Source organism: Leopardus geoffroyi, chromosome D3 (assembly GCF_018350155.1).
Source record: "Leopardus geoffroyi isolate Oge1 chromosome D3, O.geoffroyi_Oge1_pat1.0, whole genome shotgun sequence".
Classification (NCBI taxonomy): Eukaryota; Metazoa; Chordata; class Mammalia; order Carnivora; family Felidae; genus Leopardus; species Leopardus geoffroyi.
This window is the reverse complement of record NC_059339.1, coordinates 17,868,340-18,000,731: the sequence shown is the minus strand read 5'-3', so window position 1 is coordinate 18,000,731 and position 132,392 is coordinate 17,868,340. Positions and strand designations below refer to the sequence as shown.

General features: G+C 46.7%; 2 protein-coding genes and 1 long non-coding RNA gene across 8 annotated transcripts; all 3 read left to right on the top strand.

Moving 5' to 3' along the window:
* Positions 1 to 23,349: 23,349 nt before the first annotated feature.
* Positions 23,350 to 100,440, top strand: CORO1C (coronin 1C). 3 transcript variants are annotated; one of them, XM_045458252.1, is made up of 11 exons: positions 23,427 to 23,615; positions 51,756 to 51,955; positions 71,959 to 72,081; positions 86,313 to 86,442; positions 89,414 to 89,595; positions 90,763 to 90,882; positions 91,930 to 92,034; positions 93,988 to 94,133; positions 96,378 to 96,435; positions 96,538 to 96,783; positions 97,961 to 100,440. In XM_045458252.1, exons 2-11 carry the CDS (start codon positions 51,761 to 51,763, stop codon positions 98,078 to 98,080), a joined length of 1,425 nt encoding a protein of 474 aa, XP_045314208.1. In that variant the 5' UTR covers positions 23,427 to 23,615; positions 51,756 to 51,760; the 3' UTR covers positions 98,081 to 100,440. The 3 variants fall into 3 exon arrangements, with proteins under 3 accessions (XP_045314209.1, XP_045314208.1, XP_045314207.1); XM_045458251.1 differs by lacking the exon at positions 23,427 to 23,615 and adding an exon at positions 24,177 to 24,525; XM_045458253.1 differs by lacking the exon at positions 51,756 to 51,955 and having other exon boundaries at positions 23,350 to 23,615.
* A 9-nt stretch (positions 100,441 to 100,449) lies between these two features.
* Positions 100,450 to 112,051, top strand: LOC123588038. The gene is made up of 3 exons (XR_006707664.1): positions 100,450 to 101,699; positions 109,361 to 109,548; positions 110,301 to 112,051. It is a non-coding gene; the product is annotated as an uncharacterized LOC123588038 (long non-coding RNA).
* Positions 112,052 to 112,535: 484 nt separating this feature from the next.
* SELPLG (selectin P ligand) lies at positions 112,536 to 125,808 on the top strand. Of its 4 annotated transcripts, none has more exons than XM_045458250.1 (4): positions 112,536 to 112,783; positions 113,147 to 113,292; positions 119,503 to 119,700; positions 123,026 to 125,808. In XM_045458250.1, exons 3-4 carry the CDS (start codon positions 119,682 to 119,684, stop codon positions 124,519 to 124,521), a joined length of 1,515 nt encoding a protein of 504 aa, XP_045314206.1. In that variant the 5' UTR covers positions 112,536 to 112,783; positions 113,147 to 113,292; positions 119,503 to 119,681; the 3' UTR covers positions 124,522 to 125,808. The 4 variants fall into 4 exon arrangements, with proteins under 4 accessions (XP_045314206.1, XP_045314205.1, XP_045314204.1 ...); XM_045458249.1 differs by lacking the exon at positions 119,503 to 119,700 and having other exon boundaries at positions 112,537 to 112,783; positions 123,026 to 123,549; positions 123,610 to 125,808; XM_045458248.1 differs by lacking the exon at positions 119,503 to 119,700 and having other exon boundaries at positions 112,538 to 112,783; positions 123,026 to 123,519; positions 123,580 to 125,808.
* The last annotated feature ends 6,584 nt before the right edge of the window (positions 125,809 to 132,392 follow it).

Below are 132,392 nucleotides of genomic sequence, written 5' to 3'. Positions count from 1 at the left end.
CCGACTGCCCCGAATTCTCATCCTGGTCTAGCTGGCTCACAGCCGGGCTCCCAGATCTGCCCTAGGCCCCATCCCGCTCCTAAAATGGAATTTGCTTTCCTGGTTGTTATTGTTGTTTTTCCTGATTAGAAAGTAAAACACAGTCATTGTATCAAAATCACATGATGTCCACAGCGACAATAGCTGCGCTCCTGGTGCATGAGCCAGCGGCTGAGCCACATACCTCTCATTAAAAATACGCATGCATAAAAGGCCCGTGGTACTTGGTATACATGCATTTGTCAAAAAAAACAAAACAAACAAACAAAAAAAAAAACCTGTTAAAATCTGATCCCGTATGTCCAGCTGGGAATGCAGGTATTAACACATTTTCTACAGGAAGAAAACAGGCTCAGGTAGGTGACCTGCCCGAGGTCGCTAGTGAGTGTCTGATCTGGATTTGAATCCAGGTTATACCAACACTAGAGAGCTTTAAGCCCAGAATCTTCCACCACCCCCACCACCCCCGCCCTTTGCTGCTTCTCTTAGTTTCTTGAACACCTCGTCAGGTCCACTCCTTTTTTCAGGCCACACGCCCCCAGTGCTGACCTCATTCCTGCTGGAAGCCCCAGAGGTCCAGCTGAGGTCATGGTTCTGGCCCTAGACTTACGAAGGCCACACCCTGTCTGGGGCCTTTGGGCCCTCCCCTGTTTGCCTGTGTTCCTGCCCTCCAAGAGTTTTAGCACTCTCCCCGGGCCTGCCCAGGGCCCAGACTTCAGCGGTACCACACCTCTTCCCTCTGCCCACTTTCTCCGCCCTGCAGCGGCAGCTAGGTTGAGATCATAATGTTAGTTATAACAGGTGACAAGTCTTGAGCCATACCAGATAAGGTGGCTTTGTCATCACCATTGTTCAGGTGAAGAGACTCAGAAGTTGAATGATTTACCCGGGTAGCCCAGCCAGCAGGGAGACAGACTTCCAGAACCACCTCTTCCAGGAAGCCATCCCTAGCAGCAGCCGGCCCTCCACTCCCCACCCCCCACTCCCTACCCCCACCCACATCTGGAAGAGAGAAGTATTTAGTCGGAGTACCCCACTGGCCTGTGCAAGACTGTGAGCCCCTTAGGTTGGGTGCTGAGTCAGGTTTATTGTGGCTCACCCTGGGCCTGACATAATAGGCACTCAATAACTATTTGTTCGATGAACGGATAAATAAATAAATGACGAATGATGGGGCTGACCTCTTCCCCTCTGGGGCCATTAGAGGTTTGGGGGAGGCAGGTAGATCTCGTTGAATCTTTCCTCTGCTGCTTCCTGGCCGTGTGACGTTGGCCCAATTACCTAACCTCTCTGAGCCTCCATTTTCCTCTCTGTAAAATAGGGGTACAGTCTGTGGGGAGGGGTGGAGATGACCTACACTGACTGCACAGGGTAGGTGTTCAGTAAACAACACTGCAGAGAGATAATTCAGGTTCAAAGTCAGGCGGTGAGGGTTCCAGATCTGAGCTCCAATACCAATTGGCCGTGTGGCCTCGGACAACTCACTTTCCTTCTCAGGCCTCGTTTTCCAGATCTGTCACTTGGGGATAATAACAGCACCAATCGGTTGGTGTGGATGGGATTAAATGAGCGTCCACATAGTAAGTCCCTCATAAACATGGGCTTCCGTGATTTGGGGTGAGTTCTCCCACTTTTTCTACTCTACCCCAGGGCCTTGCTCCATACCAGGCACATGGTGGGCGCTGAGATTGCTGAAGGAACTGAATCTCATTTCTGTGGCAGTTTGGCTATGGGCCCAGAGAGCCGAAGCAGTTCCCAGAACACCCTCCCCACCCGGAACCGGCTCTCGGGTGTTTTTCCACTTCACTTCCCGACTAAATGGGGACGGAGCCAAAGCCCTGTCTCAGCCTTTGTGCTGAGCCCAGTGGAGGTGGGATGGCAGCTCCTCCCGGCTAGCCTCTCCCTGCAGAGGCTGGGAAGGAGGTAGGGAAGGTTGGAGTGGCAGTGGAAGCCCCTCCAGAGTTAGGCCTGCACCCCAAGAGATCGAAGCTAGTCAAACAGGAGAGCAGGGTTCAAGCCGAGCACCATTACTCCTAGCTGTGTGCCTGTGGACATGTCACCCCACCTCTCTGAGCCTCACTTCCTGGACATTGGACTGTCAGTAACACTAGTGCCCTCAAAGGATTGTTGGGAAGCAGGTGAAGGGTGAAGCATACAGTAAGTGCTCTATAAATGTACCTGTGGAGCATACAGTAAGTGCTCTATAAAGGCACTTACAGATGGGGCCACAGTTTTTACAGGATAGCTCCTGTCTCCAAAGACGGGGAAACTGAGGCCCAGAGAGGGCCAGTGACTTGTCCAAGGTCACAGAGCATGTATCTTGCTGGGTCCAGCTGTAGCCTTAGCCATTCTCCCTGCTCAGCCCCAAAACAATCAGCAGGGCCTGGCTTCTGGGTAGACAAGGCAGGGGTCTCCCTAAGGCTGAGAGAGTGGTTGGGAGGGGTTGGAAGAGAGCAGGAGAAACAGCCCCTTTGCTGAGGTCCTTGTTTTCTCATAGGGAGGTGAAGGGGAAACACGAGGTCAGCAGCCTCTGGGCTTGGGGTGTTATTAGAAGCTCCCAAAGTGCAAGAAGGAAGGGCCCCTGTCACTCATGTCCCCACCCCTGTGGGTCCAGAAGCCTCCCAGGGGTGGCAACAGGGTGTCTGGATGGTTTCTGCAGCCCCAGGAGGCAGGGAGGGGGTCTCTCTGGGCCAGGTTGGGGACTATGGGCAGCGCTGCCTTCTACAGCCCCGCCCACAGGATGCTCCCCTGCCCGCCTGCCCGGTCCCCTCCCAGGGACCCCAGGGACCACTCTCTTCCTCCTTCTACCTGGCCCACGATACGCAGTCTGGAGGAGACCACGCGTGGCCCGGCGCCTCCTGAGTCCTCCGGCCTCCAGTGCAAGCATCCCAGCTGCGGGCCCTGCGTGCCTGCGGGCCTCGGGGTGCACCGTGTCTAGTGGGGTGAGGGGCGTGGCTGAAGGCCAAGGCAAAGAGCAGGTGCACTGAATACAGTCAGATCCCACAGGCAGGGTTTGAGACAGGGCTTGGCGGTCTACACCAGATCACCCAGCTCACCTCAGCATCCCTGTGGGCCTGGCTGCGTCTTGTTTATCCCCGCTGGAGAGACAAGGAATTGAAATGGTAGTGATTCAGCCTCTCCTAATTTCACGAAGGCTCCATCCGGGCCAGCAGGACCTGGTCTGGCCTGCAGGCATCCAATTCCTCTCGGCTCTGACTCCAAGGCTCCATTCTTCACACTTCTCCTCCTTTGGGGATTAAAAAAAAAAAAAAAAAAAAAAAAGACAAAACAAACAAACGAACAAAAACCAACCATGAAGTGATTTAAAAAAAAAAGAAAACAAAACCCCCACAGTTCTCAAGTGCAAGTAATTTAGGCAGAGAAAAGGAGCACGGGGCGCTGGTCTTTCCAAATTTACAGCCCAAGTATCTTGCCGTCATCCCATTCCCAAATGCGGTACCTTGTGAATCTGCGGTAGTGTGATCCTGACAGCCATTTACTATGCTTTTCTCGTGTGCCGTATACCTTGCTAAGCGTTTAAATGGGATCTCGTGGGGCACCTGGGTGGCTCAGTCGGTTGAGCGTCCGACTTCAGCTCAGGTCACGATCTCACGGTCCGTGAGTTCGAGCCCCGCGTCGGGCTCAGGGCTGATGGCTCAGAGCCTGGAGCCGGCTTCCCATTCTGTGTCTCCCTCTCTCTCTGCCCCTCCCCCGTTCATGCTCTGTCTCTCTCTGTCTCAAAAATAAATAAACGTTAAAAAAATAAAAAATTTAAAGAAATTAAAAAATAAATACATGGGATCTCGTTCGACCTCATGGCAACCATGAGAGGTAGGCCCCACAATGCTCTCCTTTTTGCGGTGAGGAAATGGAGGCACAGAGAGGCAGGGGGACCTGCCCGAGGCCACACAGCATGTCCTCGGCAGAGATGGAAATCAAAAAGGGGTCTGCTCACTGCCAAAGCCTCATCTGCCAAACTGCTTCGATGGCGCTAACATGATAACAGGAAGTCTTGCTCGTTTTGTCCATCTCCTCTGGCTTGCCGACTGAGGCGGAGGAAGGGTTAGCATCCAATTCTCTCACCCCATCAGCGTCTTCTCCCTGAGGGATGTGACTGTCCCAGGCCCTGGGAAAGGACTTGGTTTCAGCTGCAGGGGGCCGCCGCAATCTGGCGACAAGAAAAAACTGTATTTGCATCTTTTAAAAGCTTGAGTCCTGGGAGCCTCAGGGAAAGAGGGACAGATGGGGCCATAGATATCTTCCAGAAATGGTCTCATTTTCTTTGCAATCCCTGGACGGCTAATGCATTGAGGGTCAAGAAGAATGACTGGTCATTTCTCACTGAGCTGGTGGAGGGCAAGGGGGCAGGGGACAAACGTCTGTTTCTAATTAGCAGGAAATGGTAATATCTCTGCGGCCCTTCCTTATCCGGGGTGCTCCAGAAGATTCTCAGTGTCCCAATCAGTGTAGGTGGATGAGCACCAGTCCCTGACGCCTAGCTGGACCATTTACTACCCAGAATCAAACCCTGTAGGCGGCCGCTAAACCTCCGGTTTGAAACTAGCCTGGTGAAAGGCGTATCTCAGCCATGCAGGCACTCAGGCACCAAAATGCTCAGCGTCAATTTTCTGGGAGTGTCGTGGAGAGAGCAGCCCAGCAGGAAGGATTTATACGTGAAGAGCCAGCTCCCTTCCCTCGTCGGTTCCACATTTGGGCGCCCTGAGCCACAAGCTGCTACCTATCCCACGCAATCCGACGCCCACCCACAGAAATCACCAGGGCTCAGAGTCTGATGATGTCTTGATGATGTCTTCCCAGTTCTTTCTCTCGGCACATGCACACAGATCATCGTGGCTCCGTTGTGTGGCCTCTCAAAAGAAGGACGCATAGGTTGTTTCCAATTTCTTACCGTTGAACAACGTTGCGGTGAACACCTTTATGCCCTAATGCATTTGTAGCACCTGCCATCCTTCCTTAGACCCGATTCTCAGAAACGGTAGCCTATCTCCAACGGGGGCCCCAGCAATCCATGCTTGCTCATAGTCACGTCTTTAGGAAGCTGACTTCCGTATCGAATCAGGGCTGGCCTGCATAGGCATAAATGACAGTGTGTGACTTTCAAAGCTCAGTCATAAACGGCATTGTGGCCTCTGCCGTGGGCTCTTGAATCTCTCAGTCTGGGGAAGCCGGCTGCCACGTCATGGGGACCCTCAAACAGCCAGGGAAGATGCCCACCTGACGAGAAACTGAGGCCTCCCGCCAACGGCCGCACCAGCTTGTTAGCCATGTGGGCGAACCAACTTGGAAGCAGGGGTGGGGTCTCAGTGAAGACTTCCACGGACCGCAGTCCCGACTTTCATCTGCCTGCAGCCTTCGAAGGAGCCCTCTCCCCGAGCCACACAGTGAGGCGGCTCCCAAATTGTCAACCCGCAAGAGATGATAAATGATTTTGTTGTGTTGAGCTAATACATTTCGGGTGATTTGTGTTACAGCCGCAGATAATTCATAGACTGGGCTGAAGACCAGACCATTTTCAAGACTCCTCATGGAGTCAGGAGTCATTCTTTCTTTCCTTTTCATTCTGCCAGATTGTCAGCTCTTACACTGACTTGCAACTAGCTGGTCTGATGATCTCAAGTGGCTTCCTGGTAGGAGTTCCTATCAGTTCTGGGGATGCAGAGCTTTGGAAAGCCCCATATGTGAGCAACAGCCCTCCGCACGCTGTTCCCACATGAAGATTGATTTTTGATTTGTGGCCGTGTGCACTTCAGGGAGAGATGTTCCCGGCTTGTGTCTGTGCCCAGTTAAGCCATCTAATAGCCCAAGCCAGGCAGCAGAGAAAGCCAATCCTGTTATAAGTTAACTGCCCCCTTTCTTTCTCTGGATTCTCCAAAACTTTTTAAGGAGTGTAAGCAAAAACATCTGGCTCACGGAAGAATATGTCATCAGAGGCCATGCAACCAGCATGAGGGTTATGGTGAGGAAGCCAAGCTTCCACTTGCTTGGCTCACGTCCTCCAAAGATCTCCCACTCGCTGCACAGACCCAGGGAAGCTGCATGGGTGCTTGGAGAGACCCTGAGCGTTCCATTCATTTAATCATTAATATGTTCAGTGAATATTTATTTAGCACCCCAGACACTGTTGAGAACATTCTAAGGAGTGGAAATAATGGTCTTTGTGCTTGAGGTCATTCAGAGAGACCGAAAATGGAGTAGAAAGTCCATAGATGTTGTTGTTGATACTCGGTTCAAGTCCCAACTATTCCGTCTACCTGTGTGACCCTGGACGGGTTTCTATACCCCTCTGGGCCTCAGTTTCCTCTTCTAAAAGGAAAAGATAACAACAGAATCTATTTGCAATGTTTTGAGGATGAAAGGAGATACACATGTGACACGATTAGTCCTGGACCTAGAACAATGGCATGTGTTTACTGTAGAGTGTATTATTCTCAGTAGTGAAACATCCCACCATGCTTCAGATAAGCCCGCATCACAAATAAGACAGACCTATATTTGAATCCCAAGTGTGTGCATCACATGTCTTCTCCACTGTGAGTCTTTCTTTCTTTCTTTCTTTCTTTCTTTCTTTCTTTCTTTCTTTCTTTCTTTCTTTCTTTTTCTTTCTTTCTTTCTTTCTTTCTTTCTTTCTTTCTTTCTCTCTCTTTCTTTCTTTTCTTCTTTCTTTCTTTTAACATTTATTCATTTTTGAGAGACACAGAGAGACAGAGGGAGAGCAGGGAAGGGGCAGAGAGAGAGAGGGAGACACAGAATCCGAAGCAGGCTCCAGGCTCTGAGCTGTCAGAGCCCGATGCCGGGCTCAAACTCACAAACCACGAGATCATGACCTGAGCTGAAGTCGGATGTCCAGCTGACTGAGCCAACGCTCACGGTGCCCCGTGAGCTTTTTTTTTTCCTACCCGTGATCTGTAGAAATGGTCCAATCAATGTACCTTGCTGGGTTGTCATGCAGATTAAAAGGCAACGTGTACATTTTGATGCTCAACACACAGGAGACTCACAATATGTGGTAGATGTTTCTTTTTTTTTATTTTTTTTTAATGTTTATCTATTTTTGAGACAGAGAGAGACAGAGCATGAATGGGGGAGGGGCAGAGAGAGAGGGAGACACAGAATGGGAAGCAGGCTCCAGGCTCTGAGCCATCAGCCCAGAGTCGGACTCGGGGCTCGAACTCACGGACCGTGAGATCGATCGTGACCTGAGCCGAAGTCGGATGCTCAACCAACTGAGCCACCCAGGCGCCCCTATGTGGTAGATATTTCTATTAGCAAAGAAGATGGTTAGAAAAACAAACCATTGTGGGGCTCCTGGGTGGGTCAGTCGGTTAAGCGTCCGACTCTTAGTTTCGGCTCAGGCCATGATCTCACGGTTTGAGTTTGAGCCCCGAATCGAGCTCTGTGCTAATGGCGTCAAGGCTGCTTGAGATTCTCTCTTCTCTCTCTGCCCCTCCCCCAGTCCCCTGCTTGTGCTCACGTTCTCTCAAAATAAATAAATAAACGTAAAAAAAAAAAAAAGTAAAGAAAGAAAAACAAACCATTGCAATGCAGTGTGATCAATGCAAGGGTCTCTACAGGGGTGTGGATTTCTGAGGAACCGGCCTGCGATCCATTTGTGTAATAGAACCTTAAAGAGAACCCTGAGAGAGCAAGTTCTCCTTTGACTTCGGGGCAGGAACTCTGGCTGCAGAGGCGGGACTCTGTGTGATGGGCAGGTGATCCTGGAAGTTCCAGGAGCAGTGGAGCTGTGATTAAGGGTCTGGTCTGTCGGACCAGAGTCCAAACTTCGGCTCCACCATTGACATAGCCAAGTGAAATTAATCAGTGCAGTCCCCTCTTGGAGCCTCAGTGTCCTCATCTGTAAAATACCGTCAATGATGACAGCTGGACTGCACTGACTGCCAGCGATGTTGCGGACCTTGTTTTAAGTACTTTACCTTCATTTTAACTCTCTGAGTCTTTACATCAGCCCCGCGAAGTAGGTGCTGTTATCATATCCCCATCTTACAGATGGGCAAGGTGTGGCACAGGGAAGTTAGGTCACTCTAGTCAGGTTTTAATTTTTTTTTTTTAATGTTTATTTGAGAGAGAGACAGACAGACAGAGCGCAAGCTGGGGAGGGACAGAGAAAGAGGGAGACACAGAATCCGAAGCAGGCTCCGGGCTCTGAGCTGTCAGCACAGAGCCCGATGTGGGGCTTGAACTCAAAAACTGCTAGATCATGACCTGAGCCGAAGTCGGACACTTAACCGACTGAGCCACCCAGGTGCCCCAGGAGACAGGGTTTTTTTTTGTTTTCTGTTTTATTTGTTTGATGTTTGTTTATTTTTGAGGGGGGTGGGGCAGGAGGGGCAGAAAAGCAGGCTCCAGGCTCTGAGCTGTCAGCACAGAGCCCAACATGGGGCTGGAACCCACGAACCACAAGATCATGACCTGAGCCGAAGTTGGATGCTTAACAGACTGAGAGCCACCAGGCTCCCTGAGACGGGTTTTAAACCCAGGCAGTCAGGGTCCTTGGCCAGTGCTCTGAACTTTTTAACTCTGCAGCTTTATATCCCCATGACATGGTCTGGGGGAAGATAAAATTAGATGTAGACCCAAGGTCTACAATATATATGTGATGTGCTCGGTAAAGGAGGCTGCTGGTATTTTTTTGCTATTTTTTGCAAGTCGGTCTTCTCCAAGGAAGGTGTTTTCTCATTCATGCGTGTTTCAGAAGGGTCATACATACCCCCTTCCCTCGCTGGCTGTCAGATATACAGGGTAGGACACGGGGGAGACTGGTGAACACGTGAGGGCCCCCCCCAGTGAATGTTGAGTTCTCCAAGAACCTGTATCCTCAAATTCCTTGTGTGGGTCTCCCTGCCGTGCTCCGAGCTGGACATATCTCCACAGAGCTCCTCAGAAGCCAATTCCAGGTCTCCCAGCAGGCCACTGAGCAGAGGCAGTGAATACAGCCCTCACCTCGTCAGCCGTCTGATTAATCAGTGGCCCTGCTTTAGGGACTTGGAGATGGCAGAAGGGGCCTCACTGCATGGTGTAGGAGAAGGAGAGTGAGCCTTGGCTCCATGGCCTTGGGCAAGCTTCTGTGAGCTTCCATTTCCTTGTCTAGAAAATGGGAGGATAAGGGCTTTGTATCAGTTACCTACTGCTGTGTAACAAACCACTCCAAAGTGTTAGCGGCTTGAAGCAACATGCATTATTTCGCTCATGACTGGGGGGCTAACTTGGCTGTGGGTTTGCTCTTACAGCTGTGGCCGGATGGAAGGTTGATCATGGCTGGATGGTCTAGGATGTCCTCACTCGTATGTCTGGAGGTTGGTGGCTGCTGGCTGGGATGATGGGATGTGTCTAGGTCATGCGACTGTCATCATCCAGCAGGCGAACTTCGTCTTCCTGGGCTTTTCACATGGTGGCTGGGATCCAAGTAGAGCAAGAGAGGGTAAGCTCCACACACAAACAGTTCAGAGGTCTTTGCATGTGTCATGTTTGTTCATGTCCCATTGGCCAAAGCCAGTCCCAAGGTCAAGGCCTGAGTCAGCGTGGAGAGCAACTCCACAGGGCATGGCTAGGGGAAGGAGGAGAGGTTATAATCATTTTTACAATCTCACCTCAGCATCCCTGGCGGGGATATTGGGAAGAACAAATGAGAAATGATACGGTTCTCAGTAGTAATGAACTTAACAGAAATCACTTATTGGCATCCAGTAGGGGCTCAAAACAAACCGAGTGAATAATCCTCACTTTCCAGGTGAGGGAACTGTTGTTCAAAGACACGGATAACTTGCCTAGCATCACACAGCTAATTCTTGAAACAGCTGGACTCTGAACCCAGGGCTGTCTGATTCCAAAGCTCACGTTCATAGCCATCCCTCCTGCTGTTTTCCCAGCACACGTATTTCAGTTCGAATATGAATAGGGACTAATAGAAGCCCCTCTCTGGGTTACAAACCCGGTTTCTCCTGCCCTGCCTTGAAGGTCTGGCCTCATCTGAAAGAAGCCAGCCGACGACTGCTTGTTGTCTGTAGTAGTCGGGGACCGGGGTGCAGTTGAGTCTGGTGCAAAGCAGAAACTGGAGAGCGTTTGCTGGAATAAAAGATATTGCCACGTCTTCCCATCCTAAGAACTTGTGAATGCATGCAGACCCAGAGACAGAGAGAAAGAGAGAGAGAGAGCCACTTTGGTCCCCACATTGCAAACAATACCTTCCTGCCACCAACAGTTTTGGTGTACAAAGCATCTGTGTCTTAGAGGGGTGTTCTCCCGTTGGAACTCTCCTCTGGGAAAAGCCATTTTCTCACCTCTCCAGAAAAGGAGGTGGCACTTCCTTGGGGAGAGAACAGATGATCTTATTATACCCAGCTTTTCTGCTGGGAAAGGCAACGGCTGGTGGGGGCTATGGTCAAAACCTGTAAAGGAAAAAGGGAACATATTCCAAACCACCGGAGAGGAGCTCATGTGCCCCCCCACCCCACCCCCACCCCCCCGCAAGGGTCCAAGCCTGGTGTGATTTATCCTGGTGTGTTCAGGCATTTCTGACTCTCCAGGAGAGCATCATGTCTCTGAGGTCCCAAGTGTAGCCCCGAAGCTGGAGAGTAGGAACACGTGGGCCCGTTCAACTGGTTTCTTTGCTTTTGCTTTATCTCTGAAAGTTTCCTTCATAAACAAACAAGGGTAACTCAGCAATTTGGAAAGACAGGCTGGGGAGGGGAGAATGCAGACTCTGAAGTCAGAGACATGCAAGATGGAGCCATATCATTTCAAGTTGCTTCCCCTCCTGAAGCCTCAGTTTCCTCTTCTGTAAAATGGGCATGGCGATAGGCCCTTTCTCCTAGGATTGCTGTGATGATTGAATGAGATCTTTCCTGTGAAACCCCTGGCCCAGTGAGACTTAGCAAAGCTCCGTATGTCTGAGCCCCGGTTTCTCAGCCTTGCTACCGATGACATCTGAGACCTAATACTTCTTTTGTCGTCGGTGAGATGGAGGCCGCCTTGTACATTGCTTTTAGCAGCATCCCTGGCCTCTACTCCCTAGATGCCCATTGCACTGTCCTAGTTGTGACAGCCAAAAATGCCTCCAGACATTGTCCAATGTCCCCTTGGCGGCAGAGATGGGAAGTATGATTGCCCTCAGTTGAGAAAACATCGGTCTAAGCCTTTATCGTTGTTATTAATTAACAAATTAACAATAATCTCCTTTTCACGTGAGGCTGAGGCATCTGATTTGTGAGGGGAGCAAAAGCCAAGTTAGACTTTGGAAGCTGTTGCTCACACTGCTGTAGATGGTACAGGCAATTGGAAAGCTTATGGTCTCAACGAGATTTACTTACCTGGGTGAGCGAGTAGTCTTTGTACCGAGGTTCGTATTTGAACTTTGAAAAATCTTCACAGGTGCCTGGGGGTCTTGACAGGACACCTTGAATTTATAGAATTCCTTCACCCTCTTCAAAGAGGGGACATTTCAAAATTTCCAACCGTTGAATGCCCCTTGCAGAAAAGTGAGAAAACACAGAACAGGAAATAGGAAAAGGAAACTGACTCGTAACTCGAATCCTGTCACTCAGAGATAATTTGTATTATTGTGTGCGTGTGTGTTTATAGAAATGGGACATAGAATTGGGCAACCAATCTTCTTCCACTAAATTCTATTTCCTGCTTAAAAACCTGTGGCTCCCAGTGGACTGAGAAGAGTCAGGCTTCACAAGGGGGAAGGCTGAAGCCATAGTCCGTAGTTTGTGGCAAACCAGTCCTTTGCAGGTGTTACTTGGGCATGTGGGGGCTGGAGACCACAGACCTCATGCAGGAGGAGAGCAGAGGTTGGATTCTGGGAAGTCACATTTGCCTCTAGGATGAGGCACAGACACTTTTGGCCGCTGTTCATTCTTTCCAGTGCCTGACCTCAGTCTGTCTTTCTGGCCACATCCCTCACCTATAGTGTTCGGTCCAATTACTACACTGGAATGCGTTTGCCCATCCACTCTTCTGGTTTTCATCAAGGGTTGTTTCCATACCAAACAGCAACAAATGTCCTTACGCACTGCAACTGATCCTCGTTATTGTGGACTCTGTACTTGCAAACTCAACTACTTGTTACGATTTATTTGCAGCCCCTGCTTTTGTAGTCATTCGGGGGCATGTGCACACAGCAGAGAAAATGTTACTCATCCCAGCTGAGATGGAAGGAGGCAATGCTCTGCCTTATTTTAGCTCTCCTAATGTAAAAAAAAAAAAAAGTGTTCTTTCACCGTATATTTAGCATTTGTGTGCATTTGGGCCATGATTGGCTATTTAAAATGGTCCCCAACTGTAGTGCTAATGTGTGGTCTGAGATTGGGAAGTGCAAGGAGGCTGCGATGTGCCTTAGGGAGAAAATGCATGCGTTAGATAGGCTTTGTTCAGGCCTGAGTTATAGTGCTATTGGCTGTAAGTTCAATGTTAATGAATCAACTATATAAATATACATTAATTAACAATGTATATATTAAACAAGGTGTCTTATTATCTTTTTAAATTATATATATATATATTTGTAATGTTTATTTATTATTTTTGAGACAGAGAGAGAGAGAGAGAGAGACAGAGCACAAGTGGGGGAGGGTCAGAGAGAGGGAGAAGCAGGCTCCAGGCTCTGAGCTGTCAGCATAGAGCCCGCCGAGGGGCTCAAACTCACGGACCACGAGATTGTGACCTGAGCTGAAGTCAGACGCTTAACTGACTGAGCCGCGGAATAAGCCCCATTTTGTTATTATTATTTTTTAAAGTCATCTCTATGCCCAGTGTGGAGCTTGAATTTACAACTCTGAGATCAGGAGTCACATGCTCTACCAACTGAGTCAGCCAGGTGTCCCTAAAAAAAAGTGTCTTTAAACAGAAACACACATAAAACAAGGTTATATAGTCACTGGTTGATGAAATTGTGACCGGAAGCCTGTTGGAACCGAATCCTATATTTCCCCTAGGTGCAAGGATTTGGTATTCGATGTTTGTGGTGACTTCATTATAGAGTAGAACAACAGTGAAAAATGAGAATTAACTGTGTCTTTGCATGTAACCATGATTACTGCCTCAGGATAAATTTCTGAGAATGGAATTATGAGCTAACATAGAATAGCCCTTCTGAGTTCTTTTGAGGTTGTATCAGTCACCTCCTATTACGTAACAAACCTCAGTTTCCTCTGTAAAATGGAGATTTACAAAAAAACACATTATTTTTCATCAGCTTAGACTGAAGATTCCTTGAGTTAGAATCTGGCAAATTGGTAACACTGGGCCTGGTGAGCAGTGAGTGCCAGTTCTGTTATAATATTTATTTGTAGTAAGCATCTGTGGCAGGTTCTCTTACAAACAGAATCTCAGGTCAGCATCATTTTTCCCCATTGAAGAGATAAAGGACCCGAGACGTCGAGAAGGTGGCATGGTTCACCCAAAATCACAGAACCAGGACCGGTGGCAGGGCCAATCATGACACCAGGGTTTCTACCATCAGCACAGTCCATCATGGCCATTAGGCATGGACTCAGCCCCCAGCCTGTGCTGGGCCCTGAGCCAAGTGCGCGAAATGCGTTTTCTCATGGATGTTCCCACGTCGCGAGGTGGTGTCAGAGGAGGCTGAGTAGGGGGTGGAGTAGGGACTTTCATCCCCACTGGGTAGTCATGAAGACTTCGCCCATTGGTGTCAGTGGAGACCACAGGAGAAGTCTGGATTTCCACCCCCACTGAGGAAATGATGTGTTCATCTCTCTCCTCTAGGGTGGCATCAGGGGAAGCATAATAGAGAGTCAGGACTTTACCACTGTCTGATACAGTCCTAAATGTATGTAGAGGGAATCTTTAAGACAGTTATATGATAAACAAAGGAGACATAAAGGGAAATGAGTTTGCTAGACTTTACTTGAACTGGTGAAATGACACCAGTAGACTGTGAACATGATATAGGCTTAGCCTATCTATAATGTAATACTTCGAGCCACCACTCAAAAAGCTGTACAAAGAGATACACTCAAAACCACTAGAGATAAATCAAAGTGGAGTTCTAAAAAATGTTCAAGGAACCCACGAGAAAGCAGGAAACAGAGAACAAGACAAATGAAAAGTAGAACAAGCATAAATCACAAAACAATACTTTAGATCAAGTTTTAACAAATCAACAATTACTTTAAATGTAAAGGGTCTAAATACACTAATTAAAAAAGATAGAGATTGGGAGAGTGGATCAAAACTCACTTCAAATATGTCAATATAAGCAGGTTGAAAGTACAACGATGGAAAAAAAAGATATATTATGGAAGCATTAATCAAAAGAATTCAAGAGTGGCCATGTTAATATTAGATAAAGTATATTTCGGAGCCAAGAAAACTACCAGGCAGAGAGGAACATTTATAATGATAAAAAGGCAATCCACCAAGAAGACCTAATAATCCTACATGTGTATATAGCAAACATCAGAGCTGCAGAATATATGAAGCAAAAAACAAAACTGAAAGGAGAGATGGACAAATCCATTCTTGTAGTTTAATATTTCAACACTCCTTTTTCAACAACCGAAAGAACAACTTGACAAAAAAAATTGGTATTTTTTGGTCAATAGCAAGGACGCTATTAACCAACAGGATCTGACTGACATTTGTAGAACACTCTGTTGAACAACAGCATACACATGCTTTTCAAGTACCCGCTGAACATATACCAACATAGGCTATATCCTGGGCCATTAAAAAGGAACTTCAACAAATTTACAACAATTAAAGAAATCGTACAATGTGTTCTCTGACCATGAGGAAATCAAATTAGAAAAGAATAGCAGAGACATAACAGGATAATCTCCAAACACTTTGAAACTAAACAACACACTTATAAATAATTCATGAGTCAAAGAGGCAGTCTCCAGGGACATTTAAACATACATTGAACTGAATGAAAACAACAATGCAAATATCAAAATGTGTGTCACACAAGCTAAAGCAGTACTGAGAAAGAATTATATAATATTATATATTATATAGGATTAGCTAAAGTCTCACAGCAATAATCTAAGCTCCCACATCAAGCACCTAGAACAGGAAGTGCAAAATAAATCCAAAGCAAGAAGAAGGAAGGAAATAATAAAGGGCACAAATCAACTAAACTGAAAATAGAAAGACAATAGCGAAAATCAACGAAACAAAGAGCAGTTCTTTGGAAGTAAAAGTGACAAATCTCTAAGAATGATTGAGAAAACAAGACAAAAAGAAGACACAACTAACCAGTATCAGGATGAAACAGGAACTATTGCTACAAACCCTGCGGACATCAAAAGATAAGAACATTCTACAAACAACTCTATACACATACATCTGACCACTTAAAGGAAATGGGCCAATACCTTAAAAAGCACAAACTATCTTAAGTCACTCAATAGGGAACAATTTGAAGAACAATATAACTATTAAGGAAGGTGAATTTGTAATTTAACAGCTCCCCCTCAGAAAAAGTCTCTAGATCCATCTGGTTTCACTAGAAAAGCCTGGCAAACATTTAAAGAATTAATAGCAATCTACACAATCTCTTTCAGAAAATAGAAGAGAAGGAAACACATCCCACCTCATTTAATTAAGGCAGTGTTATTCTGATATCGAAATCAGGCAGAGTACCAAAAAAAAACTATAGACCCATATCCCTCATTAGTTTAGAAACAAACATACTTAAAAATGCATTAGCAAAGAGAATTCAGCAACATATAAAAAGAATTATGCACCATGACCGAGTGGAATTTATTCCAGGCTTATAAGGCTGGCTCAATATTCAAAAATCAACCAGTCTAACTTCCCTTATTAATAGGCTAAACCAAAAAAATCATATGGTCATATCATTTGATGTAGAAAAATATTTGACAATATTCAACAGCTATTCATGATTAAAACTCTTTTAAAAAATAAGAATAAAGGGGAAACTTTCACAACTTGATAAAGAGTATAGCTAACCTCATAGTTAATGATGAAAGACTGAATGCTTCCCCCCTAAAGTCAGGAAAAAGGCATGGATGTTTGCTCTCACTATTTACTCAACATAGTACTGGAGGTTCTAGCCAGTGCAATAAGGCAAGAAAAGGGAACAAAAGGCATACAGATCAGAAAGGAAGAAATAAAACTATCCCTATTTATGCATAACATGATTGTCTACATAGAAAATCCCAAGAAATCTAAAAAATACCTCCTGGAACTAATCAGTGAGTTCAAGAAGTTTGCAAGAGGCGTGCCTGGGTGGCTCGAGTGAGCATCTGACTCTTGATCTCAGGCCAGGTCATGATCCCAGGGTCGTGGGATTGAGCCCTGCATTGGGCTGTGCATGGAACCTACTTAAGATGCTCTCTCTCTTTCCCTCTGCCCCTCCCTCCACTCACAGCCCCCCCCCCCCAAAACATAAGAAAAATAAATTTTTTTTTTTCAACGTTTATTTATTTTTGGGACAGAGAGAGACACAGCATGAATGGGGGAGGGGCAGAGAGAGAGGGAGACACAGAATCGGAAACAGGCTCCAGGCTCTGAGCCATCAGCCCAGAGCCCGACGCGGGGCTCGAACTCACGGACTGCGAGATCGTGACCTGGCTGAAGTCGGACGCTTAACCGACTGCGCCACCCAGGCGCCCCAAGAAAAATAAATTTTTAAAAATTAAAGAGAAGGTTGCAGGATGCAAGTTAAACATACAAACAAATTAATTATATTTCAATATACTTCCGAGGAACTCACAGACACTGAAATTTAAAAATACAATGCTATTTACAATTAAAAAAAATTACTTAGGTGTGAATCTCAAAAAACATGTATAGGGGGGCGCCTGGGTGGCTCAGTCGGTTAAGCGTCCGACTTCAGCTCAGGTCACGATGTCGCGGTCCGTGAGTTTGAGCCCCGCGTCGGGCTCTGGGATGATGGCTCAGAGCCTGGAGCCTGCTTCCGATTCTGTGTCTCCCTCTCTCTCTGCCCCTTCCCCGTCCATGCTCTGTCTCTCTCTGTCTCAAAAATAAATAAACGTTAAAAAAATTAAAAAAAAAAAAACGTATAGGGCTTATATACTGAAGCAGACAACACAATGAAAGAAATCAAATAAGCAGACATATGATGTTATGGATTAGAAAACGGCACAATAAAGCTACTGTCACTTCTCCCCAAACTGATACACAGGTTTAACACAATTCCTATAAAACCTCAGGAAGATGTTTTTGCAGATATAAACAAGATTATTCTAAAATTTATGTGGAAAGGCAATGAAGTTAGAATAACTAAAACATTTCTTAAAAAGGGAATAAAGTGGGCAGAAACAGTATACCCAATTTCATGATTTATTATATAACTTTGGTAATCATGACAGTGTGTTAATGGCAGAAGATAGATAAATAGATCAATGCAAGAAATAGAGAACCCATAAATAGACCCACATAAATCTGCCCAATGGATATCTGACAAAGGTGCAAAATTAAAAGTCAATGGAAGAAAGATAGCAATTCCAAAAAATGATACTAGAGCAATTGTACAATTGTTGGCAAAAAAAAAAAAAAAAAAAAAAAAAAAAATTAACCTCAGGGCCCTGGGTGGTTCAGTTGGTTAAGCAGGTTAAGCATCAGACTCTTGATTTCAGCTCAGGTCATGATCTTGCAGTCTCGAGATCAAGACCCACATTGGGCTCTGCACTGACAGTGCAGAGGCTGCTTGGGATTCTTTCTCTCTCTGTCTCTTTGCCCCTCCCCTGTGTGCTTTCTCTCTCTCTCTCCCTCTCTCTCTCGCTCAATAAATAAACATTAACACACACACCCCCAAATTAACCTCAACATAAGTCTCAAACTTTATACAAAAATTAATTCAACAAAGGGACTCCTGGTTGACTCAGTTGAAAGAGCATGTGATTCTTGATCTTGGGGCTGTGAGTTCCAACCCCACGCTGGGTATAGAGATTACTAAAAAAAAAAAAAAAAAAAAAAAAGATAAACTTAAACAATAGTGCAATATGGATCACAGACTTCTTAGATTTAATACCAAAAGCATAATCTAAAAAAGAAAAATTGATGCGCCTGGTGGCTCAGTCGGTTAAGCATCTGAGTCTTGATTTCAACTCAGGTCATGATCTCATGGTTGTTAGATCGAGCCCCACCTTGGGCTCCAAGCTGAGCAGGGAGCTTGCTTAAGATTCTCTCTCTCCCTCTTCCTCTGCCTCTCCCCTGCTCACATTCTCTCTGTCTCTCTCAAAATAAATAAATAAATAACTATTTTTTTTAAAGGAAAACCGACAAATTGAATAAAATTAAAAACATTCTCTTTGTGAGAGACTACATTAAGAGGAAGAAAAACCACTACATAATGGGAGATACTTTTGGAAACCACATAGCCGACAGAGGACTAGTACGTAGAATATATAAAGAACTCTCAAACTCAAAAATCAAAACGACAAATGGTTCAATAAAAAAAATGGGCAGAAGACATGAAGAGATGGCAAATAACCATAGGAAAAGATTTCAACATGTTTAGCCATCAGAGGAATGCAAATTAAAACCACAATAAGATATCACTATTTACCTATCAGAATGGCTAAAAAATAATAATGACAACACCAAATACTGGTGAAGATGCAGAGAAACTGGATCACTTATGACTTACTGGTTGATAGGGATGTAAATGGTACAGTTACACCGGCGAATAGTTTGGCAGTTTCTTAAAATACTAAACATACAATTACCATATGACCTAACCATTGTACTATGGGGAAATTATTTGTTAACAGAAAAATAAAAATGTATGTTCACACATAAATCTGTACGTGAATGTTTATAATGTTTATAGCAGCTTTTAAAATATATATATAATAAACCACTCCAGACTGGGAACAACTCTTCAAGGGCTGAATAGTTAAACTGTAGTACATCCATGCATGGAATACCATTCAGCAATAATAAAGAACAAACTATTCACACATACAACAACCTGGGTACATCTCCAGAAATTTAAACTGAGTGAAAAAAAGCCAATCCCATGGGGCGCCTGGGTGGCTCAGTCGACTGAGTGTCCGACTTTGGCTCAGGTCACGATCTCACAGTTCATGAGTTTGAGTCCCACTCATGCTCTCTCTCTAAAAAATAAAAAAGCAAACATTAAAAAAAAAAAAGCCAATCCCAAAAAGTTGCATTCTGTATCATTTTGTTTGTTATTCTTGAAATGGCAGAATTCGAGAAATTGAGAACAGACGAGTGGTTGCCAGGAGTTCAGGGGGGCTGGGTAGGAGGGAAGTGGGTGTGGCTCTGAACAGGCAACTGAGATTTTGTGGTTTTGGAAGTGTTCTGTATCTTGACTGTATCAATGTCAACATCTGGGTTGTTATATTGTACTATCATTTTGCAAAATGTTACCATTGGGGGAACCAAGATAAAGGGTTCATATGATCTCTTTGTATTGTTTCTTATACCTGCATGTGAATCTACAATGATCTCAAAATGAAAAATTTAATTAAAATTTTTTTTTTCAACGTTTATTTATTTTTGGGACAGAGAGAGACAGAGCATGAATGGGGGAGGGTCAGAGAGAGAGGGAGACACAGAATCTGAAACAGGCTCCAGGCTCTGAGCCATCAGCCCAGAGCCCGACGCGGGGCTCGAACTCACGGACTGCGAGACCGTGACCTGAGCTGAAGTCGGACGCTTAACCGACTGCGCCACCCAGGCACCCCTGAAAAATTTAATTAAAGGGCACCTGGGTGGTTCAGCATCTGATTCTTAGTTTTGGCTCAGGTCATGATCTCACGGTTCCTAGGACAGAGCCCTGCCTTGGGCTGACAGTTCCGAGCCTGCTTGGGATTCTCTCTCTCCCTCTCTCTCTCGCCCTCCCCCACTCACGCTCTTTCTCTCTCAAAATAAATAAATAAACATTTAAAAATTTTTTAATTAAAAAAAAAAAAAGGCAATCCTTCTGTGGCTGCTCAATCATTTCCAGCTCCTCATTTGCAGAAAGAAGCACTCAGAGCGGTGAGGATCAAGATTTATCAATGTGGTGTGAATTTTAATATTCTCTGAGCTTTGTCCTCTTCTGTCACTCAATTAGGGGTTTTGCCTGCTGAGATTACTCCAGGGGTTTTCAGTCTCATTTATTTAATATTATTATTATTTGTTAATGCTTCCACAGGGCTAATTCACTCAGCTTCCAGGTTGCCCTGGCAACCCAAGACGAATGTCCCCATTGGGTACAAAGAGAAACCAGAAAAACCATGTGCTGAGGAGCCTCCAAATGTAGGTTTTACAATCCTTTCTTCTTCATACATGAGCTGGCCCCTGTGTCATGTAGGATTTGGAATCACTCTTATTTTTCCTGATCATTAAGTTCCCTTTCATCTAGCATGTGTCTCGGGTCACTTTAGAGATCACTGGCTTCGAGAACTGGAGAAGACTAAAATCCAGCATCTCGGGCACCTGGGTGGCTCAGTCGGTTAAGCAACTGACTCTTGATTCCGGCTCAGGTCACGATCTCACAGTTGGTGGGATTGAGGCCGGTGTTGGGCGCAGTGCTTCCTTGAGATTCTCTCTCTGCTTTTCTCTCTCTCTCTCTCTGCCCCTCCCCCACTCTCAAAGTACATAAATAAACATTAAAAAATAAAATAAAATCCAGCATCTCACCTGGATCCGGGTCCCTTCATGTAAGGGCCGTCTTGGGCAGAGCCAAGATTTCCTTCAGGCTCCCAAAGGGACTGCTATGGTTTGTAGAACAGGGATGGGGCAGTTTTCTCCCAGGAAAGGGTTATGCAATTTTCCTGCTGTTTCTGGGAGTAGGAACTCTCACCTGACCACATTCAGGGCAGGTGCGGGGTGGGGTGGTAAAGTGACCTTGCTTCTGGCCTTGTTTCTTGTGCAAGAATCACCTCTTCCAACCCAGCGATAAAACCAGGAACTGAAACAGTCACCTGGAAGGGGAAGGTCTGGAGATCTTTCTTTCTCATTGTATTCCATCGTTGTTCTATGGTGTTATCATCTGGGGGGAATTGGTGTCGTGGGAGATTTTACTTCTAATTTAATCATTTAAAGACCCGGGATAAGTGAATCAACAAGTTTTAAACAACTGCTGTATGACAGGCAACTGTACTGGATGCTTTGCCATACCTTAATGCATTGAATCTGAACTCCTGAAATCTTCAAATCCCCTCCCTGAAGTAAGCATTTGGATGCGCCCCACTGAATAAAGAGAGTAAGACTCCGAGAAGGAAAATGACTTGCCCAAGGTCACACAACTGGTGAGTAGAGGAGTTTGAACGTAAGGCCAAGTCTGCCAGGATCTAAAGTCCCTGTTTTCTCTGTTCCTTCATGCAGCCATAGAGGCAGTTGAGTGTAAGGGCTAACTGGCAAAGGGTGCAAATTCTGCCTATAGGGGGACGTGCGTTCTATCATTAACTCTGCCTGGCTCAAGCTGTGTGATCTGGGGCAATTCATTTAACTTTTTTTAAAGTTTATTAGTTTATTTTAGGGGGGGGGCAAGGAAGGGGCAGAGAGAGAGAATTCCCAGCAGGCTCTGCACTGTCAGCACAGAGCCCGATGTGGGGTTGGAACTCAGGAACCGTGACATCGTGACCTGAGCTGAAATCAAGAGTCGGTTGCTCAAATGACTGACCCATCCAGGCGCCCCACTTCTTATTTTCTTCACCTCTATTGATGAGGATTAAGAATTGTTTTTTTGTAGCCATAGGATTGTTGGGGGGGATTTCAGGGGATTTTGTGTTCAAAGCACCCAGTCCCTGGCACATAGAAGCGATGGAAAATGTTGGCGATAATCTGTTCCCAAAGAGTAAGCCAGCTTGTTTCCTGGTTCCTTCTCAGAGCACTGCATCAACCTTCATTTTCCCCAAGCCACTCAGAGCTCTGCTGCTATCAATGCCCTTGCTTCATTAAAAATAGGAATCCTAATAATAGCCAAGCGTTTTTGTGCATCACCAAATGCCTGGCATTGCACTAGGTGCTCTGCTATCATCATCTCTCATTTAGACGAAGTAAGTGGCCAAGCCTTGCTGTGGAAGGGATGCTCAGTCCCTCCTGTTAGTGGCTGCTTGAAGGCAAAATGAAACTCACCGCTCCACTTTGTTGAGGCACAGCAGTAGCAGCAACAGGTACCATTTGTGGAGGGCTCATCACAAATTAGGCGCCCTACCTAATATATTACTAAGCTCAAGGAATCCTTCCAGGGAGTGACTTCTACAGTCCCTGCTTTACTGCTAAAGAAACTGAGGTCTAGAGAGGGTAAGTAAGTTGCTGTTCTAGCTCTTTTGGTTCAAGGTGGACCATGATTTACATAACACACATTTCTGAGGCCAATGCCTAAAATGAAAAATCCCTCCCTGCGAATTGCAAAGATGCCTTGCTTTGTTGATTCAGTTCCTCGGGTCCAGTTTCCCCAAATCTTGGTATTTCAGAGCTTGGTATTTCAGAATGGGACTCTATTAACAGGACAGCTTCACGCGAAAGATCAGGAAATTTTGGCCTGAAGAGGCGAAGGGAACTGACCTAGGACACATCGTCTGAACAGCAGCCAAGATGAGACTCGAATCCACTGCCCTTTGGCCTGGCTGGCCCAGTTATTAAGCAAACGGGTGAGGGGCTTTGGCCAGGAAAGAGAAGGGAAGGACCTTGTATCTTTTACTTCCTCATCTGCAAAATGGGGTCAAGATGGGACCTCCTTGAGTAGTGGTGTGGCCCAGTCCAGGGACAGCCACCCTGTGCTAGGAATGCAACAATGGAAAGTGCAGGGCGGGCCTGAGCGCTGGCAGTCCCCCGAGAGTGGAAGTGGGAGGGGGCGATGGCAGCAAGGACAGAACTTCGGAAGCCAGAGGCGCGAGTTCGAGAATTCGGGGCGGGGCTTAGAGGTTTACGGGTTTAGCTAGCAGTGGGCGGGGCCCGTGGGATGCTGAGACTAGGGTGGCTGGCCCGTGGGTGGGGCTTTCTAGAAGCGGGGCGCGGTTTCGTGGGGCCGCTGGGCCAGTTCGGCGGCTACGAGAGGGTAGGCGGGCTTAGGGAGCCCGGAGGCCGGCTAAGGGTGTGGTTAGGGCAGTGGGTGGGGCTCAGAGGAGCTGATGTTCCGGTTTGGAGAGGCTCTGGGAACCTTTGAGGAGCTGGAAGATGTGGCCCCGCAGAGCCAAGCGGGTCAGTGGGCGGAGCTCTAAGAATGCGGCTCCCCGTTTTGAGGAGCAGCGGGCGTGGCCCTCCGGCTAGTTGACTAGTGGGCGGTGCGTGTGCTTCGGCACCACCTTCCCCCGCAGCCCACCCGCATCCCTCGGCGCGACCAGAGGGGGCGCTAAGGAGAGTGGGGCGTGGAACGAGGGGTGGGAAGTGGGCTTCCCCTCCCGGAAGTGGGCGTGGCGCTCGACAGCCTGAGGACCCTCTGGTTGGGCGCGGCGCGGCGCGGGGGCGGGGCCTGCGTGCGGCGGCGGTGGCGGCGGTGGCTGCCCGCGCCCCTCCCCCGCGAGGCGCTCAGTGCCAGGCGGGAGGCGGCAGCGGTTGGAGGCTACGCCGGGCTTTGCAGCGGGGACTTCGGCGGCGGCGGCGGCGCCTCAGGCACTTCGGCCCTGGTGAGCAGCGCGCGCCGGGCGGGGCCGCTCGGGAGCGAGCCGGCGGGCCGACCGGCCCTCTCCGCATGTGCCGGCGCCGGCTGACAGGAGCCGGCGGGGCGTGGAGCAGGGCCCGGTGGAGGGGAGTGGGCTGTGGTGGGCGCGCGGGGCGCGGATTCTTGGGTCGGGGCTCCCCCGGCCGGTGTGCCTCGGGTTGCAGCCGGGGCTGCTGGCCGAGGTTCGGGACCGAACCCCTTGGCCTGGGGAGAGAGAACTGGGATCCCTTTGGGAGGCGGCTGCCCAAGGGAGGCTTTCAGGGCTCCAGACCCTTCCCGGCCGGGTGAGGAGCCGCGGGCTGAGAGGGGACGGGGCTGCCCGAGGAAGGATTTGAGGGGCTGGGGACTCGCCTGGCTGGGTGGGGCCTGGGGTGGGGAGGGGCTGCTCGGGGCCAGGGCGCCCAGCCGGGGGGCCCCCCGGGCCTGGGGGCGGGGTTTGAGCCGCCCTGGGGAGCCAGTGGGTGGGGGGTTGGCCGGGGCCGGGCTCACGTGGGGCCGGGGCAAGCTGGGGCCCTGCGTGGGAGGGGTAGAGGGCGGCGGTCTGGCCCGAGGACTGCTGGCTGTGGGTGCGAGGCCAGCGCCGGGCCCTGAAGCTCTAGCTCGGGGGTCGGGAAGGGCGGGGCACGGCTGGAGCTGGAGTAACGTGGGTGGGGGGCGGCTTGGGAAGCGGACGAGCCGGGCGGTGGGAGCGGCGGGCTGGAAGGGCTGGGACTGGTGGGGGGTGGGGGGTGTTGGTCTCGAGGAAGAACTGAGCTGGCACGCTGCTTGCAGGGTCGGGGGCCAGGAGCGTCTGAGTGAACTGGGTGATTCCGAGATGTGCTCCCCCAATAGCGGAGCAGCTGGCGAGGGACGCAGTCAAAAGGAGCGAGGTGCAGGTGGGGCTCCGCTGCGCCTAAATGACTGGGGATGAGGTCAGATGTTGAGGGTGGAAATGCAGGAACCCAGCTCTCCCGCCTGTCCGCACGGGCGCGTACACACCAGCTCTCCGTCTCCCAAATGATTTGAATGTGTTGGGGGAAGTGGCAGGCTGCAAGGGAGCGCCGAGAAGAAAGGGGCTTCCTCTTGGAGGGAGGCGCTGGCCCTGCGGTCCTTTTTTGGGAGCGTTCAAAGGGTTTTTTTTTTTTTTTTTTTTTTTTTTTTTTGATCGCTGGAAAAGGAAACGTAGGCTTTACGGCATCATGGTTTAGAATCACATCCTATATTTGGCCTTAATGTAGGCTGCCCTTGTTTTGTGGTGTCCAAAGTACTTCCTCTACATGTTGGAAACGTGGGATTCAGTGTGAGAAGCAAATTGCAAGTTGTTCGTCTCCCCCAGGATAGGAAGACACAAAGGCCTTTCTTTCCTGTAAGACGTTTAAACAATTGAATATAGTGCGAGGTTTTAAACTGGTAATGGGTGGTGAATGTCTTTAGTTTCGGTAATAGTTATCACAAAATATTAGGCCCTCTTACCGCAGCCTTCCTGCCTGGGATTACGTTCTAAAACAGTACTTGTAGGGCTCTTAGTCACTCCATATAATAATGCATTTCATTGTCCTTATCTGGCAGAACTCTCTCCTGACACCAGGGCCTGCTAGAATAGACAAAAACATGATTAAGTATAAGCAGTTGCTTTGTACCGTCTGTTCATTTGTGAAGGCAAATAGATATCTGTTTATATATCTTCACTTTCTGCATTCTCTGTAAAACTGAAGAAATGGGAAAAATCTGTTTTGGACTTGATTCTGTGTATTTCAGAAAACTAACTTTAGGAAACTAATTTTCTTTTCAGAGTGGAGGTACATTTCAGAGACACGGTGTTTGGGTGTGAAGTCTACTAGTAGTAACCCTGGGGTCTGAGAGGTTGCATAAATATGTGGAGGCTGGGAATGAAATAACACTGGGAATTGTGTTGTAAATTAGGCCTGATGTTCAGTGTTTTGTGATAGGTGATAGTCTTGTGTACTGAGGATTGAACAAAGATTGGTATAAAAGTCGGGTACACACCTTTTTGACAAATCCACAAGGTGCCTTTTCCGTATTTGTTTTTTATTATTTGTGGAAGGTACATTAAAACCTGATGAATTTCTTTTTAATTTTTTAAAAATTTTTAAACTTTTTTTTTTAACGTTTATTTATTTTTGAGACAGAGAGAGACAGAGCATGAATGGGGGAGGGTCAGAGAGAGAGGGAGACACAGAATCTGAAGCAGGCTCCAGGCTCTGAGCTGTCAGCATAGAGTCCAACGCGGGGCTAGAACTCACGGGCGGTGAGATCATGACCTGAGCTGAAGTCGGACACTTAACCGACGGAGCCACCCAGGCGCCCCAAGCCTGATGAATTTTAATAGACACGTACTGGTGAGCTATCACTGCACATAGTATTGAATGTGCATGGTCATCTGTTACTTTGCAGATTGTGCTAATCAGCATTTATGTCTATTAATTTATATATGGTTTAGAATTAGGTTCAGGGTGGCAAATAGTAGTTTTTAAACACTTTATTTTTTTTGATTTACATTTTACGCTTAATGCACCTGTCACTTTTGGGATCCACTTCAACCATGAGGAGGAGAGTCACTCCAGTGCCTGTGAAATGGAATGTTCAAAAGGATAAATGATAAGTTCTCAGTTATGTGACTGGGAATGTGGAGATTCAGTTCTTTATAATGGCAGATTGTTTCTTAATGCTTTGATTTGTCACAAACTGGTACTTTAGAAACAGATATTGTTACCTGGGCTGTTTTACCTTTGACTTTTTCAGAGGTGAAACAATAATAAATTGCGGTGCAATACATGTTCGTTTTTCATTTGGTGACTTGCCTATGTTATCCTGTTTCTGAGTTAAAAAAAAAAAAACTGTTTTCTGACACTTCTCTGTCTTTTTCAACTTAAGATGCCTTTTCTGTATTAAAACATGGAAATCGTCATGAATATTTCAGTATGACCTAGTACCTAGAATCTTAAGTAATAGAATCTCTCTGGGTTTTCTTTGCCCTAGTTTGGATCCTTTAAAATGAGTGAGCAAGATTCTATACTCCTTTTTGAGAGCTTGTTTGTATTTTAATAGTGCATCACAGGATCTTTTCTGCTTTATAACTGCTTTTTGAGGTAGAATTCACATACTGTACAATTCACCTGTCTAAAGTGTACAGTTCAGTGGTTTTTATTATTTTCACCCACAATTTTAGAACCTGTCCATCAGTCCAGAAAGAAACTCCAGACTTATTAGTGGTCTTCCAACCCCCCCATTCTCATCCCTCCCCTGCCCTACGCAACCGCTAATCTACTTTCTGTCACTATGAATTTGCCTGTTTTGGACATTTCATGTAAATTTCATATAAATCATTCCATACTGGTCTTTTTGTGTCTGTCTTTTTCAATCATAATGTTCTCAACATTTGTGTTGTAGCCTGTATCAGTACTTTATTCTTTTCTTAATGGTCGAATAATATTCTATTGTATGGATATACCGTGTTTTGTTGATCCATTCATCCGTTGATGGACATTTGGGTGTTTTCCCCTTTTTGGTCATTATGAATAATACTGCCGTATGAACATTCCTGTACAAGTTTCTGTGTGGACATGTTTTCATTTCTCTTGAGAATTGCTGGGTCATACTGGTTACTCTGTGTTGAACTATGAGAGGAACTGCCAGACGCTGTTTTCCAAAGCAGCTGCATCATTTTACAATTCCACCAGCAGTGTATAAAGGTTTCAGTTTCTCCACATCCTTGTCACATTAGCTGTTCTCTTAACTTTTTGACTCTAGCCATCCTAGTGGGTGTGAAACTTTTTGACTCTAGCCATCCTAGTGGGTGTGAAGCAGTATCTCATCGTAGTTTTGATTTGCATTTTCTGATGGCTAAGGATGTCCTGCATCTCCTGAAGTCATCAGCAGACAATTGTATATTTTCCTTGGAGAAATCTCTGTTCAGATGTTTTTCTTATTTTTAAATTGGGTTCTGTTTTTATTGTTATGAGTTATTTATACATTTTAGATTATATAGTGCCTTATCAGATGTATGATGAGCAAAATGTTTCTCCAATTCTGTGAGTTGCCTTTTCACTTTCCTTGATGGTGTCCTTTGAAGCACAAAATTTTGGTAACATTCAATTTGTGCATAATTGAGTCAGAATTGATAATGGAGTTAAAAATTGTTTAGACCCCAAATCACCTCATCATCAGTATCTTGGTTGTATAAATTAAAAGCCAAATGTGAAAGAGTCAGGGAAAGATTAAATTAGTTCTAGATCAGAAAGGGTTCATCAGGAACATGTCATTCCCCTGCGGAAATCCTCCGGTGGCTTCCTACCTCCTCGTCTGTGGTTAAAGTTCAGGCTTCTTCGTGGGGTTGTGGATCGAGGTGTCTCCGATTTCAGCCTGCCTCGTCTCTCATTACTCTCCTACCTATGTTTTCATCGTTGCTGCCACTTCCCCAAACATCCCAGCCTTCGGATCTTCTCGCGATGAGCTCATTACTGCGCACCCCCCATTCCTTCCATCTGCTGAGTGCCACTTGTCCTTTGGGAGCCTCCTTCCTCATCCCTGCAGGCAGACATTGTCCTTGTCTTCGTGCATCCTCCATCCATGACTACTGTCTGCTGCTACAAGGAGCTGGACCTGAACTCGAGCTTCCTGTCTGAGAGGCGCCTTCCATAGAAGGCAGGATGCGAGAGAGAAGTTCACTTGCAAGGCAGACCGGGTTCCCTTGCTCACCGCTTGGTCTCGAGCGCCTGTTGGGTTGTTTGCTGAATGAAGGGTGATTGAAGTTAACTGGAAAGATCTTGAGGTCAGCACACGTCTCGGATTGTTATACACGTCTTTGTGGCCTGGGCTGAAGTAACGCGAAGTGATTCCCCTCTGCCTTTCTGGCACCCAAGTCCTGCTGTTGCCAAAAACTTGCTCAGACGTAAAACCAAGCGTTTGAAGCATTTGTCCAAGGGCAGAACATCCTCGCAGGTTCTCTCCCCTTGGTGACCAGCGGTGACTGGTGCACAGCCTTCTCAGTAGGACAGATGGCCAGGGAACATTTTTAGTTTGGTAGGATTTACCACGCCAAATGGAGGCCAGCCCTGCTGGTGTGGAGTCGGTCAGTACTGGAACTACCTCTGTGTATACCTGATAACGGGTGTAAACTGGGTTTTCAGGGCACACGCTTTCTTGCTTTTCATTCTTTTTCCCCCTGCTCTCCTCTCTCAGAGCATCTGACTCAGGTAGTAGTCTTTAGTTATATTTTGTGTTCTTATGTTCATTTTTAATACTTTCATTGAAAATACTCCACTTAGCATCTTAAGAATTAGGAGAAACCAGGGGCGCCTGGGTGGCTCAGTCGGTTAAGCATCCGACTTTGGCTCAGGTCACGATCTCAGGGTTTGTGAGTTCAAGCCCCGTGTCGAGCTCTCTGCTGTCAGCACAGAGCCTGTTTTGCATCCTCTGTCTCCCTCTCTCTCTGTCTCTCTCTGCCCACCCCCCACTCAAAAATAAATAAACATTAAAAAAAAATTAGGAGAAACCAGTCGGCTTTTTGGGGAACGTTTCTTTTGTGTGCGTGTTCTATTGAAGTGGTTGGCTTATGGTAAGGGAGTAAAGAAAAGAAAAATTTCTTCGTCTCACTGGGTTCTCATCTCTCCCTTATATAGTTGAGCTGCCACAGAGTTTTGTATACAAAGAAACTGAGGAATTGAAAGGTGCAGGCCTTTAGAGCTGGACCGAGCTGGGTTTCACCCTTGGCTCCACTTTTGAATAGCTGTGACTGCCAATCACCTTACCTCCCTGGGCCTGTTTCCTCTTCTGTGGTGTGGAGATGCTAATGGTGCCTTGTTGTGTCATCAAGTAGACAGTGAATAAGTTTGTGTTCCCTCCGTCTTCACTCTTCATGTCTGTTAATGAATGGAACTGGGGAGAATCAAGTAGATTAAGTTTAATACATTTCATTTCTGATACTAAGCTATTAACGTATGAATTCCTACTCCCACCTCAGCATTTTAGACTTCAAATCAAAGTTGAATTACTGAAGAGGGGGAAAAAAGTCTAATTTTAGGGTAGGAAGGTAATATTAAAGATAAGGCAGGTTTGGTTTGGTTTTGTTTTTGCCTTCTGTCTGAATTGGAAATGTCTATTAGACAAGCTTCTCTTACTCAGGCCTCCCTTGTATTCACTCTCTGTCTATTTTGAGGAAGGTGGTTTAGTTCCTGGAAAAGACTGATCTTTTTAGGGTTTGGAAGGAGACCGTGCTGCGGTGCTTGAGATAGATGGTCCTCTGGTTATGATGTGAATGGCAGCATTGTGATAAACTGTAACATTCTGTGTGGGAAAAGAGCCTCAGTAGTTTCATGGGATGCTAAATGGGGCCTGTCATTTGAATCTCACATTAATAACGAAAAGAGTTCCTCCTGTTTGCCACAGTAAAGAGAAATTAAATCAGATCAATACAAAGGTCAGGGTGAGAGAAACTGAGATACAAAGGGAGGTAGGAAGGCTTATATTTTGTATGGCTAAAGATAATACTTTCACAATATATGTCCTCCCCCTTTAGGGTCATGAAATCGTCTTACATTTACTTTTTAAAAATGATAAAAACGGATCATACGTAGACCTGTATCTTACCACCTTTTTAAGAATATATCATTTTGGGGGCATTTGGGAGATTATTTCTCAAGTCCAGAAGCCCTTATTCTGGACTGCACACGAGGATCAGCTGTAGACCTTTATGAATACAGCTGCCTGGGCTTGTCCTCCCTGGTGACTCTGAATCACAGCCAGAGTGGAAAGTACCTTACTGGTCTATTCCACATCTTACAGATGAGGGGATTGTGGTCAGGAGCATGAGCGATATGCCCATGACAGGCACTTAACGGTCCCTTCCCACCTCCCCCAGCTGTCTTCCACCTCTTTCCATGTGTAGTGTGAATTCATTTTTAGAGTTGGTGGTGTTGATTTATAGTGTTGTGTGAAAAAAAAAAATTTTTTTTTTAGACGCTGTGAACCTGGTGTGCCTTCTCTTTTTAGTCCTTGACTGAATGCACCAGTTCCCTCTTGACTTTCCACCACGGTCTCTTGCCAGATCTACTCACAGAGGTTTTACTTCTCCAGTTTATCACCGCTGTCAGTGTTTGTACCAGTGTTTGTGTGTTTTCTCATGTCTTTAGATTGCACATGAAGCTTGGTCCAGATTTTTCGGTTTGTTTTTTTTTTTAATTTTTTTTTTCAACGTTTATTTATTTTTGGGACAGAGAGAGACAGAGCATGAACGGGGGAGGGGCAGAGAGAGAGGGAGACACAGAATCGGAAACAGGCTCCAGGCTCTGAGCCATCAGCCCAGAGCCCGACGCGGGGCTCGAACTCACGGACTGCGAGATCGTGACCTGGCTGAAGTCGGACGCTTTAACCGACTGCGCCACCCAGGCGCCCCTTTTCAGGTTTTTTAAGATGCGTTTTCGGGGAACTTAAAAATACACTGAATCTCTTGGATAAGCCTTTGTTAGATTTGATTTTCCTAGTTTTAGTGTAAAAAAATCCCTTTTTACTTCTTCAATCTTCTAATCTGACCGTTAGTAAGCAGTAGTTGTAAGTATCGCAAAAGTTTCAAAGGCCAATTAACATTGCAGAGATGCCTTTGCTTTGTGTCCTGCCAGAATAATCGGCACTACTAGGCCACGTGTAGATGAAGATGCTAATTTTGAGAGGGGCAACACGCACCCGGTACTGGAACTACACAGATTGTAACAGGCAGCGTGAAAACTCTTCGGGATTAGCGGTTGACCACAGCTTCACGGTGCGGTCATTCTGTCTCCACAGAACCGAGACATTCTGGGAATCTCGGCACCTGGCAGTTTGGTGCAAGAGCCTTTTTTGCCCCATTGTGGAATCAGATGTGTGTCCCCATATTCTGACAACTGCTGAGGTCTTTATCCTGAATGAACAAAGCTGTCATTTTTCAGTTTCATGAAAGGCCATAAACACACGTGGGAAAGTAGCGTAGGGGGAGTGAAGCCTTTGAGAGGGTATTTTCCACTCTGGATATTTTAGGGGTTCTTGAAAATAATTCACAAGCACCCCCTCCTTAGCACAAATGTTTAATCACTATTGTTTGCTTACTGCACATGAAAGATACTTAAATTCCTTTTCATTATGGTCAAGCATTCTTTTCTGGTTAAAGATTCTAATTCCTTCCATTCTTAGGAACTTAAAGAATTGAGGCTGACTTATTAATATAAAAACTCAAATGCTGCCTGAGTGGTGACTGAGACACACATGTAAACTTGAGTTGTCATCTCCCTTAAGCAGAAGGGTTTATTGGGAGACTCATCACTTTACAAGCTAGATGGCGAATTAATTTTGCGGTTAGTGGTGTCTTTAGCTTAACGTTGTCATCCTAGTTTTTCTTGGCAAGCCAGAGTGCAGCCTCAGCCAACAAGTGCTGGCCGTAGCTCTTTGGGGTGGTATTTAATAAGATGCTTGTTGTCTGTTTTAGAAATAGAGTAACCTTAGACTTCCTTATTTGAGCCACTGCTTACAGTGCTACTATAGGAAAAGGTAAGTTGGAAGGTTTTTTGTTTTTGTTTTTGTTTTTAATACCTTGAGACTTTCAGTTTGTTCTTAGGCAGTGCAGAGATATCTTGCATGCGCTGGGCTGAATTACATGTCAAGTGGAACAAATAATGCATATTACCTGCAAAGGATAGTTGTGAACCGTGCGGTTTTCTAAAACCGTGGAGAGCCCAGCTGCAGTTTCTGTTTTGTAGGCGCCGTATACATTCAGTCCTCAACCCAGAACTGGGTTGTGTTCCAAAGTTGAACTCAGTTATTTGGAACTCAGATGGCATGGCATTTTTGGTATGGAGTCAGTATTATAAGTGGTGGGTAAGTTTCCAGCCTAGACTGAAGAATTCTGTTTAATTCATAGCACAGTGTTTTCAACTTTTTTTTTTTTTTTTTTTTTTAAAGTTTAATTATTAGAGAGAGAGAGAAAGAGAGGGAGAGAGAGAGAATCCCAGGCAGGCTCCACACTGTCAACGCAGAGCCCGATGTGGGGCTCAGACTCACGAACCATGAGATCATGACCTGAGCCAAAATCAAGAGTCAGATGCTTTAACTGACTGAGCCACCCAGGCGCCCCAGGGTTTTAAACTCTTAATGGTGATAGTGGAATCCTAGATCGTGGGAGCTGGGAGTCATGTGAAAAAGAAGGAAGGAGCCATGTTCTTCCCCCACCAGCCTGTGTTGACATCTAGTGGCCTTTTGCCCCAGCAGTCCTCTGTGTGCTTCATCCATCTTTCTTAATTTGAAACTTCTCCCCTGTTTAAGCTGATCTCCTTTAAGCAGTAGTAAAGCAAATGATTCAAATGCATTTTCACTAATGTGTTCCTGGGTGGCCACAGTTATAACTGGACTACCACTGTTGATCAGTGCCAGGGTGACGAAGGGCTTTCATTATATTATTTTTCTCACATCCCTCAACCCTTTCCGGGGTACAGTATTAATATTTTTAAAAAGGAGATTCCTTGTGATAAATCGTCTCTCTGAAATTGTGGCATTCAGTCAGCGTAACAAGGTTTGGAGGGGAAAGTTGAACTGATGCATGTGGGATCAGGCATGGCCCATGTAGAGGCTGGCCCCGGTACCTGCAATCAGGAAGAAGCCCTGCCCGCTTTTGAAAGGTTCTTCCTGTTACCTCTAAAACAGTTAATCTGGTAAGTTTTGTGTTTTTTTGGCTTTTCGGCCCCCCCCCCCTTCCCGAAATACTCGTGATCCCTTTTTTTTTTTGTTTTTTTCCATTTGGAACCACTCTTGAAAGGGTCTTAGGTTTTAGCACTGACTTGGTTGCTTTGACCTTTGAAAAGGGGATCAGGGCAGGGTAATGGCTGTAAATTGGGTTGGCTTATACTGGCTAGAGCTAGGCATTGATCTCTCTATATTTCCATTTCCTTGTAAACTTTTTAAAAGTAGTCTCTATGCTTAATGTGCAGCTCAAACTCACAGGCCCGAGATCAGGAGTTGCATGCTTTACTGCCAGAGCCAGCCAAGCACCCCTTGAGTGTATAATTCTTAATACTGAATTCTGTGTGGGGACTGAGCTCCCCGGGAGTTGAGAGGGCAAGATATTGGAGGGTCAGTATCTATGGGACACAGGGTTGAGGTCCTGCCCGAGGGTGTGCAAAATAGCACTTGGCTGATTTGGAACAGGTGTAAGAGAGGAGGAATAGTGTAAGGTAGATAGAGAAGATGGCCTGGATTGTGGGAAGTCATAATAGAGTATACTTTTATACAGCACATTTAGGTAAAATGTAAATAGAGTTTAGATGGGGAGTTACAAAGGTAGATGAAAATATAATCTGTGGGTGTCACTAATGTTAATGATTTCTATACTACTGTGAATTATATTTTGGGTTAAATGTATATAAATTTAAAAATAAATATCTGGGGGCACCTGGATGGCTCAGTTGGTTAGGCGTCCGACTTCAGCTCAGGTCATGATCTCACAGTCTGTGAGTTCGAGCCCCATGTCAGGCTCTGTGCTGACAGCTCAGAGCCTGGAGCCTGCTTCGGATTCTGTGTCTCCCTCTCTCTCTGCCCCTCCCCTGCTTGTGCTCTGTCTCTGTGTCTCAAAAAATAAGTAAAAACATTAAAAAAATAAATAAGTAAAAATAAATATCCGTGTGGAATTATTAATTTTCAGTTTGTGAAAGTGAACACTAATACCACCATATTCCATGTTCCTTGAAGGCAGAGAACGTCTTACATTTTCTGTGCCTTCATTTCCCAGGATGTTGCCTGAGACACAGTAGGTGCTCAATAAATGTTAGTTGAATAATTGAGTTTCAGTTTTATGTGATACACTTGTGATAGAGATTTTCAGTCTTCCTTCCCATTTTACTAGAAGATGAAAGTAATGAAGGAGACGTTTTCTTTTGCTTTATTTAATGTTTATTTTTGAGAGAGAGAGTGAGCACAAGTGAGGAGGGACAAGGAGAGAGGGGGAAAGAGGATCTGAAGTGAGTTCTGCGCTGACAGCAGCATGCCTGACGTGGAGCCCCAACTCACGAACCCAAGATCATGACCTGAGCCAAAGTCAGACATTCAACCCATCAAGCCACCCGGGCATCCTGATGGGGATGTTTTCTATGGTGTAGAAGGATTGCTGATTGTAAACATTTGTTTATTAAATTATCTTATGATAATCTAACCCTATATTTTTTATTATAAATACTGTAAGCAGTACGTGGTGTATATGTACACATTTAATTATTGAAACGTGTTTTATTTGTTTTTTTATTTTTTTTATTTTTTAATGTTTTTTATTTATTTTTGAGACAGAGAGAGACAGAGCATGAACAGGGAAGGGTCAGAGAGAGAGGGAGACACAGAATCGGAAGCAGGCTCCAGGCTCTGAGCCATCAGCCCAGAGCCTGACACGGGGCTCGAACTCACGGACCGCGAGATCGTGACCTGGCTGAAGTCGGACGCTTAACCGACTGCGCCACCCAGGCGCCCCAAAACGTGTTTTATTTGTAAAGCACATTTTGGAGTTATTTATTTAAAGCATGAATTCTGATGAAAAAGAAGAGTTACATTACCTATGGGTACACCATTGCAAATTTACCCTAGTTCTTGAATAAGTTGAAAATATTGGTAGCATGGGGTTTTTAGGTCTTTGTTTTGTAGTTTGGTTAGCAACTTTGACTTTAGAAACAATTGAAGTAACATGAGAGTGGAAGTATGCTTTCATTTTGTGAGTTTTTGTCAAAATACATATGAGAAGAACCATTATTTGTATCAAGATGAAGATTTCAAGTTAAGGTAGCCATGGAAAAAACCGAGTTTGTCTTTCCTGTCGTTCTTTTCTTAAGTTTCTTAACCTTCAACACGTGGACTGACTGTCGAGTGCCCACGGTGGCCCCTGAGGGGCCTCCAGGCCAGCCCCAGAGAAATCACCTGATGCATCTGAGCTCATTTCAGTGGCTCCTGGAGCTCCAAGGTTTTAATACGTTTGGATTCATTTGACTTGAGAAATTGACAAGAAATGGCCAAATTAAAATCGGGCAAATTGTATACCATTCCAACTGTTGAATCATTTGGGGGTTCATTGGTGCAGTATTAAAATTTCAAAAACTATAGGTTTTGGTTTATATCATATTAGTGATGAGCGATCACAAAAAACATTGTAATTGTGATAAGAGATCATAAGAATTGTTTCGTAGGGACCCCTGGCTGGCTCAGTCAGTAGAGCATGGGACTCTTGTTCTCATGGTCATGAGTTCAAGCCCCACAGTGGTCATAGAACCTTAAAAGAAAAAAAAAAAAGAATTGTTTTGTAATTGTTTTTGTGTGTGGTATATGTGTGTATTTCTGGCAGTTTTTAGAGGTTACTAAATTATAAATGTAGTTTTTCTGCTTGTCTGTTTGCTATAAATGCAGTCTTTTAAGAGATTATTAGGGATGGGAAGCCCCTTGATCTTTCTGCTAGTTTCCTAATCACAGTGCTTTAAAGAGGATTCTTCATACTTTCTTTTAAGGCATATAAAATTTGTCTTTTAGTTATAGTCTAGTTTAACATAAAAAATGGACTGTGATTTTCTTTTCAAGTCTTCATACAGTTTGGAAGGAAGGTAGATTTTGGCGGGGAGGGGTTGTGTTAGTTTTGTTAACCAAGGCTACTAAAAGCTATGGAATATTCACTCCCAAAATACTTAGCTGAACTATTTCTTCCCCAAAGAGGGCCTTATTTGTTTTTCTCACTTCCCTGGAGGTTTTTTCATTTTGTTGGTGAAATGGGATGTATGATGTTTTTTCCTGAAGAATGGAGACCTTCGGAAGGTAGTGGGTGGTGGCAAAGTAGTTATTTGTAGTAACTATATTTTCCCCAGTGGATTTTCAGTCTTTAGTTTCTTGTATTGTGTTGTAGATACTGATATTCTGTGGGAGTCTTTGCCCCTGCTCCTTTTGAAGAGAGGTGTGCTGATAAGGAAGTAATTTGTAATTTTTTAAAGTTTATTTATTTTGACAGAGGGGGCAGGGGAAGGGCAGAGAGAGAAGGAGACAAGAGAATCCCAAGCAGGCTCCTCACTGTCAGCACCGAGACTGATGTGGGGCTCAAACCCACAAACCACAAGATCATGACTGGAGCCGAAATCAAAAGTCAGACGCTTAACCAACTGAGCCACCCAGGTACCACTGTAGTTTGTATTTTTTTTTACCAAAAAGGATCAGACAAAATGTTTTGCCCTGAGGTGTAGTAAGATTTTAAGAGGTATACTTTCCTATTTCTATAGGATGTCTGAACATTCTGGAGACAGGGAGATTTAGATTTAAGGAGTGTTAGTTGTTAGTTTAATTTTGAAATTGTGTGCTCAGTATGTTTACCTTCAAGCTCTGGGCATGTCTGTGGATGGAGTACCTTAATTTTAAACCCATGAATCCAGTTATCAGTCTGAAAAGGTACAATAAGTGATTGAAATTTTTTCTCTATTTTTTTTTTTTTTCTCTTTTCAAATACACTACTTGTAAAGAGAAGGCTCTTTGGAGTTACTAGTAAGAGGTGGTTCTTTGCCCTGGTTGTTGACTCCTTCTGTCCTTCTGTGTGCACTGCATCCCAGTATTTGCCATAGCAGCACATTAATGTCAGTGGGAATATTTGATTATGATGTGTCCTCCTCCAGCAGATTGTGAGCTGCGTGAGAGCTCGGGCCAGGCCTCCTTCCTTGCTCACCACCGCGTCTGCCATGTCTGTCATGATGCCAAGCACATGACCAAAGCTCAATAAATATTTGTGGAATAAATGAATGATGAATGAGTAGGACTAAAGACCTGCTCAGCATTCACAGTTGAGGGTACGCGTTGTACGTATACCCCTGTGAGTTGTAAAAACTAATTGAGTTCTCAGTGAATTGTGTGCCTTTTATTGGGGGCGTGTGGACTGGATCCCAGTGAAACAAGTGTTTCGTATTGACTTGTAGGCTTCAGGTTAAAATAGGACCATAGAATAATAACTTATTTTACTTGTCCATTTTATAGATGAAGAAACCAGCAACCGTAGGACCAGAAATGATTTAGTGGCTAAGTGACTGTGTCAGGATAAACTCGCATCTTGCATCTAAGCCACAGTTTTCCTACTTTACCTCACTGTTCCCTTGAAACATTCGTCAGGTGTGTATGTTTAGTCACAGCCCAGGGCGTAGGGCATTAAAAAGGGAAGACTGAAATTCTTCAGTGGGAGGTGATTACTTTGTTTTTGACATTGTTAGTTTCTCCTGTGAGTCTAGCCTTTTGAGGGTCTTCATAAAAATGCCTTTAAAAAACCCTCAAAAGATCTGGGAGTCCGGTAATTTCATTTCCTGGTACAAGTATATTGGCAAAGAATTATTAACATTTCATTCCAAGAGTAACACCATCTGACTAAGTGGTGGAAACAGACTTAGTTTGAACAGTCATACACAGTGTGCTTTTTAGCAGTTGTTAATAAGAGAAGTAGGTCATTGGTATAGAAAGAGTATTTGGAAACACATTCATCATTAATTTTTAAGTGGGATTGCTGGGTCAGTCACGTCTGTAAAAGTTCTGTAGTTGATACGAGGACTCTTGGGATTAATTTGGCTCTTTGATGAGAAGAGGCAGAGTTCAGCTTCTGAGACTAGTCTCTTGGGGTGCAGCCCCCGAGTCGGATCCACAGTGTTTTCTGGGCAGGTAGAGCCTCTGTGATGGAGATTTCTTACACAATTCTTTTTCAAAGCTCCGGGGATGGGTAGAGGTGGTTGTGTTTCTGAAGATTTGGCGATAAGCAGCAAATTGGAAGAATGTGAGGGATAGTAAACATGTCATGCTTGCATATTATTGTAGGAAAAATATGCTCTTATTCTGATAAGTCTGATAAGTGCAATAAAAAAATATATTTCTGTCATTGAAGAGTGAGAGATGACCTCTAAAACCTCACAATCTCATGTTTTAGTAACTGTAAAATTTCTGTCATGTATGTCATTATTGTTTTGTTTTTTTTTTAAGATTTTTTTTTTCTTAATGTTTTTATTTATTTTTGAGACAGAGAGAGACAGAGCATGAGCAGGGAAGGGGCAGAGAGAGAGGGAGACACAGAATCGGAAGCAGGCTCCAGGCTCCGAGCCATCAGCACAGAGCTCGATATGGGGCTCGAACTCACAGACTTGTGAGATCATGACCTGAGCCGAAGTCGGACGCTCAACCGACTGAGCCACCCAGGCGCCCCGATATTTTAAGCGAGTTATAGGCCCTGTTAGGGCATCTTTTAGTTGATAAAGGGTCTCTTTAATACAAATGTGAGAGAATTTGAAGATTTTCATATTTTTTGCATTTAGGATCTTTATATGTTGCTATTTTGCTGTTCATATGCTGATTTCTTTCTTTTTTTTATTTTTATTTTTTAATGTTTATTTACTTTTGAGAGAGACACAGAGTGTGAGTAGGGGAAGAGCAGAGAAAGAGGGAGACACAGAATCCGAAGCAGGCTCCAGGCTCCGAGCTGTCAGCACAGAGCCCCACGCGGGGCTTGAACTCATGAGCTGTGAGATCATGGCCTGAGCCGAAGTCAGATGCCCAACCAACTGAGCCACCCAGGAGCCCCCATATGCTGATTTCATTGCTTTTATTACATTTTGGCTTTAGGAGGTGTAGTTGACATAAAATCATAAGATATTTGAAATGTGTATTGTGGTGATTTGATTTATGTTCTGTAGCTCATTTCATATCTTGTCCGACTTCATTTTTAGCAGTCGTTTTCATAGTTTCCCGTTCTAGTCCAAATCATCAGTGAGCCTTTAAGTCACCATCCGTTGTCCTCAGCTTTTCTCTATAACAAGTTCTTAAATTGGTACAAAATTGCAAAATGTAAAAGTAAGAATTGTTTTCTTAGAAAGCTTTAAAAAATATAAACCGATTCATTATTCCTCACCTTTCAGAAATTGTCCTTGATATGTAGATTTCTGGCTTTTTATGCAAGTCCTTTCGTGCTGTTCTCTTGGACAATTGAGTACATGGTCCTCTGGCATTAAGCCTAAGGGTTTTCAGTCAGAAGTAAAGATTTGCCTCCTTTGGCATGCTTAATGTTCTCTTTGGTTTCTCTGTATTTGGATGTTTACAGCCAGTTTCTGTATTTTATAAAATGTGAGCAAAATGTAATTTCATATTTAAAAATTGCACAAACGGGCCTAGTGGAACCCTGAACTGCTGAGGCAACAGCCCAGTGAGAGCGCTGAGTGGCATTACAGGCTGACGTGGGAAAGCCAAATTGTATGTATGAGGGGGAGTTTATCATTGAAAAAGTATGAAAGTTCAGGGGACGGAAAGTTGAACTGCCCTGTACTTTGTGGTGCAAGGTCATTGTGTCTCTCCAGAAGTCTTTTATCTTTGGACAAGTCACATAATGTTTCCGCACTGAAAATGAAGGGCCTGGAATTGATGAGCTTTGGAACCTTTTCCACTCCGGGCTTCTGTGAGGACTGAGCCTGGATGCTTCTTGGTGGATCTTACTTGTGGGGTGTTTTTTGTTTGTTTGTTTTGGTTGTTGTTGTTGTTCCTGGAAACATTTAAAAACTAAAATGATAATGGGTTATTGAATCAAAACAAAGTGCCTTTATAATTGATGCCTGATTACTTGGCATTTTGCCTATGACCTGGATGGATAACGATGATGGGATAGAACTATTTGAGAGGCTGTAATGAGGATGAATTTTCCTGCTTTGCTCTTACTGTTCTCCATGTCATGACAGATTGAACCAACATCAAGGCTGTTCCATGCTTGCAGTCAGTTGTCATAAATGGTCAGCAGTTTTTCTAGAAAAAAACCATTCTTTTCCAGCACCTCATTGTCATTAGTGGAGCCCAGATCTCTTTTAGCCATAGCTGCTGTGTGTGAGGTCTGTTGTGCTTTGTAAGAAATGTTGCATGTGGTCTTAGAATTTCTTCCTTGTTAAAACAGCTTCTATTAAAGGAGGCAAATTACATATATTTTTTTCTTGGAGCGTGTCACATATGAATCTGTTAATTAAGGGACTGGATGCAATGAAAATTATTTGTTGGATGAATTCGAATGTCACTGGTAGATTTTGTTTAAGAAAATTCAAAAGAGCTGAGCCATCTCCTATCCAGAATTGATGAATGTTGAATTTTTGTATTTAATCAGAGCACCTCCCATATTTGCTTTGGGTGTCTGCTCTCTTTAAATGTGTATTTTACGTAGGCTTACATATTCCATTTCCAGCTTCTTAAAAGCAATTTTAACTGTTGGTGTTGCCATTTAAATAGCTGGTTTTCAGACATTTGTTTCCTCATCCGCTGTCTCACTTGGCATTTTCTATTAAATAATACATACTATTTCTCCCCACATTAAAAAGTGCCTGCCATAAAAGCAACAACTTAGAGGGAACATGTTCTTTCCCTGTTGGGACATTCTGGAGTCTTCTTGTGGTTGCTGCTGGCTAGGGAACATTTTGTGAGCCCTTGAGTAATTGATGCTCTGGAACAGTCTCAGCAAATGTGCTGGGCAGGATTTTGCTACTAGTAGGGGTTTTCCTGTATGTGTTCCTAGCAGGATGTGTTTCCTTTTATATGAACCGTAGAAATACATCTGCTGGAATCTTTAAACAGATAACTTCTCAATAAACAGGAAAATGTCAAAATTGTGGTCATTTTTTTATGAGATTGATGGAAGTAGACAGAATAGAGAAAATGTAGTAACATTTACTCAGGTGTTTTGAGTGTATTTTATTTGGTACCATTACAGTATAAACACCCTGTCTTGTCTACATTTTTTCCTCCTCACATCCAACACATTTCTTGTATGACCTATGAAATAAATTTTCTATGTATAACCTGGCAGCACCATAAGACTTCTTACACTCTCCTCGAGGTTGGGGATTACCAACTGACCGTAAGATGGAAGTTTTATTCTGAGAGTGATTTTTAGCAAACTTTCCTCTGACAACTTATCTGGGGTGCCTGGCTGGCTCATTTGGTAGAGCATGTGACTCTTGATCTTGGAATTGTGAGTTCACACCCCACATTGGGTATAGAGATTACGTAAAAATAAAATCTTTAAAAAATAAAAAAGTCCTTAACCCATAGAGATAGACCTTATTTTTAACAGCTTGTTCTTGGTTAAGATGATCACCCAACATGTGAAGAAAATTTTAATTGTTTTTTTGTTTCCGTAGATGAACTGTTAGGTATTGTGAATGTCAGTAGTCCGCTTTTAGATTTTTATTTGAAGCGAAAACAGAAGTATATTATCTACTGTTTAGAAATCTTTGTGGAAATATAAATTTGTGCAGCCATTATGGAAAGAAAATGGAATGTAAATCTGTGCATCCATTATGGAGGTTCCTCAAAAAATTAAAAGTAGAATTACCTTATGGCCTGGCAATTCCACTCCTGGGTATTTATCCAAAGGAAATGAAATCTTTATCTTGAAAAGGTATATATGCACTCCCATGTTCACTGTAGCATTATTTACAATAGCCAAGATTTGGAAACAATCTAAGTGTGCAATCAACAGATGAATCGATAAAGAAAATGTGGTACGTGTGTATGTATTGCATATGTATAGATATAAATGTATATGTATGTATATAGAATATATATGTTAGAATATTATTCAGCCATGAAAAAGGAAATTATACCATCTGTGGCAACATGGATGGATCTAGAGGGCATTATGCTAAGTGAAATAAGTCAGACAAAGACAAGTACTGCATGATATCACTTACATTTTTTAAAAAAGCCAAAGCAGAACTCATAGAAACAGAACAGTGATTGGCAGAAGTGGGGGGAGTGAAGTGGATGAAATGTGTGAAGGCGATCAAAAGGTACAGACTTTGAATGTTCAGATACATAAGCCTTGGGGCTGTAATTTACAGCATGGCGACCACAAAAAAGGTAAAGAACTTTAAAAAAATAAATTTATTATGATAGTCTCTGGACAGTCAAGACCTAACTCTTAATCCTTTTTTCTGGCGTTCAGTATTACCTGGGGATTTGGGCAGAGGAGCTGACTGCCCATGTTTCTAAAGTAGTTTCAGCTAAACCCCAGAGAGGACATTTCATAGTTGAGCCTATGCTCTCAACCTGTTCTCACATTGTCTTTCAAGGACCTCAGTTTTTTTTTATAATGAAAACCATCTTAGGATAGTCCCAGTCTTATTAGAAATATGGGTAGAATGATAAACTTTCATATTATAAAGCCTTAGATAAGGTTTGTAATTTTACACTTGGTGGAAATTAAAAACCACGTTGCTTTTTCTCACATCTAAAGTCAATTTATTTTGAAATTTGTGAACAATTCTTTGACTTGCTTAATGAATGACTTATTGCTACATCTTCTCCACTGCTGTGACAGTCCTAAAATTGCAAAGAAAGAGCCCTATGCATTTTTAAGAATTTGTACTCGAGAGACCTAATGAACAGGTGACTTCTCCAGGGGCCAACTCTGACAAGACATTTAAAATTATACCTAGTATTTCTTTAGACTTTGTGTCTGTTGTATTCAGGATTTTTCATTTACTCTTTTTACTATAATTGAGCATTAGATTTCTTTATAAAGTATCTTAGTATTGGGGGACACTTCAGTTCTATAATTTGGGACAAGATTATTTAATAAAAGAACTAAGATTGGATGATACATTTCAATTTGGAAATTTATGGCTGAGCACGTAAAAAAAAAACAAGAACAGTCAAACACTAATGCCATTTCATAATGCAAGCAGCTTCTCTTGAGAGGAGGGTTTTTCTGTTTGAGATAGATCATATTTTTTCCTTTAAGGGGAAAATTGAAGTGTAGTAAATACCATGCTGAGGTAGGAGAACATAAATTTTGTGAAGGGTCCTTGATAACTGATGCTAGTTCTCTTATGTGAAAATTATACTCTTGGCCCATAATCAGTAGGGAATTGATTTGGATCTTTTCTCTTCAGGTAGAGAAACCTATTAGGGAGCTCTTAAATAATAATTGCTGACATTCATTGGATAGTGCTTACTATGCTTCAGATTCTGTACTAGGTACTTTGCAGACATTTTAAAAAACCGGTTTGTTGAAATATACTGTTGACCCTTGAACAACATGGAGGTTAGGGAAAACTGACCCCCTGTGCAGTCAAAACTCACAGTAACTTTCGGGGCATCCAGGTGGCTCAGTCTGTTAAGCGTCCGACTCTTGATTTCAGCTCAGGTCATGATCTCACAGTTCGTGAGATCGAGCCCCGCATCGGGCTCTGTGAGCCTGCTTGGGATTCTCTCTTTCCCTTTCCCTCTACCCCTCCCCCACTCATATCTTCTCTCCCCCCCGCAAATAAATAAACTTAAAAATCTGTACATGACTTTTGACTCCCCCAAAACTTTACTACTAACAGCCTACTGTTGACTGAGAGCTGTACCGATAACATATACAGTGGATTAGCACATATTTTGTATTACATGTATTATATACTGTATTCTTATAATAGAGTAAGCTAGAGAAAAGAAAGTGTTAAGAAAAATTTAAGGAAGAGAAAATACATTTACGGTCCGGTACAGTGTTTATTGAAAAACATCTGCAAGTGGACCTGTGCAGTTTGAATCCATGTTGTTCAGGGGTCACCTGTAATTCACATACCATACAGTTCACCCATTTAGAGCATACAGCTCAATGGTTTTTAGTAAACATATTTACAAATATGTGCAACTATCACCACAGTCAATTTTAGAACATTTTCATCGCCTCAGAATGAAACCCTATACTTGTTAACTGTAACCTTTTATTCTCCTGTTGTCAGCCCCCCCCCCCCCATTCCCCAGCAACCACTGATTTACTTTCTATAGCTGTAAATTTGCCTATTCTGGACTTTCATGTGAATGGAATCATAATATGTAGACTTTTATGATTGGCCTTTTTTACTCAGCATAATATTTTCAAGGTTCATCCAAGTTGTAGCATGTATTACTACTTCATTCCTTTTTATTGCCAAATAATATTTCATTGTATGAGTATATCACATTTTGTTTTCCCATTCGTCTGATGGATATGCAACCAGTGGGTGGTTTCCACCCTTTGGCTGTTGTGAAATAAGCTGCTAAGAACATTCATGTACAAATATTTGTTTGAATACTTCTTTTTAATTCTTTGGGGTGTATTTCTAGGAGTGGATTTCTGGGTCATATGGTCACTGTTTAATCATTTCAAGAACTGCCAGACTGCTTTCCAGAACAACAGCACCATCTTATATTCCCGCTAGCAGTGTATGAGTGTTCTGACTTCTCTGCATACTTGTCAACATCAACACTTCATCCTTGTCAAGTTATTCTCTGACTTTTTGATTCTAGCCATCTTAGTGGGCACGAAGTGGTATTTCTTTGTGGTTTTGATATACGTTTCCCCAGTGACTAATGATGTCCAGCATCTTTTCATGTGCTTATTGGACATTTGTGTACCTTCTTTGGAAAAATATCTATTCAAGTTATTTGCCCCCTTTTAAATTGGATTATGTGTCTTCCTGAATTGTAGGAATTCTTTATATATTCTAGATACAGAGGCCTTATCAGATACATGATTTGCAAAAATCTCCCATTCTGATGGGTTGTCTCTTTCCTTTCTTGATGGTATCTTTTGAAGCCAAAGGTTTTTAATTTTGATAAGATCCAGTTTATCTACTTTTTTAATTTTTTTTTTTTTTGACGTTTATTTATCCTTGAGACAGAGAGAGACAGAGCATGAACGGGGGAGGGGCAGAGAGAGAGGGAGACACAGAATCGGAAACAGGCTCCAGGCTCTGAGCCATCAGTCCAGAGCCCGACGCGGGGCTCGAACTCACGGACTGTGAGACTGTGACCTGAGCCGAAGTCGGAGACTCAACCAACTGAGCCACCCAGGCGCCCCTATCTACTTTTTATTTTGTTGCTTGTACTTTTGGTGGTGTCATGTCTAAGAATCCCTTGTCAGATCCAAGGTCATGAAGATTTACTTCTTTGTTTCTTTCTAAGAGTTTCATAGTTTTAATTCTCTTATGGGTTATATCTTTACCCATTTTGAGTTAGTTATTTTATATAGTTGGGTTAGGGTCAGGCTTCTTTTGTATGTGGCTATCCAGTGGTCCCAGCACCTTTTGTTAAAAAGGCAATTTTTCCCCCATTGAATGGTTTTGGCACTCTCGTTGAAAATCATTTGACCTGGGGTGCCTGGGTGGCTCAGTCGGTTGAGCGTCCGACTTCGGCTCAGGTCACGATCTCACAGTCCGTGAGTTCGAGCCCCGCGTCGGGCTCTGGACTGATGGCTCAGAGCCTGGAGCCTACTTCCGATTCTGTGTCTCCCTCTCTCTCTGCCCCTCCCCCGTTCATGCTCTGTCTCTCTCTGTCTCAAAAATAAATAAATGTTAAAAAAAAAAAAAAAAAGAAAATCATTTGACCAAAGATGTATGAATTTATTTCTAGACTTTGAATTTTGTTCCATTGATCTGTATGGTCATCCTTGTCTTGATTTTCATTGCTTTGTAGTAAGTTTTGCAATAAAAAAATATCGATCTTCCTAATTTCGTTCTTCTTTTTCAAGGTGGTTTTGTTTTTGGGGGGTTTCCTTTGCAGTTCCATATGAATTTTGGAATCTGTTTATTAATTTCTATGAAGTCAGCTAAGATTCTGAAAGGGATTGCTGTAAACTTGTAGATCAGTTTGGGGAGTATTGCTGTCTTTTTTTTTTTTTTTTTTTTTTTTTAAAGGACGCTCCATATCCACTCTGGGGCTTGAAATAATGACCCTGAGATCCAGTGTCACATGCTCTACCAGTTGAGCCAGCCAGGTGCCCCGGAATATTGCTATCTTAATGTTAAGCCTTCTGATCCATCAACACTGGATATCTTTCCATTTAATTGTGGTCTTCTTTAATTTCTTTCAGCAGTGTCTTCTTGTAGTTTTCAGTGTACAAGTCTTTCTTTCACCTTCTTGGTTGGGTTTATTCCCAAGTTTTGTATTCTTTCTGATACTACTGTGAATGGAATTGTGTTCTTAATTTCATTTTCAGATGGTTTATCAAGAGTTATATAGGGGCGCCTGGGTGGCTCAGTCGGTTAAGCGGCCAACTTCGGCTCAAGTCATGATCTCGTGGTCCGTGAGTTCGAGCCCTGCGTCGGGCTCTGTGCTGACAGCTCAGAGCCTGGAGCCTGTTTCAGATTCTGTGTCTCCCTCTGACCCTCCCCTGTTCATGCTCTGTCTGTCTCTGTCTCAAAAATAAATAAACGTTAAAAAAAAATTAAAAAAAAAAAGAGTTATATAGAAATACAATTGATTTTTGTGTATTGATCTCTTATCCTGCAACCTTGCTGAACTTACTAATTCTCATAGTTTTTTAGTGGATTTCTTAGGGTTGTAAGATCATGTCATCTATGTTCAGAGATAGTTTGACTTCTTCCTTTTCAGTTTGAATGCCTTTTCTTTCTTTTTCTTGTCTAATTGCCCTGGCTAGAACCAGTAGCACATTGCTGAATAAAAATGGCAAGAGCAGACATCCTTATCTGCTTCTCGATCTTGGAGATCAAGAGAGAAAGCCTCTTTCATCATTGAGGATTGTGCTAGCTGTGGGGTTTCTGTTTTGTTTTAATCAGTTTGAGGAAGTTTCCTTGTATTCCTAGTTTCTTGAGTGTTTTTATCATGAAAGTGTTGGATTTTGTCAAGTACTTTATCTGCGTGAGATGATTGTACAAGTTTTGTTTTTATTCGATTGATATATGTTACCCTAATTGATTTTCAGATGTTGACCTGACTTTGCACGCCTGGGACAAGTCCCACTTGGTCATGGTGTATAATCCTTTTTATAGGTTGCTAGATTTGGTCTGCTAGTATTTTGGTGAGGATTTTTGTGTCTCTATTCATAAGACATATTGGTGTAGTTTTCTTGTGATGTCTTTGATTTTGGTATTAGAGTAATACCGGCCTCTTAAAATTAGTTTGGAAGTGTTTCCTCCTCTTCTGTTATTTGGAAGAATTTGTGAAGAATTGGTGTTAATTCTTTAGATGTTTGATAGGCTTTGGCGGTGAAACCATCTATCTGGACCTGGGTTCGTCAGATGTTGTTTTTAACTCTTACAAGTACCAATTCCTTCGTTGTATAGAAGAGGAAGCTGAAGCTCAGAAAGGCAAATTAAGTAATTTGCTAGTAAGTGGGAAAACTGGGATCTTAATCCAAATTACTTTATGTCAAGTTCTAGGATGATAACAATAGCTGACATTTATTGCGTAATTAGTTAGGTGTGTCTAACCATACGAGGTGCTTTAACGTGTTAATCTTCTGCTACAATCCCAACACTAAGTGCTCATTTAGTAATAACTTCAGTCTTATGTATCTCATACCCATTTTCACATAGAGAGTCTGACACCTAAGGAGATTCAGTGACTTGCCCTACTGAACCTGGGCCAGAAAGTAAATGGTACAGCTGTGCTTCTCACTCACAAGGCTGTCTGACTCTGGGGCCTGCCGTCGTAATTGCTTTCCTCTGTTGTGTGCAGCACAAGCAGCTGTGCCACATGTGGACAGCTGAGCCCAGATCAGGTCCGACCTTGGATGTGAATGGGTGCACACTACCCTTCAAGTTCCGCTTGAACATGCGGGGCTCAGTCAGCACTGTGCCGTGAAGCGCGGTCTTTTCTCACTGCTCTGCTATGTAGCCAGCGCTCTGCTCCGTTCTGACTTCACGTGGTTAGGATGAAAATAAGTTGTCACTCCGTGTAATACAGAAATGACTTTTAAGGGTATTTTAGTATGTCAGTCACCCAGCAGAGTCGCATAATATTTTTCAACGAGGACATCCAAAGCACTTTACGTGCTTATATAATATTCATATTGTTAATGAGATTAGATGGTATCTAGCCTATTTGAGTAAAGACGAAAAACGGGTCTCTCTTTTTTAAGTTAAAGGCCTTGAGGAAGGCCTCAAACGTCCATTCACATTTCAAAGGAGGCACAAAAAGCTGACCTGATGCCTTGTGTGGGTGGCGGGGCTGGTTGAGTGGTGGAACTCACGGAGGGAGGTTAGATTTGATCTCCTGCAGAGCAGAGTGGGTGGCGTCTGGGCCTGGGAGTCCCCGGAACAAGGGCTGGAGGCTCCACTCCACAGAACCAGGTTGTCGGTCGTACCGCTCACACCTGTGCTCACACCTGTGCTGGGCGTTGTCGTGTCCAGGGCCCGCAGCCTGGCTTCTGCCGAGGCTGGTGTGGGGCAGTCCCCTGGTAGTGCAGCGCTGGAGGAGGGTGTCTAGCTGCTCTTAATTTTAGACTTTCAGTCAACTTTTTCCGCAGCCGTATCCCACATCCCTATCTTTAGAGGCGTACAAGTTTTCTTCTGAGTGCTCTGCGTTTTCACAATGGGCCTTGGTGGGCATCGTTTTGGTGAGATTCTCCCCCTGAGGCACTCAGCTGAGTAGAGAACATTCATGCTTAAGTCCGTTACACATGCATGATAGCTTTCTGTCTTCCTAGATTTCATTGTCACATTTTTTTTTTTTTCTTTTTTTTTTTAGGGGCTCCTGGGTGGCTCAGTGGGTTAAGTGTCTGACTGCTGATTTCAGCTCAGGTCATGGTCTCATGGTTCATGGGACTGAGCCCTGTGTCAGGCTCTGTGCTGACATCGTAGAGCCTGCTTGGGATTCTCTCTTTCCCTCTCTCTCTCTGCTCCTCCCCCTATACACATGCTCTCTCTCTCAAAATAAATGAACTTCAAAAAAATAATTTTTAACGTTTATTTTTCTGGCAGAAAGAGAGCACAAGCAGGGGAGGGGCAGAGAGAGAAGGAGACAGAATATGAAGCAGGCTCCAGGCTCCGAGCTGTCAGCACAGAGCCCGACGCGAAGCTCGAACTTACAGATCACAAGATCATGACCTGAGCCGAAGTCGGACGCTTAACCGACTGAGCCCCCCAGGCGCCCTAAGATTTATTTTTTTTAAGTAATCTCTATACCCACCACGGGGCTCAAATTTTCACAACCCTGAGATCAAGAGTCTCACGCTCCACCGAATGAGCCAGCCAGGTGCCTCCACGTTTGCTTTTTTGTAGGCTTTCCAGTGTCCTTTTTCTTGCCTTTGGTGTTTACACCTACTTTTATTCCTTTACAGCATTTTATTAGGATTTCAGGAAGGAGTGGAGATAAACGCAGTTTGTATTTCTTTTGTAAATTACCTCTTCACGTCCTTTGTAAATTTTCTGTTGGGGTTTTCATGTTCTGAATTTGTAAAAACTTTATATGTATATGAACGATATCTCTTTGACATATGGTAACGGTACAGTCCTTTCTTTTCTGTAAACTTACTTTTGAAACACTTGCTGGAAGATAGTGGGGAAGATTCCAGCTTTTGCTAACTTATACAGATGGTTGTATAGGGAAGTGGATCCTGAGACCAGCTGGCTGTACCTTGACTTTTGTATGGATGTGATTTTCTTGTGGTTTTCACCACCTCATAGAAGCTGTCTTATCTATTCATGCTTGAGAACTACTCATACTGTTTCACAAATGACAGACTCTGGCCAAGTGGAAGCGAATAAGTTGCCATCTCCTCTACCAAATACTCTAAATATATGGTCTTGGTCGTCAGCTGGAAAGGTCTGGCAACAGCTGGGCTGAGGAACACGGGTGCTCAGCTGCCTGCCAAGCGTTTGTTGCCTCAGCCCAGCCACATGCCCTAGGCTTGGAAAGAGTCCACTTTTGCACATGCCTTGGAAGGGTAGAAGGAGTCTCTGGCAAATATAAATGATCTCCCTCTGCATTTAGCAGTGGGCCCAGAGCCATGAGGAAGGGAGTCGTCAGAGGGAAGGAATTAGCAACAGCCCACCATGTGTCCCGTTTGGCACGAGTGGACAGGTGTTAACCTTCCTCTGTGCACAGCAGTCAGGAGTACTGGTTTTCAGCTGACTTGTCAGGTTTGACCATGTTCCATTTCCTCTTATGTTTTCTCCAGGCTCCTTCTATCCTAGCCAATAGGAACAGAATGTCTTGCATTAGCAAGACAGGAAAATTATATTGGGTGCAGTCTAGGAAACTTTGATCAGGTGAGGCCTGGTGATAAAGCAGCTTTCAGTGCACATGTCTCTGGGACACCTGATGGAATTTGGAGTCCGAAGTGACCCTTGAGGAAGCCCAGAAACACCAGCTCAGTGTCACTTCCCCTTTCCCACATTCCCTGGTTACTTGGGAAATGGCTGTGGTGAAATGGCTATGGTGAAATGACGTGAAAACCCAACCTGGTTTCGTTTCCCCTCCCTGAATTATTCTTTTCCTCTGACTCCTACTGCCATGATCGTCTCAGATCTTTCTCAGGCCTGGTTTACTGCCTGTAGCTTCTCCTCGTCTGATATGCTACTGCCATCCTAAATAGCACTTTCATTACCCTACTTTATATCTAAATCTTTGCTTCTCTTTTCTAAGACCTGGCTTTTGACCTGTCTGCTGTGTTAGTCACAGTCCTGTTGGCACTTGGCACCAGGAGTTCTGTTGTAAGTTGCTCTGATTATTATTCCTACATTGGAAGGCTCTTGAAGACGAGGATGGTTGCTTACGTCTCTTGAATTTGCCACCACACATAGCTGGTCCTGTGGAAACACTCGTAAGCAGGCACGGTTCTCAGCGGAGTGCTGATGTCTGGGGAAAATGCTCAAAATCTGAAAAATTACCTTGGCAGACTGAGGAAAAAGCCACAGCGTCATAGCTTTTGGAGGTTTTTCTTTAGCTTCAAATTCACCACGTAACTTCACTCTGGAGTTTCCTTTTCTATAAATGGGGAGGGTTGGAGTGAATTATCTTTCAATTCCCACCCAACCCTGAAAGGCTAATTTTCCTTCGTTCTTTGCCTTGATCTTTGTCCTGAAATTAAAACTGATGAGCTGTTTCTGGATCTTGAATTAGGAATTTTTCATTTCTTTGTAGTTCTTTCCCTGACGCATTTTGCAGTTTTCTCTGGGCATGTGCTGCTGAAGGAAATTCGTATTTGCCATTTGGCTACTTTTTAGGAGAGCAGACAAAATGCCGTATCATTCTGATTTCTTTCTTCCTTTCTTTCGTTCGCTTTTTTTTTTTCTCGGAGTTTCTCATTTGTAAAAATAAAGCTTTCAGGTAGGTGCATGATTTTAACATAATTTTTGCTCTTCTACAGACACAATGAGGCGAGTGGTACGACAGAGCAAGTTTCGGCATGTATTTGGACAAGCGGTGAAAAATGACCAGTGTTACGATGACATCCGGGTTTCTCGAGTGACCTGGGATAGTTCCTTTTGCGCTGTCAATCCCCGATTTGTTGCCATAATCATAGAAGCGAGTGGGGGCGGGGCGTTCCTTGTGCTCCCTCTGCACAAGGTAAGTAATCTGACTTTCCATTCTCTGAGACACCCTCTGGTAATCTCGATTTATTCTGTCATAGATTGACTTTGGGGATTGATAGTTCACTAAGACTTGTGTGCTTGCGGAGACCATTAGGCTCCGATGTAATTGACACTCAGTTCCACACACTTTACTGATCCCATCAGTTTTTTCTAACAGAGAATCATTAAACAGAATGGTGAACTCTGTTCTGGGTGTGGCTGCTGTGGATAAGAGATTATAATGATGCTGTGAGCATGGGCAGGCACAGGCATCTTATGATTTTGTTAATAATCCTCTTCTCACGGGAGTTTTTCTCAAAAGTGCAGTTTTTAAGAGGAGCAGAAATTTGTAAGTTAATCCTCCTCCTCCTCCTCCTCCTCCTCCTCCTCCTCCTCCTCCTCCTCCTCCTCCTCCTCCGGTGTAGTGAGTGATCAGTTTTGAGACTTTTTGGTGTTTTGAATGATAAGTGGAATGAGAGCTTAAGAAAATGTCCCCAAACAGTGCAGGTTTCAAGTCTGGACAAGACTGAGTTTTAGCATAGAATCTAAGCAGTGCAAATAAGTGGTAGAAATAAAGGGTCTTTACTGAAAGCTGTTACGTGTGACCTTCAACCTTACCCCACTTCCCGGTCTCCTGACTTTCTCCTTCCAGAGAGCCTTCTCCCATATGGGGAGGAGGGAGGAGATTTGGGAATTTCTGACTGTTCTTGAATATTATAGATGAAACCCAGTACTACTTTAACAGGAAATCACAGCATTGCAGATAAGGAGGGAGGGGGTGCTGAGAGAGAGAGAGCGCTTGCAAAGCGTCATTTTGTAGTTGGCTTCTAGGAGGAAAATAAGTTTGGTGAGTCCTGAGCTCTACTGATAAGGGCTCAGTACTGGTGAGGACGCAGGTGTTGGGTCACGTTACAGCTGTTTCCACTCTGCTGAGAACATTGGGTCCCCCTGACTCTCAGCCATGCATATTAGGGGTACATCTCATAATGGACCGTGTGATTCTGAAAGTGGTCACAGTAAAGTGAATTGCTGTCAAAGTATCGTTTCCCATTACATTTTGGTGTTTTTTCATTGGGAAAACTCTCACTGGGAAAATTTCCAATTCTCCTGTACTTTATTTTCTCTCAGATGCTCATGACTGACTCATTTTAACACCTGATTTTTACTTCAGTGGCCCGATTGATGCGATAGTCCACGATGGGACCGTCTCACTACAGAAATAGGGGAGGGATGCGTTTTGGAAACAAATTTGTTAAGTGTTTTCCAAATGTACCTTCCTTATTGGCAGAGCTGGTGATTATATTTTAAAGGAGAATCTTTTCATTAAGTTGAAATTTAATTTTCTACTTGAATACTTTTCTTTCTGTGGAGAAAATGGCCGTTTTGTGGCAAATAATACATTGCAGTATTACAACTGCTTACCCGATTCTAGAGTGGGAGTTTGAATTTACGGTCAGTCACGTGTGGCGGTTTGCCAGTGGCCAGATGAGAGGACACCTCAGCTTGTCAGCCGAGATCCAGCGGTACCAGACCACCGCCATCTGTTTGGGAGTTTGCGTTTTTATTCCCCCTTTTATAGACTGAGGGATACGTTTGGGTTGGTTTTTTTCCTTCAAAGAAATGGAAGAAGCTAATTGAGAAGCCCGAAATAACTTTTGAATGGCTAATCTTTGTCCGAGTTGGGACCGTTCTCTTCAAGTTCACCCACAAAAGGCTCTGTGAATCCATCTTTACTTGTACAAACCATGGGAAGCTTTGAGCTTCGTTAATACCACTTAAGGGAGACCTGCCTGTGGCTCCTAAGCTAACTAGATCTTAGGATTTGGTTTTCACTTGCATTGGTATTTTGTTCCTTTCCCAGTTTTGTAGGAATTAAGATAGAATAAGTTACCGTGTTTGGAAGAAGTGTTAGTTTTTGGAGGAGCCTCGAGGGTCTTTTTCCCAGACAAATACACGGTCTGGGTGGCTCTGCTCCTCAAAGATTAATTTGTTTTGGAGGAGGTGACAGCCTGGCCATTGGAAATGAGGTCAGTACTTGGGAGTTACTGACTTTTGTAATCGATGGGTTCACATGTACCATGTGGGATTTTTGTGTCCTAAAGTGTCTGTATTTAGCCCTTAGAGTCGCTGTGGCATAGAGGGAGAGTGCGGGTCTGGGACCTGGGGAGCCGGGTGGTTCAGTCTCGGCTCTACCGCAGACTTGTACTGGGACATGGATATGTCACTCTCCTTCCTGCAGTTTCAGTGTCTTGACAACTTTGAGATAGTTTTATAACGAGGTGCTGCTTTTGTTTAAAGCAAAGAAAAACCAAATTCTCACATATAATACGAAATGATACCCGAAATCAAGATTGCAGGCAGCGATGCTCTGGGTGTGTGCTGGGCTCCAGTGCGTGCTGATAGTCTGGAATCACTCTAAACGTGAACTGTAGGAGACGGGCATGGTTTTTAACGACCATCTCAAACACTTCTAGTAATGTCCATCCCTCCCCTTCTTTCTGGCTATAGACAGGCAGGTTGGTTTTGGTGATGCTTTGGGGCTTTCTGTGCATGTTAATATTGAATATGCACGTATCGACCTTCAGATGTATTGTGACTCTTTCAGGAAGGCTCCTGTTAAAAAACACGGCCTTCCATGAATTTCTCTTCAAAGCCGGTTAGTGTCAGCAGTAAATAGGGCTTATTATTGCTACTTCGTGAGGCTTGTGGTTAGATTCTGGGAAAATCCTGATCTCTGTCATGCGGGACTTAAAATGGAAAGAGTAGCGGAGACAAAGACAGTAAAACACATACATAGCAAGAGGCAAACTTAGGAATGAATGTATATTTATTTTAAGTGTATGGTTTCTGAGGTTTTTGTTAAGAAGGTTGTATTAGGGAGAGTGGGATCGTAGGAGGTCACTGCTAGAGGACTACAGAAAGTACTCAGCCCTGAGGTGGAGTGACTTCGATTAGCACGCATGGTTCAGGATCTCTTTTGTAATGTTCCTCTCAAGCTGTGGCATGCCGTGCTGTCATGACTTGCAAGGTGTGGCTTAATACATTTTCTTAGGATTTGGTCTTTCAGAGGATGAATAATAGCAGTCTTGCAGAACAGAAGTTGGCTTTGTGGTTTTGACTGTAGGGATGCCCCCCCCCCCCCCCCCCCCCCCCCCGCTTGGTTACACAAGCTGCCTTGTATCAAGAGCATACAGGTTTCAGCTCCCCGTGTGCTGTATCACGTGGGCATGAACAAGCCTCTGCTGTTGTGGGGCAGCCGCATTGGTGATGCGGGATGGGCCATTCCCATCCCTGTCATGAGCTGTGGTGGCTCAAAACACCAGTGTTTGTGGGACGGTACGTGTGTGTGCGTGCACCTACACACTGAAACTTCAGATCACAGTGAATCTAAATCCTGACTTAAAACAAGGGTGGGGGGGGAGCTGTTAGAGTAGTATGCTCTTGATCTCTTAACGTTCACTTAAGTGGAGGATGCAAATTGGAGGGCTCCTATCTCCCTTAATTGCTTTCTCCCTTCCTCCCTGGACCCTTCCGACTTGGGGTTTTTGGGGTGGTGGCTAATTTCGTCCTTCCGGTAATTGCCTCTGAGGAAGTTGTGCTCTGGGCCATGGTGGGCTGGGTGTGGGACCAGGCCTCTGTTAACCTTTTGGGTCACTGTCTCCTCTCCTGGTTCTCTGGAATAGCTGTGCGGTACCTTCTTACACACAGTGATGTTTCTCGCATTTGTTGTAGGAACTGTGTGTGGGGATATTTGCGACAATGCTTTATTTATGTCTCTGAGCTATCTTTTCAACTCCTTTTGTAGTCTTTATCAACTAGGGTTGTGTGAAAGAATTCAGTCCAACAGAAAATAATTTCAGTAAATATTTTCTTGGTTCTCTCAAGGATGGGACATGCTATGCCTTCTAGATGCACACGAGAGAAATTAATTCGTCACATACACGTGTTGCCTTAGAGCATCAGGACTTAATTTTCTCACAGAGCCTGGGTTGACAAGGGTTGCTTTAGAGTGTTTTTCTTTCATAATGATTGAGGAAGAAATCTTGATTCATTTCGGTCAGTATCCTAAGTACCTCTTCTCACTGTCTAGTATGCAACTCAAGTGTTCTCTCTGACTCAGAGTCAGGGGAAGGTCTCCTCTGGGTTCCCTTAGCTGCTTGTCTGTGCCACTAGTACCACAGCCTGCACCGTCACATTGTACTAGAATTATTTTCTTAGCCACCTCACAGATAAGGGGAGGATGATTATAATTACAGCCTCTTGATCTCTTTGACAGTCACTTGGATGGAGGATGCAAACTGGATGGCTGTTTGTACAGTAGCCCTTGGTAGAGGTTCTCCAGAATCTGGCCTTAATCCATTGTGGTGGACCTACAGGATGTCCTCCAGTCATTCTGCCCTCGTATTCGTGGTGTCCTGTGGCCCCCCACCAACTCCACCCCCCCCCCCCCACACACACAGTAAATAGGGCTGAACGTGTAACCACTGGGATATGGTAGAATTGATGGCACATGACTTCTGAGACTAGGTCATGAAAACTTACTGGCTTCCACTTTGTCCCTTTGGGAAGCACCATGTTTCGAGGACACTTAAACAGTTCTCTGGAGGGGTCATGGGACCTCCTACCCGTAGTCCACACCAGCTGACCAACCATGTGAGTGAGTGGTCTTGGAAGTGGATCGTGCAGCCCTGACTGACATACTGACTCATGAGAACTCTGAACCAGAACCACTCAAATAAGGTGCTTTGGGACTCCTAACCCTCAAACTATGAGAGAATAAATGTTGACTGTTTTAAATAGCTAGGTTTCAGGGTAACTTACTAAGCAGTGGTTGATAACTAATACATGTATTCTTCAAATATAGCGGAGCACTTGACTCATAATGTTAGGTCACACAATGTGTGAATAAATGAGTTACTAGTAGCGACCTAAAAGGCCTTTTGGTAGTTTTAGGCACCCTTTCCACATATTTATGTAGATACGTAGATAGATTCAGGTATATAACATTCTTAAATAAATCTTAAATGAATAATTGAGGGATTCTGTACAGTGTCAAGAGAAAATTATATGGCAAGATTTGGTTATCCTGTGTTCCACGATATTATCATATAACCTAAAAAATGTGTTGGAACGTCATAGTCACTGTCCTGTGTGTAACTTCAAATTATGTTAATGGTTTTGGGGAAGAGTCGGGAATGTTAACATTGATGGTGGGACTGAAGGTGATTTTTATTTTTTTACTTTATAATTACCTGTATTTTTTCAAAATATTTTACAATGAACTTATTATAGGTAAAGGTTATTTCTAAAAGTATTACCAGTAATATTATCAGAACATATATGAAGAGTTCATTGTTCTTTAAGCTTGAGTGAAGTCTAAAGCAGTACCTTTTTTATTTTGCTTTTTTAAAGGCTCTTTTTATTTCTTTTTTATTTTTTTATTTATTTTTTTTTTCAACGTTTATTTATTTTTGGGACAGAGAGAGACAGAGCATGAACGGGGGAGGGGCAGAGAGAGAGGGAGACACAGAATCGGAAACAGGCTCCAGGCTCTGAGCCATCAGCCCAGAGCCTGACGCGGGGCTCGAACTCACGGACCGCGAGATCGTGACCTGGCTGAAGTCGGACGCTTAACCGACTGCGCCACCCAGGCGCCCCTATTTCTTTTTTAAAAATGTTTATTTTATTATTTTTTTTTTACATATGAAATTTATTGTCAAATTGGTTTCCATACAACACCCAGTGCTCATCCCAGCAGGTGCCCTCCTCAATACCCATCACCCACCCTCCCCTCCCTCCCACCCCCATCAACCCTCAGTTTGTTTTCAGTTTTTAAGAGTCTCTTTAAAGCAATACCTTAAAAAAATCATATTTATTCGTCCACCTATTCATACTCAGTCCTTAGACATTTGAGTACCTGCTCAACGCCAGGACCTTTGCTGGGCTCTTGCTCTTAAAAAGCTTTGGTAATGGTTGACCTTGATCTCTCCAGTGGGGACCTTTGTGTGCACATAAAGTTGTCTGACACAGTGATGAGAGATGAGTTCCAGCTGAGGCTCCTAAATCAAGGAAGACATCACAGAGAAGGTTCTACTGGAATTCAGGTTTCTCATGTGTGTAGGAGCCAGGGATGAAACAGAAGAGGAGCCCAGCCAATTCGCTAAACTGATGAGTTCGAAGAGGTGCTCTGTTCCCAGAAGGACAGAGAATGAGGTGGGAGCCACATTCTCCCTCAGATTCCTGGATCTTGGGGAGTGGAGGTGGGTGTTTGGTGAAACTGGTGAAATGGGATGTTCCATCAGAGGGATTAAGAGGAGGTGACAGGTAGCTTTTTGGCAGAAACACCAATTCTTTCATTCTCTTTGTCACTTCCAGTGTAAATAGTGCAAAATTGGTGTTTTCCTTAATCATCATATGGACAAGAACCAGAAAATAAGCAGCACCGTTCTCCATTTTAGGATTGTCATAACTGGATCAACACAGCATCGTTCCTGTTTCTTCCTCAGGAGAAGGCAGTGACGTCATGTCATATTCATAAAAATGAGACTCGGGTGTGACATCAGAATGTGCTTGGAGAGTCCCCTTCATACATGGTGTCTTAGTTTTTGCACTGGTTAGGGTGGCTTTCATCCCTGTGTTCTGCAGTTGCAGAAATCAAAACTCGGATTGAGTGATTGCCCAGAGCTATGGGGTCTTTCGTGGACTAGAACCTGGGTCTCTGAGTCTTTATTTGATTGGTACATGTATATCGTGTATATTTTTGATGAACATTTTCCCCCACTGAGTGCGAAAGATTTTTTTGTTTTTGTTTTTGTTTTGATATAGAAACTGTGGTCTAATTGATACTTAATCCTTTGCATTCTTTCTCTGGGGTTAGAAGGCTTAATAACAAAACGCTTGCTCGTCAGGGCTTTGGTTCTGTCAGTTCAGAGAATTGTCTTAGGGTTTGGAAAATACTGGGTCTGTACCGTGCCTCGAGGACACGGCCACAGCGATGAGATCTCGCAGCACTTCACATTACTGAGGGTGTCCTTTAAGCGCCAGGCACCGTGCTGATAAGTGCCTTCTTTCACGGGCTAGTTCCAAAGGGACGCCAGTCTCCTGATGGTGCTTTTCTCCATGACCCCCAGTCACTGCCAGCACCTGCTGGATTTGCATTGGCTGCGTCTCCCCCTTACTGTACACGGCTGACAGGCAATTTCCATTCCCACAAATAACAGTGATCCGTTTTGGACAAGGGTAGCGACGCCAGTAGCCCTTTGTACAGATGTGGACGTTTGGCACATGGTAGCTTTGGTGTCACGGGCAGGGAATCATTTTATTCAGTGCTAGTATCCTGATGTGTCATGGGATGCCCATTCACGCCTCCTGAAATAGACGCTGTCTGATGCCCTGAGCACCTTAAAACTGTCGATTGTATGGGCCTTGGAAGGCTGGGAGGCAGGGGTGGGGGGAGGAGGATGCAGGGGAAGGGCACCAGGTGCAGAACAATGACTTCCAAATTATGTCACGAGCCGCCAGCCACACGAGCACTGTACGGCCTCATTACCACATGAAGTGCCACAGAAGGGCCCTTTCATTTTCTCCCAGTGACTGTTTGCCACAGTCTTGCTATAGGGGCTCATGGCGGGGGGATACACTGCTCACCCCCAGTTAACAACGGAGCACAGAATCCTGGCAGAAGGAACCTCACAATGTACCCCGGGGCTATTTTTGATTACAGTGAGTGGCTGTGACTCAGAGTGTGCCCTGGCAGATGACGGCTTCCCCCCTCCCCTCCCCATCCTCCTCCCCTGGAGATGAGCAGGCAGCCCGTGTCCTTTGTACGTTTCCTTGGCCGGCTTCTCCTGCCGCTGCAGTTCACTGATCTGTCCACAGCAGCCGGCCCGCAGGCCTGACAGGGCTCTGACAGTGGTTTTTACCATATATGGCCATCAGAGCTCTGGGGCTGTCAGCCGGCCAGGATAATTTCCTTCCTTTGCTTTGATTGGCTGCTTGGTGGCTCACAGAATGGTGGGATCTGGGAGTGTGTGGTGAAGGGAAGCCACTGAGTCAAGTGCAAAGAACATTTAACTCTTTGCCGGTTTTTTGGAGTGTGAATCTGGGCTGAGCACACGGGCCAGTGCTGCCTGCAGAAGCCCTCGGTGTCCAAACGTTATAACCTAAGTCTGGGGAAGCAGCAAAGAAAAGGTTTCTGAACTCAGATTACCCTGAAATAGACCCAGGGTTTAGTGGACAAACATCTGCAGTCCTGATTTGTCCAGAAGCCTCCTTATAACCATGTGCAGCAAATTTCCTGCTGCCGAGTTGAATATCTGTGCTCGTTAGGGGTGGGACCTGAGTTGAGTCCAGGGGAGGCTGAGCTGGGAGGGGTGAGTGATGGAGCACGTGTTGGCTCTCTTAGAGGAACGGTGACTTGGGTTTCTTTTCTGGCTGAGCTTTGTAAGTCATGAGTAAATGATACAGTCTGCTGAATTGGGTCTGTCCTCCTGTCCTGCGTGTTTATAACTGCTGCAAGGTGTGAACTGCCTCTGCCATGGAACCCAAGGCATTTACCTTAAAAAAAACCCCAAAAAACAACCTACACTATTTTTCTGGTTTTCATCCCTACTTACTTCAGGGAGGGTGGATTTTTATTCTGAAGCTTGTATGTAAACCCGTGCAGAGCTGGGATTGAAAGGGGTGGTAGCTCTGGAACGCTTCGTCATTCACAGAGGGTCCTGGGGGAGACCCCTCCAGTCATTTGCTTAGTACAAGCAAGCGATTACTCTGCTTTCTGGTTTGATACTGAATGGTTTAATTTCCTCGATTTGCAGTTATATCAGTAGTTATTTTGCTTTTCAGCTTCTGCTTTCAAGCTGAATTTTATTTTGACTAGATTCCACCTCATCTGGGGTTCCTAGTTTTTTGTTTGTTCTCAGACCAGAAGTGTTTGGAATTACGTGTCTGTAGTGATGAAGTTTTCACTTTACAGATTTTGTGTTAGGAAATACAGTGCCTATTCCCGATTACATATTTGGGTGCAGTTGAGTAAGGAGACGTTCACTTCCACTGTTTTTGCTTTCTGATAATGAAATCAATAGTTTTACAGTAACTTCTCTCAGATTCTTAATGAGGACTTTTAAAATGGTCTATGCAGTATTAGACCCAGGTTTTAAAGAGGGCCCGTGATAACCAAAACAACCTGTTTGGCATTTTCTCTCGTACCCGAGAAGACTGTTGTTTTTCGCTCACAGGCAGGTGAGGCCTCTGCAGAAGCGCCCTGCCTCTCCCTGGCAGCTCGAGTGTCTGGCTTACTTTCCAGGACTGGGTAACCCAATCTGTGTGTTTTATTCCAGGGCACCTCTGCTTACCCTCAAGGTTGGTGTTTTTGGTTCTCTTAAAGTAAAACCTCCTCCGAATGTACTACTCCTGGGTCAGGAGCTATCCCTCTTGGTGACCAGCTTGTCCACAAGTCAGATATCGTGTGCCTCAGGCTTTCCAGTCTGCCGTGGAAGTCCCTGTCTCATCACCTGTGCCTCTCCCCAGCTATCTTCGTGTGAAGCAGCAGGGCCTGAAGAGATTTCAGCAGAGCGTGTATCTACGTAAAGAATACTGATACCAGAGAAAGGTAGTTGAAAAACCAGAAAGCCCACTTTAATAGACATCCTTTTTGGACTCCTTTGAACTCCACACGGTGTGTATGGAGCCCTTCTGCCTGGCGGAAAACTTTTCCTTAGCTTCTGAGCATTTGCTTGACTTCCCGTCCTCCGTACGGTGTTGGGGAGTTCTCAGTGTGTCCCTCCAAGGCCAGCAAGGAGTTATTGTCAGTTCCTTACAAAAAAGATCCTCAAATGTATGGATGGAATGACAAAGTTATTGAACTTTGGGCATATAAAGTGATTTTGATTAACATTTTTTCCTAAAATAAAAACTTATGTGAAGATAAAGTAGGGACAGACAGTTTGCAAAATTTTTGTCTCTTGTTCCTTGATTCAGGATAGGGTAGGGGTTGTGTTAGACCCTTACATCATCCGAGGGTAGAATAGCCCGTCTGGATAATAAGCACAGATTATAATGATGGGTCATGAAGCAGCTGGATAAAATGACTGTAGGTCCGAAGCTGGAAAGGCGCTGGGAAGCTGCCGTGCCGGACCAGCCAAGAGGGATGGTGTGGACTGTTCTCAGAAGCCAGCACCCTGGAACAGTGTGGGTGTCCGCGTCGCTGAATGCCAGGACGTCAGCTGGAAAGACGTCGTATGCAGAAGGAGCGTCTTAAGGGGGAACGCTTGATTTGACTGATAAAATTAACGTGTCACTTTTTTTAAATTTATTTTTTATTTTTTTAACGTTTATTTATTTTTGAGCTAGAGACAGAGCATGAACGGGGGAGGGTCAGAGAGAGAGAGGGAGACACAGAATCTGAAACAGGCCCCAGGCTCTAAGCTGTCAGCACAGAGCCCGACGCGGGGCTCGAACTCACGGACCGCGAGATCATGACCTGAGCCGAAGTCAGACGCCTAACCGACTGAGCCACCCAGGCGCCCCAACGTGTCACTTTTTAACACCGTGGGAGTTTATTAACTTTTTGGAAACCTGTGTTATCATGAGAATGAGCCTGCTGGGCAAAGTGCTGGGTAGCTGTACCGAATGGTAACATTTTGAAAGAGCCATCCATTAGATGCTCCCAGAGCGAGCAAGCTAATGTGTGGATTGAAAATGGTTATCATGTGAGGGGTCGTTGTTACATCAAGAAACAGTTATTCTGAATGATCTTTTATAGAATGCAGAGGTCATGTTGGCAGCTTCCTACTGTTGACTTTGGAGTTTGGGAGGGTGAAAATGTCTGCTGGTTCATCTGAGCTATACCATTAGCTCCTTTTATTTATTTATTTATTTATTTATTTATTTATTTATTTATTTATTTATTATTTATGAACTAGAGAGAGAGCAGGGAAGGGACAGAGAGAGACAGAAGATCTGAAGCAGTCTCTGTGCTGTCAGCACTCATGAACTGTGAGATCATGACCTGAGCCAAAGTCGGACACTTCACGGACTGAGCCACCATTAACTCCTTTAAAGACACATCCCAGAGTGGAGCTCCTTTATAGGAACAAATATGCAAGAGGACTACTGTACATATTTATCCGTAGATATTTAGAGCGTTTTGGTTGCCCAGTACTGCCCTCAGCATGTAGGATGAGTTCACTTCTTAAGTATGGATTCCTTTGTGTGTGTATGTTTTAAAGTTTTATGTATTTCTTTTGAGAGAGAGGGGCAGAGCGAGAGAGAGAAACCCCAAGCAGGCTCCGTGCTGTCAGTGCAGAGCCCAACATGCACGGCTCAGTCCCACAAACTGTGAGATCATAACCTGAGCTGAAATCGTTGGATTCTTAACTGACCCGAGGCACCCAAGTGCCCCAGTGGGGGTTCCTTTTTGACATGAGGTGTGAGAAGTAAGGGGCACTGGTAGATGTAGGTGGAACAGTTATGGTGTCCCATTGAAATTGATGGGAAATGTTTTGAACAACTGGGAATATCATGTCATAAGAGTTACACTGCATTTTGTATACCTCAGGAGGAATGTGTTTGCAAAGTTATTTAAAATTACGAGTGTTCCTTCTTAGAGCAGTTAGAGAATACATTTACTGGTGCTTAAATTTTGATTTCACTTTCCCCTCTCCAAACATGCCTGTTGGAGGAAAGTGTTGCCTAACTTTGGGTTTAGTTGAAGCATCAGTTTTCCAGGAGCTCTTTTGAGTTTTGTGGCTGCTTTGAAATTTTTGAGAACTTTCCCCAAACCCAGAGTAAATGATAATGCTGGTGTCTAGGTGGTTTTCTGCCACGATGCGGATTGGTGGCTGGAACATGTCAAAGCCATCAGCCTCAGCTCGGGCCAGCCACATGGAAATTGTGCTGTCACACCTCTGCCTTGTGCCAGCTGTACACGCACTTTGGAGGCTGAATTTTCCCTGGGGCTCATGTTGCTGGGCCCTGGGCAGGCCAAAGGATCTTTCAGATAATGATAGTGCATAACTCGGTGCCCTGACCTAGTCCACTAGTATTCCCCAAGTGTGTGAACGAGGCTCGGGGCCAGAGCCTTTGGTAACCTGGGTCATTTTTTGCCCCTTGAGTTGACTTGCTGGCAATTCCCACCACTTGGGAGTTTTAGCTAGAGAGGTGTACATAGAGTTCTCCCATGGCAAGTGGCTGGGACTAGTAAGTAATCAATAAATTTGTACACATTATTTAAAGCAGGGAGTCTAAAGAGTGACAGACTATTCTCAGCTAAACTTTCAATTCCATGCTAGAAAAGTGGGAATATTCTAGATGATGCAGCTGAGGTGTGACACATCCTTAATGAGACAGTGACCTGATTTGTTAGTAAATGAAATTACTCTCTATAGGAGCCTTGGAAAATTGATAGGTAGTTCTTAAAATAAACCACCATTTAGTTAAAAAAAAAGGGCGGGGGGGGGGCTGGCATTAAATTCTTGTAACTTTTCTTTCCAGCCTCTGCATTTATTTACATTTGCTGCTTAGAAGCTCAGGTGAGCCATGTTGCCAGCCTGACTTACAGTGGGTGTCTCTTTTGAATGGCCCCCCACACGCCAGCAATTAGACATGGATGCCTCGGTTCGTTGACCGGATGATGAATGAGGATGCGTCATGGGTAGGAATGAGAAATACATTCTCATTAAATGCTAGTGCAGGGGCGCCTGGGTGGCGCAGTCGGTTAAGCGTCCGACTTCAGCTAGGTCACGATCTCGCGGTCTGTGAGTTCGAGCCCCGCGTCCGGCTCTGGGCTGATGGCTCGGAGCCTGGAGCCTGTTTCCGATTCTGTGTCTCCCTCTCTCTCTGCCCCTCCCCCATTCATGCTCTGTCTCTCTCTGTCCCAAAAATAAATAAACGTTGAAAAAAAAAATTTTTTTAAATGCTAGTGCAAAATGTTTCTCAGAACGGTGCGTCCACATCTTTACCATATACGGCCACTGTCGTATGGTTTCTTTCAGTTTCCTTGTACCGAGCTCTCAGCAGTCTATAAGTGCCCAGCTCTGCCCTTTTAATAACATATACTCATAGGGTAAAATATGTTGTGCTTTTCTCTTAATTGATTTTATTATGGGTAAGAAGATACTCAAGTGTAAGCCCTTGAAATCGTGATCGCTGACCCTTGATTGATTTACGTACATCCTGTATGTAAAACGATTAGGGCACATTTATTTTTTTCAAAATTTTTTCAAAAATTTTTTTTCTTTTTAGAAAGAGAGCGCAGGCTCCATGCCCAGCAAGTAGTCAAAGTGGGGCTCAAGCTGAGCCCCTGAGATCATGACCTGAGCCGAAATCAAGAGTTGGACACTGCACCAACTGAGCCATCCAGGTGCCCCAAGTGTGCCATTAAGATGCCAGTTCTTCTCACACTTTCTTCCTTTTTTGTTCCTTTATCAGACATGTAGTCGATGGCCTTTTTGTTCTGCTGCAATATGATGCTACTTTCCCTGTTTTATTTGTTGTAAGGATTTGTGATGATGTTTACAACCAGAGGAAACAGCTGGTGGCAGGATATCATTTTTATGAGCTCTATTTCTGATGCCCAGCTGCCAATAGTTTTAACATTACTGTTGTGCCTTTTTCACAACCCATGGCCTAGTGGGAATTTTCCTGCCCTATGGAAATCTAGTACGGATGGATCGTCACTGATGCTTTAGGTCTGTGCTGCTTCACTCCATTTCTTTATTTAGAAAATGGGGACAGTAAAGATGCTATATCATGAAGCAGCTTGGTGAGAATGAAGATAGAAAGGTCTTCGTACGGTTCCTACCATGTAACATAAGCATTCTGAAAGGGTTCGCAAGTTTTCTTCTTACTTGGCTTTGATGGGAAGGAGGGCAGTTGGTAGCAGTTGCCCTTTCAGTGGGATTCAAGTTCCTGCGAAAACATTCAGCTCTTTAGTACTTTGATGCTCTGGACTTGTCAGCACTGAGCTGAGAGTGGAAGAGAGGCTTACTACTTACTATTCTCAAATGTCTGACTTGACTGAACGGTATCTTTAAGCCACGATTGTGTAATTTTAACCTAAAAAAAAAAGTCATTAGTAAGTTTCACAGTATAATTAAGAACAGCTTGTATGAGAAAAAATTATTTGATGTCCTTGGAAGCTCAGAGTTTAGTAACTGTACCTTGCCATCAAAGATGCCAGACGTGGTTTGCTGGGCAGAGCCTAAGAATGCAAAGATAAAACAATTCAGATACAAAAACTTTTTTCCCTTGGGAGTAAAGTTTTTTCTTTTTTTAATTATTTTTTAAGATAGGAGACAAAATATTAGGACACTCATGTACTCACCCACAAGATTAAACAGATGTTAATATTTTACCATGTTTGTTTCCTACCTCCCATTTTTTAAAAAACAATAAAGCATAACAGATGTAACTAAAATACCATTCCCCTTTTTTCCTCTTCTCCTTCACCAGAGGTAATCATTTCCTCAAAGTTGGTATGTATTCTATTTGTGTACTTTTACTACATGTGTATGTATCTGTACGTAGACTGATTTTTGTGTGTGTTAAGCTTTTGTGTAAGTGGTATTTATTTCCATACCAAGGACAGTTAAATTGCTTCTGCTTTTTTCACCATTCCCAGTGATGCTGCGGTTAATATCCTTTCTGTGCAAATACGGGAACCTTTCTTTCCCACAGACCACCTCAAATGGTATTGCTCAGGGGTGGGCAGTTTCACCTCTACCTGTTTCCAGATTGCTCTCAAAAAGAATCGGAGCCGGAGCCTTCTGTGAACGGTTGTTTGGAATTCCTCTTTCCTGACATCCTTGCCAACACTTGTAATTAGGCTTCTAAATTGTTGCCAGTTTTAATAGGTATAAGATGTTACCATAGCATTTTAATTTCTAGTTCACTGAGTGAGACCAAGTGTCTTTTCATACATCTGTATGGGCTTTTCAAGTTTACTTCTCTGTGAATTCAGTGCTCCTGTGCTCCTGTCGTTTGCCATCATTCTGTTAGGTTGTTTGTTGACTTTGTTGGATATGGATGTTGCATATGTATTGTCTCTGTCTGCAACTTGTCTGCACTCTGCTTATGTTCTTTTGTTGTTCTTGAGGGGAGTTTGCAACAGTGTTTGTCATGTAGGCTTCAGTTTCTCTTTGTCATACCGTCCTTTGTTATCAGGGTGGTACAGTCCTTAAGTGAGGGGTTGAGCGGTACTGCTCTTTTCTGTTCTCTGGGAAGTTTTGTCTGAGCCGATCTCTTCCTTGAGTGTTTGGTAAAGCTCTCCTGTAAAACCACGTGGGCCTAGTGGCCTTTGGTATTACGTGATTAGATTCATGGGGAGGTAGGTAGTATGTGGACTTTTGTTACTGGTCTTTTATGGCTATTGGTCTATTCAGCTTTTTTATTTATTGACAATTTTTTGATATGTTTTTTTCCTAGGAGATTGCCTCTTTCGTTTGGTGTTTTAAAATTTATTATCAGATGTTATTCCTAGTATTTTCATATTATGTGAATTTATACCATATTTGTAAGTTACGTCCCTTGTTAAATTCCTGGTATTTGTGCTTTCTCTTCTTTCTTAATCTATCCTATTGTGTTGATGTGGCTTATTATTTATTTTCTTTCTTGTTAATTTCTTTTCATAATTTTACATTCTTTGGGTGTGCTCTATAAAATACGGCAACCTTTTCATGTGCTTATTATCAGCTCCTTAATTTTCAGACTTTCTGTATATGTGCAGTTAAAGCTAATTGATTTACCGTTAAGATCTGTTTTAGCCCTCTCCCACAAGTTATGAAACGTCATGTATTTATTGATCAGTTTTAACATTTCTATTGGCCATTATGACTTTCTATGTGAATTATTTAGTAAATTTAAAAAATTTTCAGATGCCTCAGGGATTTTTGGTTCATATTTTTTCTATTAATTTTTAATTGAATTGCATTGTACTCTGAACATGCACTATGAGGTATTGATTTCTTGGTATTTTGTGAGATTTGCTTTGTGGTATCCTAATTGGTCATTTAAAAAAGGTAATGTTTAATGTGTGCTTGAAAAAAAATGTTCATTTTTAAATATTGGCTCCAAGGCTAGATATATCCATTAGATAAATCTTGTTACTTTTTTTCCCCCAGTGTTTATTTGGTTTTGAGAGAGAGAGAGAGAGACAGACACAGAATCCGAAGCAGGCTCCAGGTTCCGAGCTGTCAGCACAGAGCCCAACGCAGGGCTCTAACCCATGAACCGTGAGATCGTGACCTGAGCTAAAGTTGGAAGCTTAACCGACTGAGCCACCCAGGAGCCCCAAAGCCTGTGACTTTTGTTGAAGTCTTCTACATTCATACTAATTTTTGTCTGTTTGCGTGAGAGTGAGTCTTTGTTAAAATCTCTTAAGATTATGGCTTTGTCATTTTCTCTTCATAGTTCTCTCCACTTTTGCTATGAATATTTTGAATTTGTGCAGTTAGAGGAATTAGACTTCCTAGTGCCTTTAGCATCCCAGTGAATTGTTTCAATATTATACAGTGACGTTAATCTTTAATAGTGCATTCTACCTTAAAGTCTGTCCTCACTCAGCTCTTTGGCATATATTTTTACGGCCTTCCCCTGCTTTAATTACTTTTTAGTTTTCTTGTTTTTTGTTTTAGAGAGAGAGAGCATGAGCGGGGGAGAGGGGCGGATCGGGGGGAGGAGAGAATCCCAAGCAGGCTCCATGCGCAGTGCAGAGCCTGACTTGGGGCTCGGTCCCACAACCCTGGGAATCATGTCCTGAGCCGAAATCAAGAGTTGGACACTCTGAGCCACCCAGGCACCCCTACCTTTTTATTTTTTAACTTAGTTCCTTTATTACTTTTAAAATATGTCTTGTAGCTGGTTGTAATCAAATCTGAGACATGCTGTCTTTTAGCTGGTGGGTTCAAGATGTTGATACTACAGTTACATATTACGTATATCACAGTATTACTGTAAAACGAACACCCGCGAGTCCACCGCCACCTGCATGAGAAATAGAATATTACAGGGAGTAGTAGCTTCCGGGCTGGGTCACTCACACAGTTTTTGTGAGGATGCAGTACGGAAAACAGGGAAAACAACCTGGCTAGAGGCCTCAGCAGCAGTTGCTTCTTTAAGGAGAGATGGGATCAGGGATATGACAGAGTGGATTCCAGCAGTTGTTGAATTTGGGGTGACGTTTATTGAGCCCTGCAGGTGCTGGGAAAGTACTTCACCTGGATTATCTTCAATTTGTCTTCACATCAGCTCGTATAGAAGGAATCACGACATTCTCAGTTTACAGATGAGGAGATGAGGTGGAGTGATGAAGTCATTTTGGCCAGGGCATCAGAGCTGGAACCTGACAGAGTCGTGACGCCAGCCCAGGCAGTCTGCTTCTCAGCCATCTGTGCTTTGCTGCCTGTAAATGACCCGTGTGGCCCTCCTTATAACACCCAGGTTCTGTGTTCATTGGCACTTTCTTTTAGGATTCCTTTTCTGGCGATGCAATTCCACAGGTCCAAACTGGGTTTAATTCGATTTACAAGAGAAAACGAGCATGTGAAAAAACCTAGGCTTTAGGTCTGTGGACAGGGCCATCTTCACACCTCAATTTAGAATTGCTTCTTTTCTCGGCAGAGAACCTTTCTGTGCCTGGGTGGCTCAGTCGGTTAAGCATCTGGCTCATGGTGCGTGAGATCATGCGTCAGGCTCTGTGCCGACAGCATGTAGCCTGCTTGCGATTCTCTCTCCCTCTCTGTCTGTCTGCCCCTCCCCCCACACTCTTGAACTGTCCTTCTCTCTAAAAATAAATAAGCTTGAAAGAGAAGAAAGAAAACCTCCCAGAAGACTGTGATCCCCACAGGCCTGGCTGAATGCCCTTCTTCTGTGTTCCTGCCACCTGTGCTTGTCCTGTGGCGCATGTCTTCTGCTGCACCGTATTTGGTGGTTGACATGGCCTCTACGTCCCGCCAGGACAGGGCTGCCGTGTTTACTTCTCTGTCTCTAATACTCAGCACAGCGTCTGGGCCCCATGAGAGTTCATAAGTGACACGTGTTTGTCCTTCTTAATGATAGAATAAATTAATGTATTAAACTAGAAGAACTAGTAATAAAAGTAGTTTTATATTGTGTATTTACTATATTCCAGGCACCATACAGGCTTACCTCATTTATTGCACTTCACAGATACTCTTTTTTCCCAAACCAGGTTTGTGGCGATCCCCCATCGAGGAAGTCTGTCGATGCCATTTTCCCAACAGCATTTGCTCACTTTGTGCCTCTATTACATTTTGTTCGTTCTTGGAATATTTCAGACTTTTTCGTTGCTGTTACATTTATGGTTTATATGTGATCAGTGATCATGACTCCGTGAAAGCTCACATGATGGCTAGCATTCTTCAGCAATAAAGTACTTCCTAATTAAGGTTTATGCATTGTGTTTTTTTAGACATCATGCTGTCGCACAGTTAATAGACTACCGTATGGTATAAATACAACTTTTGTGTACACAGTAAAATTGAAAACTTCATTTGACTCACTTTAATTGCACTGATATGTACCAGAGCCTGCCATATCTCTGAGGTATATCTGAAATTAAATTTTTTACATACCATATACAGATAGTTGTAATACCAAGTTATGATTTACCTAAAAACTTTATTTCATTTAATCCTACGGTAATCCTGGGAGATGAGTATTATTGTCACTCCTTTCACAGATGATGGGCTGAAGCTCGGATTACGTGACTTGCCTAAGGCCACCCACTGTTTGAACAGTAGAGCCTGGATTTGAACCCATATCTGTCTGACTCTCAGTACTGTGGTCTTTGTGTTTAGCATAATTGCTTCTCGGGACATTTCCACAGTTGAGTCACAGTGGAGAAATCACAGAATTCCTTGATCTTGAAAATTTTCTGGGAAGCCTTGCCCCAGTGTTGTACTGACTTGTCTTAACAGGCGAATAACACAACAACAAAATAGGTTCAGCTTTGCTTGGCCACGATTCCTTGTTGTACGCCCGCTGTTAGAGCATACAGGACCTTGGCATGGATTGCACCAACATGTCTAAAAAAGGAAATAGCTTTTGTGTACCTGTTACAATAGCATTTGTCTTGGTCAACACAAAATTGGCTTGATAAGCCAGGTTGACTTGTTAGATTCAGATGTGTCACGTGAGTATATCGTGATGGTTACTTATGATCAGCATTGAAAAATGTTTTTTTAATGTTTGTTTACGTTGAGAGAGAGAGAGCATCCATGAGTGAGGGAGGGGCAGAGAGAGAATCCCAGGCAGACTCCACGCTGTGCATGGGGCTTGATTGCACCCACCATGAGATCATGACCCGAGCCGAAATCAAGAGTTGGACACTTAACCAACTGAACCACCCAGGCGCCCCTGAATATTGTATTCTCAATGAGACGTGGACTAGATAATGGGTGAGATCTAAGCTAGTGTTAATGAGTTGGTCTGGCTGACTCTTCTGTTGATCAAAGACAGTAAAGAGACTGAGACAGTCTTATACAGATTGAGCCCCTAAGCATTAGCTAAAGCTTTTCTTTTTATTACCCTAACTTTGTGTGCTCACAGTGCCATTCATTTCCAGAACTAGTGATTTGTATATTCAAGGGTATTAGCTAATTTTACTAAGAGTTGTATTTAACATTTTGAGTAACACCAAGTTTTTTGTTTTTTTTTAACAGTAAAAACACACCTATAATTTACAAATTGTATTTTGGTGAAAAGATTTAGCATTCTCGTTCACTATGTCTGCTAATGCAGTTGATTAAATAAAAATCTTTGTGGTTCTAGAAATTTGGATCCTTGTAATTTGGTGGCATGTCCTTGGCAGTAGCTATTTCTGGACATAAAACTTGACAGTTCTTACTAGTTGACATTGACCGTGATATATAGATACTTGAGAGTTTGGGTGGAGGTAATAAAGGAAAAATGATTCTGAGCAAACCTACAAACTCTGTGGTGTTGGTGTTACACAGTACGTTTGTTTCTCTCTTCTTTCAGACTGGTCGAATTGACAAATCCTACCCTACAGTATGTGGCCACACAGGACCGGTGCTCGACATAGACTGGTGCCCACACAACGATCAGGTCATTGCCAGCGGTTCAGAGGACTGCACGGTTATGGTAAGCTCCCAGGGGGTGGCATGCACACAGGCCAGTGAGACCTACCTACGACTTTCAAAAAGCATGTGTGTGCAGAGGCTTGAAAAGCAGAAAGTCATAGCAGTTTTGATTGTCCATTGGATTATACCATGATTTAGTGAGATGAAAGGACAACTGTAGCCAAGCCTTTTATAAGCCCTTCTATCAAAGAGGTTGTACTGTATTGTTTTTCTTCTTCTTTTGTATGAGTGTGCATGTGGATGTGCTTATTGGCTGTTGTCACGTCTGCTCCATGGGAAGATTTTGAGGACAGTAAAATGACCTTCCAGTAATTCTGTGAATGCCATTGGACCACATAACTCCTCTCCCTCCCCCAAAAGGAAAGAAACTACCAACATGAATGGAATCTTCATAGTGAAATAAGATGCCAAAGGTTATACGTATAAAATGGGATATATCGCATATATTGGGAAATTGAAAAGTTTTGCAATAAGTAAAGTGCTTATTTTCAAGCTAACGTCAGAAGGTGTGTTCTGTCTAGTTTGACCCTGGTTAAGAAATTCCTTCTTATTCAGGTAAACAAACAATATGAAAGAATTTTAAAGTAAGTTCTTTACATTCCCCCATTTAGATTCCAAAAGCAGATTATGTGTGAAACCAGGCTTTGGGATGCTTTTTAATGTCAAGCGTCTTGTTCTTGATTATGTTCTTCTTAGCCTTGAAATGTAACTGTGGGTTTGGATCAGTTTTTAATCCTAGCCCCAAATATGTTGAAAGGTTAACATAGGCACAGATGGGGAGTAATGCATTAAGAGCTGAGCTAAGTGAAGGCCGTGCCTGCGTCAGTTACAGGCGCTCTCATGCATGTCAGGTGCAGAGCTTGGAGACCACTCTTATTTCCCTCTTCATTTTCTGTGGACCGAGCCAGACTTAGAAACCGTGTTTGGAAGGCTTTTTTATTAATTAAAATTATTTGACATAAACAAATTAATGCCTGAACTGTGTCATTTAAACATTTACTCATTTTTCCTCATGGACTTTTGGCTGAGGAGAGCTCCTCCTGTGATTTCATAATTTTGGCAGCCAAATCATATTAAGGAAATATGTTAAAAGGAACTGTTCTGCTTAGTGTGCCTTGCTAAATTGATTATTTTCATGGCTGCAGACACATTTTACTAAAGGAAAGGAACATTGTTTAGACCCTTGATGCCAAATCTTAAACTGAGAGTATTAACTTCTCTTGAAGAAGCAAGTTTGATTCATCTGAAAAATAAAACAAAAACAAAACAAAAACGCTTTTTATTATAAAACACGCTAAATAAACAGGTAAGGGAGTTCAGTTAAGTGAATCCCGTGTAACCATTGCCCAGGTCAGGAAATAGAACTTTGCCAGCCTTCTCAGACTCTCCCTGTGCCCCTTCCCTGTCGTAAACACCCCCCCCCACCTCCCTCCCTCCAAAAGTATCCGCTACTCCCCCTCGTCATTCTCCATGGTTTTAATCACCCAAACGTGTATTTCTAGACGCTATAGCTCAGTCTTACCACTTTAAAGAACTTGGTACATCTTTTGTAACCTCTTGGCTCCTCTTCCATCGTTTTCTTGTCCTTGACAATGAATCTGATGAAGAAGCCCGACCTTTGACCTGCATCTTTCAACTTAGTTTCTGATGATTGCACATGCATGGTGCATTTCAACATATTCCTCTGTCCTCTAAATTCCCTATAAATTGGCAGCTGGATCCTGAAGTGTGATCACATTCAGGCTCGATCCCCTTGGCAAGATGATAGCTAGTGTTACGTTCTTTGTTCAAGAGGCCCGTGATACCAGGATGATTCGTGCAGCCGTTGATGTTCAGCACCCAGATCCAGCAGATCCTTAGGGGTTGCAAAATGGTGATATTAAATTGTGTTACTTTGTTTTCAGTTTTTAGCAGGTAAAAATTGTAAGGGGATGCCCCCTCTTATCTACTATTTGGCCAGTAGTACTGTTCATATAGGAAAGTAGGACAGATGCTTGAATCTCTCCTTTTGTTTACTCAGTTTTCAAGATAATGAATTGGTTCTCTCTCTTCCTCAGAAGACGACCAGTTAGGGTTTTTCCCCCTTTCATGTCATTTTGAATTCATGGATTGGAACATCTTTCGTGGGTTTTGATTCATTACAATTCTTATCTCAAAGCCCAGGTCATCCACTCTTTGTTAATAGGAACTTGTTCAAGGTTCCTGAGTCCTTTGACATACCCTGGTTGTTTTTGATAGCTTCCCTGGTATTTGGTATGGTAAGGCGCTCCGTGCTTATCTTGGACATCTCTTCACCTAGACTTCATATCAGCCATTTCTCTCCGAAGCTCTGGTTTCTTTCTTTTTTTCTTTTCCTTTTTTTTTTTTTTTTTTTTTTAATTTTTAATGTTTATTTTTGAGAGAGAGAGAGAGAGAGACAGACAGACAGACATAGCATGAGCGGGGGAGGAGCAGAGAGAGAGAGGGAGACACAGATCCGAAGCAGGCTCCAGGCTCCGAGCTGTAAGCACAGAGCCCGACGCGGGGCTTGAACCCACGAACCGGGAGATCATGACCTGAGCCGAAGTCGGACGCTTAACCTAATGAACCACCCAGGTGCCCTGCTCTGGTTTCTTTTAATGGAAAATAGAATTTCTAGATCACAGTCTGGGTGCTAGGAATGGTCATTGTTACCATGGTGATCACTTTTTAAAGACTTGGCAGTAAATGGGGCTAGAATATACATACATATTTAAAGATAAGATACCATGTGACCTCACTTTAATATTCCCTGTTAAAATTCTGGACTATGTAGTTTTAATCTAACCTTCACTATTGCATTTCTACCTTCTTGCATACTGAGAATCCGGGGTCTGAAGGGCTCAGGGGTGAATTAGACTGCCCTGATCTGTCCCATGTCTCATGCTTTATTACTATTACATACAACAGATTCAAAGCAAAAATACTGTTGTGACCACCATAAATCAGTTTATGATTACTGAAAATAGTTTCCACAACTTTTTTTTTTTAATGTTTATTTATTTTGAGAGAGAGAGAGAAAGAGAGAAAATCCTCCAAGTAGAGAAGGGGCAGAGAGAGAGGGAGAGAGAGAATCCCAAGCAGGAGCCCCGGAAAGCTACAACTTTTTAATCTTCGCTATTTCTGTTCTCCCTCTTTAAAAATGATGTACTGATGGAGGTGTCTGGGCGGCTCAGTCGGTTAAACATCCAGCTTTGGCCCAGATCATCATCTCACGGTTCGCGGGTTTGAGCCCTGCATCAGGCTCTGTGCTGACAGCTCAGAGCCTGGAGCCTGCTTCGGGTTCTGTGTCTCCCTCTCTCTCTGCCCCTCCCCTGCTCACACTCTGTCTCTCAAAAATAAACAAACATTAAATTTGTTTTAAAAAAAAAATGATGTACTGATGTACTCTGGGGGTGCTTGGGTGGCTTAGTTGGTTGAGTGTCCTTTGGCTCAGGCCATGATCTCATGGTTGTGGGACTGAGCCCCACAAGAGGCTCTGCTGAGCATGGAACCTGCTTAAGATTCTCCTCCTCCCTCTCCCTCTCCCTCTCCCTCTCCTTCTCTCCCAGCTTGCACGAACTCCACTCTTGCTGTCTCTAAAATAAAAATAAATAAATAAAAATAAAATGAGGTGCTCTGTAATTCCAAGATCACATAGCCATTATATTTAACAGCCTCTCCTTAGTTCTGTAAGCATCCGTATTTAGTGCTCTCCATAGGTCCTTATGTCGACCTCTTTCTAGTCACTTAGACCATCTGAAGCTCCTTCCCAGGTAGATTCTAGACCTCAGTACACTAGAACCCAACCAGAGAGTGCTCGACAGGCCCCACACTGAGGAGAAATTCTCAAGAATGGAATCAAAAGAAAAGGCTCATGGGAACAATATTTTCTAAGTTCTTCTACATAGATAATGGCTGGTCTGTGATCTTTACAAATTTGAAGGTGAGTTTTTCTGGATATAAAATCTTTGGTTCACAGTCCTTACTCAAGTATGTAAATATATTATTCCATTTTTTTTTTTTTTGTCATAAAGTGTTGTTGTCAAAAGAAATCAGATAATCTAATTCTTTCTCCCTTGTAAACCATATATTCTTTTTGCCTAGATGTTCATAAGATTTTTTTTTCTTAGAACATAGTAATCTATGGGGCTGGCTGGCTCAGTCAGTTAAGCAAGCATGCGATTTCAGCTCAGGTCGTAATCTCACGGTTCGTGGGTTTGAGCCCTGTGTTGGACTCTGTGCTGACAGCTCAGAGCCTGAAGCCTGCTTCGGATTCTTTGTCTCCTCCCTCTGCCCCTCCCCTGCTGATGCTCTGCTCTCTCTCAAAAATAAATAAACATTAAAAAAAACCCTTTTTTAATATAATAGTAATCTTGCTAGAATATTGTTGGTTATTCTGAGTTGGCATTCCATGGTTTGTGGTATGTTTTTGGGTTTGGTTTGGCTTTGTTTTTAAAGAGAGAGCTGGAGCATGTGCCCACGAGCTGGGGGCGGGGGGAGGTAGGGTGGTGAGAGGGGAGGAGAGAGAGAGAAGAAAATCCCAAGCAGGCTTCACACCCAGTGTGGAGCCTGACTTGAGGCCCAATCCCATGATCCTGGGATTATGACCTGAGCCAAAATCAAGAGTTGGATGCTCAACTGACTGTGAGCCACCCAGGCGCCCTATGGTACGTTCTTTCAGTATAAGGTTTCAGGTCTTTTTCCCCCTCCCAGGAATGTTCTCTTCAATTACAGTCTTTGTATTTGTTCTGTTTTCTTGCCTTGGTTTTCTTCTTCAGGGACTCCTGTTAATCCATATGCTTTGTCTTCTTTACCTGTCTCCAGTATTGTTTAGTTTTTCTCCCAACCTTATTTCTAATTTTGAAAAAATTTTGCTACCTTACTTTTGAGTTTTTCAAGTTCTGATTTATGTGTCCTGGATTTTATTTTGTTTTGAAATAGTATGTGATGGTTTTTACCTCCTTTTGAGCATACCTTCTTAGCATTCTTTCTTTAATTTTTTTTTTTTTTAATTTTAGTGTTTATTTATTTTTGAGAGGCAGAACATGCGCAGGGGAGGGGCAGAGAGAGAGGGAGACACAGAATCTGAAGCAGGCTCCAGGCTCTGAGTTGTCAGCATAGATCCCAGCCAGGCTCGAAATCACAAACTGTGAGATGATGACCTGAGCCGAAGTCGGCCGCTCAACCGACTGAGCCACCCCGGTGCCTCCTTTCTTAGCATTCTTTTATTGTTTATAGGAATGCTATTCTATGCCTTATTCTCTTTGTTTCTTATAGTAATTTGGGGGGCCTTGGCTTTTTTTTCCTTTTAAATTTCTTATGTTTATTTTTGAGAGAGAGAGAGAGAGAAGAAAACGTGAGGAGGGGAGGGGCAGAGAAAGAGGGAGACAGAATCCGAAGCAGGCTCCAGGCTCTGAGCTATCAGCACAGAGCCTGATGCAGGGCTCAAACCCACGAACCGCAAGAGCATGACCTGAGCCAAAGTCGGACGCTTAACCGACTGAGCCACCCAGGCGCCCCTTCTTATTTTCATGTGCATTTAGAGTCATTCGGAGGTGGCTTAGTGCACATAGCCAACCTAACTTCACAGAGCTCCCCCCGTCTGTCCTTTCCAGGGGGCGTTCAGAATCATGGTGGCTTGCTTTCTTAGATTTCCTAGCCTGCCTTTCTTTGTTTTTGTCATTCCTTTGCCCCTCTGACTTCTGTCTTTCTCAGATTTGTTTCCATTCCTTGGAATTTCTCACTGTGGGGCCTGTCTCAGAAAGGAGCCCTTTCTGGTTGACCTGTGGAGTACGGGGTCTGGACTGAAGTCTAGATTGCTCCAGCCCCTTCAGACCTTTGTATTCAGGTCCCCATCCTCACCTGCTATTGGAGAGGACAAAAACCTTCCCAGTTTCCATTGCTAGTGTCATAGGGGCCTACTGGTGTCAGGTCTGTGAAGCACCCCATTGCTGCCCCGTGACTTTTCCACACAGAGACCGATAGATAATACACAGGTCACGTGGTTATTGGTGGTTTCCTCCTCCCACTTGCATTTGGGGATTATCACCTAGTTCTGGGTTTTTGTTTTGTTATCTGCTTGCTCTGTGTTTTTATGGAGAGATTTGGGAAGATCCCAAAACTGTGCTTGCCACTAACACCACCATCCTTCCAGAATTTTCTTTGTTGCCCTTTTATTGGTATTGCCAGACTAAACATTTTGTAAATTGAGTCATGCTTTGAGGTAAATCCTCCCCCTAGTTTATTTTTTTAAGCTCTTAAGAATGGCACTGATATTTTAATCGTTTAAGGTCCCCCAAATAATTTGTTTTTATTATTGGGGCAATTACAAGAAGCTTTTGTAGCTTAGCAGTTGAAATGAAATTTTGAAGAAATAGTTGATTGTCTCCTACCCCACCTCTTAATACCTCATTTTCCACTTTGCTCTCCTAAAGGTAAAAGAACACTGTATGATAGATCAGACAGTTTCAAACAAAACCATTTTTAAATTTTATGTTTACTTTATATTTTAAGCAATCTCTGTGCCCAACATGGAGCTCGGACTCAACAACCTGAAATCAAGAGTCACATACTTACTGATTGAGCCAGCCAAGCACTCCAACACCATTTTTTTTTTTTTTTTTTTTTTTAAAAACAGAAAAGCTTTCTTTAGTTTCCCAAGCCTAGGCTGTTGGTGGTAACCCAGAGCTACAAATAGTAGATAGTGTAACAAAGCCTCATTATAGCAGGGGAAGAATACTGAGAAAAGCTCAAGATGGAGAATTGGGAGCATGTGTATAGGCCACTTAAATGCTCTCAGCCTCAGTTGCCTTACACGTAAAATAACAACAGTTACAACAGCAACAAGGAAGCTATGAATACATAGTGAGTTACTATTTTTTACAGTGTAGCTATAGCAGATTCATGGCAATGAGAATATCTTTAGTAAATATTCAGTAAAAAAAAAAAAAAAAGTATAGTAGAACCACTTTGTCAAATGAACTATAAAAGAATTAGGTTAACTTTTAAAACTGCTTTTTGTATTGGGGCTTCTGGGTGGCTCAGTCGGTTAAGCATCTGACTTCAGCTCAGGTCATGATGTCACAGTTTGTGGATTTGGGCCCTGCATCGGGCTCTGTGCTGACAGCTCAGAGCCTGGAGCCTGTTTCGGATTCTGTGTCTCCCTTTCTCTCTGCCCCTCCCCTGATCACACTCTGTCTCTCTCTCTCAAAAAATAAACGTTAAAAAATATTTAGAACCTCCCCCCCCCCCCCCCCCCCCCCGCTTTTTGTATTAATAGTCTAATTCCACTGAGCAGTTAGGCACTGATTTGTTAATGTGGCAAAAGCATTGATTCAATGACAGTGATGTCCCTTTGATCGCAGGTTTAGGAAACGGAATGCCAGGCTGATGGCACATTCCTTCATGTTTTACAGATGGCTTCTTTAAGCAGCCCCAAAAGCGAATTATATTGGCATAGTTTACCTTTCTTGTACTACTTTTTGAAGCTGTGTTTTATACCGGCAAAAAGGAATTCTACAAATCCTCCTCCCAGAAATTAGACTGTGCTCCTAGGTTTTCCAGACTTTTCATACCATGAGTTCTTTTCTCCAACAGTGTGTTCTCACGGAGAGTTTTAAAGATTCTGGCTGCTAAGTATTTTACTTGGGAAGAGTTTAGCTCTAAGAAAATATTACTGCTTTCCATAGCACAAAGAGCAGCCAAGTTAAGTTTAGTGAATGATCTCGATTCAGTGCTGTTGCTTATCTGCAGGGTAGTAATCAAACACAAATGCAAAAAATGGCTGATTCACACAGTGGGTTGCATAATTGTTTTTTCCAGAGTCAGGGAGAGGGAAAGATCTTGCGGAGTATTTGTCTTATTTGTGTCTAGCCCATCCCAAATGAAGTTTAAGTGGACATTTTTCCCTTCTCCCAAATCCATTTTACACTTGGGTGGAAATCAGCAAAGATAAACTCCCTGTTTTATACGTTGTTGCTTCTGTTATAAATTTTCCTAATACAGTTTTTGCCTTGAAATAAAAGTGGAAGCGATATTGTAGTTGGTGATGAGAGTGAATTCCTCAAGATTTCTGACCCCTTGGTCATTCGGCAGATGGCATCTGGGCCATTTGCTAGTGGGTATTGTAACCTGGGCAGATCAGAGCCCAGCTCTCAGTTCTTGATTTTGCCAAAACTAATGTTGTTCTTAACGTCATGGTTCACTGAGGCACATCCTGACTCCTTACATGCTGCCCCGTGGGTATTGGATAGGCAGCCTCTGTCGGGGATCCTGCAACTGCTGTAGAATCTGCGAGCCTCCTCCCGTCTCCTCTCATCTCTTTTCTTCATTTTCTCTTTGGAATTGGTTTCCTTCGCATTTAAAAATATAGCCTTTTGGGGGGATAGCCCTTTTTGTGGCTGTAGCCCTAGTGCCTAGACCAGTAGCAAGTTCAGAATGGGGGATTGAAATAGGGAAGAGGTGTCTGGAAACACTTCCCGTAACGTTTACATTTTGCACTGTTGGAGATTTAACAAAACCATCAAACAAATTGCACTTTAAAATTACTCCTTGAGAGAAACCCACGTTTCATTTTCATCACTTTTTTCTTTTTCTTTTTCTTTTTCTTTTTTAAGATTTTAAATAATCTCTGCACTCAACGTGGGGCTTGAGCCCACAGCCCTGAGATCGAGTCGTACGCTCCACTGATTGAGTCAGCCAGGCACCCCATTCATCACTTTTTTCTTATTGGAGCTGTTCTCTTGAGCTGTCCTTTTTCCATTTTCAGAATTCCACATGTTGAAAAGGATTCCAGTGATATAGTAGTTCCTGAACATGCACTTAAAAGTTGTTTTTTGTTTTTTTTTTTTCCAGAACCACAATGGGTTTTTACTGATTGATTCACTTTTTCATGTGGAAGCCCTTGGGACTGATTATGTTTTTTTTTTTCCCCCCAGAATGAAACATTGCCATAGCAATGTCCAGTCCAAATAGAAAATCTCAGGAATACACAGTATTATTTGAAAAACAAAACAAAGCAAAAAAATCAAGTGGAGGAAAGAGATAGCTTGTCCCTGCCGTGCTGAAATGCTCAGTCTGGGCACAGCAGAGAGAGGGTGGTTGACTCCTGTTTTCCTCTCTGCTCACTGACGTGTTTTTGAAAAAGCTGATTGGTTTTGGAGTACTAGCTTTAGCCACGGTAACAGATGCTAATAGACCTGCATAGAGATCAGAGCTGTTCTCATTTGTGCTAATTGGCCTAGGCACGTATTAGAGCTTTCGCACATAATACCTTGGATGTAAATTAGAAAGTGCTGAATTAATTTGAAGACCAGGTTCTTGAAGGAAATCCTGATGTTCACACCCTGAAAATATATGCAGGGGTCATAGTAACAGCAAGAAAAATAACCACGTACATACAATAAGCATTTTTTTGGTCCAGCCCTGTTTCATAAGCCCTTATGTGCAATGATTATATTTAATCATTATAACAGCACAGTAAGGCAAGAGTATGTCCCATTTTAAAGCTTAGGAAACACCAGTCCAGGCAGTAACTGGTCTGTCGAAGGTCACCCTTTTTGCGCTGTTTCACATTAGGGGAATGCTTTGGGTATGCAAGGTGGTGTAGCTCGTTTGATGCTTCCAGTAACACCTGTAAGCGGATCCTGGCCCCGTATCAAGCAAGGAAATTGAAGCTTCCAGAAGTGAAACCCCTTCTTAATGCTAACACAGCCAGTTAGCGTCCCAGCTGTGACAGGAGCCGGGCGGGGGTCCTTTCTCCACACCAGCCCACGTCCCACATCACACAGAAGAAGACTAAACATGTACTGAGCGGGCCTTCTGCTTTGTTGTCCCTGCCCTGCCGGTGGTGAGACCTCTTCAGTCCGGACTGGAAGGCCACTGCTTGGAAGCTGTGGACAACCCTAAAAAGGGCAGAGAGCCCTGTAAGGACAGCCTATGAGTAGGGCTAGTGGGCACCAGCCAGGGGGGCGTGCTCGCTTGATGGAGAAAAGCTCACGGGTCTCCAGCTCTTTCCCGCAGCCCGCAGTGCGCGACGCCACCACCTTTACTTACCAGCGGAGGCAAGGGTTCCGTCGTCTCCTCATTTTAGTTGCATAGACTTTTCCAGCCACTGTCTCCTCCCGCTGTAAATCCTCATGCCTGTGTTACCCCTCCCTTCTTTCCTCTGAGTCCTGGTCGCTACGAGAGGTCATTCCCTCAGAGGGCCTTCCTGAACGTACCAGCCGGGGAGAGCAAGACCTCACGACGCCTGCATTTTCGCTCAGCACTTGGCTTACGGCAGCGTAGCGTTGCTTCCATACACCGTGCGGTTTCCTGGTGCACAAGACAAGTGCCAGCAGCGGCTGACACTCGCGAAGAGCCTGCCTCACGACAGGCATCGCTCTAAACACTTTAGGTTCATATCACCACATTTGTCCTCCAGACAGCCCTGATGAAAGCAGATTCATTGTTATTCCCATTTTAGAGGTGAGGAAAACTTAAGGCCCAGCAAGTGTAGGTGCAGGTCTCCAAGGTTATGCAGGTGATACCGGGCATAACAATCTGTTCTAGTTCTGGGGCCCACGTTCTTAAGCATTGCATTGTTCTGTCTCTGCATTTGGGGGGCACAGGTTGTATGCCAGGCACTGTTCCGGGGCTTATGAACTCATTTCATCCTCACAGCAGCCCTAGAAAGTTTGCCCAGGACCATCAGTGTAAGTGGCCCAGGCAGGGTTTGGACCAGGGTCTAATTGGCTCTGGAGCCCATGCTCCAAGCCCCCACATCACACCAGTTATGTTTGATTTTTGGTCTCCTAGAAGTCTCTGCTTTCTGTTAGACTGTACACCCCTTGAGAGCAGGGCCCGTGCGTGGTCACCCTTTTTCCCCCCTTGCCTGGTAATGAGCCTGCCTTATCGTGGCTACTCAAGAGCTGTGTTGTGTGAATGAGCGACCAAGGTGGTAAAGTGGGTTAGGAACCATTGAATCTTCTAAAGGTGAAATTAAAAAAGGAATAGTTTCCTCATTTTACAAATTATGTAAGTGTTTTGCCCCATCATTAAAATTTCCTTGCCATCCAAGGAAAACCTGAACGAGGGAGAAGCTAGAGACAGGAGAAGATAAAGTCCCATCGTGGGCCCCGCTTCCACCTTCGTGTTTAAGATTGGAAATGCTGGCTCTAAACAAAGCCTTCCGTCACTCCCTGCCCCATTCGGGATTTAGAGAACACACTATTTAATTGTGGTCAGAGAGGGGTACAGAGGTGTCGCAGACCTTGCAAGAAAACCAGCAGCCCGTGGTTGTGGTGCCATCTGGAGATGGCAGGTGGTATTGCCACTCTTCCAGTTCTAAGCCCAGGTTGGAATTCATCTTGGAGAATGCATTTCCTGTTGAGTCACTGAAGTCCCATTTCGTAATTGTTTCTCTGACTTCATGCTTTGATCAAATCAGCAGTTGTTTTCTGTTCCTTATGTTAAAAAACGACAACAACAAAACACAAGACCTGCTCTACATTCAGATAGCTAAGTTCAATTTGGAGCTGTTTTACCAATCATAAAGCTTTGATTATAAAGTAATGTGTGTGGGATGAAAGCAACCTATCGTGCTGGGGTGTTCAGCAGATACCCACATTCTCCGGGGGAGGGGGCCGTGGCTCAGGTCTGTTTGGTGGAGAAGAGGGGCAAGGTAGGTTTTCCTTCTGCTTTCTGTGCTCGTTCACAACTGCACTGTTGACAATTCGCTGAATGGTGAGGGTTCAGGGGAAATTAGGTGACATCCTCAACTCAGGCCCTCAAGAGGCCAGGTTTATTTTGCCGTGATTGGCGTAAGGGGTTGTAGTTAGCCTGGGCAGAATTTAGCCGTAAGAATGAACGATCACTTCATTCATGCCTTTTTCCCGTTCTTCAGGATGGCAAACTTTTTCTTCTAATTTTTTGCGGGACAGCAGAACTGAGCTGAACCTTAAACACCCATCTAATCCAGATCTTTGCCTTCCGCTAAGCAGTTGAAAACAGACATTGTTTGTCTCCTCCTTAAAAATCCCCAACAAAGGAAAATTCTGTTTCTCACTTGTTCCACTGTTGAGCATGACTTTTCACTGGCAAGTTCTAAATTTTTCGTGAACTAGTTCCTTAAAATCTTTTTTGGTGGTGAATTTACTTATTTGAATACATTAATACTTATTTAATACATTTTAATATTTTAATATATTTTAAATATACAGACAATTTAAAATATATTAACATATTTAATGTGTTTTACTCTCTGTATGTAAAAAGATAATTACTTTAAACTTGAACCTTTTCACAAACTTAAGTATTACTTAATGTCTGGTTTTCTACAGGATTCTTGGTGCTATTCGGCTTAGTTGTTACTCGGTTCTTCCTTCATAGAGGGTTTCTCTTAATCTTTTAAAACTCATGTCTTCCTCTGTCGTAGTGTCTTATTGTCCCTTCCGTCTGATGTTCTTCCCATCCCCGACCCCCTCTACCATGCAGGCACATCCCCATTTAAGATACGGTGAATATCCTGTGTGTCTTCACCAGTCAGAAGCATTTTTTAAACTGCTTCGTTGAGCTACAGCTCACATACAGTTCACCCATCTAAAGTGTACAATTCAGTGGTCTCGATTTATTCACAGATATGTACAACCATCCCCAGAGACCATTTGCGAACATTTTTCATCACCCCAGAAGGAAACCGTGTACCCATTCACTATCACTGTCCTGAAGTCCCCGGCGCTAAGCAGCCACTAATCAACTTTCTCTGTGTATTTTTCTGTCCCGGACATTTCATATACACAGAATGCTACGATATGTGGACCTAGTTTTTTTTTTTACTTTGTGTAATATTTTTGAGCTTCATCCATATTGTAGCATGAATCAGTACTTAATTCCTTTTTGTGGACAAGTAATACTCCATTGTATATAGATCTATCATATTTTGTTTATCCATTTCTCAGTTGCCGGGCATTTGGGCTGTTTCCACATTTTGGCCTTTATGAGTAATGTTGCTGTGAACATTCACATATGAGTTTTTGTGTAGACATATATTTTCATTGCTCTTGGGTTACCTTAGGAGTGATGTTGCTAAGCCATATAAACTCTTTTTTTTCAACGTTTTTTTTTTTTTTTTTTTTTGGGACAGAGAGAGACAGAGCATGAACGGGGGAGGGGCAGAGAGAGAGGGAGACACAGAATCGGAAACAGGCTCCAGGCTCTGAGCCATCAGCCCAGAGCCTGACGCGGGGCTCGAACTCACGGACCGCAAGATCGTGACCTGGCTGAAGTCGGACGCTCAACCGACTGCGCCACCCAGGCGCCCCTAAACTCTTGTGTTTAATCACTTGAGAGCTGTCAGACTCGTTTCCAAAGCAGCTGCACCATTTTATATCCCCACCAGCAGTGTGTGGGGGCCCTGACTGTCCCACATCCTCGTCGGCACTCAGTATCTGCCTTTTGATTATAGCCGCCCGTGGGCGTGAACTGATGCTTTATTGTGGTTTAGATTTGCGTTTCCCTAATGACTAAATAATACTGAGCGTGTTTTCATGTGCCTTAAAACTAGTTGTATATCTTTCTTGAAGAAATGTCCAGATTCTTTGCCCATTTTAAAAATTGGGTTATTTTACTTTTATTGTTGATTTGTAAGAGTTCTTTATAGCTTTTCTTTCCATGTCCTTTGAAACACAAAGCTTTAAATTTCCATGAGGCCAAATTTATCTTTTGTTTCTTTGTAAGGTTTTTCTGTAGTAGATGTTACAGAACTATTACGTGTATTTTTATTTTCCAAACGTAAAACTAGAGAAATCATGATGTTTTAAACACTGCACCATCCCAAGAGCTCTGGTGGGTGGCGTCTCTCCCCTCAAAACCCGTGGGCTCCACGAGGGCTCATCACCCCAGTGCTGCCTCTCATGGGGGCCTCGGTCGTTCTCCCTCTTTCTTTTAAGTATTTCTATATGCTTCTAGTCAGAGAGTTTTGAATTTAACAGAGAATTTAGAATAAAATGTCAACTACTGTTAAATAAAAGTGGGGACGCAGCATTTTGGAGGCCTGGTGGATGTTCTGATCTTTAATATCGCACTCCATTTTAAAAACAGCGGCATAGAGTCGACGTGCAGTATTCCGCCTTTCATCCAAAGACCAGTGTGTGTTCTGTTTATGCAGAGCACGTCTGCAGACCGGATGGTCAAGGGAGGGTGATCGTGAAAGGTCCTACCTCACGTGGATCCTCTCGCTTCCTTTCCCAACAGGTGTGGCAGATCCCAGAAAATGGACTCACCCTTTCCCTGACCGAACCTGTGGTGATTTTAGAGGGCCACTCGAAGAGAGTTGGCATCGTGGCCTGGCATCCGACTGCCCGCAACGTCCTTCTTAGCGCAGGTGGGAGCCGAGCAGTGGGGGAGGGGGCAGTAGCCAGTGCGTTTTGATGTGTGCTCCACAGCTTTGAAGCAGCTCATTAGGAATCCATGCTGAGGTGCTGAGATGCAGCGGTTCTCTAGCCTGCCTGCACACCTGTGTGCGTGCGTGCGTGCGTGCGTGTGTGTGTGTGTGTGTGAAGGCTGCATTGGCAGTCTGACTCAAGACTTCTTGCTTAGAGAAATGAACAGATACGTGCTTACCTATAAATCCAGCAGATGCACGGCTCCTGCTGGGGCCCTTCATGGACCACAGTTTTAGTTATTCTTGATAGAGCAGGAGGATCCCTGGTGGGAGCCCTGGGTGCCAGCTCTGATGTTGTTGCCAACTTTGGGGTGGTCCTGTGAGGCAAATATCCTCCTTCCTTTAAAAAGATACTTTCATTTTTCTCCTTATACAAGGAGTACATGTATGTTATAGAAAATATACAGAAACGAAAGGAGAAAATAAAAATCAGTTGTACTCCTGCCACCCGCCCAGAGGGAACATCATTACCATGTCCATGTTTCGCTCCACAAGGTACTTTTTTGCACATACCTGAGTGCTGTCTCCCGCAAAGATAGGTTCAGACACTTTACTTGTGACTTGCTTTTTGCACTTAGTGGTACACTGTAGTCCTCTCCATGTGCCATTGAATGTTCTTCCTGTGATATGTTTTTTTAAATGTTTATTTATTTATTTTGAGAAAGGGCAAGTATCAGTGGGGGAGGGACAGAAAAGGGAGAGAGAGAGAGAGAGAATCCCTAGCAGGCGCAGAAGTGGACGTGGGGCTTGATCTCACGAACCGTGAGATCCTGACCCAAACCAAAATCAAGAGTCCAGCGCTCAGCTGACTGAGCTACCCAGGCTCCCCCTTTCTTATCATATTTTTAACGACCTCAGTGATAGTCCATTGTCTAGACATCTTCATTTATGTAATCAGTCCCCTATTTCTGGACATGGAGGTTTTGGCTTGTGTTCTTACGCTGCTGGACAGCACTACAGTGAACCCCCGAACCAAGATCTAGCGTTCTTGGTTTGCCACTTGAGTAGTTTCCACGTTTTACCCTGCAGGAATCTCTTTGTCTCCAGTTTGAGATTTTGTCTTTTATAGAAGCCATACAAAGGTCACAAGGGAGCGTCATGGGATGATGGAAAAATTCTATATTTTGATTGTGATGATGGCCACACATATGAATGTATACACTTGTCAAAATTTAGCACATGTATACTAAAAATGGGGGCGTTGGATTGTATATAAATCATACTTTCATAAAATTGACTTACAAAAAAAGAAATACTAATGTGAATGGTAGAATTTTTAAAATCTTTCCCCTCACCAGTACAAAGGAAGGGGGCAGTTGAGTTTTTAACTGGGAATAGAGGGTGTTTATAATGTAATAAATTTAAAAACTTAATACCACATGTACCTGTTGAAACCAAGGACTTCTTTTCAAAACAGATGCTACTTAGAATTCTCTCCTTTTTTAAGTCACAAGTGACTATACCTGGGAACTCTCCTCATATTCAACTCAGTCCAATAAGGAGAGAAAACAGTTGTAAAGATGGAAGTCAATCATGGAAAATTTCCTGCTGCCCTTCTCATTGAGGTCAAATATAGGGTACTGTCAGCAGACTCTCCCCATTCTGCCTTTTACAAGCAGAGGAGAATGGCTAATTGCTGTGTTGTGCATATTTTAAGACTACGTGATCTATCCATGGTGGCTGAAGTTACCTGTTTGCCTGTGGTGTGCAAGGCAGAGGAGAGTCAAGTCTCATCCTAGGGTTTAGCTCCAGCTTAACTGTCGTACAAGTTTGTTTCCAGTCTTCTACTTCTGGCCCTTAGACAGCTTGGGTGCCTGGATATCAGTGGCTGATTTTTCTGAAGTGCTTGTAAAATTGGCTTATTGGCAAGAATTTATCTTCAGGATATCCATCCCTTATTTACTTCATCCTTAACTAATGTCCTGGAAGCAACAAATGGTGCCACTTATTACAGGGTCCTTGGGGCAGATGCTTGAAGGAATGTGGAATTGATGAACAGAGGGGTGTGGCTGAGCCAGCATTGTGGCCTCTTTGGGGATCAGCTTCCAAATCCACATGCCTACTTGATTATAGTTTGGGCTTCTCAGATCAGCCCAGCCTTGACCTATTTTTCTCCCCTTTTAAAGATAAAGATATGTTGTGAGCACATGGTTAGGTCATCCTTCAATGTGAGGCCATGTTTTACAGCATCGTTGATTTGAATAACGTGCTGTGTCACATTTTTGTTGAGTGCTCTAGACGGTCATTTAAACTCTCATTTTTATTTCCTCCGGAAAAGAAATAAGTCGTATTCATTCTGATGTTGGTTTTACTAGAAAAGGAAACACATGATCACTCGGGGTCCATCAGCCCATTAGCTCTTAAAAAACATAGGATTCTGTTTTCTTAGAGTTCTTTGTTTGGTTGTTACTTTTTGTGTGTTTCATATGAAACCAAATGGAGCAAACCATGTTTTTCCTTTAATACATTTCTTTTATATTCATGTGTTTTTTCTTTGTCACTTTGGTTTTTAATTAGCGGCCAATAAAGTAGGGCCTCCCGGGGCGCCTGGGCAGCTCAGTCGGTTGAGCATCTGACTTTGGCTCAGGTCATGATCTTGAGGTCTGTGAGTTCAGGCCCCGCATCGGGCTCTGTGCTGACAGCTCAGAGCCTGGAGCCTCCTTCAGATTCTGTGTCTCCTTCTCTCTCTGCCCCCACTCCCCACCACTCTCTGGCGCGTGCTCTCTCTCTCTCTCTCTCTCACTCACTCAAAAATAAACATTAAAAAAAATAAAAGTAAAATAAAGTAGGGCCTCCCCGTGATCAGCATCTTCCTGTGTCTGTGTCTCCCTGCTGTATTCCTAGTTTTCACAAGCGCGCTGCTGTATGGGTGTTTCTCATCTCTGAGGAGCATGGTTTTGTTTGCTTTCAGGCTGTGACAATGCCATCATCATCTGGAATGTGGGGACGGGGGAAGCCCTCATAAACCTGGACGATATGCACTCGGACATGATTTACAATGTAAGCTGGAACCGGAACGGCAGTCTGATCTGCACAGCTTCCAAAGACAAGAAAGTGAGAGTGATCGATCCTAGGAAGCAAGAGATTGTTGCTGTGAGTATGCGAAGGGCAGAGCCGCCCGTGTTTGTCCCACTTGGGCGAGGGCGAGCTTTGCTTGTTAAGGCAGGCGGCAGAGGCCTCGCGCCCGCTCCATGGAGCCTAACTGCAGACGCCGGACCGTGAATCCGCACAGGCTTGTACAGGCTTCTTCCTCCCAGTCACACTTCAGAGTTGTGTATCCCACAATTTACACAAGCCGTACCTCTCCCTTGGTGACCATTTTCCACAAAGAAACAAAGTTTTTATCGGTTCACTAGAATCCTTAAGAATTTACCAGTCTAGATCAGCTAACCCAGATAGTTCACTGCGTTTCTGGCTTAGCACTGAGTATTGATTGCTTCATTGATCCCCGCCCCTTCCTGCAACCATTGTCAGACCATGTTACAGAGATGCCACGGGTATCTTATCAGCTCGGTGTCTTAGTTTCTTCCACCCAGACTAGGCCTCAACAAGTCACCTGTCATGACAGAAAACTTTGGGACTTGAGCTGGGGTTGAAGCTGTAGGTGCTGGACCCCAGAATGTCCTGCGTCTCCCCTTCTCTGGGATGTGCTGGTCCTTTGGCAGTATTACTTCTTAAGTTGGGTGACAGCCACAGCTCGTACTTGTCGAGCACTGGGGACTTGCCTGGCCCTGTGCAAAGTGCTTTCTCCAGTAGAACCTTTCAGGGCTCACTACTAGTGCACTCTCAAGGAACAAATGAATAAAGGAAGGGGTTCACTGAACTAGACTTCGCTGTGTCCTGCGAAATTGGTGGAAACCATAGGGTATATCCAATCTTCAGGTTATCCCCTGGAGAAACAGACATCTGGTAGAGTCCTTTCATGTGTTTTATTTTTGCAGCATGGACTTGGGTTGACAGCAGGGCATGGTGGAAAGAGTGAGGCTTTTGAGTCAACTCCTGGCAGTCTGCTTGCTCACTAGCTGAGGGACCTTGGCCAACTTACATAGTGTTTCTTTGTTTCCTCATTTTGGGAGGAGCAGTGGTTAATTCTCTCTCTCTCTCTCTCTCTCTCTCTCTCTCTCTCTCACACACACACACACACCTGGCAATCAGGATGAATGGCATGGAGGCATGGGTTGGATTCCGTGTATAAGCCCCCACTCCACCTTTCTTTCTCGCAGTTTGAATATAATGTGCCTCTTGCTCTTTGCCTCCCAGGAGAAGGAGAAAGCACACGAAGGAGCAAGACCCATGAGAGCCATCTTTCTGGCTGACGGGAATGTCTTCACCACTGGTTTCAGCCGCATGAGTGAGCGGCAGCTGGCTCTCTGGAATCCGGTATGCCCCTTCCCAGCCTTCCCACTGGCTTATTACACTGAGCTTTCTCTTTCTGAGCAGGTCTTTGGAGGGGGGTAAGTAGATTATAGGATTCTTAGTGTAGTTTTCTGAACTCTTGTCTGTCTTAAATTGGATGTGACGTGCTCATCCTCACTAGAGACTTATTGCTAAACGTATTACTAAAATGCATTCTTGACGCTCCAAAGTAGTCTGTGTTGGCTGTATTTTTTACAAAGAATGCACGAAGAAACGGTGTTTTGGACTTGGGAACCAAGTTCTGAGCTTTATTTTATAAAGAATATGACCGAATGTTGAAATCAGAACAGTCATGCTTAGGAAAACATTAATAGCATAAGTGAAAAATAAACTGTATATATGGTACAATCTCAGTGCGCGCGCGCGTGTGTGTGTGTAAGGAAGCAGACCAAAATGGCAATTGTTTCTGCCACCCACTGGATTGTGGGATTGTGGAATATGGGATGATTATTACAGTGTTTCTGTAACTTTAACTAAAGAGCACGTATTTATGTTAGGAAAAAAAATGTTAAAACATTTTTCATGTTTATTTTTGAGAGAAAGTGTGAGTGGGGGAGGGGCAGAGAGAGAGAGAGACAGACAGACAGAATCCGAAGCAGGCCTCCAAGCTCTGAGCTGTCAGCACAGAGCCCGATGCGGGGCTTGAACCCACAAACCACAAGATCATGACCTGAGCCGAAGTTGGACGCTCAACCTACTGAGCCACCCATGTGCCCCAGAAAAATTTCTTTTAAAACAGAAAATAGTCACAAAAGAGAACTGTCTCCTCTTTGTCATGGAATCACAGATGTGTGCGTTGATTAGGTTGTCAAATGGGCACAATTTTCAGTGGGTTGGATACCGTTTAGTATCCCTTTGGTATTTACATGTATGAATATTATATATGTGCATCGTTCAGACTTGCATTATTCTAGGAAATGGCTCACTTAATAAAATAATGATTCATCTTGTAAAAATATGGGTGAAATACAAGTATATAGATAGATACAGATATTTGTATTTTCTTCCCAGAAAAATATGCAGGAACCAATCGCTCTTCATGAAATGGACACTAGCAATGGGGTGTTGCTGCCCTTCTATGACCCCGACACCAGTATCATTTACTTATGTGGAAAGGTAAACAGTCATTTTAATGTTTTATATTCAGTTTAATCTTGTAAGAGGAGAAGTTTATCCTTCAGAGATTTAGTTGCTGGGCAATGCATTGTATCATATTAATAGTCTAATTTAGATGATTTGTGTATGTGTCTTAAACTAAAATAAGGACGGATGTGTGTTTTGGTGTGTTTTAGGTCTTGAGCCTAGACCCTTTGAGCCTGTCATTTGTGTGGTGATAGCACACCATGTTTAGGACTCCTGAGTACGCATCCCTGAGGACAGCAGGGATGGGGCTCGGGTGTTGGGGTGAACACTGGCAGGAATGTCTTCACTTGGGCACTCTAGTGAGAGAAAGAGGACACCCCGGTGTCTCTTCACCTCTGGTGCTGTGTGGTTGAGGATTTTAGATCCTCTCTAATGGTATCAGGAACAAGTAGCCAGTTTGCCGCATCTGATGCTGAAATCCATTGGGTAGCCCTAGAGTGGCATTAGGTGTTTATTACCACGTGCCATGGACCTGTAAAGAGAATAGCGCTTTTTGGATAGGAGCTTTTAAAGGCCTCAGAGACTCTCCAGGGGGTTCTTGTTCCTGGAGTTCAGCATTAGGGCCCTGGGCTTGAAAGTATGTGGCCTGACTGAAGTGTCAGGAGGTGACAGTTCTTATAGGAAGACCCCACACTGAAATCAAAAAGCGTACCTCCTGCCTTATCTCCACCTAACTACAGTGTTTGCTAGCTTTATTATTATTTATTTTTATTTTTATTTTTATTTTTAGTGGGCAGTAACCTTAATGTTCCTTAGTCTTTTGTAGATTCAATTTTTCTTAGACTTTCTGTAGCTGAAATAAATGAATTAATAAAATTGAAGCTGTTGCTGTATTTCCCCCAAACCTGCGTAGATAGCCCCTTGCTGAGTAAAGCCAGACATGTTTCGGTTCTGATAGTTGGCTGAGCTCTGCTTCACATTGTCCTGCCATCAGCTGCTTCGAACCCGGGATCTTGTCTGTTTCCTTGAGAGTCATTTTCAGATGTTCACAGCTGCCATAGACTGCATCAAAACCAGTAACGGGAGCGATTACCCAGATGTTAGCAACACTAGGTGGAAAGTTATTTTCAGTACACAGGAAACAGTCTGTGTTTAGCTTGTTTACCATCACTTTAGATATTTATGTTATCGAAACAAGTGGAAATCATGAGAACTGAGACACTTGGAAGGGCACGATCGCATATACACACACATTTCCCCTCCAGCAGGCAGCATTGCCTTTGCCGCTCAAAGTGGCATAACTGTGGGACAGCTAGTTCTGCTTAGAGACACTCGCGTACGCTTCCGACCTCCAAAACTATCTGACCTTTCTAAGAAAAATTATCCTAGAATTTGGTACATTGCAACAAGACAGCGCTGTCTTCTGAAGTTAAGGAATACTCATGTTTTAGTGAGTTTCTTCATTATGAATGAAGAATTATTATGAATTGTGAATTAATTATTAATTAAGGATGATTAAAGACTCTTTGTTCTTAATATTTCATTCTTCTACAAATCTTACTTTTTATTATTGCTTGATTGTCTGGGGTTGGCGCCCTCAGGTCTGCAAAGGACACCGTTCTGTGCCAGTCTTTGCCCTCTCCATGGTCCTCCTAGACTTTGTCTGTCTTTTGAAGTTGAATTGCGATGCAGTTGCTGGGCTGGAGGCGTTAACATTTTTGCCCTGACTCTGACTTGGCGTCCGGGCTCAGTGGAGAGCCTCCAGTAGGAGGCGGAGGAGACCATTTAAAAGACATGCTAGCATTTGATGAGTGAGGGCTTTGCCAGGAAGGGCAACCATCAGATCCTCTCCCTCTGGAGAGGAAGCGAAGGTTGGCCACTGAGGCCAAGTCCCAGTCAGTGCTGGGTTGACAGGGGAGAGAGACACCGCCTCATCCAGCTGCTTCAGGTAACGTTCAATGCGAAGTTTTCTCTGATTTCTTGTAGGGTGACAGCAGTATCCGCTATTTTGAGATCACAGATGAATCCCCGTATGTCCACTACCTCAACACATTCAGCAGCAAGGAGCCTCAGAGAGGGATGGGCTACATGCCCAAGAGGGGACTTGACGTTAACAAATGTGAGATCGCCAGGTAAAGAGCCGGTACCGGAAGATACGCAGGTTGTTTGTGCCCCGCGTGTTACACCAGAGCGATACAGCTGCCGGTAATGCCCTAGGGCCGCAGTCTTGTCTCCCCTCCATTGCACTGCGGAATTGGTTTCTTATTTCCTGTCCACACTGAGGAACACAGAGTTTTAGAGCAGGAAAGAACTTGCAAAATCGTGTCATGGAACCGTGCTTCAGACTGCGTGGCCCGAAGCACCAGTGATGTGGCTCAGCCAAGGCGCACTGCACACGTACTGACCTCGCGAAGCCTCCATCTCTTGTCTTCAGGCCGAGGCTGTGGCCAGTGTCCGCTGGGAGGCGAGCGGGGGCGAGCCTGCCCCTGAGATGGACCGAACAGATGGTTTTCCTGCCCGCTGTGGGGACAAACATGTTCCAAACTGGATCGTGGCCCTCACAGACCCTAGATTAGAGAAGGCAGAGACCAGTAGCTGGGTGTTGGGTTAGCTTGATTTAGGAAATGCAACTATGTTATAGAATTCCTGCCTGTCCATACTACTAGGGATTTTTTAAAAATTTTGTATTGCATAATGCCAGTGGTCTTCCCAAAGGGTAAGCTTTTTTCTCCTCCTAGTCAACAGGAGATACTCTGTGAGACTCACGAATGACTGGCCATTTAAAAACTTTTTTCTTAAGCTTTATTTATTTATTTTGGATAGAGAGGGGTAGGGGGAGATAGAAAGCCAATGCACGGGAGCAGGGGAGGGGCAGAGAGAGAGGGAGACAGAGAATCCCCAGCAGGCTCTGTGCTGTCAGCACAGAACCTGACGCGGGGCTCAAACCCACAAACCGTGAGGTCATGCCCCGAGCCGAAACCGAGTCGGGCGCTCAACCGACTGAGCCACCCGGGTGCCCCATGAATAACTGGCCGTTTTGAGCAACAGGATGACCAGCGCCACGCTATTGGGCCGGTGACCGTACCGCACGTTTGTACAACACTACATTTCTATGGACATCTGCCTACCTCTGTTGTTTTGGTCATACAGTTAAATAATGAGCACATCTTTTAAGTTAATTACTATAAGTTTCATTTTTAAATATACTTAATTTTTTATAGCTGGAGTAGTGAAAGAAAGATAATTCAAAATTATAGTTTAAACCAAACTCATCAAAATGTGGTTCAAAATAGATTGAATCCAAACTTGAGAGTGCTTCTGGTACTTGGGAAAGCATTTATTTTACTGTCATCTAAAAGTCAAAAACCTGTAAGCATAATCATTCAGGATACCTCCTACTTATTAAATGTTTACTGAGCATTCATTAATACATTGAGTACTTGAGCTGGACGTCAAACCCAGGCCAGTTTGGTTGGTTTTTGTTTTTGTTTTTGTTTTTGTTTTTGTTTTTGTTTTTGTTTTTGTTTTTGTTTTTGTTTTTTACCACTCTGCTGACTGCAGAGGTTTCGTGCTTTATGCTCCTAGTCCTTCCACATTTTGGATAATTTCAAATTTTTCTTGAGTGTCAAATATGATGCGGTTTGCATAGATGCCAAAATTGTAATCCTAGGATTATCTTCTTTTCCTTTTTTTTTTTTAATTTTATTTTTAACGTTTATTCATCTTTGAGAGACAGAGAGAGACAGAACATGAGTGGGGGAGGGATAGAGACAGGGGGAGACAGAATCCGAAGCAGGCTCCAGGCTCCAAGCTGTCAGCACAGAGCCTGACGCGGGGCTTGAACTTATGAACTGCGAGATCATGACCTGAGCCAAAGTCATACGCTCAACCAACTGAGCCACCCAGGCGCCTATCTTCTTTTCCTTTTTAAAAATCCTATTTATGCCAACAAATGTTCAGCCACTTCTAGTTGGCAGAAGACCTGGCATCCAAATCGTGGATGCTAATCCCATGTCAGGTGTTTGTTCTCTCCTGTCTGTTGACTTGGTCACTGTTCCAGAAGTGAATCATCGGCGGTGGTGGCGTTTCCACCACGGCTGCTCAGCCCTGAGGATGGGGGTTTGACTGCCCCAGCAGCATAGACCTCAACTCCTGGTTCCTGTTTCTAGTCCACCATTTCCTAGCATAGCTCCTCTTGGCTTCTGTTTTCTCATCTGGAAAATGGGAACACAGATTGTACCTCCTCCCCAGGGTGGATCGGCCGCGGTGATAGGCAGAGCATGTCGTATCCCATACAGGAGAGTAATTGTTATGAAGCCTGTGACTTGGCCTCTTATTTCACTTAATACAACTTTCCCTTTATTTCCCCCTTGAAGATTCTTCAAACTTCATGAGAGAAAGTGTGAGCCCATTATCATGACTGTTCCAAGGAAAGTAAGTGCCCAGTTTCTTAGGCAAATTTGTGTTTCAAAGACTTTCACATGTCAGGTCTTTCTTCTTCTTTAACTGAGGGTTTTCCCAAACTGTCTCTTGTAGTCGGACCTTTTCCAGGATGACCTGTATCCTGACACAGCAGGGCCCGAAGCGGCGCTGGAGGCAGAGGAGTGGTTTGAGGGGAAGAATGCAGATCCAGTCCTCATCTCCTTAAAGCATGGATACATTCCTGGCAAAAACCGGGATCTCAAAGTGGTCAAGAAGAACATTCTGGATAGCAAGCCCACTGCAAATAAGAAGTGTGACCTGATCAACATCCCCAAGAAAACCCCGGACACAGCCAGTGTGGTAAGGACCCCCTGAGGTGGAGGGGTGCGGTGCGCTTGGCTGGCTCAGGGCTTTCTTTCAGTGAATGAAAACATGACTGTTTCTAAGAACCTCCTTGGCCACATAACATTTTTGAGTTTGGCTCCATTAGCTGTCTTTGGGGTTTTTGTTTTCGTTTTTTTGTAATGACCAGGAGAGAAGTCAGTCTACGACCATTTTTAAGAGAGTGCACAGGAGCTGCTTGGGTGTTTTCTTAAGTGTGTCTCCCCAGACCGTTCACGTCCATCTTTGATTGGGGTGGAAGTGAAGCAAGAGAGCGTGGGGCCACAGATGCCGAGAAGAGGGGGTCCCGGGAGGCGAAGAGAGTGGTGCGAGGGTCCAGATGTCGCTGAGTGTTCCAGAGACACAGGCGTGTGGCGACGAGTGCAACTTAGCGAAGATGATCTTGGACCTCTTGGCAAGAACCATCTGAGCGGAGCGGTGGGAGCCGAAGCCTGACATTGGGGGCCCGCACGGCCACTGGGGATGCTGCTGCTAGGAGAGCAGGGTCTAGCCAGGGAGGAGGCGGCAAGGGGACTTGGCGGGCGTGGAACAGGATCCCAGGGGCCAGAGGGAGGTCGGTGAACTGTCAGTGAGAAGGTAAGTGGAACGAAGAGGCCAAGCGCCCGGAGGAGCTGGCACTTCGGCCATAACTAGGGAAGCCACGTCAGATGCCGTGGACTGCAGGGTTTCCAACAGGATCCGTTCCACGTGGGAGAGGCCGAGGCCTCTTTAGAAGAGTTAGCAAGCAGGGCAAGGGCTTTAGCTCCTAAGAAGGGCCCTCCCCGGGTGATGGCAGGGGCTCGGCAGCCTCCAGAAGGTCACGTAGACATTACTCCTGATGGTATTGCACCGGGTGGCCAGGCTGTGGCACAGCCGTGAAGGGACCGGTCCCTTCCCACGGTTTCTGTCCTGAGACTGAGTCCAGGTAAGTGCACGGGCATGAGGAGCAGCGCTGCAGGGCTGTGGCTCTGCTGTGGGGCGGCAGGTGGGCTGACCAGCAGCCGGGACTCTCCTATGGCCCAACTTGGTGGCGGTGCCTGGCCACATCCAAAGTGGAAAATGAGACTGCGCAACCTATACATTCTCAACTGTGGTGAACTTCGTTGAGTGCATTTTAGTCGGCCTCTTACCCTCTCCCCCCTTTTGGTTTTCTTAGCAAAATGAAGCCAAGCTGGATGAGATTTTAAAAGAGATCAAATCTATAAAAGATACAATCTGCAATCAAGACGAGCGCATTTCCAAGTTAGAACAGCAGATGGCGAAGATCGCCGCCTGAAGGTCCACCCCCCACCCCCAAAATGGGAGCAGGAACTCTTCGCGGTAGCCGGTTGTGGGCGTGGTCCCAGGGAGGGCGGAAGGGAGGCACTGCCATTTGGGGACCTTCCGTGTCAGCGGCCCGTGTCAATCAGCCATGGGCCGCATTCCAGTCAGAACTCAATTCGTCTCCCAAATTTGCAGAAACAAAATGTGATTTAAAAGCTGAGCTTTTTATCAGAAAGCTTTTTTGATGTTTTAAGTGTTACGTGACTTGTCGAACTTTTAAAAGACAAAAGTGCTACTTTTAAAATCCCAGATATTCTGAATTTTAGAAAACTGACCAATTCTGATTCAGTGTTGTGCCCAAGTACCTTTTTTCTTTTTTTTTTATAAACAGGGACCAATGCCACATTGCTTTTTATATTTCTTTTTTTTTTTTTTAACGTTGCCAAAACCAAAAGTAGCTCCCCCGCCCGCCGCCCTCGTATTTTGCTACTTTGCAGTATTTGTGTGTGTTTTTTTTTTTTTCCTCCTTAATTTGAAAGGGACAGCACTGTGTATGTTTATAAACTAAATGAAGATAAGATATTATTTTGTATACACGTTCATCCGAGAACAATCAGAGCAGTAGCCTCATGGTGCTGGCTCGTTTGCAGCACAAAACCCGGTCATCCTCATGACTGTACAGAAGGAAGACTTGAAAAATCATGTGGGTTCACGTCACCACCCCTCTCCTTTCACGGAGTCTTCTGATCAAAAAAGCTCCTATTGTTATCGTCTCTTTTCTTTCCTTTCTCTTTTCTAGAAACTGGGTGGTTGTACCAGAATGGAATTTCACTTCTTGGTTATCCTGTGCTTCAGATGATTATAATCTAACCTAAACTAGCGTGTGTTTCCGCAGTTTTGTTATACACGTAGAATCTATTGCATTGATCACTTTAAACGTCATAGTTCAGGTTTCGGTCAATACTTGACAAGGGTGCCCGGGACAGGAGGCCACAGGAGCCACTGTGGAGTGTTCCTTCTTGCCCATTTCAGCAGCCTGTCTTGCTCCTGAGTGCAGTAGGGGACTGTAGGCCGAGCGAACCTGCAGGGGGGAGTGTGCCCCCACGGGACCCTCTGCTCTCCCAGCACATCGCATGCCGACCCTGTGCTATGCTGGAGGCAGAAATGGCTCTCTCTGCACCCCAGAGCCCCTGCCCTCCCCTCTGTATCACAGATGCAGCCACCTCTCTCAGGGCCCCCCCAGACAGTCCTTCTGTTTTTCCTGCCTCGGCCCTCTCCACAGTCAGCTGAGATGAAGGCCAGAGGGTGCTATTGACTATTGAGACCGAGAACAGTCTAGAATGAAGCAAGACGAGGAGCACGGGCCTCTGCTGTAGCTTTAATGTGTACGAACTTGTCCCTTTGCACCCTCCACACAAACCAGCCTGCTCTGCCCCTCCAGCTCACACAGAGGCTGTGTCAAAGCACAGAGGTTCCCCCGGATTCAGGGGCCAGCGACTGAGCTCTGAATACCTGTTCCATTCCTAGGTTAGCTAGAACTTCTCCATTTCCATGTTCTCATTTTGCATGCTTGAGGAACAAGATTTAAAGAATCTCTGGGAAAGACTGAGTGTCTGTGGTCGAACATGAAACGTGGAGTGCCATTGGGACCGCCCGGGGGCTCTTGCGCATGTTCCCGCCGGTGTGGGGACGAACTGGCTGGGAGCATCTGTAACAGGGAGCCAGGATGGAGGCGGAGTGTGGCGACACTGGGTTGGAACGCGCAGTCGAGTTGGGGCTAATGTCTGCGTAGGAAAGGTACTGTGTTTTTACCCAGAATTGGGATCACTGTCTCCACAGTTTCAGGGCATCTGAATGTTTGGTGTGGTTTTGTGTGTGTATGTGTGTGTGTTTAATATTGGAGTGGATAATGAGATGTAAAGAAAACAATAATTACAGTGACTTCTATTCAAACCTGTACGTTTCTTTATCGACGTAATCTGCTGAGGACCTTCATTTTTTAAATTGAGAAGTGTTTTAAGGTTCTGACAAATTAAGTAAACAAAATTGTTGATAGTGGTGGAACACCATAGGGAACGTGGTTCAAAGAGAAGACAGAGGGCAAGGAGAAATTACCCTGATTTTAGTGATTTTAGCTTATGACTTATTTAATGAACGAATGCCCAGCCAGGCTCAGAGTCGGCGCCTGAAGCTTTGTGGATTATTTTTCCTGTTTTGTCTTTTTTTTTTTTTTTCCTTCTTCTTTTCAAAGCCGTGCTATCCCAGAGGAAAACCAGTGAATTGCTCCTAGATCGGCTCTTATAGAGCGGCCATAGTATTCTGTCAAAACACTTGCTTCCATTTTCAAAGATAAAAAAGTCATTGATTACAAAACGGTGTCCGTGTTTATTTCGCACCTTCGGCTGTCTTTGGGGCAGCGCACAGCTCCTCTGACTCAGTGGAACTGGCCGGGCGACCGTCTCCTCTCTGAGGGTGAGTACAGGGGAAGTGTGGGTGAGCCACTCAGCCCCGGCAAAGCGGGGACGTCGAGTGGGGTAGAGCGGAGAGCGTGCTGCCTGCCAGACCCCCACGGGCCTGCGTGTTTGAATCCTGCCTCCGGCCTTTACTGGAGGGGGGATCTGGGGCACATCTCCTAATCTCAAGGCATCCCTTTTCCTGCTTTGAAGGGGGGACGCAGGCTTCCGCGTGGTTTGGAAGGGAGCTACCTGGGCCCGGCCACACGAAGAGCCCTCGCCGGGTGGCTGCCCCTTTCGCTGTTTTCCTGGCGGCGCTTTTGGAAGTGTGCTCTTCGGTGGAATGTGGTCCTCTCGGCTTAGCTATGACTTTTATTCCAGTGGGAGGTTTTCAGGGTCCTTTGAATCTCGTGGCCTTTGGCAGCTTCCCTTTTTACACCAGGATATCGTCTCAGGACATTTCAGTGATCTTAGCAAAGAGTTGCCCACCGTTTGGGTTTTCCAGAGGTTTGTAAACATGAATAATTGGCGTGAAGATGCCCCCCCCCCCCGCCCCCAATACATTCTCCTAAAGTTGCTGTGGTCGGTAAGAACAGCAGCCAGGTTCGTGGTCAGCTCGTGTGGCTGCAGGAAGCAGCGACGACAGATGCTGTCTGTGCCCCTTGGTGCCCACGGTCAGGGGGCAGACGCGTGCTGGGAGGTGTTTACGACCGACGTTCTCTCGTTTTGGCTGCCTTGCCTCTTGGTCAGAGACCTAAAGGTTACCATGTCCGCCCCAGACGTCCAGCCAGGCCCCATCAAGGGAGAACTTCCGTTTTTTGAAAGGCTACTTCCCTTGCTGGTCTCGGCGTTGTGTGTCCAGAAAAGCTTTTTCTTGGCTGTTAAGAATCTGTTAACTCTAAGTGGCCCTTCTCTTCTGCTAGCACATTAGAACGTCCCGAAGCCGTCACTGGACTCGACCGTGAGTCGTGGCCACGGACACGCACGTTTTCCTGCAAGACTGAAGGGGGTATTTGCACATTGGTGCGACCTTTCCGGTGGGCGGTGTGACAAGGTCCGTCTGGAGTCTTGAATGTCCTTACCTTTTGGCCCAGGGTCTTCACCTCTGGGAATTGTGCCCCAAGGAAACTGGTAGAAGAACTCTTCAGGAACGAGAAGAGGGAAGATTAGTCTAGCAGGGTTAGTTAACTTTAACCACCCAGGACCGATTGCTCTCCACAAGCCCTCTTGAGGCCGTACGCATATACAGTGTGTATTTACATGTAGAATAAACCCAAGTTTTCTTGTTTCTATGTGGAGGTACCAGCGGTGGGTAGTTTTGACCTCATTAGATTTTCCTGAATTTTCTCACACAAATGTCTTTACTCCCAGACAGAAGTCATTAAAAGTAGGGGTGCCTGGGTGGCCAATTGATTAAGTGTCCGACTTCAGCTCAGGTCATGATCTTGCTGTTTGTGAGTTTGAGCCCCATGTCTGGCTCTGTGCTGATGGGTCAGAGCCTGGAGCCTGTTCCGGATTCTGTGTCTCCCCCCCCAACTCTCTGCCCCTCCCCAACTCATGCTCGGTCTCTCCCTCTCAAAAATAAACATTAAAAAAAAACATTCAAGGGGTGCCTGGCTGGCTCAGTCGGTGAAGCGTCCGGCTTCGGCTCAGGTCATGATCTCACGGTTCGTGGGTTCAAGCCCCACGTCGGGCTCTGCGCTGACAGCTCAGAGCCTGGAACCAGCTTTGGATTGTGTCTCCTCCTCTCTCTGCCCCTCCCCTGCTCGCACTCTGTCTCTTGTGTCAAAAATAAACATTAAGACATAAAAAACAAGTTATTAAAATTAATGTATGGGCTGCCGGGGTGGCTCAGTCAGTTAAGTGTCCGGCTCTTGACTTCGGCTCAGGTCATGATCTCATGATTTGTGAGATCGAGCCCCACCCCCACCCTGTCAGCTCTGTGCTGACCGCGCAGAGCCTTCTTGGGATTCTCTCTCTCCCTTGCTGTCTGCCCTTCCCCCACTTGCACGCAAGCTCGCTCTCTCAAAATAAACTTAAAAAAATTTTTTTTAATGTATGAGTGATGAATTTGTAATCCGTGGAAACAGGGATCCTAAACATCCTAAATCAACAGGGGCGGGGGGTGGGGCAGGAAATGATGGCGTGCCATAACCAGTTCTGGAGGCAGGGACTCCTCAGAGCCACCCGACGATACCAGTGTATATTCCTGATAGAGTCAGTAGTTAAACGGAAGGAAACTTTATTTTCAAGTTTAGAAGAAAAAATAAGCCCTTTTCCACCCAGACTTCTGTCTGGGGGGAAACGTTTTAAATCACAAAGGAAAAGATAACGTTGGCTCTGTTAAAGTGAAATTACATAAGACTTCAATATGTCAACAAAAAAATGAAGGTCATGGAACCTGGGAAATATATTTTCAACCAGTAAGATATGAAGTATATTTCCATCTAATGTATCTAATATATTTCGTGTAATATGCTTGATCTCAGATCCAGCCGCTGTCTCTGTTTGCGAAGGGGGTGATCTGTGCTGATGCGCCCGTAGCATTCCTTCCTGGCCCCTAGGAATTGAGTCTGTCAGCAAGTGGTTTATCAGAACCAGGGGTGGAAGGACAGACAGTGCTAGGAGTCACTAGGCACAGTGAGCTTTGTTCCCCCAATTGCACGTTTCTGGAAAAGGTGGGACAGAGACGAAGGGACAGACTGCTCCAGATCCAGTGGTCCTCGAGGGTCAGGTGGCCGCTAAGTTGGTTAGGTCGGTGGAAATGTGGAGGAAGGTGAGTTTAGACAAGTTGCTGAAATCTTTGCATTTCAGTGTAGTTTTCCTTTATTGTGTGGAAACGCAGCCAGGTAAGACAACTGATTTTAAAAGCCAGGGCTAGTACACGGGGAGTGGGGGGTGGGGGCGTAGCGTTGGATGAGGAACGCAGCTCCGGTGACTGGAAAGTTCGAATCCACTGCAGCTTGCTCGACCCGGGAGCTTGGGAAGGAAGATCTCTTCTGTTACCGAAACCACTGGGTGCCTCGTTTTTTGTTTTAAACGGAGAGGCTTCCTCACACGGGTCTCAAAGACTGAATATTTTTGGAAAGGATGACGTGGGGGTCTGCAGCAGCGCTGGAGAGAAATGACTCAGACAGAAGCCCAGCGGGCGGCTGCCGGTGTCGGGAAGGCTCCGGGTTGAAGGTCCAGCAGTCATCGGTGTCGCAGAGGCTCACGTGGTGCCTGTGCTGTGAGCTGCCGGCTGGTTCAGGTGATGCAGATAGATCACAGTGGCAAGGGCACCCCGCACAGGACGCCGGGGAGGCCCTGAGGGGCTGCAGAAGCTGAGAGGGTGGGTTTCCAGACTTGCTGAGCCTCACTTCCCCTGGGGGCCCCTCTGGTCCCCGGCAGCAGGCCCTGCCTTCCTCACAGACCTGCTGTCTTCTCATTACTTACAAACCGCGCCCCCCCCCTCCCCCGCCCCCGCCGCCAACTAGACGTGGTTCTGTCTTGACATTCACTGGGCGAATACTTACTTTTCCAGTGAGGGGGTAAAGGTCCAGAGGAAATTGTAGTTGAGCAAATGACCAAGTGGTCCACCTGTTCGGTGTTCGGACCACAGCTCGGTGCCCTGAGGGTCAAGACCTCAACCATCAGTATTTCAGCAACAAAATCCAAGCTTTGGGGCTATGCGGAGATAGGTCTGAGAACTGGGAAGTTGCCCCATAAATAACAGGAAGTTGTTGCAGGTTCATTTCCTCGCCGAGATGATACTTGGGTCACAGAAGATAGAAAAGGCACCTCACGGTTAAGAAACTGCTGGGCTGCTTCTGGCCACGCTCAACTACACGCGTCCCCCAAGACAGTAAAGTGAGTTCTTGGCACCCTGGCCGCTTTCTACAAGGGGCAGTGGATTCAAGTGCCATAGAAAATGGCAAGGTGGAGAATCCCATGTAGGCATCTGTGCACCTGCCAGAAACTTCCCGTTATAGAGAGACCAGACCATTGTAGGAAGAGCCTCGTAACTGGTTCCTCTAACACCACCCACCTGTTCCCTTTTTTGTTTCCAGAGTGATGTTTTCTAAAACAGAATCTGTCGAGATCTCGGGGGGGGGGGGGAACACAAGTGGTTCCCCTTGTCTCTAGGACGAAGTCATGCCCTTCAGCCTCGTCTAAGAGAGCTCCCTTGACTTGCCCCGTGCCTCCCACCCCACCTGATTCCTGTCTCTTCTCGTATCCCACACACGTTCCGCCAGCTACTCGTGTTGGCTGTAGCTTTAGAATACGTCCATATTCCAGCTGCTTCTCACACTGCCACTGTTAACCCGCTAGTCCATGGCCCTGTCATCCCTGATGTGGACCGAGCTTCTGCGTTAGGGTTCTCGAGAGAGAACCAATAGGATGTGTACATATACAGAAAGAAAAAGGTTCATTATAAGGAACTGGCTCACAGTTTTGAAGGCTGGCGAGTCCCAAGGTCTCCTGTCAGCAAACTGGAGACCCAGGAGGCCTGATATTTCCATTTGAGTCCAAAGGCAACAAAGAAATCATTGCTCAAAAGTAGTCGGGCAAGGGGATCTCCCTTACTCTCCTTGTCTGGTCTATCCAGGCCTTCGCCTGATTGGGTGATGCCCACCCACACGTTGGAGGGCAGTCTCTGCTTTCCTCAATCTGGAGATTCACATGTTAATATCTGGAAACCCCTTACAGATACACCCAGAATATTTGACCAAATAATCTAGGTACCCCCACTGGCCCAGTAAAATGAACATAAACTGTCAGAGCTTCTAAACCAAGCTTCCTGTTCCCTGCTTTAATAAGTCTGTCTTCCACACAGTGGCCAGAATGACCTTTTTTTTTTTTTAAGAGGTTTTTTTTTTTTTTTTTTTTCCCAACGTTTATTTATTTTTGGGACAGACAGAGACAGAGAGACAGAGCATGAACGGGGGAGGGGCAGAGAGAGAGGGAGACACAGAATCGGAAACAGGCTCCAGGCTCTGAGCCATCAGCCCAGAGCCCGACGCGGGGCTCGAACTCACGGACCGCGAGATCGTGACCTGGCTGAAGTCGGACGCTTAACCGACTACGCCACCCAGGCGCCCCCAGAATGACCTTTTAAGGTATTAGGCAGATGAGGACAAAGTAAGGTCCACAGACCAAATCCAACCCTCTGAAAGTTTCTGTGATAGCCCACAAGGGAAAAATAGTCTTTACATTTTTAAATGATTGGGGTGGGGGGGGGACTTTAAAAAAGAATAGTGACAAGTAAAAGGCATGTGAAACTCAAGTTGTAATGTCCATAAAGTTCATGGGAACACAGCTGCGCCCATTTGTTTAAGCCACATCTAACGGCTGCTTTTGCCTTACACCCTCGGAATTTAGTTGCAACCAGAGACTGGCTACAAACCCTAAAATGTTTACCATCCGCCCCACTAAGAAAAAGCTTGCTGATCCCCGTATTTATGGAGTCAAAACCCTCCATGGCTTCTCTCGGAACAAAAGCTGAGATCCCCACATTTGGCTGGCCCTGTCGCCTCCCCGACCTCTGATGATGTCCCCTGGTTTTCAGGAGACCCCCTGCCTTTGAGCTTCCCACATACTGCTCCCTCCAGACCACCCATCCTCCCCCCACCCCAGTGTCTGCAAGGCTCACCACTGGTCTCCCTCCCCTGCCCCCCTCCCCATAACACCTTATTTCCACGAAGACCTAGCACCTTTGATGGAGACTCGGATCGGATCAGATCAGATCGTCTCCCCTGAAGCGAATGTAAACTCCCCCAGGACAGGAACACCTTTCGTTCACTGTTATCCCTGGAATCTGGCATATTGTATTAAGAAATATTTGCTCAATAAATGAATGAAACTAGGGACACAATCTGGGGTGGGGGCATCTATTGGATTGTCTGCATGGCGGTACTTTGCTTCCAGGATATGACCCTCCCCTGACCGCCGCTGACCCCTGGCTGGGCCAAAGCCCTCCCCCCCCCCCCCCCCCGCCTTTGGAGCCACCTCCAGCGGTGCCAAATCCACGTTTCCCTTCACAGAGGCCTGGGATTTGGGGATGTGAGGGAGCAAGCAGTCAGAGCAGGTGTGTGGTGATGGAGAAGGGGCTTCTGGGTCCCTTGAGTTCCCTAAATCCACGCATAAGATCCAGCTACATTTCTAACCTTAAGTGCCACCAGCTATCCCAGGAATCCTATTGCCATTGAAGCCAGTTAGGGAGGAGTTTGCACCCAAGACTCCTTCCTCGTGGCGGTATTTCTCCATCATCAGAGCCCCGTGAGGTCTGAGTCCGGAGTTCTCCATCACTGTACCTCCCTGCCCCGTGCTTGGGGTGGGTGCTGGAGGCATTGATCCCTTCAGCGACTACTCTTGGAAAAAATCCCTGGGTTTGGAGCACATTTCTAGGCTTGATTACCCTCTGGCCTTCCGGGTCTGGGAACAGCCCCTGCGCTGACCACCCTCTGGCACCAAAGCTGACCCACTGAACCCTGGGGAACCCCTGTTCTTCGTCTCTCTGGAGGAACAGCTTCACTCTGCAGGCTTTCATCCCGGAGCTACCGGAGCTGCCCAGAGTGACAGCCAGAATCCAGGGCTCCCCAAGGGTCTGCTGCCGTTTGAGAAGGGGAATTGCATCCCAGCTGCGGTGGGCCCCCAAGTGGCCATTTCCCTTTTAGATGATTCAAATTGGCAAATCACAGCTGTGAGCCCTCCCTTCAATCAAAGAGGATGTGTGTGTTGGGGAAGTGGGGGGGGGCCGGCAGGTAGTTGAGGGTGGCCCCCCCCCCCGCCCCCGCCTTTCCTTAGAGCAGCTCTGTTCTCTCTGAGATCTTTGCTCTCATTTGAACAAAGGATCCCATGACGGGTAATTTCCCGGTGCTGCCCAGAGAGGTCAGGCTACACAGCCAGCTGGATGCTTTAGTAGGAAGCTGCAGGCTTTGTGGTCTGGTCTGGCCAACCTGGGCTCAAATCCGCCCGGGCCCCCTCCCTGAGCCTCAGCTTCCTAGGAGGCAGAATGGCCACTTGAGAAGGCAGGCATGATTCTAGGAGATCTGCAGCCCCACCTTGCCCGCGGTTTTCCCCATTTTCAGGGAAATGGGCATCTTTGGGGGACGGAGGGTGCCCACGGTGAGTTCCCAGCAAATTCCAAATGGCTTTTCGGATCTCGGCTATACCTGTCAGGTACAGTCCGTGCCCATCCATGAAATTTCAGGATTCCACGAGTGTTTAATTTTTTTTTTTTTCCTCATTTTCCTCGCTAGCTGAGCGCATAGTTGACCAGCCTACACCTGGTAAATACCAGGTCGAAGCTAAGCGTTGCTGGCTTTGGTCACCTGCACCTCCCTCTGTGTCTCTAGAACTTAACCGTCGTCGCCGTGAACTTGTCACCAGTGTGCACAGTCCCCTCCCTGCTCCACTCCCCGCCCAGAGAGAAGAGAGGAGCAAAGTGCAACCCGAATAGGCCACCGCGAAGCTGATGGGAAACACCATCACGTGGCGGCTATGAGCATTTTCACACAGCAGCTAATGTAGGCAAAATTGCCCTTCGTGCACGGACAGCCGCTCAGGGGGCGTCCAAGTAATAAGGAGGCTGTAGGCTGCTTGGATATCCAGTCTGCTGTTGTCCAAGTTGGGACCCAGTGAGCTTTAAGATGGGGTTGCTCCAGCGGTAACGGGTTAGTTAACCCCCTGCAGCACATTCCCCCCCCCCCCACAAATGGCCCTTGGTCCCCAGGCTAGTCCCACCACGGGGTCTGGGTCTGTATCGAGAGGAACCTCACACCTGCTGGCTTTGCTGACCTGCAGCTCCTCCACACCCCAGCAGATCACATGGTGTTGTAAAGTGGTGGGGACCAATCACAACAGGCAGCGTCTGCCAGGAGGGGCTGTGATAATTTGTATATTTATTCTTCTGTGATTGAACGCAGGCTCAGTAATCAGAGAGCCTGCGTTTAAACCCTGGCTCTCCTGCTTGGCTTCCTAGCTGTTTGGCCTCAGGCAAGTTACTTAACCTCTCTGGGCTTTGGGTTTTTTTTTGCCCCCCATCCAAACATGGGAATGCTAATACTACCTACCTCGTGAGGCAATTGGGACAAATTAAACTGTCAATTTGCGTCATTGTGACAAATATGTCAAGCGCCTAGGACAGTGCCTGGCACGAAGAAGCACCTGATAAATGTTAGCCGTTATTATGCTTATACGACAGGCACTGTGCTTGGCCCAGGAGGTGCGACAGTGGCCAAAAGAGGCCTGGGTTTCTTCTGGAGCTTTCCAGAGACAGAGAGATGTATCAAGTCACCACATGTGCATTGGGGAGGGGCACAATGTTGTGAGATCACAGAGTGGGGCCGGCGGTCAGGAAAGGCTTTTTCTGAGCAAATGGCACATGAACTGGGTCTGAATTGTGAGTAGGAGTTACTCAGGTGATGAGCAGTAAGGAATGCTCCAGGCAGAAGGAACTGTACGTGCAAAGGTCCTGTGTCAGGAGGAAACATGAGAGGAACTAGAAGAAGGTGCTGGAACAAGGCGGCATGTGGAGGAGATGAACTGGAGAGGAAGAGGGGGGGCAAGGCATTGGCTACCATGTCAGGGATTTGAGTCTTTATTGTAAAAGCAATGGGGAGCCATTGAATCCTGCACAGGCAGAGAGTTGTTCTTGAACTTGGAGCAAGGATTTTCCATTGAGGACTGGGGGCCTGAGACCTGTAGCCGCTCTGAAGTTTTAAGATGGAGAGACTCAGGGAGTCAGAGACGAGGCGATTGGGCTCTGCCTACATCTGTAGCCCAAAAAAACATGCTCTTGGACTTTCACTGATTCCTTGCATTGTTTTGCACTAAGCATTCACGCCTCCATTTTCCAGATGAGACCATTTTTCAGAGGGCTCAAGCGAATTGCCTAAAGCCACGCAGCAAGCTTGAAGGACCCAATTCTCATTCTCAGACCTGTGCTCTCCACCTGGCTATATTCAGTGACCCTGGATTGTGGCTTTTGACCTGGCCACGAATCTGGAGGCCCCCGGAAGGCAAGGAGTAGTAGCATCTGTCTTAGGTGTGGCTCATTCCAGTGCCTGGCACTTGTCAGGGCTCAATAAATGTGCCCTGCGCCGAGAAAGCCAGCAGCCTAGTCTTGAGAAGGACCCGTGTTTCATTCTGTCCATCCGTGGGGACCTGGTGGGTCACTTCTTATTCCAGTTTGGTTCTCCCCATAGCCAGTGTCTCTTCATTTCTCTAGGTCAGGGATCAGCCGGTGGGACAAATCTGGCTCTCCACCTGATTTTGCAAAGGAAATCTTACAGCCACGCCCATTCATTACATACGGACCGGCTCTTTCCATGTTTACCACCACAGAGTTGAATATTTGAGACAGATCCACAAAGCTGAAAAGATTTAGCCTCTGGCCCTTTGCAGAAAAAGCCCCTTGTTCCTGTTCTAGGGAAAGGAGTTGCCCTCTGGGCGGGGGCGGTTAGTCTATGATGTCTGAGTGGGTTTCTATCCCCTTCTGGAGAATCCTTCAGAGTCAGGCTGAGGAGCATAAGAGGAAGTGACTTGACTGGCCCATTGCTGCAGCCAAGGGGCCTTAGGAAACCACGGTTGGAAGCCTCGAGAAACACAGGGCTGGGGCGTGGGAAGGGCCGTCCCCCGAATACCCCAGAAGGGTGGAGACAGACCAAGGCAGCAAATGTCTAGTCATTCTGAAATCTAGGGTGTCTATGAAGTCCTTGCCTTGCTTAAAATCCCTGTTTCTTGATAACAAGGTCAACATGTAGATTGTTATGTATATTTTTCTGTTTAAAAATATAGGGAAGGAAGGTTTATGGGCAAGAGGAGAGCCACCCATCGCTGGGCCAGTCAGAGATGAGCCCTGCATTTCTTTCAGTGCCTCCGCTGAGCACCCACACTCTGCTGCGACTCTGCTCTTTATACACCTTCACCCCTGCTTTTCCACTAACGAGGCGTGAGCGCTTTGCACGGCGTGACTTTAACACCTGCCTCACGCTTCATCAGGGGGCAGCCTTCCGTGAGTTTGGGACTGGTCTGCTTTTTCCCACCGTTTCTCTCACCTTAAGTATAATTGCTCCCGTCTTGGAAGGCATTTTTGGGGAGTGTTTTCCGGGGCCCCACTTGCAGGAGTGGAAACCCGCTCACTGTGAATGCTTGGATCTCACAGGTGTTAGGTGCCATGAGATGTGGCTTTATGGGCTCCGCACAGACCGCGCCAGCCAGAGCGCTCTTAGCAATGTCTGTTCCTCTGCGAGGTCCGCTCAGCTATGCGAGTCTTCCCTTGAAAGGGTTTGCCGGCCCCCGGTTATTCCCTTTTTACACAGAGCGCTTCAGCCAGCACGATCACAGGCCAGGCGCCGAGACAGAGAGCTGGGCCTTCTTCCGGCTGCCCGGACCTGGGTCTGCCACCGACGCTGTGTGACCTGGAGCGAGGCACGGCCTCGCTTTGAGCCTCAGTTTCCCCACCTCCAAAGACGGCTCTGGGCAGTACGTGAGCCGATACGATGCGCAGCGTCTGGCCTGTGGCAGAGGCCAAGGACCATGGTAAGCGTTTGTACTGCTCGACTTTGCAGGTGAGGAAGCCGAGGCTCGAGAGAAGCGACTTGCCCAAGGTCACACAGGTCGTACGAGGCCAGTTATCCGCCCCGCTCCCCAGCCTTTCGAGTTGTCCCCTGTAGGGCCCTGCTCCCAGATGGTTTGCAAAGCTCACAGATGGCATAACGGACCAGGTAGTTTCCTTTTCCCCAGGCTGTGCCCGACCCTCCAGAGAAGCAGCATGTGGTGGCATCTGGGAGGGGGAGGAAGGGATACATCTGGGGAGTGTGGGGGTCTGCATCTGCCCCCCCTGACCCTGCCCCCTCGGCCAGTCCTTCCACCCCAGTGCCGCGGATGGGGGTAACAGCCTCTGATAGCCCATTCAGAGTTTAGCAAACGGCCGGCTCTCCTGGCCCCCTGGCCTGGAAGGGGCCAGGGACATACCCAGTTTTAAGCCTGAAAGTTCTGCATCCCCAGAACCCGGTCGGTCTCCGGCAGACCAGGAAGGGAGACCGCCCTCCCCTTGTCCTCTGCGTCTTCAGGACCTCACTGCTGGTGTCAGAACTGTGGATCTGGTAACGGATTCTGGTTCAGGATGAGCTGATCTGAGGGGTGGGGACCCAAGGCTGTTCCCAGAGGAGGGGCTGTCCTGTCTCTGACATGCTTGTGAATGCGGGCTAAAACATTGATCTGGAGCTCCTATAACCTGAGAGTGGCCTCCAGCCCCGACGTGGGTCTGTTTCGAGCTTCTCAGTCCCTGTTCCTGAGAGCTGGCTACTTCCAAACCTGCTGGGGAAGGGTGGGAAGTTCTAACATTCTTACCTCCCTTTTTGGGGCCTCGGTTTCCCTGTCTCTGCAGACCGGGGGAGTTTTTGGTCCCTTCCAGGATGGAGGCCCCAGTGGTGAATACCCACTGGGTTTCCAGTTTCCATTAAAAACATTTTTTTAATGTTTATTTATTTTTGAGAGAGAGAGAGAGAGAGAGGCAGAGAGAGAGGGAGACACAGAATGCGAAGCAGGCTCCAGGCTCCGAGCCGTCAGCCCTGAGCCTGACGCGGGGCTCGAACCCACCAACCGTGAGATCATGACCTGAGCCGAAGTTGGACGCCCAACTCGCCGAGCCCCCCAGACGCCCCCGGTTTCCATTTTAAAACAGCCTGTGTGTAAGGTAGGGTAAGAACCCCTGTCCGCCTACGTCCTGCATCCCACCTATACAAAGCCACAGGCCAGACCCCGGGAGATGATGCTTTCCTTCACTCCCTTGAGAGTTCTGTGCTCTCTTAGGTCTCCTGGCCATTGGCCGCGCTGTGCTCTCTGCCTGGGGTGCCCACCCAGCCCACCCCTACTTCTCATCCCTTCACCACTTCTTGGAAGACTCCCCTGACAGCCCCTCCCTTCGCCAGGGTGGTTTAGGGGCCCCTCCCTCGCTCACCGCAGGGTGACAATACTGTGTGTAGTGGTCTGTTTACTGGTTCACCTGCTGGCTTCCCCAACAGACAAAGAGCTTCTGGAGCCAGAGCCCAGCCAGAACTGCTTGCTTTTGGACCTCCGAGCATGCAGCCTTGGTGTGCCAGACGTGGCCAAATGAGCGAGTCCGGATGGAGAAATAAAATACGCATGTCTTGCCCTGATGGACTGTGCCATCTAGCTCCTCAGAGAAGTTACCGATTGGAGCTAAAAGGACCACCTGTGCATCTAGAGATGACTCTGGAAGGAATGACTGCATCGTATTTGCAAACCTCAGGAAGGTGTGCGTTCTGTGGTTTCTCCCACCCCAGCTCCCTTCTTGGACAGGAGTCTAGAACCATCCTTATTTGCATCTGGTCACTGCCTTCCCTCCAAGGCAGGGTCGCCCCACCCCTACTCTCCATCACCGTGGGGTCGCGCTGGGGCCTCCTCAACCAGCCCTCCCCAGAAATCTTCTAGATGCTTCTTGGTGTTTTCATACCTACCAGAACCCCAGAGTGCTCCCGGGCTCGGCAGGTCCCAGTCCGTCACCACCCACCCAGTCTCAATCAACATTGTCACCAAAACTGTCACAAACAAGGGGGTGTGGGCCGTCACGTGGCCCTGTCTGAGTAACCACATTCTCGCTTCCTTCTTTCACACAGGCCGTTGAAGGTTGGCAGGGTCTGGGACCACAGCCCCGGGTGCCACAGCAGTGCCCTGGCAGTGTGGGCTCGGTCCCCGTCACTGAGGCAGAGAAGCGGCTTCTCCCTGGCTCACGAGGCAGCTGTCCCATGCTCTGCTGAGCAGGGTAAGTGCCAGCTCACAAAACCATAGGGAGTGGCTGGGGGGAGGCTGTGGGACCGGCAGGCCTGGCCTGCCTTACAGCCGAGGGCAGTCCCGGGGCAGGACCTGAGCTCCGAACCAGAGCTTGGGCTCGGGGTGAGGGGAGAGGGGCTCAGGATTGAGGTCGTGGCCTTATTCCACAGTCTCTTCCAGATCCTCAACTTCTATCCCAACCTTCCCATCGGGACTGCCAGCAGCTGCTGGCTCGGAGAGGGTGAGGTTTCTTAATAGAAAAAGTCCGAAAAATCAGGAGCATTTCTCTAAAAATCATGCTACCCCTCCTTTCATACAAGGCATGGGGAGGTGAAGGGATTTGCTCAGAGCAGAGCTGGGGTTAGGGCTGGGTGATTCCAGAAAGAGGGAGCAGGTGCAGGGCCTGTCTGGAAGCTTCTGAGGCTCTGGATCCATAAAAATATTGTCTCCAAAGCTGCATTCTTTTTTTGTTTTTCCCTCACTTTATTTATCTATCTATCTATCTATTTATTTATTTATTTATTTATGTTTATTTATTTATTTGAGAGAGAGTGCAATCAGGGGACGGGCAGAGATTGAGAATCCCAAGCAGGCTCCGCATTGTCAACACGGAGCCCCACGCAGGGTTCAGACTCACGAACGAACCATGAGATCATGACCTGAGCCGAAATCAAGAGTCGGGGACTTAACCAACTGAGCCATCCAGGCGCCCCTCCAAAACCGCGTTCTTTCCACTTTCACTTGTTATGACGTTGGAAAAATGGTTGAAAAAATACGAAACAAAAAATACGAAAAAGTATGAAAATATTAGAATTAGGACGCTAATATTGCTAGCAAAAGAGAAAGTAATCATCAGAATTTGAATACTCTTAGGTATTTGTATTTGGGGTGCTTTAGGGGCGTAAAGGAGAGTGGTGGGGGGGTAGTACCTAAAGCTATGGCCCCCGACACACACACATACACATACGCACACACACACACACACACACACACACACACACACACATACACACACACACATACACACACACACACATACACATACACACACACACACACATACACACACACACACACATACACACACACACACACACACACACACACACACACACCATAGACAATGATCTAGGGCTCCAGGCGCCGGGAGTTCTCTTCCTTCCCTCCTGGACCCTCTCGTTTTCCTCCTCTCCCATCTCTGACTTCGAGTCCCCCAAGAGCAGGCCTCTCACTGGGCAAGGGGCTCAGGAGGTGACCCCCCCCTAGGCCCAGACGCGTTGGTGGCTTCCTTTGGGGCCTGCCTGGCCACACCCAAAATGGTCTATGCCTTCCTCACCAGGCTAGGCCAGCAGCCAAGGGAGATTGAAACCCGGATAGCGGAAGGGACCGGGCTGTTGGGCTGAGCGCCTCTGGGGAAGCTCGGCCAGGCTGGAGCAGGGGCTTCGGAGGGCCCGGGGAATCGTCCAAGCATGCTGTGCCCCCTTTGTGCAGATGGGAAACCCTCAGAGGGGACAAGCGGCTGCCCGCGGTGGCCTGGCTGGGAGGTGGCCGGGCTTGGACGTACCGCGGCCCCGTCTGGCTGCAGGACCCTCGCGGAGCCCCCGGCGACCCCGGCCCTGACTTCTCAGTCTCCTTTGCTGACCTTGACCAAGAAGATGGTGGGGGTGGGGCGGGGCACGAGACTCAGGCGAGAAGGAGACAGCATGGCTGGAGTGTGTCTGTGCGTCTGTGTGCTTGTCCACCTGGCTGTCGACACAGGTCTTCAGCCAGCCATCGGTTGTTAAACTAAGACCAGGGGTAGGTCTCTTTGAATTCACGTGTGCAAAACAGCTTACCTCCTCTGGACCAGGCTAGCCAATTCAGGGTCCAAAAGGGGAAAGTTAGGTTTTTTGGTAGGTGGGCAAAACCCCAAAGTCTTCACCGTCACTGTGGCTCGTGTTCCTGCAAAGCCTACGGAACAGTAAACAGGTGTATCTGTGGTATTAAAATGCATGGGGGGGGAGGCGCCTGGGGGGCCCAGTCGGTTGGGCATCTGACTCCTGATCTCAGCTCAGGTCTTGATCTCAGGGTCGCGAGTTCAGATGCACTTAAGGAAAAAAAAAATTTAAGGGGAAGAAAGTCTGAAAGGGCTCCTTGCTGGGGGCGGGGGAGATGCTGAGAAAAGGTGGGGAAGTGCAGGCACCGTGCGGGAAGCCCGAGGGCACATGTCCTGTGCACCTGCCTGCTGGTGGCCTCTGTCCCATTCACGCACCACCCCTGCAGCGGGCGTTTAATGACCCCCAGGAGGCCAGGCCTGTCGGTGCTGGGGACCCAGCGGAGACTGCCCTGCAAGAGCTTGTGATCTGGCGGAGGCAGTGGGGCAGCCACGGTGCCCGTGCCGATGGGCAGGTGTCACGGTGCCTGCTGAGCCCTGCGCATGTGGTGTGAACGGCGACATCTCTCCTGTCCCCTTGGAGTTTATGGGCCAATGGGAATGGAGTTTTAGACAGTAAATATTTTATTTATTTTTTATTGTTTTATTTTTAATTTTTCTTAATGTTTATTTATTTTTGTGAGAGAGAGAGAGAGAGCATGAGCGGGGGAGGAGCAGAGAGCTTGGGAGACACAGAATCCGAAGCAGGCTCCAGGCTCCGAGCTGCCAGCACAGAGCCGGACGTGGGGCTCGAACCCACAAACAGCGAGATCATGACCTGAGCCGAAGTCGGAGACTTAATTGACTGAGCCACCCAGGTGTCCCTATTTATTTTTTAGAGAGAGAGAGAAAGAGAGAGAGAGCACGATGAGTAGGGGAGGGGCAGAGGGAGAGAGTGAAAGAATGTTAAACAGGCTCCAAGCCCAGTGTGGAGCCCGACGTGGGGCTCTTGATCTCGCGACCATGAGATCATGAGCTGAAATCAAGAGTCAGATGCTTAACCGACTGAGCCACCCAGGAGCCTCAAGTAAGCAAACATTTTAAATGGTTTAAACAATGGGAATGACTATGCCTGAGCAATCCAGGATGGCTTCTTGGAGAAGGTGCCATTTGCTCAACTCTGGAGAATAGATGGGATTATTAATCCCTCCCATGGGATTAATAGAGGAGGTTGTAGGGCCTGAGTGAGCTAGTAATTCATGAATAGCTCTCAAACCAGTGCCTGGAACCTTGTCTACACTTGACACATGTGCTTTGCAAACCAGGCATGGGCCAGGGCTTGCTGTGGAGACAGTTTTCTAGGGCTCCCCGTCCCAGCCCTCTCCGCCAAGATCAGAGGTAGGTATGTCAAAGCTATGCCTTTGGGGATATTTCGGGGAGATGGCCCTAAATGCAGAATGACAAGGACAACAGCTGGCCATCGTTGAGCACTTAATGTGTGCTAAACCCTCAGCCCGAGCCAGCTCACTTCAACCCACAACCACCCCACTCCGTGCTGTCATTGTCTTCGTATTCCAGATGAGGAGCCTGTGGCTCAGAGAGGTGAGTTCGGTTGCCCAAGGTCACGCAGCTTGTAAGTGCCAGAGCCGGGACTGGATCTGGTTTGACTGGATCAGATCCTGATCGGATCTGATCCTGAGCTGGGCCAGGCCAGGCTGGGCCGGGCCTCTCCTGTCCGCCAGCCCTGAGAAATGCCCTGAGGTCTGAGGGGGAGGGCACCTGGGCCTCCGTTTGACCTACTTGTTGATCTGGAGCCTTCCCTTCTCTTGGTGGCTGTTTCACCCACACCCTGAGATGCTCAGTCTTTCACATCTTAAGGTTCCAAACTCTTGAGTGCTGGGATTCCCGGGATCCAAGATTCTGAATGCAAAGTCCCAAGCTTCTTATGGCGCCCTGGCGTCTTCCCCACGCCTGGAGCAGGGTGTGGGCCCCCCGCCAGCAGCCTGCCCCTCCACAGCCTGGGTGGGGCTCGGGCAGAGCACCCTGGTTTTAGGGTGAAAGACAGGAAACGGGCCGTATCTGACCTACTCTGTTAGGCAAGCAGGAAGAGTGTGACAAGGGTGTGACAAGTCTGCCCCTCTCTCAGAGCCCCCCTCCTGTGGTGAGTGGCCGTTTTCCTGCCTCCGGGGGAGAAAGGTGGAAGGTGGGGGCTTCACCGCTCTGAGGCACGGACTTCACTCTCCTGAGCCTTGCTGTCCTAATCTGTGTAATGGGATTCGCAAAGGCCAGTGCCAGGGTGGAGGTGAGTAGGGTGATGAAATGGTCCAGCCGCAGTGGGGCCTTCTGGAATACCATCGTCCTTATATCACTGTGCATTTAACTTCAAGTAAAGTTAGTATCCTCCCTGCCAGACACAGCACTCCTCTCCTCACTACCTGCACGGCCCCCTCGGAGTCACAGGACCCCCAGGAGCCGGGATTTTTTTTCCCTGTCGAATGGGCTGATGCCTGCCCAGCCACAGCCTGGCTCGCGGCTGTGATGTCCATGGTCCCTGTCCCTTGAGGTCTGTGGGATGGCAGGCGGCAGGCTGGGGTGACCGGCCACCCCAGCTTGCCTGGGACTGAGGCCACAGGATGAGGGATAAGGGGATGATCTTCAGCACTACCATCAGGAATCCTGGACGAGGATGGTGGCCCTAATGAGACCTGGGCTGGGAGATGGTGTGCTCTGTCTCATCTCAACACACAGGGAGGCCTCTGCTCTCACGCTGGACCCGAAGCCTCCCTCACTGCCCATGGCGGAGGTGGGGAGGCCGCCGTGTCCGTGCCTTCCCTGATTCTGAGATTTCTGTTTCCTCTGCCCCTCTGTGCGCAGCCCCCAAGAGGCTCTCCCAGTAAAACACTCCCTTGCTGGATGCCAGCTTCAGGGACCTTCCCTGCAGCATGCTATTAGATTCTCAGGACCATTCTTTGAAGCAAGGTTGCCCGTTTTACAGATTAGGACACTGAGGCTCAGAGAGGGTGGAACAAGGCTCAGGTGACACGGCTGCTGAGCGGTCTCTCCTCCACCCCAAGTTGCCTCTGCATGCAGGGGAGGTGGGGACGGGCGCAGGGAGAGGGCAGGGGAGGGCGAGAGCCTCCTCCACGCCCTCCTCCACCCTCCACGCAGGAACAGCGGGTGGGGCCTTTTTTTTTTTTTTTTTTTTTTTTTTTGTTCCTAGCCTCTCTGCTTCCAGGAAGTGGCTGAGAGCTCTGCCTTCCAGGAACCGAGAGCTGCCCGAGTGGGGGGTGAAGGGTACAAGTCTTCGTAATTTTGAAATACTATCCAAGCTGGTGGCTTCTTCCTAAAGTCCCCCTCCCCTGCCCCGCCCCAGGAAAGCAGGGCCAAGATCAGGCCCTGTCCTGTACCCCCCAGCAAGAGCTCCGCCCTTGTGCAAAGAAACTGCCTCCTGAAGAGGGAGACAAAGAATGTGTGTGTGTGTGTGTGTGTGTGTGTGTCTGTGTGTGTGTGTGTGTGTGTGTGTGTGTGTGTGTGTCTGTGTGTGTGTGTGTGTCTGTGTGTGTGTAGGGGGGGGATACGTTTAGTAAGCACCTACTTGATGGGGTTTTGGAATGATGGGAGTCTGGAACTGACAGCCAAGAAAGGTTTCTTGAAGACATCTTTGGTGCAACAAGGTGATTTTGTTAAGGCTCGGGGCTAGGACCCGGGGGCAGGAAGAGCTGCCCTGGGGCTGTAAGCTCTGGAGGTGGGGGAGGTGAAGACAAAAGGGAAGCCTCCAGAAGGACTTTGCTGTGCTAAAGAGGGCTCCTAAGATACCCGAGGCCCTGCCGTTGTCAAGCTAAGGTGGTTTTCCCTCTAGTGAGGCATTAACATTAGGATGGCAGGGGGTTCCTGGAGAAACGTTCTGTTCTGTTTTGCCTCAAGTATTCATCAATGGGCTGCAGGTTATAAATACACTTAATCTTACCAGCCATTTCCTTCTTACCTTTGTTCCCCACATCGCTGTGGAGGGGAGGGTGATGTTGGGGCTCGAGGAAACGGAGTCTAGAGGTTTCTGGAGATTAGGCTATTGATAGATTGCCTTTTTCTTGTAATTTACCAAGACATTTGTAAACGGAGAGAGAGACTCAGGTCGTGCAAGACTATGATCTCTATCAGCTAACCTTTTGTTATCTTTCCTTTCCTTTGTTCTTGGGCAGCCAGGGGTGCCTGAGGACTATCGCACACATCCCGCCTAGGGAGGGGGGTGTGTGCTAGCTTGTGCTTGGCCCTCAACTTGCCTTATGGCCCCTCATCCTAGTGGGAGCCTGGAACTTTTGAATCCATTCTCTTGTTGTATTCCTTTAACAGCTCGAAGAGATAGAGGTGATTTGTTATCCCCATTTTGCAGATGAGAAAACTGAGGCTCAGCAATTCAAGGTCCTACAGCTTCTATGGGACAGAACTGAGACCGGAACATCTTTTTCTCTCCCCCCCCCCCCCCATAGCCTGTTCTCTCAATGCTGTGCCCTGCATAGCCCTCGGGACATATGGGGCTGACCTTTCTGGGTGAGATGGCCTTCAAGGTCTCCTTATTCTTAGTCTGCCCTCCTTCCCTCAGCTGGGTCCCCAACCCCGGCCATAGATACAACAAGCTAAGGTCTCTTCCAAGCCTTTGGTTCTTCTGCCCCCTCAGCTAGGTCAGCTTTCTCCACCAAGCCTTCCCGAATCTTCACTGGGTTCCAGTCTGATCTCTGGCAGCTGTGTGTGTGCCTTTGGGCAAGTTGCTTTACCTCTCTGAGGTAGAGCTTCATCTCTCCACGGTAAAATGAAGATAATTGTGAGTGATGAGGTTTTGGAGTGATGGTGGGGTTCGGAGCTGACGGCCAAGAAAGAATTCTTGAAGACGTCTTTGGTGCAAAAAAAAGTGATTTTCTTAAAGCACGGGGACGGGACCCGTGGGCAGGAAGAGCTGCACCGGGGTTGTGAAGGGTTACTGGTTTATGCTATGGAGTGGGGGGAGGTAAAGTCAAGATGAAGTTTCTCTCTTTTTAAAATTTATTTACTCTTCCTTTATTTTTGAGAGAGAGACAGAGTGTGAGCAGCGGAGGGGCAGAGAGAAAGGGAAACACAGAGTCCGAAGCAGGCTCCAGGCTTCAAGCTGTCAGCACAGAGCCCGATGCGGGGCTCGAACTCACAAGCTGTGAGATCGTGACCTGAGCTGAAGGTGGATGTTCCACCGACTGAGCCCCCCAGGGGCCCCTAAGATTACCTTTTTCTTGTAATTTACTCAGATATTTGTCAACTGACGGAGACTCATGTCTTGCATGACTGTGACCTGTATCAGCTAGCCGTTTGTCTCCTGTCCTTTCCTTTGACCTTGGGCAGGAAGCAGTACCTGAGGAATATCCCACCTGGGGCTGGGGTGTGTGTCCGCGTGTGTACAGGTGCACGCGCGTGTGCGTGCGTGCACGCGCCCTAGCTTGTACTTTGCCCTCAGCTTGAGGGCCTGATGTGTCTGGTGCAAATATCATGAACTTTGGTTTGAGAAATTATTTTATTTTTGAACTTTTTTTAGCGTTTAGTTTTGGGATAGAGCGAGAGCGGGGACGGGCAGAGAGAGGGAGAAGGAGACAGAGGACCTAGAGTGGGCTCTACGCTGACAGCACAGAGCCCCTCATGGGGCTCGAACCCACGAACTGTGAGATCATGACCTGAGCTGAAGTCAGACGCTTAACCGACCGAGCCACCCAGGCGCCCTGGTTTAAGAAATTATTTTAAGACACGATTTTTTTAATTTAATTTTTTAAATGTCAGTACTTTTTTTTTTTTTTAATGTTTATTTATTTTGAGAGACAGAGAGAGAGCCCATGTGTGCTCTGGGAAGGGGCAGAGAGAGAGAGAGAGAGAGAATCCTAAGCAGGCTCTGTGCCGTCTCCATCCCACAAACCATGAGATCATGACCTGAGCCGAAGTCAGGAGTCAGACTTTTAATCAACTGAGCCACCCAGGCACCTGAAGGACTTTTTTTTTCTTTGAGTTTATTTATTTTGAGAGACAGAGAGAGAGCATGAGTGGAAGAGAGGCAGAGAGGGAGAGAGAGACTCCCAAGCTCAGTCGGCTTAACCGATTGAGCCACCCAGCTGCCCCCAGGCTGCCATTTTGGAAACCAACATAATTCTAACTAACAAGTGGAGGAGGGCAAGTGGAGCCTGGGAGCTGAGGGGCCTAGGAGTACGTTATAGTCACTCAAGGAATGATGAGCAACTGGTCTCTGCTCTAAATTATGTGAAGGACAAGGAAAAGTACTGGAACTGACCCAGGCTCTGCCCCAGACACAGTGCTTGGGATTGCACACTGCTGAAGGTATTGTATCCAAGGAAACCAGGAATACCTGAATCCTGGCCCAGGACACAACTGTCACTAGCCACAGGATTCTCAAGTGCATGACTCTGAATCCCATAAACAACAGCCCGTGCCAGGGGAAGCATAAGGGGAGAGAGAGCAATCAAGAAAGCAAGTTCAGGGGCGCCTGGGTGGCTCAGTTGGTTGAGCATCCGACTCTTGATTTCCGCTCAGGTCATGATCTCACGGTTCCTGAGATCGAGCCCTGGGTTAGGCTCTGTGCTGACAGCATGGAGCCTGCTTGGGATATTCTCTCTCTCTCTCTCTCTCTCTCTCTCAGAAATAAACAAGCTTAAACTTTATATATATGGGTGTTCACAATGCTGGGAAGAAAGACCAATGAGACGGTCAAAAGCAGAGGCATTACCCTTTTTGGCTACTGGTCAGGGGGCTGAAGGGTCACAGCAGAATGGGCCCCCAGGCAAGTGAAATGACTATCAGCTGCCTGAGGGCAGGACTGTTCCAAAAAGATGTGTTTTCTCCTGGCCCCAGATAGTACAGTTGATGGTTCTGGGCCCTTGAGGACTTACAGGATCGGCTTACTGATGGAGGCAAAGTAGCCGCCCTTTTCGGGAGCTTGTCATGGGAACCGAGTGCTAAGGGCTTTGTAGGGCCTGTTTCGTCCTCACTATAAGCCACGAGGTAGGTACTGTCCTCCCAAAATGTGGAAGTGAGGACAGAAGGGAACCAGACCAAGCTGAGACACTGAGAAAGGAGGGGGAAAAAAACTGAGAATCTGAAGAACAGGCCTGGGCTATGTAGGGTGGGAGCCAAGACAAAGGAGAATGGAACAGAGGGACACAGAGAGAGGTATCAGGAACCGTCTCCTCAAAAAAAAAAAAAAAAAAAAAAAAGAAAAGGCCTCAAGGGTCCAAACAAGCAGCTTTATCCTGCACACCTGTGGTCTCCAAACTCTTCTGCTCACGAACCCCATCAGTGGACAATACGGATGCGTTGATCTATGAATTATGCACAGAAATAGAAATTACAAAGTGGATGACATAACTATATAACTGGAAGCTCTAATATTTCCTTTCTATACCCCGGTGGGCGGTCTTGCCCACAATTTTAAAGTTTTAATCAGAAAGGCAGGGAGTTAAGTCGGTTACGTGTTGGACTTTGCCTCAGGGCGTGATCTCATGGTTTGTGAGTTCGAGCCCCACGTCGGGCTCCATGCTGACCGTGCGGAGGAGCCTGCCTGGGATTCTCGCTCCCTCCTCTCTCTCTGCCCCTCCCCCTCTCGCGCTTCCTCTCTCCCTCTCAAAATTAGTAAACCTAAAAAAAGGAGTTAATGTTGATAAATAACGATGGCTGCTATTTGCTGGGGGGCTACTGCGTACCAGGTAAATGCCGGGTTACGAGGACGCTAGGTGCCTGCCCCAGGTCAGACACCCTCCTAGCTGAGGCTGTCCGGGGTTGCAGTAGAGGGTGCTCGGCAGGCCCAGGGGTGAGCCTGTCCTGATGTCCCTCTGTCTGTGTCTGCCTCCAGGTGCCATGCCTCTGCAAGTCCTCCTGCTTCTGATTTTGCTGGGCTCTGACAGCAGCCTGCAGCTGCGGGAGACATGGGAGAATGGAACCATTGAGGCCCCGGACCCCCTGCTTGTGCAGGGCCAGAAACAAGTGGAGGAGGACCCAGAACAGGACATGTATGACTATATTGGCACGGACCCTCCAGAAACGCTTTTTACAAATAGACCTGGGCCTGTGTTCCTGACCTGGACATTTCTGGCTGAGACGGCCACAGGATTGGGGCAGAAGGATTCCGGAACTCCTGAACAAGCCACTCTGGTGATAGCCAGAGGGGACTCCGTTGGCCTGGACGCGAGAGGGATGGCCACGGGGGATCTGAGCATGGAAGTGGCCACGCAGGGTGTTCCCGTCACGCTGGGCCCTCTGAGCAAAGAACAGGTCACTGTGTTACTTCCCATCACAGAGGCTTCATCCACAGAGGGGGCTCCATCCACAGAGCTCGCCACCACTGAGGCCCTGTCCACGGAGCCGGCAGCCACAGAGGCACAGACCACACAACCTGTGGCCACAGAGGCCCCGTCCACGGGGCTGGCAGCCACAGAGGCACAGACCACACAACCTGCGGCCACAGAGGCCCCGTCCACAGGGCCGGCAGCCACAGAGGCCCTGACCACACAACCTGCGGCCACAGAGGCCCCATCCACGGGGCCGGCAGCCACAGAGGCACTGACCACACAATCTGCGGCCACAGAGGCCCCGTCCACGGGACCGGCAGCCACAGAGGCACTGACCACACAACCTGCGGCCACAGAGGCCCCGTCCACGGGGCCGGCAGCCACAGAGGCACTGACCACACAATCTGTGGCCACAGAGGCCCCGTCCACGGGGCCGGCAGCCACAGAGGCACAGACCACACAAACTGCGGCCACAGAGGCCCCGTCCACGGGACCAGAAGCCACGGATGCCCTGTCCACATCCATGGAGCCCACTGCCACAGAGGCCCTGTCCACAGATCCTGCCACCACGAAGGTCCCATCCACAGGTCCTGCGACCACAAGGAGCCTAACCATGGCCCTGTTTGTGCCCTCTGATCCTTACAACAGCACCACCGTGGCAGTAGGCAATTCATCTGATGGCTTCATCAAACAATGGAAAAATAATCAGAATCTTGCCCCCCAGAGCTCCGTGGCCCCCAGCCCCACAGAGGCTCTGGACCGCATCCCTGTGAAGCAGTGCCTGCTGGCCATCCTCGTCCTGGCCCTGGTGGCCACTATCTTCCTCGTGTGCACAGTGGTGTTGGCTGTCCGCCTCTCTCGCAAGAATCACATGTACCCTGTGCGCAATTATTCCCCCACTGAGATGGTCTGCATCTCGTCCCTGCTGCCTGAGGGGGGCGAAGCGCCCTCGGCCACGGCCAACGGGGACCTGCCCAATGCCAAGAGCCAGGGCCTAAAGGCGGGGCCGAGGGAGGGCCGAGATGGGGATGACCTCACCTTGCAGAGTTTCCTCCCTTAACCCCCACCCCTCACCCGCTCATCCATCTGAACAGGACCCTCGCCTCCCTGCTCCCTCCAAAGCCCGCTGGGCCACCACTGAGCACCCCGGCTCTGTTCCACGGGTCCGGGCTTCCTTGGGGCCCCTAGGGATGGGGATCTCTAGGACAGAGCCCCCAGGTACCCCACAGGAAGGAGAGCAGCTGAACTCTTGCAGCCAAAGCAGGACTGTGGGCAAACCACCGCATCCTCCCTCCTGCCTCCGGGGGGGCCCGGGGAGATCCCTCCACCTCCCTGTCTCCCACCTGTCTGGGCTCCCTCTGAGGCCTTCCACGGCTGGAGCCTCATCCCCAAGCACCCGGTGAAGCCCCCGCCCTCACGCCCATTTTCTTCTGGTTGCCATGGTCACCACATAGGAAAGGGGGCATTTTGGGGGCAGGAGTGCTGGATTCTGAAGGCCATTCCCTGCCCCTCTCCGACTTGGGGCAGCTTGGGTTTTCTTGGGCATCTCCCCAGGGAGCCCAGGGTGAGATCCTGGCCCGGGAGGGCTGGGGCGGGCTTGGAGAGCCCAGGGCCATACCTTTCTTTGGGGCTGTGTGGGTCATTGTTCACTGAAATATCCCACTCCCCAGCCCGCGGCCCGGGACAGCGCAGGTGCTCAATAGATATTCGATGAACTAACGGTGGCTGTTTCAGGGCGTCAAGGTGTCTCCTGCTGGGGCTTTGGTCCCTTGCTGTTCACCCCGGCCCCGGCCCGCTCCAGAAACCCCCCCAACGCCCCGGTCTGTGCCTTAAGTTTTCAGTATTGTCTCTTGGACACTGGGGGCATCTTGGTACATCCTTGGGCAGCCAGGAAGGTTGTAGGCCGTTGGGGGGATGGGGAAACTGTTCCCCGAATCCACTTTATTCAACTCCCCCCCCCATGACCCAGTTCTGGCGTACAGAATTTGGTTCCCGCCCCGACTCTCAGACAAACGCGTCCTCTCAACGTCAGTGCCATCCTCCCCGGAAACTCACCCTGACCTCTCCCGGGGAGGGGGAGCGGGTGGCCTGTCTCCCATTTAACACCCACTCCTCACAGGGCTGAGCACAGCTGCGGCCTCCAAGGTTTTCGAACAAAATTTGGGGCCAGCAAACTTTTTTCTTAAATGGCCAGACCAAAAATACGTGACGTTTTGCAGATCGCACGGTCCCCGTTGCAACTCGTCAGTTCCATCCTTGGTCCTCGTGGATTGTGTGTGGTCGTTGACGATGTGTCACAAACGAATAGGGTTGGCTGCGTTCTAATAAAACTTTATTTACAAACAAAGCGGCAGGCTGGGTTTGGCTCTGTGTTCGCTGACCCCTGATCTGAGCATCGGGTGAGCAGCTGGCCCGGTTTGCGTGGGACTTTGGTGAATGTAGCACCGGGAGCCCTATGTTGGGGGAAACTGCTCAGCCCCCCCCAGCAAATCAACAAGTTGGCTGCCCTATTTAAGCAACACTCACCGTGTGCGTGCGTTACCACATTCGGACCCACGCTGACCCCGAGGGTCGGATCAGAAAGCCAAGGCTTCCACAGTGGCTTCAACAGTAGCTGAGCCCGGGGACGCCTGGGGGAGTTCAGTCGGTTAAACGTCGGACTTCGGATCTGGTCGTGATCTCACAGTTCGTGAGTTCGAGCCCCGCGTCGGGCTCTGTGCTGACAGCTCGGAGCCCGGAGCCTGCTTCGGATTCTGTGTCCCCCTCTCTCTCTGCCCCTCCTCTGCTTGTGCGCTCTCTCTCTCTCAAAAACGAAACAAAAACAAACAAAAAACCCCCCAAACCAGTGGCTGAGCCAGGATTCAGACCTGGGTTCTTCTGTCTCTTGATGCTTTTTGATCAGAAGGGACTCCTGCTTTGAGCCCCTGTTTTACCTCCTGGGGGAGGACTACAACTCGTTTTGGTGGACTTTTTCTCTTCTAGAAAAATACCTCCGGCGGCTTCTTTGGGAGTGCCGGACCCTTCAGGGTGAGAGAGAGTTCAAAGACAGGGTGGAGTCTGGGGGGGTATTGGCTGAAGCTGGAAAGGGGGTGGGAGAGACCAGGGACAGACAGGAGGGAAGGTGGCGGGCCAGGGGCAGTGGGGGCAGAGTTAGTGAGAAGTGGAGGGCTGTCTGTCCTGCCCCCTGATGCTCTAGAACAAGTGTGACACCCAAGGTGTTCCGGGCACTTTGGTGGGGGAGGGGTGCCCCCCCTGGGCCGGGGCAGCTCACCCTGGAAAAGGCAGAATTGTGCGTTAGGGGAAACGTGGGTTTACTTGCCCTTTGGGAGCGATGAGAAAAATCATGTGGGGGACTCGATATCGTGGAGCTGGGGACACAGAGGCTGAAGGACTTGGGGGGCAAGCGTCCCTCTGGGGTCTTGTCACCCTGTCCTCCTGAGTAGGGAGCAGGTCTCCACGTCCCCCCGCCCCCACTGGAGGACACTGCGGCTCTCTGGCTCTCTCCAAGGCGCGGAATTGAAGTCTGGGGATGACAGGTGCTTGAAGCAGCCACCAGGCGGCACCCGCCACCGGCTCTTGGAGCTCTTGAAAGCCGGGAGCTTCCCAGAGGACAAAGGAGCAGCAGGGAGTGCTGGGCCAGGAGCGCTGCGAACCCGGGAGAGTGCTGGTGAGTGTTTAACCTCCAGCCCCTTGGGTGGATTTGTATCCCAGCCATGATTTGCGATGCTTGCCAATTTCCTTGGTGTAAATACCCCCTTGGCTGATTTGGAGCAACCAACCATGTATATAGTAAATGGTACAATAAATGCAAATAATCTGAAGAACACAGAAGAGTAGAATGTAGTAAAATAACCAGGAAGTGGTGAGGTTTGAGTACTGGAGGACCTTGGGTGTTTGTTGTGTTTTGTGCTTATTGATTTTTGAGTGAAAACGGGAAGGGGGAAGGGGCAGAGAGAGAGGGAGACGGAGAAGCCCAAGCAGGCTCGCGCCGTCAGCACAGAGCCCGATGCGGGGCTAGAACTCACACACTGTGAGACCGTGAGCGGAGCCAAAATCAAGAGTCGGACACTTAACCGACTGAGCCACCCAGGCGCCCCGGACCTTGGTTTTTTATAATTTAACTTATTAAACAACTGTCTTAGAAAATTCTGAAACTCTAACAGTTGGCCCTCGGAGACTGCTATAGGCTGGCTCCTACGTCCCACTGTGCCCTCCTCCTGCCCGGACCTCCCCTTGGCCTTGAACATCACCACCTGAATCACCCCAACCATCTATTCAGCAAATATATTCTGAGCACAGAACATCTGCAGTATCTCCATGAGTCCCCTCAAACAGCCTGGGAAGGAGGAAGTCGTATTCTCATTTTACAGAAGAGGAAACTGAGGCTCAGACAGGCGAAGTCATCTGTCTCAGGTCACCCATAGGATCTGGGACTGGAACTCAAGCCTGAATCCGAAAGCCACGTTCCTACCACAGCGCTATGTTATTCTTGAGGTCGCGGTGGGGTTCTGGGGGAATGCCATGCCCCGAGCTCTCACCCCTGCTGACCTGTCCTGGTGCCTGGAAGTCCCCATCAGTCACCCTTGTGGCTCCTGGCTGCCGAGGGAAGGCGCTGGTACTTGGGAGGGTGACAAGCCCGAAGCCAGCTCTCTCCTTGCAGACAGCAGGACTAGCCATGCCGGGGTCTAAGACAAAGAGAGGTGGCCGGGGACATCGACTGGGCAATCAGTGCACGTGCAACCCCATGCAAACATGTCACCTCCATGACCTACCAGACCTCACAACCACCCCATGATGTGGGTACAATTATTATCCCATTTTACTGCTGGGGAAACTAAGGCTCAGAAAGCTGGATCACTTGCTCTGGCAGGTTGCTCTGCTAAGAAAGCAGACTGTACTGACTTCAGCTCTGGCGGTGGGGAAGGAAGGAGGGTAGACAGGAAATCAGGAAATGGGGGCGGGGGGTCAGCCTTGCGGTGGTGCTTCTGGAAGCTGATCTGGGCAGAGGCTCGTCAAGCTTGCCCTCCATATCCCTCCCCATGTGCCGCTCTGCTGAGCCACATAACTCGAATGTCAGGGTATGTCCACTCTGTGCTATGTCCCCGGGGATGCCATGTGGTTAAGACATGGGATGCCCACTGGGGCTCATGGCCTGGAGGGAGTAAGAGATTTGTCAAATGGTCGCCCAGAAAACGATAACATTGTGGCTGGGCCCGGAGCCCAAAGGTGGGGGTGGGGGTGGGGGTGGGGGTGGGGTTGCTGGGCATGTGCGATGTAGCCAGACTCTGGGGGTGGGGTGGAAAGGAGTCAGGAAATGGTATGAGGCTGGAAAGGTGCAGAGTTGTGGAGGGTGGGTGCAGGGAAGAGAATGTTCCAGCCACTGAGGACAGCGTAGAGAACAGGGTGGGGACATTGGGAGAATGGACGAGGCCGGGGTGGTGGGAAGGAGCCAGAATGGCTTCAGGGAGGAGTGCGAGGCTGTGCGAGGATGGGGGGGCCTGGGCCGGAGAAGGGGTGCGAGAAGGTGAGGAATCGAAGGATAACTGGGAAGGAGGAAGGGGAGGAGTCGGTGATGGATTGGCAGGTTGAGGAGGAGAGGGAAGGAAGTGAAATCTCGTTTGCTACTTGGGTATCATCCATGGAAGAAGCGGGTCGGGCGGTGGGTTGGGCTTCCGCCACATCGCGTCTGCAGGGTCTGGTCAACCTCCAGGCGGAGGTGTCCAGAAGGCTCCTGGAAAACAGGCTCAACGTCACTGACCATCAGGGAAATGCAAATGAAAGCCGCCCGAGATGTCACTCTGTGCCACCGGAAGGACTAAAACTGAAGACCGACAATACCAAGTGCTGACGAGGACGCAGAGAAGCCAGAACGCTCCCGCGCTGCTCCCGCAAATGCACCAGGGCACAGCCGCTTTGCACAGCCGTGTGGCGGTTTCTTACAACGTTGGATACATATTCACCATTTGGCATATTTGCACCAAATGGTGCATCCGGGCAACTTTGCAATCCCTTTCCTAGGTATTTCTGCAAGAGAATGAAGCCATATGTGCCTACAAAGACCTGTAGATAACACTTTTGGCAGCTTTATTATTAATAGCCCCAAGGCTGGAAACAAGCCAAAGAGCCACCATCTGGTGAATGGATACGTGGATGATAGGACACCACGCAGACTAAAAGGGCGCAGACGGTTGATCGATGCACAATGTGGATGAATCTCAAACACACGCGGGGCTAAAGGGGCCAGACACAAAGGGCTGTTTGTCTATTTCGCGGCTTCAACAACAGGCAGGGCAAGAACAGGCCAAACTGAGCTATGGCGGTGGAAATCAGATCGGTGGTTACCCTTGCCGGGGAGGAGGAGGCTGGAAGGAGCTGGAAGGAGGGGCTGGAAGGAGCCTTCCGGGATGATGGGAACATGCCTGATCTTGGTCTGCGTGGTGGTCACACGAGATTGTCACTTCCCGAAGCGCCCCCCCCCCCCCCCGCAACTGTTCTCGCCTGACTGGTGCATTTCACAGTGTGGAAAGTGCGTCTCAAGTGCAAGCCAATGAACGAGCTGGCAGGTGCGTTCGTGAGTCCGGCTGGTCTGCTCAGGTGAAGGAGTGTGCGTGAGGGTCGAGGGCTTGGAAATCTGGCCCCAGGAGGCGGGAGGAGGCCACAGCTCCTGGGGCTGTCCCACCCATGTCCTGCGTAGATGCAACCCTTCTTTCCTTCAGTGGCTGCTCCTGTGCCCAGACACCATCCATGACTCCCTAGTACCCAAGTACAAAAAACGTGTCCAGTCTTGTCACTTGCTGGGCATCGACCTAAATGCGTCATGGTCTGGACGGACTGGACTCCTCACTCCTCACACATGCTTCCTGCCTCTCATCCATCACCCCCTTCCACTACCTCTCTCTGAGGTCAGCTCCCCCAGGCCCTGAGCCCTTTCTGAGCTCCGAGCGGATCCAGCCATGCCTCTGGTCTCCCTGTTGGCTCGTTCCTCCTCTTTCTGGTTCTTTGCCCCGAGCCTGGCTGACCAACAGATAACTCCAGTGTGTTCTCCTCCACTCCGGGCCTCGATCTCTCCATCTGTAAAATGGGTGTCCGTGTGTCTGCTCATGCCACCGTCATGCCATTCCACTCTTCACTCACCTGTTCCTTCCACTCGGGTGAGCCACTCGAGGCACGGTCTTGTGCATCTGTTAACCTTAACAATGGCACTAGAAGCTCACCCCTGTGTGCCAGTCAGGAGTTTACTCTGTGCTAAATTGGTCGCCTGTGTTTTCTCATTTCATCCTCGCCTTGTGAGACGGGTCCTCTTTGTAACTCCATTTTACAGATGGACACAGTGAGGTTCAGAGAGGTTGAATGACTTGCCTGAGGCCACACAGATCTGGGACTTGCTGGGGGGCAGGGGGACACCAGCCACCAAAGGCTGGCTTCTTGAGGAAGGGCTGGATATTCCCCCAAATCCCCAGGGCTCAAAGTCACACCCTCGGCCCGACTGTCCCTCCGCCACACAGAGCAGAGTCCTCCCCGGAGCCTGTTCTGTGCCCACGCCAGCCCACCATGGAGGGAGGGAGGTGCTGGGAGGCGGCCGTTGGGCTCTGCCCATCCTTGGTGCCCACGTAGTGCCAGAGGTGATGCCAGAGAGTACTGTAGGGCAGAGGTATTCCCTAATTCAACCACCCCAGACTCAACTGTGTGAGACCTTGGGCCTGCCAGCACCCTCTCGGGTCCCAATTTTCCCTTCTGTAGAATGGGAGTATCTACACTAGCTCCTGCTGGAGGGACAACACCACCACGGGTCAGGCAGCAGAACTGGGAGGAGCCGACAGGGAGGATATGGTGGGCAGCGAGGGCACCCACCAGGCAGCGTGGGATGGCAGCTTGGGAGCCAGAGAAAGCCTGGAGGCAGGGCTGCGAGAAGGTCCTCCTGGAGGTGGGACCTGAAGCCATGGGGGGAATAAGAGAGTGTGGTCCTCGCCCAACAGGGCTCCTCTTAGTAACGCCCGGCCCGGGTATTCTCAGTCCCCACAGAGGGGGCACGCTTCCATCCCCCGGGGCAGAAAACGTCATGACAAACAGCCTGTGGCTCTTGCATTTCCCCATAGGTAGCCCCGCCCCCACAGGTAGCCCCGCCCCCATAGGTAACCCCACCCCGTGTGTAGCCCCGCCCTCGTAGGAGCCCCGCCCCGTATGTAACCCCGCCCCCGTAGGTAGCCCCCGCCCCACAGGTAGCCCCGCCCCCACAGGTAGCCCCGCCCTCAGGAGCCCCATCCCATAGGTAGCCCCGCCCCACAGGTAGCCCCGCCCCCATAGGTAGCCCCGCCCTCGTAGGAGCCCCGCCCCACAGGTAGCCCCGCCCCCATAGGTAGTCCCGCTGTGCCCAGAGACACTTCACAGAAGTTGAAACCGTAGCCGCGTGCGAGGCGGTGTGTGGATTCAGGGTCCAAAGGTGGTTGGCTTCGAGGACAGGTGTGCTGAGTGCCCCTCTGGGTGGCCCTAACGGCGGGGCTTCAGCCTCAGCCTCTGCTCCTGTGCTCCCTGCACACGCGGTCCCGGGCCACGGGATGCCGCAGGCTTGCCGGGCAGGGACTGCGACTCTGCCTCTAGAACGGTCCCGGCACCAAGCAGGTGACTGGGCGGTGTCCGTGGAATATTCCAACAGCTGGGAGTAGGCACGAAAGCGTTTTGGAAGGACAACACGGAACAATGCCCGTCCTGGAATGTTACGTGGACTCTGAGCCTCAGTTTCCTCCTGTGAAATGGGATGATCACAGGGTCGCCCCGCGGGGGTGTTGGGGGAGGGGTGAAGGAGACGAGGCCGGAAGAGAGTAAGCGCGTGCCCGATAAATCACAGCTATTGGGATCATTGGATGTGGGAAGGAGACTGGAAGGCAGTACACCATGCTGTTGAGCGGTTCACCGCCCAGCGGGCGTTAAGTG

Bases quoted from the DNA above. Each gene is read 5' to 3' on its own strand.
- SELPLG (XM_045458246.1), top strand. From the start codon at position 112,590: ATGCAGCCTTGGTGTGCCAGACGTGGCCAAATGAGCGAGTCCGGATGG. The intron at 112,784-113,146 runs GTGTGCGTTCTG...TCTTTCACACAG, and splicing joins TATTTGCAAACCTCAGGAAG to GCCGTTGAAGGTTGGCAGGG. The intron at 113,293-123,025 runs GTAAGTGCCAGC...GTCTGCCTCCAG, and splicing joins CCCATGCTCTGCTGAGCAGG to GTGCCATGCCTCTGCAAGTC.
- CORO1C (XM_045458251.1), top strand. From the start codon at position 24,465: ATGTGCTCCCCCAATAGCGGAGCAGCTGGCGAGGGACGCAGTCAAAAG. The intron at 51,956-71,958 runs GTAAGTAATCTG...CTCTTCTTTCAG, and splicing joins TTGTGCTCCCTCTGCACAAG to ACTGGTCGAATTGACAAATC. The intron at 89,596-90,762 runs GTGAGTATGCGA...TTTGCCTCCCAG, and splicing joins GGAAGCAAGAGATTGTTGCT to GAGAAGGAGAAAGCACACGA.